Here is a 102,500-nt window from a genome sequence, read left to right on the forward strand (position 1 = left end):
AGCAGAGTGATTTAGATCATCTCACCTGAGCAGAAAGCTTTAGATCATCTCACCAGAGCAGAGAGCTTTAGACCATCTAACTTGGGCAGTTAACTTTAGACCATCTCACCAGAGCAGAGAGCTTTAGTTAATCTAACCTGAGCAGAGAGCTTTAGAACATCTCACCTGAGCAGAGCGCTTTAAGATCATCTCACCATAGCGAAGCGCTTTAGATCATCTCATCAGAGCAGTGTCAGGGTGCCAGGAATTAGACTGAGACGAGAAGTGCAAAAATAATCACACTTTTATTAATAGCAATAAATAATAAAAAGTCCTCAAGTCAAATAACAAGCCAGGGGTCAAAACCAGAGCTGGTAGTCAGACGAGCCAAGTCAGGAGCCAAAGCCAATAGTCAGACAAGCCAAAATCAGGAACAAGGAAAACAGCAGAGTCAGGAACAAGCCAGGGATCAGGAACCAGGAAGGACATCAGGCAGCCAGGTAATACACAGGAACTCTCACAAACAGGTCTGAGACAGCGCAAAGGCAAAGCATACTGAACATAGACCCTTTAAATAATAAGTGATGACATCACAATTCTGAGACTGCATCCTGTCTCACATGGATGATGCACACCAGTCTGGCCATAAAAGAAAGTGCAGGAAATGAGCAGCATCCCCCACAATGCACCACAGTCAGGAAGAGAGGTGAGTAAAATGGCTGCCAGCAGCACATGGCAAACAAAGAGGGAAAAAACCCTGACAGTACCCTCCCCTCAACGACCCCTCCCCCACGGGAGGACAAAAGGCTTATTGGGGAAACGGGCATGGAAGGCACGGAGGAGGGTGGGAGCATGAGCATCAGAGGAGGGAACCCAAGAACGCTCCTCCGGACCGTAGCCCCTCCAGTGAACCAAATACTGTACACGGCCCCTAGGCATACGAGAGTCAATAATGCTGCTGACCTCATACTCCTCATGGTTGTCAACAAAGATAGGACGGGGACGAGGCAACACAGTGGTAAACCGATTACAAACCAATGGTTTCAAGAGGAAGACATGAAAAACATTGGAGATGCGCATAGCAGGAGGAAGGTCAAGAGCGTAGGCCACAGGATTAACCCGTCGGAGTATTCGAAAAGGACCAACATAACGAGCAGACAATTTATTAGAAGGCACACAAAGGTTCAAGTTGCAGGAGAACAGCCAAACTCTCTCACCAACCTGGTAGGAAGGTGCGGGGCAGACGCCTACGATCAGCCTGGAACTTTTGGCGCTGCATAGAACAATGAAGGCAATCCTGAATCTGCAGCCACGTGGAACAGAGTTGCTGGAGATGCTCCTCCAAAGCCAGAATACCCTGAGACATGAATGAATCTGGCAACAAGGATGGTTGAAACCCATAATTCGCCATGAATGGGAATAACTTGGAGGAAGCATTAATAGCACTATTACGAGCAAACTTTGCCCAAGGTAACAGTTCAGACCAATTATTGTGGTGATCTGAGACATAGCAATGGAGGAACTGTTCCAGAGCTTGATTAGATCGTTCCACAGACCCACTGGATTGAGGGTGATATGAAAAATTAAAGCAAGCTCCTGAGCGGTAGGCAGCTTAATCAAGGGAATGCAATGTGACATTTTAGAAAAACGGTCAACCACCATAAGGATAACAGTATTGCCATTGGAAACAGGGAGCTCGACAATGAAGTCCATGGAAAGATGTGTCCAAGGACGCTCACCATTAGCAATAGGTTGAAGAAGACCCACAGGAAGACATAGAGGAGTCTTATTCTGTGCACAAACTGAGCAGGAGGAAACATACGCAGCAACATCAGAACGAAGACCTGGCCACCAGAATTGTCGAGTGACAGACCAGATCATTTGGTTCTTGCATGGGTGACCTGCTGCTTTAGGATAGTGGTAAGTGTGCAAAAGTTTAGTTTGAAGATTCTCAGGAACAAAACACTTACCACTAGGTTTCTCAGGAGGTGCATTGGTTTGTGCAGCCAGGATCTCCTCCCCAAGGGAGAAGTCAAATTAGTATGTATGGTCAGGAGGTATAACAGGTAGATACAGACTCCTCCTTGGACAAAGGCGAAAATTGTCGAGAGAGGGCATCAGCCCTAAAATTCTTACTACCAGGCAGGTAGGAGACCACATAATTAAACCGAGACAAAAATAGCGCCCATCTGGCCTGTCGGGGCGACAAACGTTTTGCTTCAGATAGATAAATTAAATTCTTGTGATCAGTAAGAATGAGCACTGGCACGCTAGTACCCTCAAGAAGTTGCCTCCATTCCTTGAGTGCCAAAATTATGGCCAGTAATTCCCTGTCACCAATTTCATAATTGCACTTCGCTGGAGACAATTTCTTAGAGAAGAAACCACACGGATGCAAGGAACCGTCAGGCGTAGGACGTTGAGACAAGAGGGCACCTACTCCCGTCTCAGACGCATCGACCTCAAGAATGAAAGGCAGGACAGGGTTAGGATGAGCCAGAACTGGAGCGGCAGCAAAGGCAGTCTTAAGACAATCAATGGCCTTAATGGCAGTAGGTGACCAATGGAGTGGATCATTCTCTTTACGGGTCATGTCTGTGATAGGTTTGACCAAGGAAGAAAAGTTTTTAATAAACTTTCTATTGTAATTGGCAACCCCCAAAAAACAAATTCCTGAAAAAAAGCAGGAGCATTACATAGGCCAAAGGGCATTACAAGATACTCATAATGCCCGCTCCTGGTGTTAAATGCTGTTTTCCATTCATGGCCCTCCTTATTCCTAATGAGATTATACGCTCCTCTCAAATCAACTTTAGTAAAGACCGAAGCTCCCTTGAGGCGGTCAAAGAGTTCCGTAATAAGCGGAATAGGGTAAGCATTCTTAATGGTAAGACGATTAAGACCCCTATAATCGATGCATGGTCTTAACTCGCCACCCTTTTTCTTCACAAAGAAGAAGACAGCCCCTGCAGGAGAGCAGGATTTGCGGATGATCCCCCGCGACAGAGCATCGGCAACATACTCCTCCATAGCACAATTCTCTGCAACAGACAGAGGGTACACCCAGCCCTGAGGAGGAATGGCTCCGGGTTGCAGGTCTATGGCACAATCGTAAGACCGGTGAGGAGGAAACATACCAGCACGCACCTTGTCAAAAATGTCTAGGAACACTCGGTACTCCTCTGGCAATTAAGATACCAAAGAAGTGCACAAGACTTTAAATGGTTTCCAAAGACAAGTGGAAATACATTGCGGAGACCACGACAAAATTTTGGACCTGCGCCAGTCGAGACTGGGATTGTGCTTTTAGAGCCAGGGATAACCCAGAACAACCGGAAAATGCAGAGAGTTTATCACCTGGAACTGGAGGGTTTCAAAATGGAGAGCCCCAACAGCCATGGACAATGGAGCAGTTTCGTGAGTAACAAGTGCGGGCTGAAGGGGCCTGCCATCAATGGCCTCAATAGCAAGTGGAACGGACCGAGGCAAAACAGGAATGGAGTGCTTTGATACAAAAGCACTGTCAATGAAATAGCCCGCAGCACCGGAGTCAACAAGAGCCTGAGTGACTATGGAGGAGTCCACCCAGGAAAGGACAACTGTTACCAAAGGTTTCTCCTTACGCGGTTCCGGGGATGGGGATAAACCACCCAAGGTCTGCCCCCGACAGGACCTTAGGTGTGAGCGTTTCCCGGCCGTGTAGGACAAGACTTCAAAAGGTAGACCTGTAACCTACAATAGAGGCAGAGCCCCTCCCTCCTCCTAAAGGCCCTCTCCACCGCGGAGAGATGCGTGAATCCCAACTGCATTGGCTCAGCAGTACCTGGTGACTCGGGACCAGGAGGCATGGGAGGAGAGGGAGGCATGGGTGGGAACGAACACGTAGGAGACAACGGAACAGGAGGCTTCCCAAGTGCTCCTTGAAAGAGGGCCTCTCTCTGAGTCTGATGTCAATTAAAATCAAAAAAGACACCAATGCCTCGAGATCCTCTGGTTAATCTCTGGCAGCAACTTTGTCTTTAATCGCATCAGAGAGCCCATGAAAGAAGGCAAGCGTACGGAACTCAATAGCATACTGAGCAACAGATCTTGTACCTTGCTGAATGGACATGAGTCATTTAGCAGCAGAGGAGGAGCGAGCCGGAACATCAAATACCCTTCGAAAGGAGGCCACAAATTCAGGGTAATTTGAAATCACAGGTTTAATAGTCTCCCACAAGGGATTAGCCCAGGCAAGAGCTGTGTCAGAGTGTAACGAGATGAGAAATCCCACCTTAGCTTCGTCAGAGGGAAATGCCTGAAGTAACATCTCAAAGTAAATGCCCACCTGGTTCAAAAACCCTCTGCACTGAATAGGATCGCCTCCATATCGCTGAGGTAGAGGTGCAGAACCGGATATGCTCCTGGTAGGCATAGGTGCAGTAGCGGAAACAGGAGCAGCCATAACTTGCGGGACACTTTGGTCCAAATGTGCAGTGCGAGTCAGCAGGGTTTGCAGGTCTAGTGCAAATTAATCCAAACAGTGATCCTGTACATCCATCCTGGAAATGATGGCAGGTAAATGTGGATAATTAGCACCATCAGGATTCATGGCCTTTGCGTAATGTCAGGGTGCCAGGAATCAGACTGAGATGAGAAGTGCAAAAATAATCACACCTTTATTAATAGCAAAAAATAATAAAAAGTCCACAAGTCAAATAACAAGCCAGGGGTCAAAACCAGAGATGGTAGTCAGACGAACCAAGTCAGGAGCCAAAGCGAATAGTCAGACGAGCCGGAATCAGGAACAAGGAAAACAGCAGAGTCAGGAACAAGCCAGGGATCAGGAACCAGTAAGGACGTCAGGCAGCCAGGTAACACACAGGAACTCTCACAAACAGGTCTGAGACAACGCAAAGGCTAAGCATGCTGAAAAGAGGCCCTTTAAATAATAAGTGATGACATCACACTTCTGAGACTGCATCCTGTCTCACATGGATGATGCACACCAGTCTGGCCATAAAAGGAAGTGCAGGAAATGAGCAGCATCCCCCACAATTCACCATAGTCAGGAAGAGAGGTGAGTAAAATGGCTGCCATTAGCACATGGCAAACAAACAGGGAAAAAACCCTGACAAGCAGAGAGCTTAAGATCATCTAACCTGAGCACATAGCTTTAGATCATCTCACCTGAGTGGAGAGGTTTAGATCATCTCACCTGAGGGGAGAGCTTTAAACCATCTCACCTGAGCAGAGAGCTTTAGATCATCTCACCTGGGCAGAGAGCTTTAGATCATCTCACCTGAGCAGAGAGCTTTAGATCATCTCACCTGAGCGAGAGCTTTAGATCATCTCACCTGAGCAGAGAGCTTTAGACCATCTCACCTGAGCGGAGAGCTTTAGATCATCTCACCTGAGCAGAGAGCTTTAGATCATCTCACCTGAGGGGAGAGCTTTAGACCATCTCACCTGAGCAGAGAGCTTTAGATCATCTCACCTGAGCGGAGAGCTTTAGATCGTCTCACCTGAGCGGAGAGCTTTAGATCGTCTCACCATAGCGGAGAGCTTTAGATCATCTCATCAGAGCAGAGAGCTTAAGATCATCTAACCTGAGCACAGAGCTTTAGATCATATCACCTGAGCAAAGAGCTTTAGATCATCTCACCTGAGGGGAGAGCTTTAAACCATCTCACCTGAGCAGAGAGCTTTAGATCATCTTACCTGGGCAGAGAGCTTTAGATCATCTCACCTGAGCAGAGAGCTTTAGATCATCTCACCTGAGCAGAGAGCTTTATATCATCTCACCTGAGGGGAGAGCTTTAGACCATCTCACCTGAGCAGAGAGCTTTAGATCATCTCACCTGAGCGGAGAGCTTTAGATCGTCTCACCTGAGCGGAGAGCTTTAGATTGTCTCACCATAGCGGAGAGCTTTAGATCATCTCATCAGAGCAGAGAGCTTAAGATCATCTAACCTGAGCACAGAGCTTTAGATCATATCACCTGAGCAAAGAGCTTTAGATCATCTCACCTGAGCAGAGAGCTTTAGATCATCTCACCTAAGCAGAGAGCTTTAGATCATCTCACCTGAGCAGAGAGCTTTAGATCATCTCACCTAAGCAGAGAGCTTTAGATCATCTCACATGAGCATAGAGCTTTAGATCATCTCACCTGAGCGAGAGCTTTAGATCATCTCACCTGAGTGGAGAGCTTTAGATCATCTCACCTGAGCAGAGAGCTTTAGACCATCTCACCTGAGCAGAGAGCTTTAGATCATCTCACCTGAGCAGAGCGCTTTAGATCATCTCACCTGAGCGGAGAGCTTTAGATCAACTCACCTGAGCAGAGAGTTTTAGATTATGTCACCTGAGTGGAGAGCTTTAGATTATCTCACCTGAGCAGAGAGCTTTAGATCATCTCATCAGAGCAGAGAGTTTTAGATCATCTAACCTGAGCAGAGAGCATTAGCTCATGTCACCTGAGCATAGAGCTTTAGATCATCTCACCAGAGCAGAGAGCTTTAGATCATGTCACCTGAGCAGAGAGCTTTAGATCATCTCACCAGAGCAGAGAGCTTTAGATCATCTCACCTGAGCAGAGAGCTTTAGATCATTTCACAAGAGCAGAGAGCTTTAGATCATCTCACCTGAGCAGAGAGCTTTTGATCATCTCACCAGAGCAGAGAGCTTTAGATCATGTCATCAGAGCAAAGACCTTTAGATTGTCTCACCATAGCAGAGAGCTTTAGATCATGTCACCTGAGTAGAGAGCTTTATATCATCTCACCGGAGCAGAGTGATTTAGATCATCTCACCTGAGCAGAAAGCTTTAGATCATCTCACCAGAGCAGAGAGCTTTAGACCATCTAACCTGGGCAGTTAACTTTAGATCATCTCACCAGAGCAGAGAGCTTTAGACCATCTAACCTGGGCAGTTAACTTTAGATCATCTCACCAGAGCAAAGAGCTTTAGTTAATCTAACCTGAGCAGAGATCTTTAGATCATCTCACCTGAGCATAGCGCTTTAGATCACCTCAGCATAGAGGAGAGCTTTAGATCATCTCATCAGAGCAGAGAGCTTAAGATCATCTCACCTGAGCGTAACATTTAAGATCATGTCACCCGAGGGGAGAGATTTAGATTATCTCACCTGAGCAGAGAGCTTTAGACCATCTCACCTGAGCGGAGAGCTTTAGATTGTCTCACCTGAGCGGAGAGCTTTAGATCATCTCACCTGAGTAGAGAGCTTTAGACCATCTCACCTGAGCGGAGAGCTTTAGAATGTCTCACCTGAGCGGAGAGCTTTAGATCATCTCACCTGAGTGGAGAGCTTTAGATCATCTCACCTGAGCAGAGAGCTTTAGACCATCTCACCTGAGCAGAGAGCTTTAGATCATCTCACCTGAGCAGAGCGCTTTAGATCATCTCACCTGAGCGGAGAGCTTTAGATCAACTCACCTGAGCAGAGAGTTTTAGATTATGTCACCTGAGTGGAGAGGTTTAGATCATCTCACCTGAGCAGAGAGCTTTAGATCATCTCATCAGAGCAGAGAGTTTTAGATCATCTAACCTGAGCAGAGAGCATTAGCTCATGTCACCTGAGCATAGAGCTTTAGATCATCTCACCAGAGCAGAGAGCTTTAGATCATGTCACCTGAGCAGAGAGCTTTAGATCATCTCACCTGAGCAGAGAGCTTTTGATCATCTCACCAGAGCAGAGAGCTTTAGATCATGTCATCAGAGCAAAGACCTTTAGATTGTCTCACCATAGCAGAGAGCTTTAGATCATGTCACCTGAGTAGAGAGCTTTATATCATCTCACCGGAGCAGAGTGATTTAGATCATCTCACCTGAGCAGAAAGCTTTAGATCATCTCACCAGAGCAGAGAGCTTTAGACCATCTAACCTGGGCAGTTAACTTTAGATCATCTCACCAGAGCAGAGAGCTTTAGACCATCTAACCTGGGCAGTTAACTTTAGATCATCTCACCAGAGCAAAGAGCTTTAGTTAATCTAACCTGAGCAGAGATCTTTAGATCATCTCACCTGAGCATAGCGCTTTAGATCATCTCAGCATAGAGGAGAGCTTTAGATCATCTCATCAGAGCAGAGAGCTTAAGATCATCTCACCTGAGCGGAACATTTAAGATCATGTCACCCGAGGGGAGAGATTTAGATTATCTCACCTGAGCAGAGAGTTTTAGATCATCTCACCTGAGCGGAGAGCTTTAGATCATCTCATCAGAGCAGAGAGCTTTAGATCATCTCACCTGAGCAGAGCGCTTAAGATCATCTCACCTGAGCAGAGAGCTTTAGATCATCAAACCTGAACAGAGAGCTTTAGATCATCTCACCTGAGCAGAGAGCTTTGGATCATCTCATCAGAGCAGAGAGCTTTAGATCATCTAACCTGAGCAGAGAGCTTAAGATCATCTCACCTGAGCAGAGAGCTTTAGATCATCAAACCTGAGCAGAGAGCTTTAGATCATCTCACCTGAGCAGAGAGCTTTAAATCATCTCAGAGCAGAGATTTAGATCACCTCACCAGAGCAGAGAGCTTTAGATCATCTCACCTGAGCAGAAAGCTTTAAATCATCTTACCTAAGCAGAGAACTTTAGATCATCTCACCAGAGCAGAGAGCTTTAGATCATCTCACCTAAGCAGAGAGCTTTAGATCATCTCACCAGAGCAGAGAGCTATAGATTATCTCATCAGAGCAGAGAGCTTCAGATCATCTCACTTGAGCAGAGAGCTTTAGATCATCTCACCTGAGCACAGAGCTTTAGATCATCTAACCTGATCAGAGAGATATAGATCATCTCACCTGAGGGGAGAGCTTTAGGTTGAAATAATTTTTATTTGGGAAGAATACGATCACACTGAATCAATAATTACTATGGTATGTTATGTACAAATTCTATACTAGTTATTCGTAGTCTCCTATACAAGCATTGTAACACAATATTACCTGACCAAAAATCTGAAGAATAATTTCACTGTGCTCAGATTCCTCTCCAAGTTTAATAAGAAAAAATGAAATAGTGAGAAAGAAATAGAGTAAGAGGGGGGGAAGAAAATTTGAATAAAAGGTGGGTAAGAAATAGATAAGATTGAGATAGATGCTTATCTTATTGTTTCTTTTGTCTTTAGGGTTCTTCTGCTAGACCACCGGATCCTCTTCCTTATCTCTGTCGATGTCAAACAAGCTTCCCCTTCCCCCCCTCAACTCTAGAACCCAATGTTCCACCTTCACTCTTTTGTCTTGTACATTGTCCAATAAAACCATGTTTTTTGAAAAGTTGTCTGTGTGTCCTGAATGTGAGCTGCTTGTTCATACATGTTATAAAAGTATTTGATCTTATTAACAATCTCTTCTTTTGTGGGCGATCCTACTTTCCAATGACGTGCGATACATATTCTCACTGCTGTACAAACTATTCTTAGAAATTGATTTATATGTTTATTAAATTTCTTATATTCATGGAGTAGTGCCTGACGTAGTTTCAGTCGTATTGGTTCCTCTAAGATGCAGCTAAGAAGGCTAGATAGATCTTCCCAAACCTCCACCACATATGTTTATATGTACCTACTGCTCCACAACCTGTATAGCAGAGGCTGGAGCCATTGATTACTGTATGTGATGTAATAACCAGTGTTAGGTACTGTCTTGATATAGTTTTGTAGCAATGTTCGATCATGTCAGCACTTAAGAGTCCCCTACATGAGTTATATAATAATTGGTTCCACTCCTCTCCATTTATTTCCATTTCTAAGTCCAATTCCCATTTATTATACAATGTTGGATTGAGGGGAGAGCTTTAGATCATCTCACCTGAGCAGAGAGCGTTAGATCATCTCACCTGAGCAGAGAGCTTTAGATTATGTCACCCGAGGGGAGAGCTTTAGACTATCTCACCTGAGCAGAGAGCTTTAGATCATCTCACATGCGCAGAGAGCTTTAGATCATCTCACCTGAGCAGAGAGCTTTAGATCATCTCACCTGAGCAGAGAGCTTTAGATCATCTAACCTGAGCGGAGAGCTTTAGATCATCTCACCTGAGCACAGAGCTTTAGATCATCTCATCAGAGCAGAGAGCTTTAGATCATCTAACCTGAGCACAGAGCTTTAGATCATCTCACCTGAGCAGAGAGCGTTAGATTATGTCACCCGAGGGGAGAGCTTTAGATTATGTCACCCGAGGGGAGAGCTTTAAACCATCTCACCTGAGCAGAGAGCTTTAGATCATCTCACATGAGCAGAGAGCTTTAGATCATCTCACCTGAGCAGAGCGCTTAAGATCATCTCACCTGAGCAGAGAGCTTTAGATCATCTCACCTGAGCTCCTCCTTTTTCCAATAAGTGGTCCAATGTCTGTTAAGGTTGCAGGGGGGTCTATGTTTATAGGTTTCATCACCTCCAGAGTCACGGCCTAGATTTGCCCAAGCACATTCCCACACTCACAAATCTCTTATAGTACAATTATAGCGTTAAATGATTGTATAACATTTGCTTTGCAGCACACAGCGTAACTACTGATATGTTCTATAATGTCTGTTTATGTGCAGTGCAACAGGAAAAAATGACTTTGGTGTCCTTGTAATCTATAGAATGGAGAATAGTTAAAAGTCATTATTTTTGTTTTTTTTTTAATCCTTGAAATATTTTGCATTTAAGTTTTCAAAGAAAGAATTAACCTTAATGTGTCATTAATTCTAGGTATGACATGCCAGGCTAAGACGTCATACACCGAAGATGAGATACTCTGGGGTCACAGGTTTGAGCCTTGCATGACGCTAGAGAAAGGGGCCTTTCGTGTTGACTACTCCCACTTCGACAAAACGTTTGATGTCCAGACACCCTGGGGAAGTGCAAAAGAGATGCATGAACTGAAAGAGAGTGAGCAGAATGATACATCAACCCTCAGCCTCTTCTGGGACAATATGCTACAGACGTGTGTCCCTGGCGAGGCAAACACAGGACTTGTAGACTTCTCTCAGCAAAACCAGGACAGAATTGGCTTCCACAGCAACATTATTGAGGAGGATAGCCGGGAGTCTGAGAGTAATGACCTCGATATTTGATACAACTCATTCCATAATTGCCAATGTTTCAACGTTTTCTGTGCACAAAACTGGATTCTGAGTCAAGTCCAATTCACAAACAGTTTATATTGCAAAGATTTTCTTTTTTAATTATTAAATACAGTAATCCACTATATCAAGTCATAACCAATAATATATATATATATATTACTGTGTATATTACATTTTAAATGTTTCCTTTCCTTCCCACAATTCATCCTGACTTTAAAAAAAAAATTGAAATTTTATTGACAAATCTAAATGAAGAGTTGAGTTCAATTCTCAAATTACATTTATATTTCAAACCTTTTTTTAAATAAATTTCCTAAGGCGACAACCCATAATACCAAGCCATAACTAATAATTTATATTTTCTACTGTGGTTGTTAGATGGTAAAATGTTCCCTTCCCTTTGTTCAGTGCATGCATTATAATTTCCTCCCAAATGACTGTCCCTTGGCTATTATGTTTTTTTGTCCATGTAAATATAACGTCTTATAAGTCCCTGATATTGGCTGTATGTGCTAATAACATAAACTTACTGTACATCATCCAAAAAGTCTCACATATTTCAGGGATTCCCCTGGCACGATTGATGAATCCTATAGACTTTGTTTCCTTCTCATATACTGTATGAACCATAAACAAGACAGACATCAAATCTCCAGCTCAACACTTGGAAGTACCCAGGTACAAACAGGATTCACCAGACATTTGCCAATAAATGCATTGAGATATGGTTGTGCTTTCAAAACTCCAGTTCCTCATGCTCTGTATAAACAAAATAAAATATGTGTAAAAAGCAACAAACATTTATTGTTAAGTTCTATTTAAATGCTGTATAATAATATTTATGATGTACAGTGTACAGTTATTTGCAGGTTCTCTTACAGATGAAGAGAAACAAACTATTTAATTAAAAAAGATTAATTTCATAAATACACAAAATAAATAACATTATCTACAAACCAGTATCAGTTCTACAGTGCAGGGAGGTACAAAATCTTTTACTTTGAAATACTGTTAGGCTGGTTGGGCTAAGGAGGATGGTAAAAATTATCCCTATCAGTCACTGTCACTTCACACATGACCATGCCCCCTGGATTACATAGCCACACCCCCAAACTACATGATCACGCCCTATACTGTCAAGCTCCTACCATCTCTCTGCATCCATCCTGACCTCCGACACAACACACATGACTCCCCGACCAGCCCCTGGAACCTCCACTGCAACAAACAGATTTTATTTATATAGTGTTGACATCCTCACACTCAGTTTTTAAAAATGAACTGAATTCTCGTTAGCTGATGTTTTCTAATTTCTGAATCTTTCTGATCTGGGGATTTAAATTAGGGTTTGCTTCTCCAGTTTATAAAGTTTCGCACATGAAGTCCCTACAACCTTACCATGTTTCAGTAGACGGCTAGGAACTTTCAGCACAACCAACATAAACTATTTGTTTAATAGAAAAAACAGACTAATTTACAAGTGAGACATTGTAGTGAGTTGCTAAAATGATACATGACTAGAAGACTGTCTGCTATCAATACCAAATGTTTACTTAGCACTAGGTGAACTTTATCACCAGGAGGCCCCTCATGGGAATCATATTATGTACATGGCCACACTCATACGTAGGAGTCATGTCCATGGTTGTGTCTCCCCATTCTTCTAACAAGACTAAAGAGAACGCAGAACACAAAATCATATCTATGCCTAAGCATCTACTGGGAAACAACAACGGAATTATATCTCCATCTTAGACATTTTACATTTATAGCAAATAAATCTGTCTTTCTCTATCTTCAGTTTTGCTCCAATCACAACAGCAGCAATGCTTTGTCCACAATGCTACAACGGATAAATTGTGACTGCAGGAATATGATGTGTCTTGCAGCCCTCTTTGGTATCCAGTGGGGTTAACAATAACCCTACATTTAACCCAAACTCCAATCCTGAACCCTAACTGTAGCACTAACACTAACCGTACAACTAATCCTAACTGTAGCACTAACCCCAATATCTAAACCTAACCCCAATACCAAACTCTACACTTAACCCTAGCACTAACCCTATCACTAACAATAACTGTACACATAACCCTACCTGTAGCGTTAACCCCAACACTAGCATTAATCCTAGCACTAGCAATAACCCTAACAGTACAACTAACCCTAACTGTAGCACTAACCCCAATATCTAAACCTAACCCCAATACCAAACTCTACACTTAGCCCTAGCACTAACCCTATCACTATCAATAACTGTACACATAACCCCACCTGTAGCATTAACCCCAACACTAGCACTAATCCTAGCACTAGCAATAACCCTAACAGTACAACTAACCCTAACTGTAGCACTTACCCTAACCCCAATCTCTAAACCTAACCCCAATACTAAACTGTACACTTAACCCTAGCACTAACCCTAGCACTAGCAATAACCCTAACCGTACAACTAACCCTAACACCAATCTCTAAACCTAACCCCAATACCAAACTCTACACTTAACCCTATCACTAACCCTAGCAATAACCCTAGCACTAACAATAACCCTAATCGTACAACTAACCCTAACTGTAGCACTAACCTAAAACTAGCACTAAACCTAACCCCATTCCAAAACTGTACACTTAACCCTATCACTAACCCTAGCAATAACCCTAACCGTACAACTAACCCCAACTGTAGCACTAACCTTAGCACTAGTACTAACTCTAACTGTACAACTAACTCTAACCCCAATACCAAACTCTACACTTTAACCCTAGCAATAAACCTAACCGTACAACTAACCCTAACTGGACAACTAATCCTAACTGTAGCACTAACCGTTTCAATAGCACTAACCCTAACCGTACAACTAACCCTAATTGTACAACTAACCCTAACTGTAGCACTAACCCTAACCCCAATACCAAACTCTGCACTTAACCCTAGCACTAACCCCAAACGTACAACTAACCCTAACCATAAAACTAACCCTAAAAGCACTAACACTAACCCTAACACCATTCCCAAACTCTACACTTAACCCTATCACTAACCCTAACCATACATATAACCCTAACTGTAGCACTAACCCTAACCCCAATATCGAAACCTAACCCCAATACCAAACTCTACACTTAACCCTATCACTACAACTAACTAGCAATAACCCTAACTATACACATAACCCTAACACTACAACTAACCCTAGCAATAACCGTAACCGTACAACTAACCCTAACTGTATCACTAACCCTAACACTAGCATTAACCCTAACCGTATAATTAACCCTAACTGTACAACTAATTCTAACCCCAATCTCTAAACCTACCCCAATACCAAACTCGAACCATACAATGACCCTAGCACTAACCCTAAAAGCACACCTAACCCCAATCTTATAGGTCTCAGGGCAACATATACTATTACTAGTGGGCACCATCTGCTCCACGTTGGCATATGGGGGACGATTTATTATTTTTCTTGCAGACATGATCCACTGTAGCGATCATGTCCGCCAGACATCGATAAATGCCGACAGCATTTATCATTGCACAAGCAGTTCTGTTGAACTGCTTGTGCAATGCCGCCCCCTGCAGATTCGCAGTCAAATGGCCGCTAGCAGAGGGTGTCAATCAAACCGATCGTATGCAATTGGGTGGATAGCTTTCTGCCACCTTAGAGGAGGCGTACGAGGTAAGGAGCAGTGGTTTTAAGACTCCTGTTTCTGGCGAGCCTGAAGGTTCACACGGAAACAGGGGTATTTGGCCCCATTCAGCCATTATATATCGGCCCCATAGTATTTATTAAGGTGCTGCTCCCCAGGCTGATACAGTAAATGGAATATCACATTTGGTTCCCTGGGCAGAATACAATATAGACTTTACCAGGAGCATGAAAATCTCATGACTCGAGTTTCAGGCCCCTCGGCACACAGGATATACATCTAATAGAAAACAGGAGAACGTTCCTGTATGTGAATGTGATGGTGTCTTTTATGTGTAAAGATACGTGAAAACCCCCTATTGTCAATGTTTAAGTGCTGAAAAGACTGACCGCAACGTAAGCACAGAGGTCAAACCAAGAATGATGTGAAACACAACAGATTTTCTGCATTAATAAATAAGGAAATACAGAGCAAATGTGACAGATCCTATAGATAAATAACAGGTAAGGAAAGATGAAAACAATGTGTATGTAATTAACGTATCACCAACAAAGTCTACAATTACAATGTTATAATATTCTCATCTGTTGCTTGCCGGCGGGATTATGTTCAGCCCCACTAATGGTTACACAGGTGCACTAAGTAATAGTATTCTCATCTGTTGCTTGCCGGCGGGATTATGTTCAGCCCCACTAATGGTTACACAGGTGCACTAAGTAATAGTATTCTCATCTGTTGCTTGCCGGCGGGATTATGTTCAGCCCCACTAATGGTTACACAGGTGCACTAAGTAATAGTATTCTCATCTGTTGCTTGCCGGCGGGATTATGTTCAGCCCCACTAATGGTTACACAGGTGCACTAAGTAATAGTATTCTCATCTGTTGCTTGCCGGCGGGATTATGTTCAGCCCCACTAATGGTTACACAGGTGCACTAAGTAATAGTATCGGTTGTTAAGCACTTTGTTAGACTTCAAAAAGACTAGGGGCTTCAGCCCATTGGTACATTCAGTGCCCCCAGCTCCAAGAGCCCACACAATCCTGTCCTAAATAATATATATTCCTCACAATTTGACTCCCCCCTGCCTTGTAATGCACAGGAAGCATTGATTTAAACCCTTTGTGCCAGAAACACACGTAGACTTGGGGATTATACCCCTCTTGGTAGCAAATAATGCGTGAGAATCAGCGATTTAACCCCTCTGTTCCAGAAACACACACTCCCTTAGGATCCAGGGACCTGTCATTACTCATGTAATTCATATAGTAGGGTGACCTGATGTCCCAGTTTTAATGGGATTGTCCCACTTTTTTAACACACTGTCCCTTTGTCCCCAGATCTTTTTTTTTATCATGACTGAGGCCTAGATTTGGAGTTCGGCGGTAAAAGGGCTGTTAACGCTCCGCGGGCTTTTTTCTGGCCGCACCATAAATTTAACTCTGGTATCGAGAGTTTAAACAAATGCTGCGTTAGGCTCCAAAAAAGGAGCGTAGAGCATTTTTACCGCAAATGCAACTCTCGATACCAGAGTTGCTTACGGACGCGGCCGGCCTCAAAAACGTGCTCGTGCACGATTCTCCCATAGGAAACAATGGGGCTGTTTGAGCTGAAAAAAAACCTAACACCTGCAAAAAAGCAGCGTTCAGCTCCTAACGCAGTCCCATTGTTTCCTATGGGGAAACACTTCCTACGTCTGCACCTAACACTCTAACATGTACCCCGAGTCTAAACACCCCTAACCTTACACTTATTAACCCCTAATCTGCCGCCCCCGCTATCGCTGACACCTGCATATTTTTTTTAACCCCTAATCTGCTGCCTATGTACCCCTAATCTGCTGCCCTAACATCGCCGACCCCTATATTATATTTATTAACCCCTAATCTGCCCCCCTCAATGTCGCCGACACCTGCCTACACTTATTAACTCCTAATCTGCCGAGCGGACCTGAGCGCTACTATAATAAAGTTATTAACCCCTAATCCGCCTCACTAACCCTATCATAAATAGTATTAACCCCTAATCTGCCCTCCCTAACATCGCCGACACCTACCTTCAATTATTAACCCCTAATCTGCCGAGCGGACCTCACCGCTACTATAATAAATGTATTAACCCCTAAAGCTAAGTCTAACCCTAATATTAACACCCCCCTAACTTAAATATAATTTACATCTAACGAAATTAATTAACTCTTATTAAATAAATGATTCCTATTTAAAGCTAAATACTTACCTGTAAAATAAATCCTAATATAGCTACAATATAAATTATAATTATATTATAGCTATTTTAGGATTTATATTTATTTTACAGGCAACTTTTTAATTATTTTAACCAGGTACAATAGCTATTAAATAGTTAAGAACTATTTAATAGTTACCTAGTTAAAATAATAACAAATTTACCTGTAAAATAAATCCTAACCTAAGATATAATTAAACCTAACACTACCCTATCAATAAATAATAAATACAAACATAAGAAAAATATTACAACAATTTTAAACTAATTACACCTACTCTAAGCCCCCTAATAAAATAACAAAGCCCCCCAAAATAAAAAATTCCCTACCCTATTCTAAATTAAAAAAGTTACAAGCTCTTTTACCTTACCAGCCCTGAACAGGGCCCTTTGCGGGGCATGCCCCAAGGATTTCAGCTCTTTTGCCTGTAAAAAAAAACATACCATACCCCCCCCCCAACATTACAACCCACCACCCACATACCCCTAATCTAACCCAAACCCCCCTTAAATAAACCTAACACTAAGCCCCTGAAGATCTTCCTACCTTGTCTTCACCATACCAGGTTCACCGATCCGTCCTGGCTCCAACATCTTCATCCAACCCAAGCGGGGGTTGGCGATCCATCATCCGGTGCTGAAGAGGTCCAGAAGAGGCTCCAAAGTCTTCCTCCTATCCGGCAAGAAGAGGACATCCGGACCGGCAAACATCTTCTCCAAGCGGCATCTTCAATCTTCTTCCATCCGGTGCGGAGCGGGTCCATCTTGAAGCAGGCGACGCGGATCCATCCTCTTCTTCCGTTGTCTCCCGACGAATGACGGTTCCTTTAAGGCAGTGATTTTTAACCTTTTTTTTGCAGTGGCACACTTTTTTACATTAAAAAATCCTGTGGCACACCACCATCCCAAAATTTTAAAAAAATCACACATTGTAGCCTAATACAGCATATATATATACACATACACACAAACACACACATACTGTATGTATTGTGCTGTTATGCCATGCCTCCTACAAACTACCCCTGCACTGGGAGTAAAAAACAAGCAAAGTTTAAAAAATATGTCACACTGTTGTCAGTCTGCCGTGGCACACCTGAGGATCTCTCACGGCACACTAGTGTGCCACGGCACACTGGTTGAAAAACACTGCTTTAAGGGACGTCATCCAAGATGGCGTCCCTCGAATTCCGATTGGCTGATAGGATTCTATCAGCCAATCGGAATTAAGGTAGGAATTTTCTGATTGGCTGATGGAATCAGCCAATCAGAATCAAGTTCAATCCGATTGGCTGATCCAATCAGCCAATCAGATTGAGCTCGCATTCTATTGGCTGATCGGAACAGCCAATAGAATGCGAGCTCAATCTGATTGGCTGATTGGATCAGCCAATCGGATTGAACTTGATTCTGATTGGCTGATTCCATCAGCCAATCAGAATATTCCTACCTTAATTCCGATTGGCTGATAGAATCCTATCAGCCAATCGGAATTCGAGGGACGCCATCTTGGATGACGTCCCTTAAAGGAACCGTCATTCGTCGGGAGACAACGGAAGAAGAGGATGGATCCGCGTCGCCTGCTTCAAGATGGACCCGCTCCGCACCGGATGGAAGAAGATTGAAGATGCCGCTTGGAGAAGATGTTTGCCGGTCCGGATGTCCTCTTCTTGCCGGATAGGAGGAAGACTTTGGAGCCTCTTCTGGACCTCTTCAGCACCGGATGATGGATCGCCAACCCCCGCTTGGGTTGGATGAAGATGTTGGAGCCAGGACGGATCGGTGAACCTGGTATGGTGAAGACAAGGTAGGAAGATCTTCAGGGGCTTAGTGTTAGGTTTATTTAAGGGGGTTTGGGTTAGATTAGGGGTATGTGGGTGGTGGGTTGTAATGTTGGGGGGGGGGGTATGGTATGTTTTTTTTTACAGGCAAAAGAGCTGAAATCCTTGGGGCATGCCCCGCAAAGGGCCCTGTTCAGGGCTGGTAAGGTAAAAGAGCTTGTAACTTTTTTAATTTAGAATAGGGTAGGGAATTTTTTATTTTGGGGGGCTTTGTTATTTTATTAGGGGGCTTAGAGTAGGTGTAATTAGTTTAAAATTGTTGTAATATTTTTCTTATGTTTGTAAATATTTTATTATTTTTTGTAACTTAGTTCTTTTTTATTTTTTGTACTTTAGCTAGTTTATTTAATTGTATTTATTTGTAGCAATTGTGTTTAATTAATTTATTGATAGTGTAGTGTTAGGTTAATTGTAGGTAATTGTATGTAGTTTATTTAATTAATTTATTGATAGGGTAGTGTTAGGTTTAATTATATCTTAGGTTAGGATTTATTTTACAGGTAAATTTGTTATTATTTTAACTAGGTAACTATTAAATAGTTCTTAACTATTTAATAGCTATTGTACCTGGTTAAAATAATTAAAAAGTTGCCTGTAAAATAAATATAAATCCTAAAATAGCTATAATATAATTATAATTTATATTGTAGCTATATTAGGATTTATTTTACAGGTAAGTATTTAGCTTTAAATAGGAATCATTTATTTAATAAGAGTTAATTAATTTCGTTAGATGTAAATTATATTTAAGTTAGGGGGGTGTTAGTATTAGGGTTAGACTTAGCTTTAGGGGTTAATACATTTATTATAGTAGCGGTGAGGTCCGCTCGGCAGATTAGGGGTTAATAATTGAAGGTAGGTGTCGGCGATGTTAGGGAGGGCAGATTAGGGGTTAATACTATTTATGATAGGGTTAGTAAGGCGGGTTAGGGGTTAATAACTTTATTATAGTAGCGCTCAGGTCCGCTCGGCAGATTAGGGGTTAATAAGTGTAGGCAGGTGTCGGCGACGTTGAGGGGGGCAGATTAGGGGTTAATAAATATAATATAGGGGTCGGCGGTGTTAGGGGTAGCAGATTAGGGGTACATAGGGATAACGTAGGTGGCGGCGCTTTGCGGTCGGAAGATTAGGGGTTAATTATTTTAAGTAGCTGGCGGCGACGTTGTGGGGGGCAGGTTAGGGGTTAATAAATGTAATACAGGGGTCGGCGGGGTTAGGGGCAGCAGATTAGGGGTACATAAGTATAACGTAGGTGGCGGTCGGCAGATTAGGGGTTAAAAATTTTAATCGAGTGGCGGCGATGTGGGGGGAGCTCGGTTTAGGGGTACATAGGTAGTTTATGGGTGTTAGTGTACTTTAGGGTACAGTAGTTAAGAGCTTTATGAACCGGCGTTAGCCAGAAAGCTCTTAACTCCTGCTATTTTCAGGCGGCTGGAATTTTGTCGTTAGAGCTCTAACGCTCACTTCAGAAACGACTCTAAATACCGGCGTTAGAAAGATCCCATTGAAAAGATAGGATACGCAATTGACGTAAGGGGATCTGCGGTATGGAAAAGTCGCGGCTGAAAAGTGAGCGTTAGACCCTTTAATCACTGACTCCAAATACCAGCGGTAGCCTAAAACCAGCGTTAGGAGCCTCTAACGCTGGTTTTGACGGCTACCGCCGAACTCCAAATCTAGGCCTGAGTTTCTTATTTAATTTATTATACAGGGAGTGCAGAATTATTAGGCAAGTTGTATTTTTGAGGATTAATTTTATTATTGAACAACAACCATGTTCTCAATGAACCCAAAAAAACTCATTAATATCAAAGCTGAATAGTTTTGGAAGTAGTTTTTAGTTTGTTTTTAGTTATAGCTATTTTAGGGGGATATCTGTGTGTGCAGGTGACTATTACTGTGCATAATTATTAGGCAACTTAACAAAAAACAAATATATACCCATTTCAATTATTTATTTTTACCAGTGAAACCAATATAACATCTCAACATTCACAAATATACATTTCTGACATTCAAAAACAAAACAAAAACAAATCAGTGACCAATATAGCCACCTTTCTTTGCAAGGACACTCAAAAGCCTGCCATCCATGGATTCTGTCAGTGTTTTGATCTGTTCACCATCAACATTGCGTGCAGCACCAACCACAGCCTCCCAGACACTGTTCAGAGAGGTGTACTGTTTTCCCTCCTTGTAAATCTCACATTTGATGATGGACCACAGGTTCTCAATGGGGTTCAGATCAGGTGAACAAGGAGGCCATGTCATTAGATTTTCTTCTTTTATACCCTTTCTTGCCAGCCACGCTGTGGAGTACTTGGACGCGTGTGATGGAGCATTGTCCTGCATGAAAATCATGTTTTTCTTGAAGGATGCAGACTTCTTCTTGTACCACTGCTTGAAGAAGGTGTCTTCCAGAAACTGGCAGTAGGACTGGGAGTTGAGCTTGACTCCATCCTCAACCCGAAAAGGCCCCACAAGCTCATCTTTGATGATACCAGCCCAAACCAGTACTCCACCTCCACCTTGCTGGCGTCTGAGTTGGACTGGAGCTCTCTGCCCTTTACCAATCCAGCCACGGGCCCATCCATCTGGCCCATCAAGACTCACTCTCATTACATCAGTCCATAAAACCTTAGAAAAATCAGTCTTGAGATATTTCTTGGCCCAGTCTTGACGTTTCAGCTTGTGTGTCTTGTTCAGTGGTGGTCGTCTTTCAGCCTTTCTTACCTTGGCCATGTCTCTGAGTATTGCACACCTCGTGCTTTTGGGCACTCCAGTGATGTTGCAGCTCTGAAATATGGCCAAACTGGTGGCAAGTGGCATCTTGGCAGCTGCACGCTTGACTTTTCTCAGTTCATGGGCAGTTATTTTGCGCCTTGGTTTTTCCACACGCTTCTTGCGACCCTGTTGACTATTTTGAATGAAACGCTTGATTGTTCGATGATCACGCTTCAGAAGCTTTGCAATTTTAAGAGTGCTGCATCCCTCTGCAAGATATCTCACTATTTTTGACTTTTCTGAGCCTGTCAAGTCCTTCTTTTGACCCATTTTGCCAAAGGAAAGGAAGTTGCCTAATAATTATGCACACCTGATATAGGGTGTTGATGTCATTAGACCACACCCCTTCTCATTACAGAGATGCACATCACCTAATATGCTTAATTGGTAGTAGGCTTTCGAGCCTATACAGCTTGGAGTAAGACAACATGCATAAAGAGGATGATGTGGTCAAAATACTCATTTGCCTAATAATTCTGCACTCCCTGTATATATGTGCAACGCTCGCTCTGGTATTGTTTTTATGTCCATCATAGTGCTATGGCATGCAATATCTGCAGCTGTTAGCAGCTCTGCAGCCGGGGGAACTACAGTTCCCTGCATGCTGCGGTAGTGGACACGTGTAAGAGGAGGCGGGATGAGTTTGTGGTGCTTTTTGGTGGTGTCTGATTGGGAGTGTGAGGGGCGGCTTGCGAGAAAAGAGAGAGTTGAACAGCAGAGACAGAATTAATCTGCAGAATGAGAGCAATTGAACTTTATAGAGCAGTTAAACATTTGGTTGAAAAGCAGAGACAGGACTGAACAGCAGAGAGAGGAAGAGAGAGTTGAACAGCAGAGAGATTGTGAGTTTATTGTTGATAACTACTAATGTATTTTATTTATTAATGTCTGCTGTTAATAATATATTTATATAACCAGATGTGTAAGGGTGTGTGAGAGGTAGAGGAAGCACCTTTACAAATAAAGAAGACCATTAATAGATGGAGTCTTCTGCATAACCAAGACACCAGTTACAGCTGGTAGGAATTACAAGTGATCCCAAGGCAGAACATATTGTGATCTGAGATGTCATTGCAGAAAATGCAGCATGTCTGCAGAAAGAACAGAACACATGCAGGAACTGTTAGCACTTTAACTTTGTAGTGCTGCTCCACATTAGACAGTTCTCTTTAAACAGAGCTGTGCTCTGGCTGCACTGTGTAAGGTTTCCTTAAGACAGTGCATCCAGAGCAAAGTGCTGTTTGAAGTGAACAGTCTAATATGCAGTAGAACTGCAAAGCAGCAGTACATTGATTGTTAACTGGCTCTCAGTGATTTTTCCAAACCCGCTCCTAGCCTTTCCCAGTCTGCAAAGCTGCTGTTTGTTCTGAATGTAAGACGTCTGTATGAGCATTGCATCTTTTTTATTACTACATTTCTGTTAGACCAAGAGAAAAAGAAACACATTTATTCAAGAGACATTTTACAATTTCTTTTTTTGTATGCAGCTAATTTGCAATGCAATTTTCAACTACTGCACTATATTATAAATTGTTACAAAATGGCTTTATTCTATTCTTAGTTAACCAACACAATGCAATTGAACTGATGCCTTAGTGTAATTGCCTAACTTAAAATTACATTTTATTTAAAAATGACCTGCAGAAAAATTTTCACTAAAAAAATCTCATCGCAGAAAGTGAAGAAACGTTCTGCCTCTGGGAAGTGATTATGCATTGATAAACTGATATCTGTAAGTTTTTAGCAACACTGCATGGGAAGCTGTTAATTAATAACAGTAATAATAGTGGCAGCTGTTATTTTCATTATTTAATATATAATAAATGGTTTTAAATGCTACAACAAAAAGCTAGTCTAATAGTTCATCGTTTTCATTTTCAGTATGCTGTGTGTTTTCAGTGAAGTGCCCCCCTCCCTCAGATCTTGATACCCAAAGAAATGAGATATATGATATTGTAATGCACAATAAATCCCCAACTTTATAATAAACCCTTACAAAAAAAGGTTTGTGAGGGTGAATTAAGATACATAAAATACTATTATCAAAAAGCAGAAGATTGATAATTTGTTTATGTAACTGTATCAATAAAATTAAGGGGTAGATTAAATAATAAAAATGCTTCTACAAGGTTCACCGTTAACATTGAAGTAAATGTTTGCAAATAAATAATCTAATAAACTTTTCTGAGGGATAAAAATATACCCCCCAAAAATAAAAATAATATATTATTCATAGAAATGATTGATGATGTACCACAAAGTACCACTAGAGGGCAGCAAATAGCCAGAGTTTGACAAAACTGATATTCATTGTGTTTCATATCATGAGAATCTAATCACTGCTCATTGAAGCAATATGTTGTCCAATGTCATGGGGTTCAATTAAAGGGACAGTAAGCATAAACACATTAAGATTTTATTATAAAATGTTTAATTATGCACAGTAAAGCAAGTTTGCAAAATATTATTTTATGATTTATTTTGCCCCGTTTCATGTCATTTAGCTGTGAAAAACGAGGAGTTTCTAATTCTCAGAACTGAAAAGCACCTGCTGATTTCTCAAGGCTTCATCAGTTTGAATTTGTACATAAATATATTGTACATTGTTTTCTAAACCATTCTAATTAATAAGAAGAGTCCTCAATTGAATTAGAAAAATAAAGAATGATAAAACAACAGGAAATTCTAGTTAAACACAGGAGTTGGGGTATCTGGATTTCATAGATCTTCAGGGAATAAAAATAAACAGCCAATAGGAAAGTAAATATTACAGTTAATTCAGTATTGGTGAAGATAAATAAAAAGAGAGAAGCGCTCAACCTGGGAACAAACAATAGCAAAATAGCTTGTTCTATGGCTAGTTACCACCCTAGAAGCAGTCTCTTTTTGCTCAAAATGTGCCTTTCACAGAGAAGAACTTTCCTGTAGCATATCAGTCTGATCCTGACTTCACAGTACAGTCCAGCCCCGAAATACCAGGCAATCCCTCTCTGAACGAGAGAAACAGCAAAACCCCAGATGTACGTTACGGCCTATTGTGGGCCTCGTCAGTGAGGTGCAGACATATCGCTCTAGGCACACTGAGCAACGGGTCCACGTCTGGATTCCCGCATCACACTTAGGGAGACTTCCCCAAGTGTCATAATTTGCATAAATAAAAAGAAAGAAGCGCTCAACCTGGGAACGAACAATAGCATAATAGCTTGTTCTATGGCTAGTTACCACCCAAGAAGCAAATTATGACACTTGGGGAAGTCTCCCTAATTGTGATGCGGGAATCCAGACGTGGACCCGTTGCTCAGTGTGCCTAGAGGGATATGGCTGCACCTCACTGACGAGGCCCACAATAGACCGAAACGTACGTCTGGGGTTTTGCTGTTTCTCTCGTTCAGAGAAGGATTGCCTGGTATTTCGGGGCTGGACTGTACTGTGAAGTCAGGATCAGACTGATATGCTTCAGGAAAGTTCTTCTCTGTGAAAGACACATGTTGAGCAAAAAGAGGCTGCTTCTAGGGTGGTAACTTGCCATAGAACAAGCTATTATGCTTGGGTGGTAACTAGCCATAGAACAAGCTATTATGCTGTTGTTCGTTCCCAGGTTGAGCGCTTCTCTCTTTTTATTTATGCAAATTATGACATTTTGGGAAGTCTCCCTAAGTGTGATGTGGGAATCCAGACGTGGACCCGTTGCTCAGTGTGCCTAGAGGGATATGGCTGCACCTCACTGACGAGGCCCACAATAGGCCAAAACGTACATCTGGGGTTTTGCTGTTTCTCTCGTTCAGAGAGGGATTGCCTGGTATTTCGGGGCTGGACTGTACTGTGAAGTCAGGATCAGACTGATATGCTTCAGGAAAGTTCTTCTCTGTGAAAGGCACATGTTGGGGAAAAAGAGGCTGCTTCTTGGGTGGTAACTAGCCATAGAACAAGCTATTATGCTATTGTTCATTCCCTGGTTGAGCGCTTCTCTCTTTTTTATTTTTGGTGAAGATAAAGTCTAATGTGCAATGAATTGATTACTATATATCAGTAAGTTGCTGCTGGTATCTGCTATGGTTGGTATAAAATAAAGTCATTAATAAAGGTTGTGGTCAAACGTGTTCTGTTTGTTTAAAGGGACAGTACACTGTAAAATTGTTTTTATATGAATGTATTTTCAATGACTTGTTATACCAGATGCAGAGTATAAAATGTATGAGAAATTACATTTTTAGGTTTATTTGTGTATATGAAGTAGCTGGTTTTGTGCTTTTAAACCACAGCCTATTACAATGGGTTGAGCTTCAGGTAATATCAGATCTCATTATGTTAACACGTGGTGTACAAACACTTGCTTCCTTATCTTATATTTGTCTGGAACACCAAAGCTCAATACATAGAGAGAACAATGGAAAATGATCATTTTATTACTTAACTACCATGCCCCCCACTGAGAGTGTAATCTCTTCTGCTGACTGTGTTTACTTAGGCTATTCAATAGAATATACTCCAGTATGGAAACTTTCACAATAGGTTGGGCTACCATAGGCTAAATCAGCTATTTCAAATGCCAAAATAGGGGTAAAGGAGCTACTTGTAAACAATTTAAAACACTCCAGCAGGTAAAATGAATCGTTGGGAACAATTTAAAGGGGAGAACATTTTTGGGTGAACTGTCCCTTTAAATCTAGTTGTGTCATTATTTATGTTGATTATTATCACAATAAATAGGTGACAGCTCTAGATGTATCATTTATGCTGATTATCACTATTTGTATTATTATTTATGCTGATTATCACAATAAATAGGTGACAGCTCTAGATGTATCATTATTTATGCTGATTATCACAATAAATAGGTGACAGCTCTAGATGTATCATTATTTATGCTGATTATCACAATAAATGACAGCTCTAGATGTATCATTATTTATGCTGATTATCACTAGTTGTATTATTTATGCTGTTTATCACTAGTTGTATTATTTATGCTGATTATCACAATAAATAAGTGACAGCTCTAGATGTATCATTATTTATGCTGATTATCACTAGTTGTATTATTTATGCTGTTTATCACTAGTTGTATTATTTATGCTGATTATCACAATAAATAAGTGACAGCTCTAGATGTATCATTATTTATGCTGATTATCACAATAAATGACAGCTCTAGATGTATCATTATTTATGCTGATTATCACAATAAATGACAGCTCTAGATGTATCATTATTTATGCTGATTATCACTAGTTGTATTATTTATGCTGATTATCACTAGTTGTATTATGTATGCTGTTTATCACTAGTTGTATTATTTATGCTGATTATCACAATAAATAAGTGACAGCTCTAGATGTATCATTATTTATGCTGATTATGACAATAAAGAGGTGGCAGCTTTAGATGTATCATTATTTATGCTGATTATCACAATAAATAAGTGACAGCTCTAGATGTATCATTATTTATGCTGATTATGACAATAAAGAGGTGACAGCTCTAGATGTATCATTATTTATGCTGATTATCACAATAAATGACAGCTCTAGATGTATCATTATTTATGCTGATTATCACAATAAATGACAGCTCTAGATGTATCATTATTTATGCTGATTATCACAATAAATGACAGCTCTAGATGTATCATTATTTATGCTGATTATCACTAGTTGTATTATTTATGCTGATTATCACTAGTTGTATTATTTATGCTGATTATCACTAGTTGTATTATTTATGCTGATTATCACTAGTTGTATTATTTATGCTGATTATCACAATAAATAAGTGACAGCTCTAGTTGTATCATTATTTATGCTGATTATGACAATAAAGAGGTGGCAGCTTTAGATGTATCATTATTTATGCTGATTTTGACAATAAATAGGTGGCAGCTTTAGATGTATCATTATTTATGCTGATTATCACTAGTTGTATTATTTATGCTGATTATCACTAGTTGTATTATTTATGCTGATTATCACTAGTTGTATTATTTATGCTGATTATCACAATAAATAAGTGACAGCTCTAGTTGTATCATTATTTATGCTGATTATCACAATAAATAAGTGACAGCTCTAGTTGTATCATTATTTATGCTGATTATGACAATAAAGAGGTGGCAGCTTTAGATGTATCATTATTTATGCTGATTATGACAATAAATAGGTGGCAGCTCTAGTTGTATCATTATTTATGCTGTTTATCACTAGTTGTATTATTTATGCTGTTTATCACTAGTTGTATTATTTATGCTGATTATGACAATAAATAAGTGACAGCTCTAGATGTATCATTATTTATGCTGTTTATCACTAGTTGTATTATTTATGCTGACTGTGACAATAAATAGGTGGCTCAGTCTCTATTAGTTTCAGTGATTTTTAAATGAACAGGATTTGATCACTAAACCATTGTTGCCATCATGTGAATATTTAAATATTCACATCAAACCTGTTTGTTACAACATTTTGTTTTGACAGATATTATTTTACTGTCTCACACCTGCAGATGTCACAGGTGTTGTGTTTGTGCCATAAATGTTTTAGTCTAATAATACTCAGCGCTGTCAGTTCCCAGATCCTCTCCAACTAAACTATTTATGCAGAAACTGAAGTTATAGACCTATAATACATAACGCTGGGACTACATTACCCAGCAGGCACCGTGCAGACAAGTTAGATTACTAGCTAGTTTACTGTAGCGTTATTTCTCACGCAATACATATTGGGGCATGTAGTACAGAAGGACATTTTTCTTTGTGTTTGTTCAACTACAAATCCCATCACCGCCCTCCGCTCCCTGACGTTTATATTACTCGCAAGTCATTTCAAGGCACAGCGGTATGATGGGAGTTGTAGTTTGTTACTGCTCAGTATCAGTAAGTTGTAGGGAACAAGGCACTACGTTTCCCAGCATGCGTCTCGGTGTTGCATTCCTACCCGCGCCGTGCAGGTTTGAAACTCGCCCCGTCAGCGGTGAGCGGGGAGAGCGGACTAGCAGCTGCCGCGATGGCTTCGTTTGTCACCGAGGTGCTGGCGCACTCCGGGCGGCTGGAGAAGGAGGACCTGGGCACCAAGATCAGCCGCCTGTCCCGGAGGGTGGAAGAGGTCAAGGTGGGTCCGTTTGTTTGTGTGTAGGTGTCACCGGGTCACATTGTACGGCAGGGGTCAGAGGTCACAGTGTAAAGGTCACACCTGTGCTGTCTGTAGAGGGGGTCAGATATCTATTTCTGCTCTTCTCTTACTGAGTCATTGTCCTGCTGATGTGACACACAACCTAGAGTCTATTCTCCCATACCTACACCTGTGCTGTCTGTAGAGGGGGTCAGATATCTATTTCTGCTCTTCTCTTACTGAGTCATTGTCCTGCTGATGTGACACACAACCTAGAGTCTATTCTCCCATACCTACACCTGTGCTGTCTGTAGAGGGGTCAGATATCTATTTCTGCTCTTCTCTTACTGAGTCATTGTCCTGCTGATGTGACACATAACCTAGAGTCTATTCTCCCATACCTACACCTGTGCAGTCTGTAGAGGGGTCAGATATCTATTTCTGCTCTTCTCTTACTGAGTCATTGTCCTACTGATGTGACACATAACCTAGAGTCTATTCTCCCATACCTGTGCTGTCTGTAGAGGGGGTCAGATATCTATTTCTGCTCTTCTCTTACTGAGTCATTGTCCTACTGATGTGACACATAACCTAGAGTCTATTCTCCCATACCTACACCTGTGCTGTCTGTAGAGGGGTCAGATATCTATTTCTGCTCTTCTCTTACTGAGTCATTGTCCTGCTGATGTGACACATAACCTAGAGTCTATTCTCCCATACCTACACCTGTGCAGTCTGTAGAGGGGTCAGATATCTATTTATGCTCTTCTCTTACTGAGTCATTGTCCTACTGATGTGACACATAACCTAGAGTCTATTCTCCCATACCTGTGCTGTCTGTAGAGGGGGTCAGATATCTATTTCTGCTCTTCTCTTACTGAGTCATTGTCCTGCTGATGTGACACATAACCTAGAGTCTATTCTCCCATACCTACACCTGTGCTGTCTGTAGAGGGGTCAGATATCTATTTCTGCTCTTCTCTTACTGAGTCATTGTCCTACTGATGTGACACACAACCTAGAGTCTATTCTCCCATACCTACACCTGTGCTGTCTGTAGAGGGGGTCAGATATCTATTTCTGCTCTTCTCTTACTGAGTCATTGTCCTACTGATGTGACACATAACCTAGAGTCTATTCTCCCATACCTGTGCTGTCTGTAGAGGGGGTCAGATATCTATTTCTGCTCTTCTCTTACTGAGTCATTGTCCTGCTGATGTGACACATAACCTAGAGTCTATTCTCCCATACCTACACCTGTGCTGTCTGTAGAGGGGTCAGATATCTATTTCTGCTCTTCTCTTACTGAGTCATTGTCCTACTGATGTGACACACAACCTAGAGTCTATTCTCCCATACCTACACCTGTGCTGTCTGTAGAGGGGGTCAGATATCTATTTCTGCTCTTCTCTTACTGAGTCATTGTCCTGCTGATGTGACACATAACCTAGAGTCTATTCTCCCATACCTACACCTGTGCTGTCTGTAGAGGGGTCAGATATCTATTTCTGCTCTTCTCTTACTGAGTCATTGTCCTGCTGATGTGACACATAACCTAGAGTCTATTCTCCCATACCTACACCTGTGCTGTCTGTAGAGGGGTCAGATATCTATTTCTGCTCTTCTCTTACTGAGTCATTGTCCTGCTGATGTGACACATAACCTAGAGTCTATTCTCCCATACCTACACCTGTGCTGTCTGTAGAGGGGGTCAGATATCTATTTCTGCTCTTTCATTACTGAGTCATTGTCCTGCTGATGTGACACATAACCTAGAGTCTGTTCTCCCATACCTACACCTGTGCTGTCTGTAGAGAGGGTCAGATATATATTTCTGCTCTTCTCTTACTGAGTCATTGTCCTACTGATGTGACACATAACCTAGAGTCTATTCTCCCATACCTACACCTGTGCTGTCTGTAGAGGGGTCAGATATCTATTTCTGCTCTTCTCTTACTGAGTCATTGTCCTGCTGATGTGACACATAACCTAGAGTCTATTCTCCCATACCTACACCTGTACTGTCTGTAGAGGGGTCAGATATCTATTTCTGCTCTTCTCTTACTGAGTCATTGTCCTGCCGATGTGACACATAACCTAGAGTCTATTCTCCCATACCTACACCTGTGCTGTCTGTAGAGGGGTCAGATATCTATTTCTGCTCTTCTCTTACTGAGTCATTGTCCTGCTGATGTGACACATAACCTAGAGTCTATTCTCCCATACCTACACCTGTGCTGTCTGTAGAGGGGGTCAGATATCTATTTCTGCTCTTCTCTTACTGAGTCATTGTCCTGCTGATGTGACACATAACCTAGAGTCTATTCTCCCTTACCTACACCTGTGCTGTCTGTAGAGGGGTCAGATATCTATTTCTGCTCTTCTCTTACTGAGTCATTGTCCTGCTGATGTGACACATAACCTAGAGTCTATTCTCCCATACCTACACCTGTGCTGTCTGTAGAGGGGTCAGATATCTATTTCTGCTCTTCTCTTACTGAGTCATTGTCCTGCTGATGTGACACATAACCTAGAGTCTATTCTCCCATACCTACACCTGTGCTGTCTGTAGAGGGGGTCAGATATCTATTTCTGCTCTTCTCTTACTGAGTCATTGTCCTGCTGATGTGACACATAACCTAGAGTCTATTCTCCCATACCTACACCTGTGCTGTCTGTAGAGGGGTCAGATATCTATTTCTGCTCTTCTCTTACTGAGTCATTGTCCTGCTGATGTGACACATAACCTAGAGTCTGTTCTCCCATACCTACACCTGTGCTGTCTGTAGAGGGGTCAGATATCTATTTCTGCTCTTCTCTTACTGAGTCATTGTCCTGCTGATGTGACACATAACCTAGAGTCTATTCTCCCATACCTACACCTGTGCTGTCTGTAGAGGGGTCAGATATCTATTTCTGCTCTTCTCTTACTGAGTCATTGTCCTGCTGATGTGACACATAACCTAGAGTCTATTCTCCCATACCTACACCTGTGCTGTCTGTAGAGGGGTCAGATATCTATTTCTGCTCTTCTCTTACTGAGTCATTGTCCTGCTGATGTGACACATAACCTAGAGTCTGTTCTCCCATACCTACACCTGTGCTGTCTGTAGAGGGGGTCAGATATCTATTTCTGCTCTTCTCTTACTGAGTCATTGTCCTGCTGATGTGACACATAACCTAGAGTCTATTCTCCCATACCTACACCTGTGCTGTCTGTAGAGGGGGTCAGATATCTATTTCTGCTCTTCTCTTACTGAGTCATTGTCCTGCTGATGTGACACACAACCTAGAGTCTATTCTCCCATACCTACACCTGTGCTGTCTGTAGAGGGGTCAGATATCTATTTCTGCTCTTCTCTTACTGAGTCATTGTCCTGCTGATGTGACACATAACCTAGAGTCTGTTCTCCCATACCTACACCTGTGCTGTCTGTAGAGGGGTCATATATCTATTTCTGCTCTTCTCTTACTGAGTCATTGTCCTGCTGATGTGACACATAACCTAGAGTCTATTCTCCCATACCTACACCTGTGCTGTCTGTAGAGAGGGTCAGATATCTATTTCTGCTCTTCTCTTACTGAGTCATTGTCCTGCTGATGTGACACATAACCTAGAGTCTATTCTCCCATACCTACACCTGTGCTGTCTGTAGAGGGGGTCAGATATCTATTTCTGCTCTTCTCTTACTGAGTCATTGTCCTGCTGATGTGACACACAACCTAGAGTCTATTCTCCCATACCTACACCTGTGCTGTCTGTAGAGGGGTCAGATATCTATTTCTGCTCTTCTCTTACTGAGTCATTGTCCTGCTGATGTGACACATAACCTAGAGTCTATTCTCCCATACCTACACCTGTGCTGTCTGTAGAGGGGTCAGATATCTATTTCTGCTCTTCTCTTACTGAGTCATTGTCCTGCTGATGTGACACATAACCTAGAGTCTATTCTCCCATACCTACACCTGTGCTGTCTGTAGAGGGGTCAGATATCTATTTCTGCTCTTCTCTTACTGAGTCATTGTCCTGCTGATGTGACACATAACCTAGAGTCTATTCTCCCATACCTACACCTGTGCTGTCTGTAGAGGGGTCAGATATCTATTTCTGCTCTTCTCTTACTGAGTCATTGTCCTGCTGATGTGACACATAACCTAGAGTCTATTCTCCCATACCTACACCTGTGCTGTCTGTAGAGGGGTCAGATATCTATTTCTGCTCTTCTCTTACTGAGTCATTGTCCTGCTGATGTGACACATAACCTAGAGTCTATTCTCCCAAACCTACACCTGTACTGTCTGTAGAGGGGTCAGATATCTATTTCTGCTCTTCTCTTACTGAGTCATTGTCCTGCTGATGTGACACATAACCTAGAGTCTATTCTCCCATACCTACACCTGTACTGTCTGTAGAGGGGTCAGATATCTATTTCTGCTCTTCTCTTACTGAGTCATTGTCCTGCCGATGTGACACATAACCTAGAGTCTATTCTCCCATACCTACACCTGTGCTGTCTGTAGAGGGGTCAGATATCTATTTCTGCTCTTCTCTTACTGAGTCATTGTCCTGCTGATGTGACACATAACCTAGAGTCTGTTCTCCCATACCTACACCTGTGCTGTCTGTAGAGGGGGTCAGATATCTATTTCTGCTCTTCTCTTACTGAGTCATTGTCCTGCTGATGTGACACATAACCTAGAGTCTATTCTCCCATACCTACACCTGTGCTGTCTGTAGAGGGGTCAGATATCTATTTCTGCTCTTCTCTTACTGAGTCATTGTCCTGCTGATGTGACACACAACCTAGAGTCTATTCTCCCATACCTACACCTGTGCAGTCTGTAGAGAGGGTCAGATATCTATTTCTGCTCTTCTCTTACTGAGTCATTGTCCTGCTGATGTGACACACAACCTAGAGTCTATTCTCCCATACCTACACCTGTGCAGTCTGTAGAGAGGGTCAGATATCTATTTCTGCTCTTCTCTTACTGAGTCATTGTCCTGCTGATGTGACACACAACCTAGAGTCTATTCTCCCATACCTACACCTGTGCAGTCTGTAGAGAGGGTCAGATATCTATTTCTGCTCTTCTCTTACTGAGTCATTGTCCTGCTGATGTGACACACAACCTAGAGTCTATTCTCCCATACCTACACCTGTGCTGTCTGTAGAGGGGTCAGATATCTATTTCTGCTCTTCTCTTACTGACTCATTGTCCTGCTGATGTGACACACAACCTAGAGTCTATTCTCCCATACCTACACCTGTGCTGTCTGTAGAGGGGTCAGATATCTATTTCTGCTCTTCTCTTACTGAGTCATTGTCCTGCTGATGTGACACATAACCTAGAGTCTATTCTCCCATACCTACACCTGTGCTGTCTGTAGAGGGGTCAGATGTCTATTTCTGCTCTTCTCTTACTGACTCATTGTCCTGCTGATGTGACACACAACCTAGAGTCTATTCTCCCATACCTACACCTGTGCTGTCTGTAGAGGGGTCAGATATCTATTTCTGCTCTTCTCTTACTGACTCATTGTCCTGCTGATGTGACACATAACCTAGAGTCTATTCTCCCAAACCTACACCTGTACTGTCTGTAGAGGGGTCAGATATCTATTTCTGCTCTTCTCTTACTGAGTCATTGTCCTGCTGATGTGACACATAACCTAGAGTCTATTCTCCCATACCTACACCTGTGCTGTCTGTAGAGGGGTCAGATATCTATTTCTGCTCTTCTCTTACTGAGTCATTGTCCTGCTGATGTGACACACAACCTAGAGTCTATTCTCCCATACCTACACCTGTGCTGTCTGTAGAGGGGTCAGATATCTATTTCTGCTCTTCTCTTACTGAGTCATTGTCCTGCTGATGTGACACACAACCTAGAGTCTATTCTCCCATACCTACACCTGTGCTGTCTGTAGAGGGGTCAGATATCTATTTCTGCTCTTCTCTTACTGACTCATTGTCCTGCTGATGTGACACACAACCTAGAGTCTATTCTCCCATACCTACACCTGTGCTGTCTGTAGAGGGGTCAGATATCTATTTCTGCTCTTCTCTTACTGAGTCATTGTCCTGCTGATGTGACACACAACCTAGAGTCTATTCTCCCATACCTACACCTGTGCTGTCTGTAGAGGGGTCAGATATCTATTTCTGCTCTTCTCTTACTGAGTCATTGTCCTGCTGATGTGACACATAACCTAGAGTCTATTCTCCCATACCTGTGCTGTCTGTAGAGAGGGTCAGATATCTATTTCTGCTCTTCTCTTACTGAGTCATTGTCGTGCTGATGTGACCCATAACCTAGAGTCTATTCTCCCATACCTGTACTGTCTGTAGAGAGGGTCAGATATCTATTTCTGCTCTTCTCTTACTGAGTCATTGTCCTGCTGATGTGACACATAACCTAGAGTCTATTCTCCCATACCTACACCTGTGCTGTCTGTAGAGGGGTCAGATATCTATTTCTGCTCTTCTCTTACTGAGTCATTGTCCTGCTGATGTGACACATAACCTAGAGTCTATTCTCCCATACCTACACCTGTGCAGTCTGTAGAGAGGGTCAGATATCCATTTCTGCTCTTCTCTTACTGAGTCATTGTCCTGCTGATGTGACACATAACCTAGAGTCTATTCTCCCATACCTGTGCTGTCTGTAGAGGGGTCAGATATCTATTTCTGCTCTTCTCTTACTGAGTCATTGTCCTGCTGATGTGACACATAACCTAGAGTCTATTCTCCCATACCTACACCTATACTGTCAGTAGAGGGGTCAGAGATCTATTTCTGCTCTTCTCTTACTGACTCATTGTCCTGCTGATGTGACACATAACCTAGAGTCTATTCTCCCAAACCTACACCTGTACTGTCTGTAGAGGGGTCAGATATCTATTTCTGCTCTTCTCTTACTGACTCATTGTCCTGCTGATGTGACACATAACCTAGAGTCTATTCTCCCATACCTGTGCTGTCTGTAGAGGGGTCAGATATCTATTTCTGCTCTTCTCTTACTGAGTCATTGTCCTGCTGATGTGACACATAACCTAGAGTCTGTTCTCCCATACCTACACCTGTGCTGTCTGTAGAGGGGGTCAGATATCTATTTCTGCTCTTCTCTTACTGAGTCATTGTCCTGCTGATGTGACACATAACCTAGAGTCTATTCTCCCATACCTACACCTGTACTGTCTGTAGAGGGGGTCAGATATCTATTTCTGCTCTTCTCTTACTGACTCATTGTCCTGCTGATGTTACACATAACCTAGAGTCTGTTCTCCCATACCTACACCTGTACTGTCTGTAGAGGGGTCAGATATCTATTTCTGCTCTTCTCTTACTGAGTCATTGTCCTGCTGATGTGACGCATAACCTAGAGTCTATTCTCCCATACCTGTGCTGTCTGTAGAGGGGTCAGATATCTATTTCTGCTCTTCTCTTACTGAGTCATTGTCCTGCTGATGTGACGCATAACCTAGAGTCTATTCTCCCATACCTGTGCTGTCTGTAGAGGGGTCAGATATCTATTTCTGCTCTTCTCTTACTGAGTCATTGTCCTACTGATGTTACACATAACCTAGAGTCTGTTCTCCCATACCTGTGCTTTTGGTGACAAATTTCCAAAATTCTTCTATTTATTTGTTAAACGAGTAAGACATTTTTGCATATCTAGTGTGTGACATGTTTGTAAGGGTTAAACACATTGTTAGGGACAAGCATTTGTGAATAAATAAAATGCTCTTGCACATTAGAATATTTAATAATTATTTGCCCCTAGGCCTTCCTGTTATAGCCGTAAGTCTGTCTGATTCCTGACACACAGCCCGGCTGTCACACAAACTCTTTACAGTTGACATCGTGTTACTATTGTGAGATGAGGTAGGACAGTGCCGACTCATGTGACGCCTCTTTAAATGTCACAAGCTCAGCTGTAGGATCTGTCCTCAGGGATAATGTCACAGTGTTGTACCCACATAAATAAATGCCTTGGCTCTTTCTTGTATCACTTGAGATATTGTTATTGTATTTCTCTCCTATTTGCAAAAGAGGAGAATTAGCGCCGGGATATTACAGAATATACGTTGTTAGATTAATACCTTCATTTGTGTAGCAATTTACATCAAGCTTGAAAGTCCGTCACTAATCGCCTTCATTCTTAGTTACTGAAATAAACGGAGCTGCTTTAAAGGGACACGAAACCCAACCTTTCTTTGATTCAGATAGAAAATACATTTTTAAACAGCTTTCCGATTTACTTCTATTATCTAATTTGCTTAATTTTCTTTGGTATCCTCTGTTGAAAGAGCAGCAATGCACTACTCGGAGCTAGCTGAATACATTGGTAAGCCAATGATAAGAGTCATATATCTGCCACCACCAATCAGCAGCTAGATCCCAGCTCCTGGGCCTACATATGTATTCTTTTCAACCAAGGATACCTAGAGAGTTAAGCAAATTAGATCATATAAGTTGTTTAGAATTATATTTTCTATCTGAATCATGAAAGAACATTTTGGGTTTCACGTCCCTTTAAGCAAAAATAAACTAACAAAATGTTTTATTGTTTATTGCACAAATGTATGTAAAGCTATATAATGTTTAGACCCTGATCTCCAATTTGCCCTTTTCTTGCCCACAGGGTGAAGTGTGTGACATGATCAACAAAAAGTACGATGAGTTTCTTCCCAGCATGCAAAGTGCAGAAGATCTAGTGACGCAGGTGCACGATCTGGTCACCGATGTGAACGTCCTGAAGTCTACAATCGAGAATGAGGTAAGAACAGCAAATGAATGAGTCTGACGTTGTATGAGACATTGTCACTTACTGTGAACTTTATACTAATTATTATTTAATTTGCTTCCTTCTCTTGTTATCCTTTGCTGAAAGATTTATCTAGGTAAGCTCAGGAGCAGCAAATAACCTATTTAATTGATATATATCTCCATACGCCTATATTATGTGTTATATGTATATAAGTAATGCCATTACTGAGGCTTTATGTCAGAAACACTAAACTGTCACCAGTGTGCGATATTAGTAAAGTTACAGTTAGAGAAATGAATAAGCTCTGGGCGTCTCTCTGTTCAGGGATATTTCAGATCTATTGAATTCCGTGTTCCCTTCATACAGGTACAAAGTGACGTTCGAGTCGCCATCAGCGAATTCACAGAACTAAAACAGCAACTGGAAAAAACCACAATAATTCTGAGCGTCCTGAAACAGCTGCAAGAGGTTAGTGTCAGTAAGTTTGCACACATTAAAGTGACGGTAAACTCCTGCTACTACTTGCCTTACGTCTAACCACTGTCATTTTGTTAGCAAAATGTGTATTGTTTTGCTTTTTCTTATCTGATCATTTCTGCCAACAGAGAGGAACAGATTCCTTTACTTCTTACCAAACTTATCTGTAGATCTGTCTTGTCTGGTCACACAAATCTCTCTGGTCTATCTATATTGTGTCTATCTCTGTAAATACAGGAGATGTATCTGTGTTTAATAGTAATTCTACAGCTTTCTAAATGACAGTAACTTCCAGCGTCTCCCAGATGTTCCCTCTCAGTTAATGAAGATGATGAAAGTAGAATAATCTGTATAAAGTGTGTATATTCTATCATTTTTATTTTTTAAACTGTGTAAAGATTGCAGCTGCTCAGTGATAAAAGACTCGGATGTCCCAGTGAGGCCGACAACGTTTGTTTGATGGACAATGGATCAGATAAGATTCTGACCTACAGTTTCATACAATTTTTTTTTATTTTCAGTTTGACAGCGCAGTGGAGAAATATAACTGCGCACTGACAGAGAAGAACTACATAACCGCGGCTCGGCACCTTGAAAAGGTAACGGTTTATCTCTACATTACATAGTGACAATCTCATAGCCGCACAGGAAGTTGGAATCATTTTGACCTACACAGGATTTTGTGTTCTTATGATTTGCGGCTGTGCTTGTGTCAGGATTTAATTCCTGGATTTTGATTTCCTACACATTTGTGCTATTCAAACAAATATTTAGCAACCCACGAGAGAACATTGTATTCAAGGTCCTTTTAATTACGGCGAGTGCTGCCAACTAGAATCCCTCTTGTTGTACAATACGCCTGTCTGAGGTTAATACCTATTCACGTAACTCCCTTATTCATTACACTGAATGCTATTCTCTTTTACCATAGACTAGATTTCAAGTTCATTAAAGTAATATCTAAAGTATGTGCCTGAAACTAAACACAGCATTGTAAAATACCTGCAGGCAAACAAATGTGTTATGAAAATTTAAATCTGTCAAATTGGTAGTAATTTAGCTTTGCAGACCAGGAACACACCCCTTGAAAACATCTTCATTGTTATTAATCTTCTCTCCTCTTCTGTGGCAGTATAGGGACAGACATAAATAATATTGTAGGGTCAGGATTCTGAGTTTAATGGAATGTTATCCAGCCTTTCTAGGAGTAAATGTATGATTTTTAGAAATAAAAATTACAGGAAAATCAGGCAAAATAAATAATGAAAGTGTTTATATTAAAAAAATAAAATAAATAAATAAACAATGCTACTTTAAAGGGACAGTCAAGTCCAAAAAAAAACTTTCATGTTTCAAATAGGGCATGCAATTTTAAACAACTTTCCAATTTACTTTTATCACCAATTTTGCTTTGTTCTCTTGTTATTCTTAGTTGAAAGCTAAACCTAGGAGATTCATATGCTAATTTCTTAGACCTTGAAGGCCGCCTCTAATGTAAATGCATTTTGATAGTTTTTCACCACTAGAGAGCGTTAGTTCACGTATTTCATATAGATAACATTGAGCTCATGCACGTGAATTTACCATGGAGACAGCTCTGATTGGCTAAACTGTAAGTCTGTCAAAAGAGCTGAAATAAGGAGGCAGTTTGCAGAGGCTTAGATATAAGGTAATTACAGAGGTAAAATGTGTATTATTTTAACTGTGTTGATTATGCAAAACTGGGGAATTGGTAATTAAGGGATTATCTATCTTTTAAAACAACAACAATTCTGGTGTTGACTGTCCCTTTAATACAATGTTGAGCTTGTCTCTCAAACTATCCTTATTAACTAAAGTCTTTAAAACGCTTCCACTGTGAGCCCTCCCCTTAGTGTACCTTTGCCAGGTTTTTATACAGCCCCCGTTCTAGAGATAGCAGCGCAATGGTGAAATCGCTGTCCCCACTACTTGTTTCAGGCACAGGCCAGTCTAAAGGTATTAAAGTCTCGGAGAGGCTGCGAGCTGAAGCTGCTGAAGGCTCTGGGGATCGAGCTGACGGTGCAGAAACAGAACATGCTGTACCATCTGGGCCAGGAGTGGCAGCAAATGGCTGTGTGGAAGCTTCCTCCATCCAAAGGTACAAGTCTTTGTGTAAAGCTGACATCACCACCGGTCTAATTAGCGGTGTCCTTGTTTGTTTTTTCTTTCTGGAGATTTGAATCTGACACTAATTGGATGTGACTCTGGTAGGGCAGCGGGTTTGTGGTATCCTATTGCAGGGTCACAGAGCACAACGTGGTAGCCCTATTGTTGTAGGTGGAGATGGCGTCTGGCTGACCAGCTTCATGTAAAGTGATTTTATGTTGTGGGTAAAGCTTTGGTTTTTCATGTATGTATTTTAAGATTTGTTAATAACATTTATATTTTATCTGTAAGCGCCGGTGCTACTCCCTGGACTTTCTTGTCAAGTTAACCATTTGGCTGCCAGAAAGGGGCTGCAGTGCAATATTATTCAGCCCTTTATGGTGTCATTAAATTTTGTTTTTGCCCTTTCTCTCACCCCAGCAGAAACACCACTCAGATATTATTATTATTATTATTATTATTATTATTATTATTATTATTATTATTATTATTATTTGTAGGACACAATTTATAAGTACATTTTTATTAGCTCTGGCTGCCAGTGCGTCAATTTGTTTCAGAGACATAAAGTTGTGTTGCCACAGGGCTGATCCAGGAAGTAATAGACCAGTTAGTCTGACATCAGTAGTGGGGAAGATACTGGAAGGGATTATAAGGGATTTTATTCAAGAGTAGTATATTCATGAAAATAAGATCAGTGCAAATCAGCTTGGTTTCATGAGTAATAGATCTTGTCAAACTAATCTAATTAGATTCTATGAGGAAGTAAAACTATAGATAAAGGGGAATCAGTTGATGTGATATACTTGGATTTTGCAAAGGTGTTTGATACAGCGCCACATGAGAGATTAATGCACAAAATTAGCTCACTGTATGTGTCACTGTAACGCAAGCTTAGCTCCAGTAAGTGTCACTTTAGCGCACGCTTGGTGCCTGTACGTGTCATGGTAGCACACGCTTAGCGCCTGTACGTGTCACTGTAGCGCACACTTAGCGACTGTATGTGTCACTGTTGCACACACCTAACCACTTCTACCTTTGTAACCTTTCAGAACTCTGCAGTCTGGAGATGCTGTCACAGACAGAGCTGCACTTGTGCACTTTGCCGTCGAGCGATGAGTCCTTGACTGGTCCTTTGCTGGGGTCAGTACTTCAGGCCTTGGCTGTCCTGGGGGAGTTGAACACCAAACTCAAATTTTTCAGTAAGATCTGTGTGCGCCCGGCTGCCCATCATACACTATAGCTGCACGAAGTGAACCTCATACTTTAATTTAAATGACCCTTTAATATAAACTTACATAATTCAGATACAGCGTACAGTTAAAAAACAAAACCGCTACCATATTGTGCTCAAACCTCGTGCACACTCCTGAGCCTACCTCAGTATGCTGTTGTTAGACAGACTTATAATAAATAAGACCTAGAGGTACATTTGATAAAAGAAGTAAACTGGAATGTTTAATCTTACAATAGATTTTATGTAAGGAAACCTAAATGCCGCTGTTTTATATGAATAATAGTAAAGTGTAGACACACAAAGGGGGCTTTGTGGGGTCTTCTGCTCTAGTCTGATGAAGACAATCTGCTGATGTGTCGTTATCAGGAGATTTCACCTCTGATTTCCCTAGATCCTGAGCACATCTCTCTCCCGCCCAGGTCAGCTGCTACTGAAATACATCCTGAAGCCTCTCGTCACGTACCCCGCACTATATGTACAAGTGGAGACTCATCCGCAGGGCGTCATCTTGCGTTTTGAAACCAGTAAAACCAACGTGGAACATCCGCCTCCTGCAGAGGTTTTTCTGAAGCTAAAGTTGGTTCTTGAATTGCTTCACAAGCACCTTCTAGGTAAGGAAATAGTTGTGTTCCTATAAGAGCTATGGCCCCCGTTTATCACAGTTTCATGCTGAAGTTCCACAATGTGAAAACATTAACAGCGGAATAGGCCACCAACGATCCATTCTAAAAAATGTGCAGAATATAATCTTGTGTAATTGGGTGAATGGACAAACTATTGATAACTTATAAGATAATCTTGGTCATGCTCATTTATTGATTCTTCTTCCCAATTTATAGAATTTTGTTTCAAACTTTATATACAGACATAGAATATAGCATTGGTGACATAACCCTCGAAAACCAGTTTAAAAATAAAGTAACAAAGTATATTCTTTTTATACAAAAGTGTTGCATAAAGTATATTTTTATACTCATTACCGTGTGTATACAACTTTACTCTGCGTCCCCATCTGTACGGAGCAAAAAACGCAGATAAACTGCAATGAACATTCAGTATCTTTGTTTTATGACACCGGAGCTTAAAGAGACATGAAACCCAATTTTTTTTTATTTCATGGTTTAGAAAGAGCATGCAATTTTAAACACCTTTTATAATTTGCTTCTATTATCTAATTTGCTTCATTATCTTGAAATCCTTTGCTGAAAAGCATATCTAGATAGGCTCAGTAGCTGCTGATTGGTGGCTGCACATAAATGCCTCGTGTGATTGGCTTACCCTTGTCCATTGCTATTTCTTCAACAAAGGATATCTAAAGAATGAAGCAAATTAGATAACAGAAGTAAATTGGAATGTTATTTAAAATTGTATTCTCTATCTGAATCATGAAAGAAAATTATTGGGTTTAATGTCCCTTTAATGTACGATATTCTATCGCTTGCTCACATCACAGATACAGAATTCAGTGTACGATATTCTATCGCTTGTTCACATCACAGATACAGAATTCAGTGTACGATATTCTATCACTTGTTCACATCACAGATACAGAATTCAGTGTACGATATCACTTGTTCACATCACAGATACAGAATTCAGTGTACGATATTCTATCGCTTGTTCACATCACAGATACAGAATTCAGTGTACGATATTCTATCACTTGTTCACATCACAGATACAGAATTCAGTGTACGATATCGCTTGTTCACATCACAGATACAGAATTCAGTGTACGATATTCTATCGCTTGTTCACATCACAGATACAGAATTCAGTGTACTATATCACTTGTTCACATCACAGATACAGAATTCAGTGTACGATATTCTATCGCTTGTTCACATCACAGATACAGAATTCAGTGTACGATATTCTATCGCTTGCTCACATCACAGATACAGAATTCAGTGTACGATATTCTATCACTTGCTCACATCACAGATACAGAATTCAGTGTACGATATTCTATCGCTTGTTCACATCACAGATACAGAATTCAGTGTACTATATTCTATCACTTGTTCACATCACAGATACAGAATTCAGTGTACTATATTCTATCGCTTGTTCACATCACAGATACAGAATTCAGTGTACGATATTCTATCGCTTGTTCACATCACAGATACAGAATTCAGTGTACGATATTCTATCACTTGCTCACATCACAGATACAGAATTCAGTGTACGATATTCTATCGCTTGTTCACATCACAGATACAGAATTCAGTGTACGATATTCTATCGCTTGTTCACATCACAGATACAGAATTCAGTGTATGATATTCTATCACTTGTTCACATCACAGATACAGAATTCAGTGTACGATATTCTATCGCTTGTTCACATCACAGATACAGAATTCAGTGTACTATATTCTATCACTTGTTCACATCACAGATACAGAATTCAGTGTACTATATCGCTTGTTCACATCACAGATACAGAATTCAGTGTACTATATTCTATCGCTTGTTCACATCACAGATACAGAATTCAGTGTACGATATTCTATCACTTGTTCACATCACAGATACAGAATTCAGTGTACGATATTCTATCGCTTGTTCACATCACAGATACAGAATTCAGTGTACTATATCGCTTGTTCACATCACAGATACAGAATTCAGTGTACTATATTCTATCACTTGTTCACATCACAGATACAGAATTCAGTGTACTATATCGCTTGTTCACATCACAGATACAGAATTCAGTGTACTATATCGCTTGTTCACATCACAGATACAGAATTCAGTGTACGATATTCTATCGCTTGTTCACATCACAGATACAGAATTCAGTGTACTATATCGCTTGTTCACATCACAGATACAGAATTCAGTGTACGATATTCTATCGCTTGTTCACATCACAGATACAGAATTCAGTGTACTATATTCTATCGCTTGTTCACATCACAGATACAGAATTCAGTGTACTATATTCTATCGCTTGTTCACATCACAGATACAGAATTCAGTGTACGATATCGCTTGTTCACATCACAGATACAGAATTCAGTGTACGATATCGCTTGTTCACATCAGATACAGAATTCAGTGTACGATATCGCTTGTTCACATCACAGATACAGAATTCAGTGTACGATATCGCTTGTTCACATCACAGATACAGAATTCAGTGTACTATATCGCTTGTTCACATCACAGATACAGAATTCAGTGTACGATATCGCTTGTTCACATCACAGATACAGAATTCAGTGTACGATATCGCTTGTTCACATCAGATACAGAATTCAGTGTACGATATCGCTTGTTCACATCACAGATACAGAATTCAGTGTACGATATCGCTTGTTCACATCACAGATACAGAATTCAGTGTACTATATCGCTTGTTCACATCACAGATACAGAATTCAGTGTACGATATTCTATCACTTGTTCACATCACAGATACAGAATTCAGTGTACGATATTCTATCACTTGTTCACATCACAGATACAGAATTCAGTGTACGATATTCTATCACTTGTTCACATCACAGATACAGAATTCAGTGTACTATATCGCTTGTTCACATCACAGATACAGAATTCAGTGTACTATATCGCTTGTTCACATCACAGATACAGAATTCAGTGTACTATATCGCTTGTTCACATCACAGATACAGAATTCAGTGTACTATATCGCTTGTTCACATCACAGATACAGAATTCAGTGTACGATATTCTATCGCTTGTTCACATCACAGATACAGAATTCAGTGTACTATATCGCTTGTTCACATCACAGATACAGAATTCAGTGTACTATATCGCTTGTTCACATCACAGATACAGAATTCAGTGTACGATATTCTATCACTTGTTCACATCACAGATACAGAATTCAGTGTACGATATTCTATCACTTGTTCACATCACAGATACAGAATTCAGTGTACTATATCGCTTGTTCACATCACAGATACAGAATTCAGTGTACTATATTCTATCGCTTGTTCACATCACAGATACAGAATTCAGTGTACTATATCGCTTGTTCACATCACAGATACAGAATTCAGTGTACTATATTCTATCGCTTGTTCACATCACAGATACAGAATTCAGTGTACTATATTCTATCGCTTGTTCACATCACAGATACAGAATTCAGTGTACGATATTCTATCACTTGTTCACATCACAGATACAGAATTCAGTGTACTATATCGCTTGTTCACATCACAGATACAGAATTCAGTGTACGATATTCTATCGCTTGCTCACATCACAGATACAGAATTCAGTGTACTATATTCTATCGCTTGTTCACATCACAGATACAGAATTCAGTGTACGATATTCTATCACTTGCTCACATCACAGATACAGAATTCAGTGTACGATATTCTATTGCTTGTTCACATCACAGATACAGAATTCAGTGTACGATATTCTATCACTTGTTCACATCACAGATACAGAATTCAGTGTACGATATTCTATCACTTGTTCACATCACAGATACAGAATTCAGTGTACGATATTCTATCACTTGCTCACATCACAGATACAGAATTCAGTGTACGATATTCTATCACTTGTTCACATCACAGATACAGAATTCAGTGTACGATATTCTATCGCTTGTTCACATCACAGATACAGAATTCAGTGTACTATATCGCTTGCTCACATCACAGATACAGAATTCAGTGTACGATATTCTATCACTTGTTCACATCACAGATACAGAATTCAGTGTACTATATCGCTTGTTCACATCACAGATACAGAATTCAGTGTACTATATCGCTTGTTCACATCACAGATACAGAATTCAGTGTACTATATCGCTTGTTCACATCACAGATACAGAATTCAGTGTACTATATCGCTTGTTCACATCACAGATACAGAATTCAGTGTACTATATCGCTTGTTCACATCACAGATACAGAATTCAGTGTACTATATCGCTTGTTCACATCACAGATACAGAATTCAGTGTACGATATTCTATCGCTTGCTCACATCACGGATACAGAATTCAGTGTACTATATCGCTTGATCACATCACAGATACAGAATTCAGTGTACTATATCGCTTGTTCACATCACAGATACAGAATTCAGTGCACTATATCGCTTGTTCACATCACAGATACAGAATTCATTGTACGATGCAAATCTTTGGGATCAAATAAATGTGGAGCTTTAAAGTCAAACGGAAACTTTAATGGTTCAGATGGAGCAGCAATTTTAAGCCACTTTACTGAAAATCCTACCTAGCTGGGTTTAAGAGCAGGAATGCAGTACTGGGAGCTAGCTCACCTGTGTTCAGCTAACTCCCAGTAGTGCATTGTTTCGTCAACAAAGGATTCTAAGAGAATGAAGCAAATATGATAATAGAAGTAAACTGGAAAGTTGTTGAAAATTGTCTGTTCTGTCTGAATCGTGAAAGGGGAATAAAAGAAGTTTTGAGTTTTTCTGCTTTTTGTCTTCAGATGTCCCACTTCAAGACTCCCCAAGAGACGGAGCGTGCGACAAGGTGGTGTTGGCGGAGGTCCTTGGCGATCTGATCTGGGAGGAGATTTCCGAGTCTATCATTAAAGACTGTCTGGTCTATTCCATTCCCAACAACAGCAGCAAACTGGAACAGTATGAAGAGGTACGAGCAGAAATCTCTCCCTACTGCTCCCACAGCTCATGCACTGCTTGCTGGGAGCAAAATTCTATGATTTGTTCAGCTCTTCATTAAAGTATTAATCCTGGTGTTGTACGTTTTACAATTAGCTCTTCATTAAAGTATTAATCCTGGTGTTGTACGTTTTACAATTAGCTCTTCATTAAAGTATTAATCCTGGTGTTGTACTTTTTACAATTAGCTCTTCATTAAAGTATTAATCCTGGTGTTGTACGTTTTACAATTAGCTCTTCATTAAAGTATTAATCCTGGTGTTGCACGTTTTACAATTAGCTCTTCATTAAAGTATTAATCCTGGTGTTGCACGTTTTACAATTAGCTCTTCATTAAAGTATTAATCCTGGTGTTGTACGTTTTATTCACGTGATCACCCATTAAACAATAGATGATATGAATTGCAACTGAGCCTAACTCAACAGCTGACGATTAAATGCCGACCTAAAATGTGATTACAATGACAACTACTGGTGCCTTTAGCAGTAACCTAAGTAAGCTATGGACTGTGACCGCAACTGCATATATAATCTTATAGCAACATTCTTTACGTTAATGCTGAAACATTTTCAGTTGACGTTTACTTGCTTATCTATAAGAGAAATATCTTAAGTTACATTTCTAGGTATTACTGGTTAAATGTTATTGTGCACCTTTTTGTTTTGCTATACTTTGTAATGGTAAATTATTTAATGTAAGGGTCAAAGGACTCATTTTTAACATTAGGCTGAAACAACTAAAGACGTTTAATAAGAACATAATTTAATTATGTGCAGTTAAAAAAATATATATGCGCTATATTTTTATTTTGATAATCTTTTATTTGTAATCTATCTCCGAAAATGATTCAGTTTTCCTTATTTTTCATAGAAGTCGTAACTATGTGGATTATAGCATTGTAAAAACGACACTATTAACGGTTCTGTTCTGTTCTGTGTAGTCGGGATTAGGACATTCCGTACTCGTGTGCACTATTTATCGGATAAGTGAAAACTAGGTTTTAACTTGGTGCCTGTTACTTTTATAGAAACTAAAACTTTACACTTATTACTTCATTAAATGGTTAATGTCCCTTTTAAATAAATTAACCATCTGTCACAGATTCGCATGCACTGTCCTGCCCTGTTTCCTGGGGCACTTAAAACAAGATAGAAGATGTTGTGCAGATGACACCTCTGACACTTAGAAGATATTAATGTATATTCTAACAAAGGCCACTTTTATATAGAGTTATTGTGAATTCATCTTTAATAACTGTTTAATAATGTCATAGACAATAAAAACAGAATCATGTAAGACCTTCAGTACAGTTTATAACAACTCTTATTTTTGCAGGTGATAAAATCTACAGAGGAGTTTGAAAATGCTCTTAAAGAGATGAAATATCTGAAGGGTGATGCTACAGAGCTGCTGAAATATGCCAGAAATGTCAATGCCCACTTTGCCAGCAAGAAATGCCAGGATGTTATTGTTACAGCCAGAAACCTAATGACCTCTGAAATACATAATACTGTAAAGGTGAGGCAGAGAGAGCGTATGTGACATGCGCGCAGGCAGGGGGCGCTCCGGTGGAATGTGTGGAGGCAGAGAGTGCAGGTGTGATGCTTAACCACATAAAGGGGATGGGCAGAGGGTGCGAGGGGCAGAGGGTGCAGGTGTGATGCTTAACCACGTAAAGGGGATGGGCAGAGGGTGCGAAGGGCAGAGGGCGCAGGTGGGATGCTTAACCACATAAAGGGGATGGGCAGAGGGTGCGAGGGGCAGAGGGCGCAGGTGGGATGCTTAACCACGTAAAGGGGATGCGCAGAGGGTGCGAAGGGCAGAGGGCGCAGGTGGGATGCTTAACCACGTAAAGGGGATGGGCAGAGGGTGCGAAGGGCAGAGGGCGCAGGTGGGATGCTTAACCACGTAAAGGGGTATGGGCAGAGGGTGCGAATGGCAGAGGGTGCAGGTGGGATGCTTAACCACATAAAGGGGATGGGCAGAGGGTGCGAGGGGCAGAGGGTGCGAGGGGCAGAGGGTGCGAACGGCAGAGGGTGCAGGTGGGATGCTTAACCACGTAAAGGGGAAGGGCAGAGGGCGCAGGTGGGATTCTTAACCACGTAAAGGGGATGCGCAGATGGCGGAGAGACAAAGGGAGCAAGTTGGAAATATTAATACATTTTTGTTTGTTTTTATACTCCAGTACTGTGTGTATACAGCGTTAACTGCAGCCTGGCTTTATGGTGTAGTACTAGGTTATTGTGCTTTTATTGTATGCAGGAATAGCAGTGTTACCAGGGAGCACAGTAGGAGGGAGAAAAAAGTGCAACTAAATTTCACTTCTGTAGCCACTGCTGATGTTTTAAAACTAAAGTACGTTGTGCTGGTAGCTATATAAGTCTTGCATACATTTAGCAGTAGTGCAGTCCCTAATGTTTTTTCAGGTCTTCATATTGAAAGCAAATTTTTTGTTTAAAAATAAAATGCTTGAAATAGAATTTTTATTTATTCAATTGGTTAAATAGCAGTGGGGATCTGTACTGCTCCAGATTAGGATTTTACCAATGACTGGACCATCGATATTAACAAAAAAATATGCTGTGTCACGATGAGTGTCTGTATATAGTTATTGTCACCCATGGGTTGGGTTCTTGTAACCCTGGCACACCTATACAATGATGACGTTTCAACTGTATCATGTGGTGAAGATACATTATTAACTAAAACTGTTCACGGTGTAACGGCTATTGTCGTCCTGTGTCACAGAGCACTCTAACAGCGTGTGGTGCAGTCCTAATACAGCACAGAATTGTCCTCTGAACAAGGGAAATGACGCATTGATCTCCTCAGTGTGGTGCAGCTCCCTGTGTGTAGCACAGTCCTCATGTAAAACAGTCCACAGTTTATTCTATGGGATAGTTCCCTTGGAATAAGATCCTACAACTTATTTCATGTTTTTCCTACATAGAATCTGAACGTTTCAGGACACTAATAAACCTAAAAACCATCCCTTTTTTTTGTGTGTCTGTTCACTGTAACATTATGTTCTTTAGCCGTGCCATTGGGTGGTCTCGCTGGTCATTTGGTGGGTGATTCTGTAGAGATTGATTCCTATGGGGAAACAAAAGTTATGTCTACACCTAACATGAACCCCGAGTCTAAACACCCCTAATCTTACACTAATCTGCTGCTCCCGACATCGCCGACACCTACATTATATTATTAACCCCTAATCTGCCGCTCCGGACACTGCCGCCACCTACATTATTCCTATGAACCCCTAATCTGCTGCCCCCAACATCGCCGCCACCTACATTATATTTATTAACCCCCTAATCTGCCCCCCACGTCGCCGCAACCTAACTACACTTATTACACTTATTAACCCCTAATCTGCCGCCCTCATTGTCGCCGCTACTATATTAAATTTATTAACCCCTAAACCTAAGTCTAATCCCCCCTAACTTAAATATAATTTAAATAAATCTAAATAAAATAACTACAATTAAATAAATTATTCCTATTTAAAACTAAATACTTACCTATAAAATAAACCATAAGATATCTACAATATAACTAATAATTACATTTGTATCTATCTTAGGGTTTATATTTATTTTACAGGCAACTTTGTATTTATTTTAACTAGGTAGAATAGTTATTAACTATTTAATAGCTACCTAGTTAAAATAAGTACAAATTTACCTGTAAAATAAATCCTAACCTAAATTACAATTACACCTAACACTACACTATCATTAAATTAATTACATAAACTAACTACAATTAAAATAAACGAACCCCCCCCCACTAAATTACAAAAATAATAAAATAATTGAAAGCATTTTAAACTAATTACACCTACTCTAATCCCCCTAATAAAATAAAAAAGCCCCCCAAAATAAAAAAAATCCCTACCCTATACTAAATTACAAATAGCCCTTAAAAAGTTTTTTTGCTGGGCATTGCCCCAAAGTAATCAGCTCTTTTACCTGTAAAAAAAAAAAAGACAATACCCTCCCCCCCAACATTACAACCCACCACCCACACACCCAACTCTACTCTAAAACCCACCCAATCCCCCCTTAAAAAAAACCTAACACCCTTGAAGATCACCCTTCCTTGAGACGTCTTCACAAAAGTTCCTTTAAATGACGTCATCCAAGATGGCGTCCCTTGAATTCCGATTGGTTGATTGGATCAGCCAATAGGATTTTTCCTACCTTAATTCCGATTGGCTGATAGAATCCTATCAGCCAATAGGAATTCGAGGGACACCATCTTGGATGACGTCATTTAATGGAACCTTCATTCTTCGCTTGGACTTCGTTTGAAGAGGATGCTTCGCGTCGGCTCGATTGAAGATGGACCCGCTCTGCTCCAGATGGATGAAGATAGAAGATGCCGCCTGGATGAAGACCGCTTGGAGGACCTCTTCTGCCCGGATCGGATGAAGACTTCTGCGCCTCTGGATGTCCACTTGTGCCCGGCTGGGTGAAGACGTCTCAAGGTAGGGTGATCTTCAAGGGGGTAGTGTTAGATTTTTTTAAGGGGGGATTGGGTAGGTTTTAGAGTAGGGTTGGGTGTGTGGGTAGTGGGTTGTAATGTTGAGGGGGGTATTGTCTTTATTTACAGGTAAAAGAGCTGATTACTTTGTAATTTAGTATAGGGTAGGGATTTTTTTTTTATTTTGGGGGGCTTTTTTATTTTATTTGGGGGATTAGAGTAGGTGTAATTAGTTTAAAATGCTTGTAATTATTTTATTATTTTTTGTAATTTAGTGTTTGTTTTTTTCGTACTTTAGTTTAATTTAATTGTAGTTAGTTTATGTAATTAATTTAATGATAGTGTAGTGTTTGGTGTAATTGTAACTTAGGTTAGGATTTATTTTACAGGTAAATTTGTACTTATTTTAACTAGGTAGCTATTAAATAGTTATTAACTATTTAATAACTATTCTACCTAGTTAAAATAAATACAAAGTTGCCTGTAAAATAAATATAAACCCTAAGATAGATACAATGTAACTATTAGTTATATTGTAGATATCTTATGGTTTATTTTATAGGTAAGTATTTAGTTTTAAATAGGATTAATTAATTTAATAGTAGTTATTTTATTTAGATTTATTTAAATTATATTTAAGTTAGGGGGGGTTAGACTTAGGTTTAGGGGATAATAAATTTAATATAGTAGCGGCGATGTTAGGGACGGCAGATTAGGGGTTAATAAAATTTAACTAGAGTTTGCGAGGCGGGAGTGCAGCAGTTTAGGGGTTAATATATTTATTAAAGTGGCGGCGATGTCCGGTCGGCAGGTTAGGGGTTAAAAACTTTATTTAAGTGTTTCCGATGTGGGGGCTCGGTTTAGGGGTTAGTAGGTAGTTTTTGGGTGTTAGTGTACTTTTTATCACTTTAGTTAAGAGCTTTATGTTACGGCATTAGCCCATAAAACTCTTAAAGGGATACGAAACCCATTTTTTTCCCCATGATTCAGATAGAGCATGAGATTTTAAGCACCTTTCTAATTTACTCCTATTAGCAATTTTTCTTTGTTCTCATGCTATCTTGATTTGAAAAAGCAGTACTGTAAGCTTTAGAGCCAGACATTTTTTGTTCAGCACATGGGTAGCACTTGCTGATTTGTGGCTAAATGTAGCAAACTAATCAGCAAGCTCTACCAAGGTGCTGAACTAAAAATGGGCAGGCTCCTAACCTTTTATTACTGCTTTTTCAAATCAAGATAACATGAGAACAAAGAAAAATTGTTTAAAATTGCATGCTCTATCTGAATCATGAAAGAAAAAATGTGGGGTTAGTATCCCTTTTAACTACTGACTTTTAAATGCGGTAGGAGTCTTGACAGGAGAGGCTGTACCGCTCACTTCTTCCAAGACTCGTAATACCAGCTTTGGGCAAATCCCATTAAAAAGATAGGATACGCAATTGACATAAGGGGATTTGCGGTAAGCTCGAGTCGCGGAAGAAAAGTGAGCGGTACACCTGTACATGCCAGACTCGTAATACCAGCAGGCGTTAAAAAGCAGCGTTGGGACCTCTCAACGCTGCTTTTTAAGGCTAACGCAAGACTCGTAATCTAGCCGAAACATTGTTACTTTTGTAAGTGTCATCACATATGTTTTTTTTTATATATAGTTCTTTTTACATTTTTATCTTCAGATTACTCCTGACTCTAAAGTGACTGTGCCGAAGCTTCCCAGCCCTGAGAAAGGGGAGAAAGGGAAAAGTCAGATTGTGCCAACAAATCTCCCCAGTGAAAGTCCTGGTCTGGAAAATGAGACCAAGCTGAGCCAGCACACGTTCTCTCTCCCGACGTGTAGGATCAGTGAGTCGGTGGAGAAGCTGATGGAACTTGCGTACCAGACGCTGTCTGAGGCTACAGACAGCAACAAGCCTTGGTAAGGGGTTAAGCTCTGCTGATTTAGTTGGTTTGACTTTAAGTTGTGCCCCCTTTAGCGGAAAATATAATTCGCTAGGCTGGAGATTTCTACTTGTCATTGGCTCGTTCTTTTATAATATACGTAATGTATAACAGCCCTTTAGTGATGTTAAGTTTGAAACTCTCTACTCTGAGCAGGTTTCTTGATAACTTTACAATATCTTTGTAAAGTTGTGCAGCGATTACGTTTAAAACAATGAGTCTAGTTGTTTAGTACGGTGTGACTTACGTCCTCTCTCTGCATCTTCCCTTTTCAGTGCCATTCAACTTTTCTACACTGTCCGAAACATTTTCCATCTGTTCTATGATGTTGTCCCAACGTATCACAAGTGAGTGTTCCCTACATGAGGTTTTCTTTTTCATTGCTGCGTCTGTTTCAAGCGTGAGCCATTCTATCATTTAAGGTTCCTTTTTTTTTTTTTCTCTTCCATATTTTCTTCTCTCTGATTATAATATCTCTCTCTCTCACCCCCCCTTTTCTTTGTCTCTCTCTGTATCAGTATATATGTGTGTCTCTCTCTGTATCAGTATATATGTGTCTCTCTCTCTGTATCAGTATATATGTGTGTCTCTCTCTCTGTATCAGTATATATGTGTGTCTCTCTCTGTATCAGTATATATGTGTGTCTCTCTCTCTGTATCAGTATATATGTGTGTCTCTCTCTCTGTATCAGTATATATGTGTGTCTCTCTCTCTGTATCAGTATATATGTGTGTCTCTCTCTCTGTATCAGTATATATGTGTGTCTCTCTCTCTGTATCAGTATATATATGTGTGTCTCTCTCTCTGTATCAGTATATATGTGTGTCTCTCTCTCTGTATCAGTATATATATGTGTGTCTCTCTCTCTGTATCAGTATATATATGTGTGTCTCTCTCTCTGTATCAGTATATATATGTGTGTCTCTCTCTCTGTATCAGTATATATATGTGTGTCTCTCTCTCTGTATCAGTATATATGTGTGTCTCTCTCTCTGTATCAGTATATATGTGTGTCTCTCTCTCTGTATCAGTATATATGTGTGTCTCTCTCTCTGTATCAGTATATATGTGTGTCTCTCTCTCTGTATCAGTATATATGTGTGTCTCTCTCTCTGTATCAGTAGATATGTGTGTCTCTCTCTCTGTATCAGTAGATATGTGTGTCTCTCTCTCTGTATCAGTATATATGTGTGTCTCTCTCTCTCTGTATCAGTATATATGTGTGTCTCTCTGTATCAGTATATATGTGTGTCTCTCTCTCTGTATCAGTATATATGTCTCTCTCTCTCTGTATCAGTATATATGTGTCTCTCTCTCTCTGTATCAGTATATATGTGTCTCTCTCTCTCTGTATCAGTATATATGTGTGTCTCTCTCTCTGTATCAGTATATACGTGTGTCTCTCTCTCTCTGTATCAGTATATATGTGTGTCTCTCTCTCTCTCTGTATCAGTATATATGTGTGTCTCTCTCTCTGTATCAGTATATATGTGTGTCTCTCGCTCTCTGTATCAGTATATATGTGTGTCTCTCTCTCTCTGTATCAGTATATATGTGTGTCTCTCTCTCTCTGTATCAGTATATATATGTGTGTCTCTCTCTCTCTGTATCAGTATATATGTGTGTCTCTCTCTCTCTGTATCAGTATATATGTGTGTCTCTCTCTCTCTGTATCAGTATATATGTGTGTCTCTCTCTCTGTATCAGTATATATGTGTGTCTCTCTCTCTCTCTGTATCAGTATATATGTGTGTCTCTCTCTCTGTATCAGTATATACGTGTGTCTCTCTCTCTCTATATCAGTATATATATGTGTGTCTCTCTCTCTGTATCAGTATATATGTGTGTCTCTCTCTCTCTGTATCAGTATATATGTGTGTCTCTCTCTCTCTGTATCAGTATATGTGTGTCTCTCTCTCTCTGTATCAGTATATATGTGTGTCTCTCTCTCTCTGTATCAGTATATATGTGTGTCTCTCTCTCTGTATCAGTATATATGTGTGTCTCTCTCTCTGTATCAGTATATATGTGTCTCTCTCTCTGTATCAGTATATATGTGTCTCTCTCTCTGTATCAGTATATATGTGTGTCTCTCTCTCTGTATCAGTATATATGTGTGTCTCTCTCTCTCTGTATCAGTATATATGTGTGTCTCTCTCTCTCTGTATCAGTATATATGTGTGTCTCTCTCTCTCTCTGTATCAGTATATATGTGTGTCTCTCTCTCTCTGTATCAGTATATATGTGTGTCTCTCTCTCTGTATCAGTATATATGTGTGTCTCTCTCTCTCTCTGTATCAGTATATATGTGTGTCTCTCTCTCTGTATCAGTATATATGTGTGTGTCTCTCTCTCTGTATCAGTATATATGTGTGTCTCTCTCTCTCTCTCTGTATCAGTATATATGTGTGTGTCTCTCTCTCTCTGTATCAGTATATATATGTGTGTGTCTCTCTCTCTCTCTCTCTGTATCAGTATATATATGTGTGTGTCTCTCTCTCTCTGTATCAGTATATATGTGTGTGTCTCTCTCTCTGTATCAGTATATATGTGTGTGTGTCTCTCTCTCTGTATCAGTATATATATGTGTGTCTCTCTCTCTCTCTGTATCAGTATATATATGTGTGTCTCTCTCTCTCTGTATCAGTATATATATGTGTGTCTCTCTCTCTCTGTATCAGTATATATATGTGTGTCTCTCTCTCTCTCTGTATCAGTATATATATGTGTCTCTCTCTCTCTCTCTCTCTCTGTATCAGTATATATATGTGTGTCTCTCTCTCTCTCTCTCTGTATCAGTATATATATGTGTGTCTCTCTCTGTATCAGTATATATATGTGTGTCTCTCTCTGTATCAGTATATATATGTGTGTCTCTCTCTCTGTATCAGTATATATATGTGTGTCTCTCTCTGTATCAGTATATATATGTGTGTCTCTCTCTGTATCAGTATATATATGTGTGTCTCTCTCTCTGTATCAGTATATATATGTGTGTCTCTCTCTCTGTATCAGTATATATATGTGTGTCTCTCTCTCTCTCTCTGTATCAGTATATATATGTGTGTCTCTCTCTCTCTGTATCAGTATATATATGTGTGTCTCTCTCTCTCTGTATCAGTATATATATGTGTGTCTCTCTCTCTCTGTATCAGTATATATATGTGTGTCTCTCTCTCTCTCTGTATCAGTATATATATGTGTGTCTCTCTCTCTCTGTATCAGTATATATATGTGTGTCTCTCTCTCTCTCTCTCTGTATCAGTATATATGTGTGTCTCTCTCTCTCTCTGTATCAGTATATATGTGTGTCTCTCTCTCTCTCTGTATCAGTATATATGTGTGTCTCTCTCTCTCTCTGTATCAGTATATATGTGTGTCTCTCTCTGTATCAGTATATATATGTGTGTCTCTCTCTGTATCAGTATATATATGTGTGTCTCTCTCTCTGTATCAGTATATATATGTGTGTCTCTCTCTCTGTATCAGTATATATATGTGTGTGTCTCTCTCTCCGTATCAGTATATATATGTGTGTCTCTCTCTCTGTATCAGTATATATATGTGTGTCTCTCTCTCTGTATCAGTATATATATGTGTGTCTCTCTCTCTGTATCAGTATATATATGTGTGTCTCTCTCTCTGTATCAGTATATATATGTGTCTCTCTCTCTCTCTGTATCAGTATATATATGTGTGTCTCTCTCTGTATCAGTATATATATGTGTGTGTCTCTCTCTGTATCAGTATATATATGTGTGTCTCTCTCTCTGTATCAGTATATATATGTGTGTCTCTCTCTCTGTATCAGTATATATATGTGTGTCTCTCTCTCTGTATCAGTATATATATGTGTGTCTCTCTCTCTGTATCAGTATATATATGTGTGTCTCTCTCTCTGTATCAGTATATATATGTGTGTCTCTCTCTCTGTATCAGTATATATATGTGTGTCTCTCTCTCTCTGTATCAGTATATATATGTGTGTCTCTCTCTCTCTGTATCAGTATATATATGTGTGTCTCTCTCTCTGTATCAGTATATATGTGTGTCTCTCTCTCTGTATCAGTATATATATGTGTGTCTCTCTCTCTGTATCAGTATATATATGTGTGTCTCTCTCTCTGTATCAGTATATATATGTGTGTCTCTCTCTCTGTATCAGTATATATATGTGTGTCTCTCTCTCTGTATCAGTATATGTGTCTCTCTCTCTCTCTCTCTCTGTATCAGTATATATATGTGTGTCTCTCTCTGTATCAGTATATATATGTGTGTCTCTCTCTGTATCAGTATATATATGTGTGTCTCTCTCTGTATCAGTATATATATGTGTGTCTCTCTCTGTATCAGTATATATATGTGTGTCTCTCTCTGTATCAGTATATATATGTGTGTCTCTCTCTGTATCAGTATATATATGTGTGTCTCTCTCTGTATCAGTATATATATGTGTGTCTCTCTCTGTATCAGTAGATATGTGTGTCTCTCTCTCTGTATCAGTAGATATGTGTGTCTCTCTCTGTATCAGTATATATATGTGTGTCTCTCCATAACTAGAGGTTATTAACTGTGCATGACTGAAGATCATTGATTGTTTTGCTTCCCTGTACTTGAGATGGTCGCTCTCTAATGGATTAGTTGGACCTGCTGGGTGCGATACTGTAGCACCGAGTAACTTAACTTTCAGGGTTATTGTTTGATTCCTTTTTGCAGAGAGAACCTGCAGAAACTTCCCCAGCTCTCCGCCATCCACCACAACAACTGCATGTACATAGCCCACCATTTGCTCACGCTCGGGCACCAGTTTCGCTATCATCTCCCGACTCCGCTCAGCGATGGAGCCGCCACTTTTGTGGACATGGTTCCTGGATTCAGAAGACTTGGTAATTCTTTTTCTATCAGTTTTAGGAATGCTGAATGATTTGTGTTTTTGTCTGATGCAGTGCTGTAATCTTTCGGAGGTTTGTAATATAGAAGAAAATAGCGAGGCTGTTGGGGAAGGAACCTGGAACATTTTATGTAGTTTTAATAGAATGAACCAAATTATGAAAAATTTCAACTCTAAAGCATATTAAAGGCACATCCCTAACCCTATTGAAGGCACATCCCTAACCCTATTGAAGGCACATCCCTAACCCTATTGAAGGCACATCCCTAACCCTATTGAAGGCACATCCCTAACCAAGATGAATGTAACTGAAAAGAACAGTCTGCTTCTGTCTAAACCTTTGCAGAACTGAAAATTCCCTATGCACTTCTGGCTCTTCAGTATCTAGGCCCAAATGCATCAGCCTGTGCGTCACTTCAGTAACTGCTTATACTGTCCCTGCCAGTCCTAATACAGCTGTGCTGTAAAATCTACTCATCTCCTAAGGCTTCAAGAGAGAACGTTTCACCAACGTGAATCTTAAACCGTTTCCTTTCATTTCTGTTTGAGTTGAAGGGAAGTGTAGGACGCTCAAGTCATTATCTACACAGTGAGCCTTCCCTGTTTGTGAAGTTGTCTGCCTGTGTTTCTAACAGGTACCGAGAGCTTTCTGGCCCAGATGCGTTCCCAAAAAGCTGAACTCCTAGAAAGGTTGTCAAGTGCAAGAACCTTTATCAATATGGAAGATGAAGAAAATTATACAACAGCCCACAAGGCCATAAGGCAGGTAAGTGACACATTAGCTTCATTGTTGTACCTGCATCTTACTCTCACTATTCCTACTGCTTATACCTCTTCCTATACACCCGGCACCTCCTACTGACCTTACCTACTGCTGATACCTCTTCCTATACACCCGGCACCTCCTACTGACCTTACCTACTGCTGATACCTCTTCCTATACACCCGGCACCTCCTACTGACCTTACCTACTGCTGATACCTCTTCCTATACACCCAGCACCTACTGACCTTACCTGCTGCTAATACCTCTTCCTATACAACCAGCACCTACTGACCTTACCTGCTGCTAATACCTCTTCCTATACACCCAGCACCTACTGATCTTATCTGCTACTAATACCTCTTCCTATAAACCCAGCACCTACTGACCTTACCTGCTGCTAATACCTCTTCCTATAGACCCAGCACCTACTGACCTTACCTGCTGCTAATAACTCTTCCTATACACCCAGCACCTACTGACCTTACCTGCTGCTAATAACTCTTCCTATACACCCAGCACCTACTGACCTTACCTGCTGCTAATACCTCTTCCTATACACCCAGCACCTACTGACCTTACCTACTGCTAATACCTCTTCCTATACACCCAGCACCTACTGACCTCACCTGCTGCTAATACCTCTTCCTATACACCCAGCACCTACTGACCTTACCTGTCGCTAATACCTCTTCCTATACACCCAGCACCTACTGACTTTACCTGCTGCTAATACCTCTTCCTATGCATCCAGCACCTACTGACCTTACCTGCTGCTAATACCTCTTCCTATATACCCAGCACCTACTGACCTTACCTGCTGCTAATATCTCTTCCTATACACCCAGCACCTACTGACCTTACCTGCTGCTAATATCTCTTCCTATACACCAGCACCTACTGACCTTACCTGCTGCTAATACCTCTTCCTATACACCCAGCACCTACTGACCTTACCTGCTGCTAATACCTCTTCATATACACCCAGCACCTACTGACCTTACCTGCTGCTAATACCTCATCCTATACACCCAGCACCTACTGACCTCACCTGCTACTAATACCTCTTCCTATACACCCAGCACCTACTGACCTCATCTGCTACTAATATCTCTTCCTATACACCCAGCACCTACTGACCTTACCTGCTGCTAATACCTCTTCCTATACACCCAGCACCTACTGAACTTACCTGCTGCTAATACCTCATCCTATACACCCAGCACCTACTGAACTTACCTGCTGCTAATACCTCTTCCTATACATCCAGCACCTACTGACCTTTCCTGCTGCTAATACCTCTTCCTATACACCCAGCACCTACTGACCTTACCTGCTGCTAATACCTCTTCCTATACACCCAGCACCTACTGACCTTACCTGCTGCTAATACCTCTTCTTATACACCCAGCACCTACTGACCTTACCTGCTGCTAATACCTCTTCCTATACACCCAGCACCTACTGACCTTACCTGCTGCTAATACCTCTTCCTATACACCCAGCACCTACTGACCTTACCTGCTGCTAATACCTTTTCCTATACACCCAGCACCTACTGAACTTACCTGCTGCTAATACCTCATCCTATACACCCAGCACCTACTGACCTAACCTGCTGCTAATACCTCTTCCTATACATCCAGCACCTACTGACCTTACCTGCTGCTAATACCTCTTCCTATACACCCAGCACCTACTGACCTTACCTGCTGCTAATACCTCTTCCTATACACCCAGCACCTACTGACCTTACCTACTGCTAATACCTCTTCCTATACACCCAGCACCTACTGAACTTACCTGCTGGTAATACCTCTTCCTATACACCCAGCACCTACTGACCTTACCTGCTGCTAATACCTCATCCTATACACCCAGCACCTACTGAACTTACCTGCTGCTAATAACTCTTCCTATACACCCAGCACCTACTGACCTTACCTGCTGCTAATACCTCATCCTATACACCCAGCACCTACTGAACTTACCTGCTGCTAATACCTCTTCCTATACACCCAGCACCTACTGACCTTACCTACTGCTAATACCTCTTCCTATACACCCAGCACCTACTGAACTTACCTGCTGGTAATACCTCTTCCTATACACCCAGCACCTACTGACCTTACCTACTGCTAATACCTCTTCCTATACACCCAGCACCTACTGAACTTACCTGCTGGTAATACCTCTTCCTATACACCCAGCACCTACTGACCTTACCTGCTGCTAATACCTCTTCCTATACACCCAGCACCTACTGACCTTACCTACTGCTGATACCTCTTCCTATACACCCAGCACCTACTGACCTTACCTGCTGCTAATACCTCTTCCTATACACCCAGCACCTACTGACCTTACCTGCTGCTAATACCTCTTCCTATACACCCAGCACCTACTGACCTTACCTGCTGCTAATACCTCTTCCTATACACCCAGCACCTACTGACCTTACCTGCTGCTAATACCTCTTCCTATACACCCAGCACCTACTGACCTTACCTGCAGCTAATACCTCTTCCTATACACCCAGCACGTACTGACCTTATCTGCTGCTAATACCTCTTCCTATACACCCAGCACCTACTGACCTTACCTGCTGCTAATACCTCTTCCTATACACCCAGCACCTACTGACCTTACCTGCTGCTAATACCTCTTCCTATACACCCAGCACCTACTGACCTTACCTGCTGCTAATACCTTTTCCTATACACCCAGCACCTACTGAACTTACCTGCTGCTAATACCTCATCCTATACACCCAGCACCTACTGACCTAACCTGCTGCTAATACCTCTTCCTATACACCCAGCACCTACTGAACTTACTTACTGCTAATACCTCTTCCTATAAACCCAGCACCTACTGACCTTACCTGCTGCTAATACCTCTTCCTATACACCCAGCACCTACTGACCTTACCTGCTGCTAATACCTCTTCCTATACACCCAGCACCTACTGACCTAACCTGCTGCTAATACCTCTTCCTATACACCCAGCACCTACTGACCTTACCTGCTGCTAATACCTCTTCCTATACACCCAGCACCTACTGACCTTACCTGCTGCTAATACCTCTTCCTTTACACCCTGCACCTACTGACCTTACCTGCTGCTAATACCTCATCCTATACACCCAGCACCTACTGACCTAACCTGCTGCTAATACCTCTTCCTATACACCCAGCACCTACTGAACTTACCTGCTGCTAATACCTCTTCCTATACACCCAGCACCTACTGACCTTACCTACTGCTAATAACTCTTCCTATACGCCCAGCACCTACTGACCTTACCTACTGCTGATACCTCTTCCTATACACCCAGCACCTACTGACCTTACCTGCTGCTAATACCTCTTCCTATACACCCAGCACCTACTGACCTTACCTGCTGCTAATACCTCTTCCTATACACCCAGCACCTACTGACCTTACCTGCTGCTAATACCTCTTCCTATACACCCAGCACCTACTGACCTTACCTGCAGCTAATACCTCTTCCTATACACCCAGCACCTACTGACCTTACCTGCTGCTAATACCTCTTCCTATACACCTAGCACCTACTGACCTTACCTACTGCTAATACCTCTTCCTATACACCCAGCACCTACTGACCTTACCTGCTGCTAATACCTCTTCCTATACACCCAGCACCTACTGACCTTACCTGCTGCTAATACCTCTTCCTATACACCCAGCACCTACTGACCTTACCTACTGCTGATACCTCTTCCTATAAACCCAGCACCTACTGACCTTACCTGCTGCTAATACCTCTCTCTATACACCCAGCACCTACTGACCTTACCTACTGCTAATATCTCTTCCTATACACCCAGCAGTTACTGACCTTACCTGCTGCTAATACCTCTTCCTATACACCCAGCACCTACTGACCTTACCTGCTGCTAATATCTCTTCCTATACACCCAGCACCTACTGACCTTACCTACTGCTAATATCTCTTCCTATACACCCAGCAGTTACTGACCTTACCTGCTGCTAATACCTCTTCCTATACACCCAGCACCTACTGACCTTACCTGCTGCTAATACCTCTTCCTATACACCCAGCACCTACTGACCTTACCTGCTGCTAATACCTCTTCCTATACACCCAGCACCTACTGACCTTACCTGCTGCTAATACCTCTTCCTATACAACCAGCACCTACTGCCCTTACCTGCTGCTAATACCTCATCCTATACACCCAGCACTTACTGACCTTACCTGCTGCTAATACCTCTTCCTATACACCCAGCACCTACTGACCTTACCTGCTGCTAATACCTCTTCCTATACACCCAGCACCTACTGACCTTACCTACTGCTAATAACTCTTCCTATACACCCAGCACCTACTGACCTTACCTGCTGCTAATACCTCTTCCTATACACCCAGCACCTACTGACCTTACCTGCTGCTAATACCTCTTCCTATACGCCCAGCACCTACTGACCTTACCTGCTGCTAATATCTCTTCCTATACACCCAGCACTTACTGACCTTACCTACTGCTGATACCTCTTCCTATACACCTAGCACCTACTGACCTTACCTGCTGCTAATACCTCTTCCTATACACCCAGCACCTACTGACCTTACCTACTGCTAATACCTCTTCCTATGCACCCAGCACCTACTGACCTTACCTACTGCTGATACCTCTTCCTATACACCCAGCACCTACTGACCTTACCTGCAGCTAATACCTCTTCCTATACACCCAGCATCTACTGACCTTACCTGCTGCTTATACCTCTTCCTATACACCCAGCACCTACTGACCTTACCTGCTGCTAATATCTCTTCCTATACACCCAGCACCTACTGACCTTACCTGCTGCTAATACCTCTTCCTATACACCCAGCACCTACTGACCTTACCTGCTGCTAATAACTCTTCCTATACACCCAGCACCCTACTGACCTTACCTGCTGCTAATACCTCTTCCTATACACCCAGCACCTACTGACCTCACCTGCTGCTAATACCTCTTCCTATACACCCAGCACCTACTGACCTTACCTACTGCTAATACCTCTTCCTATATACCCAGCACCTACTGACCTTACCTGCTGCTAATGCCTCTTCCTATACACCCAGCACCTACTGACCTTACCTGCTGCTAATACCTCTTCCTATACACCCAGCACCTACTGACCTTACCTGCTGCTAATACCTCTTCATATACACCCAGCAGTTACTGACCTTACCTGCTGCTAATACCTCTTCCTATACACCCAGCAGTTACTGACCTTACCTGCTGCTAATACCTCTTCCTATACACCCAGCACCTACTGACCATACCTGCTGCTAATACCTCTTCCTATACACCCAGCACCTAGTGACCTTACCTGCTGCTAATACCTCTTCCTATACACCCAGCACCTACTGACCTTACCTGCTGCTAATACCTCTTCCTATATACCCAGCACCTACTGACCTTACCTGCTGCTAATACCTCTTCCTATACACCCAGCACCTACTGACCTTACCTGCTGCTAATACCTCTTCCTATACACCCAGCACCTACTGACCTTACCTGCTGCTAATACCTCTTCCTATACACCCAGTACCTACTGACCTTACCTGCTGCTAATACCTCTTCCTATACACCCAGCACCTACTGACCTTACCTGCTGCTAATACCTCTTCCTATACACCCAGCACCTACTGACCTTACCTCCTGCTGATACCTCTTCCTATACACCCAGCACCTACTGACCTTACCTGCTGCTAATACCTCTTCCTATACACCCAGCACCTACTGACCTTACCTGCTGCTGATACCTCTTCCTATACACCCAGCACCTACTGACCTTACCTGCTGCTAATACCTCTTCCTGTACACCCAGCACCTACTGACCTTACCTGCTGCTAATACCTCTTCCTATACACCCAGCACCTACTGACCTTACCTGCTGCTAATACCTCTTCCTATACACCCAGCACCTACTGACCTTACCTGCTGCTAATACCTCTTCCTATACACCCAGCAGTTACTGACCTTACCTGCTGCTAATACCTCTTCCTATACACCCAGCACCTACTGACCTTACCTGCTGCTAATACCTCTTCCTATACACCCAGCACCTACTGACCTTACCTGCTGCTAATACCTCTTCCTATACCCCCAGCACCTACCGACCTTACCTACTGCTAATACCTCTTCCTATACACCCAGCACCTACTGGCCCTACCTGCTGCTAATATCTCTTCCTATACACCCAGCACCTACTGACTTTACCTGCTGCTAATACCTCTTCCTATACACCCAGTACCTACTGACCTTACCTGCTGCTAATACCTCTTCCTATACACCCAGCACCTACTGGCCCTACCTGCTGCTAATATCTCTTCCTATATACCCAGCACCTACTGACCTTACCTGCTGCTAATACCTCTTCCTATACACCCAGCACCTACTGACCTTACCTGCTGCTAATACCTCTTCCTATACACCCAGCACCTACTGACCTTACCTGCTGCTAATACCTCTTCCTATACACCCAGCACCTACTGACCTTACCTGCTGCTAATACCTCTTCCTATACACCCAGCACCTAATGACCTTACCTGCTGCTAATGCCTCTTCCTATACACCCAGTACCTACTGACCTTACCTGCTGCTAATACCTCTTCCTATACACCCAGCACCTACTGACCTTACCTGCTGCTAATGCCTCTTCCTATACACCCAGCACCTAATGACCTTACCTGCTGCTAATGCCTCTTCCTATACACCCAGTACCTACTGACCTTACCTGCTGCTAATACCTCTTCCTATACACCCAGCACCTACTGACCTTACCTGCTGCTAATACCTCTTCCTATACACCCAGCCCCTACTGACCTTACCTACTGCTAATACCTCTTCCTATACACCCAGCACCTACTGACCTTACCTGCTGCTAATACCTCTTCCTATACACCCAGCACCTACTGACCTTACCTACTGCTGATACCTCTTCCTATACACCCAGCACCTACTGACCTTACCTGCTGCTAATACCTCTTCCTATACACCCAGCACCTACTGACCTTACCTGCTGCTGATACCTCTTCCTATACACCCAGCACCTACTGACCTTACCTGCTGCTAATACCTCTTCCTGTACACCCAGCACCTACTGACCTTACCTGCTGCTAATACCTCTTCCTATACACCCAGCACCTACTGACCTTACCTGCTGCTAATACCTCTTCCTATACACCCAGCACCTACTGACCTTACCTGCTGCTAATACCTCTTCCTATACACCCAGCAGTTACTGACCTTACCTGCTGCTAATACCTCTTCCTATACACCCAGCACCTACTGACCTTACCTGCTGCTAATACCTCTTCCTATACACCCAGCACCTACTGACCTTACCTGCTGCTAATACCTCTTCCTATACACCCAGCACCTACTGACCTTACCTGCTGCTAATACCTCTTACTATACACCCAGCACCTACTGACCTTACCTGCTGCTAATACCTCTTCCTATACACCAAGCACCTACTGACCTTACCTGCTGCTAATACCTCTTCCTATACACCCAGCACCTACGGACATTACCTGCTGCTAATACCTCTTCCTATACACCCAGCACCTACTGACCTAACCTGCTGCTAATACCTCTTCCTATACACCCAGCACCTACTGACCTTACCTACTGCTAATACCTCTTCCTATACACCCAGCACCTACTGACCTTACCTGCTGCTGATACCTCTTCCTATACACCCAGCACCTACTGACCTTACCTACTGCTAATACCTCTTCCTATACACCCAGCAACTACTGACCTTACCTGCTGCTAATACCTCTTCCTATACACCCAGCACCTACTGACCTTACCTGCTGCTAATACCTCTTCCTATACACCCAGCACCTAATGACCTTACCTGCTGCTAATACCTCTTCCTATACACCCAGCACCTACTGACCTTACCTGCTGCTAATACCTCTTACTATACACCCAGCACCTACTGACTTTACCTGCTGCTAATACCTCTTCCTATACACCAAGCACCTACTGACCTTACCTGCTGCTAATACCTCTTCCTATACACCCAGCACCTACGGACATTACCTGCTGCTAATACCTCTTCCTATACACCCAGCACCTACTGACCTAACCTGCTGCTAATACCTCTTCCTATACACCCAGCACCTACTGACCTTACCTACTGCTAATACCTCTTCCTATACACCCAGCACCTACTGACCTTACCTGCTGCTGATACCTCTTCCTATACACCCAGCACCTACTGACCTTACCTACTGCTAATACCTCTTCCTATACACCCAGCAACTACTGACCTTACCTGCTGCTAATACCTCTTCCTATACACCCAGCACCTACTGACCTTACCTGCTGCTAATACCTCTTCCTATACACCCAGCACCTAATGACCTTACCTGCTGCTAATACCTCTTCCTATACACCCAGCACCTACTGACCTTACCTGCTGCTAATACCTCTTACTATACACCCAGCACCTACTGACTTTACCTGCTGCTAATACCTCTTCCTATACACCAAGCACCTACTGACCTTACCTGCTGCTAATACCTCTTCCTATACACCCAGCACCTACGGACATTACCTGCTGCTAATACCTCTTCCTATACACCCAGCACCTACTGACCTTACCTGCTGCTAATACCTCTTCCTATACACCCAGCACCTACTGACCTTACCTACTGCTAATAACTCTTCCTATACACCCAGCACCTACTGACCTTACCTGCTGCTAATACCTCTTTATATACACCCAGCACCTACTGACCTTACCTGCTGCTAATACCTCTTCCTATACACCCAGCACCTACTGACCTTACCTGCTGCTAATACCTCTTCCTATACACCCAGCACCTACTGACCTTACCTGCTGCTAATACCTCTTCCTATACACCCAGCACCTACTGACCTTATCTGCTGCTAATACCTCTTCCTATACACCCAGCACCTACTGACCTTACCTGCTGCTAATACCTCTTCCTATACACACAGCACCTACTGACCTTACCTGCTGCTAATACCTCTTCCTATACACCCAGCACCTAATGACCTTACCTGCTGCTAATGCCTCTTCCTATACACCCAGCACCTACTGACCTTACCTGCTGCTAATACCTCTTCCTATTCACCAAGCACCTACTGACCTTACCTGCTGCTAATACCTCTTCCTATGCACCCAGCACCTACTGACCTTACCTGCTGCTAATACCTCTTCCTATGCACCCAGCACCTACTGACCTTACCTGCTGCTAATACCTCTTCCTATATACCCAGCACCTACTGACCTTACCTGCTGCTAATACCTCTTCCTATACACCCAGCACCTACTGACCTTACCTGCTGCTAATACCTCTTCCTATACACCCAGCACCTACTGACCTTACCTGCTGCTAATACCTCTTCCTATACACCCAGCACCTACTGACCTTACCTGCTGCTAATACCTCTTCCTATACACCCAGCACCTACTGACCTTACCTGCTGCTAATACCTCTTCCTATACACCCAGCACCTACTGACCTTACCTGCTGCTAATACCTCTTCCTATACACCCAGCACCTACTGACCTTACCTGCTGCTAATACCTCTTCCTATACACCCAGCACCTACTGACCTTACCTGCTGCTAATACCTCTTCCTATACACCCAGCACCTACTGACCTTACCTGCTGCTAATACCTCTTCCTATACACCCAGCACCTACTGACCTTACCTGCTGCTAATACCTCTTCCTATACACCCAGCACCTACTGACCTTACCTGCTGCTAATACCTCTTCCTATACACCCAGCACCTACTGAACTTACCTGCTGCTAATACCTCTTCCTATACACCCAGCACCTACTGACCTTACCTGCTGCTAATACCTCTTCCTATACACCCAGCACCTACTGACCTTATCTGCTGCTAATACCTCTTTATATACACCCAGCACCTACTGACCTTACCTGCTGCTAATACCTCTTCCTATACACCCAGCATCTACTGACCTTACCTGCTGCTAATACCTCTTCCTATACACCCAGCACCTACTGACCTTACCTGCTGCTAATACCTCTTCCTATACACCCAGTACCTACTGACGTTACCTGCTGCTAATATCTCTTCCTATACACCCAGCACCTACTGACCTTACCTACTGCTAATACCTCTTCCTATACACCCAGCATCTACTGACCTTACCTGCTGCTAATACCTCTTCCTATACACCCAGCACCTACTGACCTTACCTGCTGCTAATACCTCTTCCTATACACCCAGCACCTACTGACCTTACCTGCTGCTAATACCTCATCCTATACACCCAGCACCTACTGACCTTACCTACTGCTAATACCTCTTCCTATACACCCAGCACCTACTGACCTTACCTGCTGCTAATACCTCTTCCTATACACCCAGCACCTACTGACCTTACCTACTGCTAATACCTCTTCCTATACACCCAGCACCTACTGACCTTACCTGCTGCTGATACCTCTTCCTATACACCCAGCACCTACTGACCTTACCTACTGCTAATACCTCTTCCTATACACCCAGCAACTACTGACCTTACCTGCTGCTGATACCTCTTCCTATACACCCAGCACCTACTGACCTTACCTGCTGCTAATACCTCTTCCTATACACCCAGCACCTACTGACCTTACCTGCTGCTAATACCTCTTCCTATACACCCAGCACCTAATGACCTTACCTGCTGCTAATACCTCTTCCTATACACCCAGCACCTACTGACCTTACCTGCTGCTAATACCTCTTACTATACACCCAGCACCTACTGACTTTACCTGCTGCTAATACCTCTTCCTATACACCAAGCACCTACTGACCTTACCTGCTGCTAATACCTCTTCCTATACACCCAGCACCTACGGACATTACCTGCTGCTAATACCTCTTCCTATACACCCAGCACCTACTGACCTTACCTGCTGCTAATACCTCTTCCTATACACCCAGCACCTACTGACCTTACCTACTGCTAATAACTCTTCCTATACACCCAGCACCTACTGACCTTACCTGCTGCTAATACCTCTTTATATACACCCAGCACCTACTGACCTTACCTGCTGCTAATACCTCTTCCTATACACCCAGCACCTACTGACCTTACCTGCTGCTAATACCTCTTCCTATACACCCAGCACCTACTGACCTTACCTGCTGCTAATACCTCTTCCTATACACCCAGCACCTACTGACCTTATCTGCTGCTAATACCTCTTCCTTTACACCCTGCACCTACTGACCTTACCTGCTGCTAATACCTCTTCCTTTACACCCTGCACCTACTGACCTTACCTGCTGCTAATACCTCTTCCTTTACACCCTGCACCTACTGACCTTACCTGCTGCTAATACCTCTTCCTATACACCCAGCACCTACTGACCTTACCTGCTGCTAATACCTCTTCCTATACACCCAGCACCTACTGACCTTACCTGCTGCTAATACCTCTTCCTATACACCCAGCACCTACTGACCTTACCTGCTGCTAATACCTCTTCCTATACACCCAGCACCTACTGACCTTACCTGCTGCTAATACCTCTTCCTATACACCCAGCACCTACTGACCTTACCTGCTGCTAATACCTCTTCCTATACACCCAGCACCTACTGACCTTATCTGCTGCTAATACCTCTTTATATACACCCAGCACCTACTGACCTTACCTGCTGCTAATACCTCTTCCTATACACCCAGCATCTACTGACCTTACCTGCTGCTAATACCTCTTCCTATACACCCAGCACCTACTGACCTTACCTGCTGCTAATACCTCTTCCTATACACCCAGCACCTACTGACCGTTACCTACTGCTAATATCTCTTCCTATACACCCAGCACCTACTGACCTTACCTACTGCTAATACCTCTTCCTATACACCCAGCATCTACTGACCTTACCTGCTGCTAATACCTCTTCCTATACACCCAGCACCTACTGACCTTACCTGCTGCTAATACCTCATCCTATACACCCAGCACCTACTGACCTTACCTACTGCTAATACCTCTTCCTATACACCCAGCACCTACTGACCTTACCTACTGCTAATACCTCTTCCTATACACCCAGCACCTAACTGACCTTACCTGCTGCTAATACCTCTTCCTATACACCCAGCACCCTACTGACCTTACCTGCTGCTAATACCTCTTCCTATACACCCAGCACCTACTGACCTTACCTGCTGCTAATACCTCTTCCTATACACCCAGCACCTACTGACCTTACCTGCTGCTAATACCTCTTCCTATACACCCAGCACCTACTGACCTTACCTGCTGCTAATACCTCTTCCTATACACCCAGCACCTACTGACCTTACCTGCTGCTAATATCTCTTCCTATACACCCAGCACCTACTGACCTTACCTGCTGCTAATATCTCTTCCTATACACCCAGCACCTACTGACCTTACCTGCTGCTAATATCTCTTCCTATACACCCAGCACCTACTGACCTTACCTGCTGCTAATACCTCTTCCTATACACCCAGCACCTACTGACCTTACCTGCTGCTAATAACTCTTCCTATACACACAGCACCTACTGACCTTACCTACTGCTAATACCTCTTCCTATACACCCAGCACCTACTGACCTTACCTGCTGCTAATACCTCTTCCTATACACCCAGCACCTACTGACCTTACCTGCTGCTAATACCTCTTCCTATACACACAGCACCTACTGACCTTACCTACTGCTAATAACTCTTCCTATACACCCAGCACCTACTGACCTTACCTGCTGCTAATACCTCTTTATATACACCCAGCACCTACTGACCTTACCTGCTGCTAATACCTCTTCCTATACACCCAGCACCTACTGACCTTACCTGCTGCTAATACCTCTTCCTATACACCCAGCACCTACTGACCTTACCTGCTGCTAATACCTCTTCCTATACACCCAGCACCTACTGACCTTATCTGCTGCTAATACCTCTTCCTATACACCCAGCACCTACTGACCTTACCTGCTGCTAATACCTCTTCCTTTACACCCTGCACCTACTGACCTTACCTGCTGCTAATACCTCTTCCTATACACCCAGCACCTACTGACCTTACCTGCTGCTAATACCTCTTCCTATACACCCAGCACCTACTGACCTTACCTGCTGCTAATACCTCTTCCTATACACCCAGCACCTACTGACCTTACCTGCTGCTAATACCTCTTCCTATACACCCAGCACCTACTGACCTTACCTGCTGCTAATACCTCTTCCTATACACCCAGCACCTACTGACCTTACCTGCTGCTAATACCTCTTCCTATACACCCAGCACCTACTGACCTTACCTGCTGCTAATACCTCTTCCTATACACCCAGCACCTACTGACCTTATCTGCTGCTAATACCTCTTTATATACACCCAGCACCTACTGACCTTACCTGCTGCTAATACCTCTTCCTATACACCCAGCATCTACTGACCTTACCTGCTGCTAATACCTCTTCCTATACACCCAGCACCTACTGACGTTACCTGCTGCTAATATCTCTTCCTATACACCCAGCACCTACTGACCTTACCTACTGCTAATACCTCTTCCTATACACCCAGCATCTACTGACCTTACCTGCTGCTAATACCTCTTCCTATACACCCAGCACCTACTGACCTTACCTGCTGCTAATACCTCTTCCTATACACCCAGCACCTACTGACCTTACCTACTGCTGATACCTCTTCCTATACACCCAGCACCTACTGACCTTACCTGCTGCTAATACCTCTTCCTATACACCCAGCACCTACTGACCTTACCTGCTGCTAATACCTCATCCTATACACCCAGCACCTACTGACCTTACCTACTGCTAATACCTCTTCCTATACACCCAGCACCTACTGACCTCACCTGCTGCTAATACCTCTTCCTATACACCCAGCACCTAACTGACCTTACCTGCTGCTAATACCTCTTCCTATACACCCATCACCTACTGACCTTACCTGCTGCTAATACCTCTTCCTATACACCCAGCACCTACTGACCTTACCTGCTGCTAATACCTCTTCCTATACACCCAGCACCTACTGACCTTACCTGCTGCTAATACCTCTTCCTATACACCCAGCACCTACTGACCTTACCTGCTGCTAATACCTCTTCCTATACACCCAGCACCTACTGACCTTACCTGCTGCTAATATCTCTTCCTATACACCCAGCACCTACTGACCTTACCTGCTGCTAATACCTCTTCCTATACACCCAGCACCTACTGACCTTACCTGCTGCTAATACCTCTTCCTATACACCCAGCACCTACTGACCTTACCTGTCGCTAATACCTCTTCCTATACACCCAGCACCTACTGACCTTACCTGCTGCTAATACCTCTTCCTATACACCCAGCACCTACTGACCTTACCTGCTGCTAATACCTCTTCCTATACACCCAGCACCTACTGACCTTACCTGCTGCTAATACCTCTTCCTATACACCCAGCACCTACTGACCTTACCTGCTGCTAATATCTCTTCCTATACACCCAGCGCCTACTGACCTTACCTGCTGCTAATACCTCTTCCTATACACCCAGCGCCTACTGACCTTACCTGCTGCTAATACCTCTTCCTATACACCCAGCATCTACTGACCTTACCTGCTGCTAATACCTCTTCCTATACACCCAGCACCTACTGCTAAAACAAAATGTTGTTGGTTCCTTAATTTAAAATACATTTGTCCACCTCTAATTTACCTACCTCTGTTTCTGTAAAACCGGATAATCCAGTAGGGTCTGGTTGTGTATTAGGTTGTGCAGCACTTTTATGTAACAGAAGTCATCCCTGTTATACCTGTTATTGTTCTATAATTCTTGTTCATTCACCAAACTGACCTAGCTTTTCCTTTTTAGGTTATTCACCAGTTGAGCCGCCTGGGCAAGGTCTGGCAAGACGTTCTCCCTGTAGCCATTTACTGTAAAGCCATGGGCACCTTGTTAAACACGGCCATCACCGAGATGATCAGCAAAATCACTGCCCTGCAGGTAGTTTTATTTTATTATTTTATTTTTATCCTTGAATAGAAACCTCATATAAAAATAACCGTAAAACAGTTTCCCAACATTATGATACCAACTCCATGAACAGATTTACCGATTATCAGGAAGCACTGTCACTGTTATTGTAAATAAATACAATGGCGCTTACTGCATCTTCTTATGGTTGCCTTCTGCGTGCACTCCCCAGGCTTTCTTATCACGATTGCCTGGGTCTTATTAGTCTGTTTAAACAATAACTATTACCTTTATGATTTCTTTACTATCGTTCTGATTGTTCAATGTATACAAATGTGAGAAACCTGATTATAAAACTGTAGGTTACATGAATAAGCTGTATTATAACATAAATATTACACCTGGTTTCATCTCCTCTCCAAACTGTCCCATTTTACAGATGCAAATATACAAATAATCTGAAATCCAAACTATTCTAAAATACAAAACCTTCTGTTGTCCCAAGCAGGCGCGCACCACGTGTGGGCAGGCGCGCTCAACACACACACATGCGCGCACAAACACGCACTTTTTTGCTTTCTCATGCAACCAAAAAGAAGTGTTGTTCTTTGATTTACAGACGTGTCTGAGCACAGTTACATCAGGAACCTCACAAGTAGTTTAATGTAAGCGGTAGATGCTGGGGCTTTAGAAGTTCTCACTCGGTAAAGACTTTTTCACATATTCCTCTGCACTGCTGAATGTACGAAATTGCAGCTACCACTAAGGCAGAAAATAAATCTAACGCAATAAAGTTTTATGTAGAATGTAACGGGATACAGAAGCAACGCCCCCTCCCAGCGCAGAGAGGGGTAGCGTTATTATTCCTCAGTGTGCTTTTTCCTTTTGTTAGGACATCTCCACAGAGGACGGAGAGCGGCTGTACACGCTGTGCCGGACGGTTATTGAGGAAGGTCCCCTGGTCTTTACCCCTCTGCTTGACGAAGGCATAAACAAGAAATACCAGGAGGAGGTGCCAGTGTATGTGCACAAGTGGATGAAATTCAAAGAGCTGATGATAATCCTGCAAGCCAGTCTGCAGGAGATCGTGGACCGGTGAGGCTTAGCGAGTCTAAAGGGGGCGGCTTTCTTAGCTTTTCTAGTCGCACCATTTGGTTTTGTGTCTCTTCACACTGGTGTAAAAATGTGCCACTGTTCACAATTACAACTGTGGGAGTTGCTGATATCGGCCAATGACCTGTTTCTCCCTTGGTGTTGAGTTTTACACCAACATACATTTCTTGTTTTAAATTTAAAAGCTTTAACTTAAAGTGCGTGATACTGAAAACATTTTATTTGGGAATTGTTCCTGTCCATTTCAGTTTAAATTTAAAAAGCCTTTTAATTATGTTTTTTTTCTTTTTCTTTCATGCAAAAATGATTGTAGCATTTATAACTGCTTCTCTTATATATTTGTTAATAGAAACATTTTGAACATGATGTCCCTTTAATGTTTTTTAGTTTTAAATTAAAAAAAAAAAATATTTGCAAAGATCTTTTGTATTTATGGCAGTTTTTCCCCCCAGGTGGGCGGATGGTAAAGGACCTCTCGCTGCAGAATTTTCCACAAATGAAGTGAAGAGTCTGATCAGGGCGTTGTTTCAGAACACGGAGAGAAGAGCGGCTGCTTTAGCTCGGATAAAATAACTGACCGCCGCCTGTGTATTCGCTGTAATTTTATGTACATAAACAGCCTGCTTCAGGGGCCTCTAGTAAATTCTATTTGTTTGTGTGCAGGATTCACGCATTGTTGTAAGGGCTACACATTATATATTTTTTTCTTTTTAAATGACAATAATGTAATTCTGTACATGCTCTTATATTAAATCTATTTACATGTTGTTTGTCCTAACGGTGTATTCTAGAGCTGTATGCTACCGATAATGTTACTTCTTTTACAGAGTTTGTAACTTGCATCCGTAAACAAGACATTACTATGGGCAGCAGAGCTTACAGTCTTTAACCGTTACTGCCTAGTTCACCTGTAAGGGATACAATGGTGGAATTATTTTTACTCAAAGTGGGTTCATATTTTATCCTTAATACAGCGCAGAATTTATTTTTGTTTCATATGCAAGTTGACTTAATCCTTACAGAGACAGTAAAGTCAAAATTAATCTTTACTTTTATCATTACATTTGCTTTGTTCTCTTAGTATTATTAGCTGAAAGCTAAACCTAGGTTGGCTCATATGCTAATTTCGAAGCCCTTGAAGGCCGCCTCTTATCCCAGTGCATTTTGATAGTTTTTTACAGCTAGACAGCGCTAGTTCATCTGTGCCATATAGATAACATAATGCTCACTCCCATGACGTTATTTATGAGTCAGCAGTGATTGGCTAAAATGCAAGTCTGACAAAAGAACGGAGAGGCTGCAGAGGCTTAGATACAGGGTAATTACAGAGGTAAAAAGTATATTAATATAACTGAGATAAGGAGCAGTCTGCAGAGGCTTAGATACAGGGTAATCACAGAGGTAAAAAGTATATTAATATAACTGAGATAAGGGGGCAGTCTGCAGAGGCTTAGATACAGGGTAATTACAGAGGTAAAAAGTATATTAATATAACTGAGACAAGGGGCAGTGTGCAGAGGCTTAGATACAGGGTAATCACAGAGGTAAAAAGTATATTAATATAACTGAGATAAGGGGGCAGTCTGCAGAGGCTTAGATACAGGGTAATTACAGAGGTAAAAAGTATATTAATATAACTGAGACAAGGGGCAGTGTGCAGAGGCTTAGATACAGGGTAATCACAGAGGTAAAAAGTATATTAATATAACTGAGATAAGGGGCAGTCTGCAGAGGGTTAGATACAAGGTAATCACAGAGGTAAAAAGTATATTAATATAACTGAGATAAGGAGCAGTCTGCAGAGGCTTAGGTACAAGGTAATCACAGAGGTAAAAAGTATATTAATATAACTGAGATAAGAGGCAGTCTGCAGAGACTTAGATACAAGGTAATCACAGAGGTAAAAAGTATATTAATATAAGTGAGATAAGGGGCAGTCTGCAGAGACTTAGATACAAGGTAATCACAGAGGTAAAAAGTATATTAATATAACTGAGATAAGGGGCAGTCTGCAGAGACTTAGATACAAGGTAATCACAGAGGTAAAAAGTATATTAATATAAGTGAGATAAGGGGCAGTCTGCAGAGACTTAGATACAGGGTAATCAGTGGTAAAAAGTATATTAATATAAGTGAGATAAGGGGCAGTCTGCAGAGACTTAGATACAAGGTAATCACAGAGGTAAAAAGTATATTAATATAACTGAGATAAAGGGCAGTCTGCAGAGGCTTAGATACAGGGTAATCACAGAGGTAAAAAGTATATTAATATAAGTGAGATAAGGGGCAGTCTGCAGAGGCTTTGATACAAGGTAATCAGAGGTAAAAAGCATATTAATATAACCGTGTTAGTTATGCAAAACTGGGGAATGGGGTATAAAGGGATTATCCTTTTACATAATACAAATTCTGGAGTAGACTGTCCATTTTAGTGGCTTCATTCTTAAAGGGACATGGAACCCAAAACATTTCTTTCATGAATCTGAGCACACAATTTTAAACAACCTTCTTATTTACTTCTATTATCACACTTAATGTGTTCTCTTGGTATCTTTCTTTTTTAAGACACGATGAGTCCACGGATCATCTTAATTACTTATGGGATATTCACCTCCTGGTCAGCAGGAGGCGGCAAAGAGCACCATAGCAGAGCTGTTAAATAGCTCCTCCCTTCCCTCCCACTCCAGTCATTCTCTTTGCCTACGTTAGTGATAGGAAGTGGTGAGGTGTTAGTATAGATTCTTCAATCAAGAGTTTATTATTTTTAAAGTAGTGCAAGATTGTGCTGCTTTGTTCTAGGGTGTAGCCGTAGTCCATATCAGTCTCTTCAGTAGAGCTATTGGTGGCTTTAGAGCAATGGGAACTGGTGGGGCATAATTCTCACTGCGCCTCCCATGTATTTTGTTGCCCTGTATGCCTTTAGTTTGAGGAAAAGGATTACTCAGCTTGCCTTTTTTTTCCACAGGTCAATGGGAGGGAGAGGACCTCTTAAACCTGGGATCTGCCTTGCTATCAGGCAGAGGATGAGGTAAGTGCTAACTTTTTATCTAGGGATAGAAAGATCTCAGAAAAAAGTTTGGGCACGGTGTTATTTTATTCAAAGCCTCATTACCAATTAGGAATAGATTCTCCTATGATGCTAGGGGGCACTATGACAGTTTGGCTTTTATTATTCTACAAGCCTTATTAATGTTGATAGATTCTTCTACTGCGTTATGAGATAATAGGGAAACTTAGACGCAGGCACTGGGGCTGATCCCTCATCTCCCGGCGGTTTCCTAACATAATTTTAACCGACCGGGAGTGTACATATTAATTATTAAGGGTTTGGGCGCTCCTGCATGAACACTAGAGCAGGTTCAGTGCGTAGGGGTTTTTTATGTTAAAACTTACGGACTACGCTATTATTTACAAAGCTTGTAATGGCAGCAGAGAGTTATTGATACCGCCACGATGGGCGGTACTTATGTGACGCCATTTTAGTTGCGCAGCTGTTCTTCTTCCGGTTTTCGGAAAAGCTGTTTACGCTTCTGTAACAGCTGTTTAGTTCAAGATGTTTGCGCTTAGAGCAGCGCTTCTGTAACTGCTGTTTAATTCACAATGTTGGCGCTTAGAGCAGCGCTTCTGTAACAGCTGTTTAATTCACAATGTTGGCGCTTAGAGCAGCGCTTCTGTAACAGCTGTTTAAGTCACGATGTTGGCGCTTAGAGCAGCGCTTCTGTAACAGCTGTTTAATTCACAATGTTGGCGCTTAGAGCAGCGCTTCTGTAACTGCTGTTTAAGTCACGATGTTGGCGCTTAGAGCAGCGCTTCTGTAACAGCTGTTTAATTCACGATGTTGGCGCTTAGAGCAGCACTTCTGTAACAGCTGTTTAATTCACGATGTTTGCGCTTAGAGCAGCGCTTCTGTAACAGCTGTTTAATTCACGATGTTGGAGCTTAGAGCAGCGCTTCTGTAACAGCTGTTTAATTCACGATGGAGCTTAGAGCAGCGCTTCTGTAACAGCTGTTTAATTCACGATGTTGGCGCTTACAGCAGCGCTTCTGTAACAGCTGTTTAATTCACGATGTTGGCGCTTACAGCAGCGCTTCTGTAACAGCAGAATCTTCTGGGGATGGGCTGACGCGCACCTCCGCTGCGTTAAGCTGATGTGTAGAGGGGGTTTGCTGAGGCAATCTTGAACAACTTATTTTCCAATCCACCCCTGTTTTCTGCTTACTTTAGAACAAGAACTAATTCTCTTAAGCTAAACTTAAAGGGCCACTAAACCCAAAATCTTTCTTTCATGATTCAGATAGAGAATACAAATTTAAACAACATTACAATTTACTTCTATTATTTATTTTGCTTCATTTTTTAGATAGTTTAGTTGAAGAAAAAGCAATGCACATGGTGAGCCAATCACACAAGGCATCTATGTGCAGCAACCAATCAGCAGCTACTGAGCATATCTAGATATGCTTTTCAGGAAAGAATATCAAGAGAATAAAACAAATTAGAAAATATATAAGTAAATAAGAAAGATGTTTAAAATTACATTCTCTTTCTAAATCATGAAAGAAAAAATGTGGGTTTCATGGCCCTTTAAAGAGATAGTAGAGTTTGTTATGTGAGCTCTTAATTCATCTCTGCCCGTCAAGATACAAAAGTTTCTCTTTAACATTTATAGAGACAGTAACGGTCTTTATGTGTTCACTTTTATTATAAAGTTCAGATTGTTTGATTAATCATTTTGTCTCTGTTCACGATGTTGTTAAAGAACTGCTACTTAAATAAAGGAGACAGTAACGAGAGACAGTAACGTTTTTTTATGTTAATTTTATTAAAAACCTTTTATTTGATTAATCATCTGTTCTCGGTTCCTTATGTTGTGAGAGATTTTTTTCAAGAGGATTTAAATATTTTTTCGCAAATGTATAAAAGATTTTTATAGCCCCCACGTGCAGTGCCCTGCGCTTCCTCACAAACTTCACCCAGAGTTATTCGCCAGCCATCGCTTCCATACGATACTTTTAAGCGATATCTGTTGTATTGTCTGTTTTTCCCATATTGTAGGGAAATTGTTTGTTTGAGGAAAAGTTGCTCGTGCAGTAGTATCTATTCCAAATTTTCCCCCCTGAAGCATGAAGAGGAGGATATTTCAGTAGTATATAAGGGGAAAGCTCTAAATTTTAAAATTTCACTACAAAATAAAAAAGATACTTTTATTTTCTATTGTAAAATGAGTTGTGTAGCCGTAGTGAGCTAAATAGGGGCGTTCCTTAGCCGTGTCTGACATTCATTCACAGGCCTCATTCCTTAGCCGTGTCTGACATTCATTCACAGGCCTCATTCCTTAGCCGAGTCTGACATTCATTCACAGGCCTCATTCCTTAGCTGTGTCTGACATTCATTCACAGGCCTCATTCCTTAGCCGTGTCTGACATTCATTCACAGGCCTCATTCCTTAGCCGTGTCTGACATTCATTCACAAGCTTCATTCCTTAGCCGTGTCTGACATTCATTCACAGGCCTCATTCCTTAGCCTTGTCTGACATTCATTCACAGGCCTCATTCCTTAGCTGTGTCTGACATTCATTCACAGGCCTCATTCCTTAGCCGTGTCTGACATTCATTCACAGGCCTCATTCCTTAGCCGAGTCTAACATTCATTCACAGGCCTCATTCCTTAGCTGTGTCTGACATTCATTCACAGGCCTTATTCCTTAGCCGTGTCTGACATTCATTCACAGGCCTTATTCCTTAGCCGTGTCTGACATTCATTCACAGGCCTTATTCCTTAGCCGTGTCTGACATTCATTCACAGGCCTCATTCCTTAGCAGCGTCTGACATTCATTCACAGGCCTCATTCCTTAGCAGCGTCTGACGTTCATTCACAGGCCTCATTCCTTAGCAGCATCTGATGTTCATTCACAGGCCTCATTCCTTAGCCGTGTCTGATGTTCATTCACAGGCCTCATTCCTTAGCCGTGTCTGATGTTCATTCACAGGCCTCATTCCTTAGCCGTGTCTGATGCTCATTCACTCACAGGCCTCATTCCTTAGCTGTGTCTGATGTTCATTCACAGGCCTCATTCCTTAGCCGTGTCTGATGTTCATTCACAGGCCTCATTCCTTAGCTGCATCTGATGTTCATTCACAGGCCTCATTCCTTAGCCGCGTCTGACGCTCATTCACTCACAGGCCTCGTTCCTTAGCCGTGTCTGATGTTCATTCACAGGCCTCATTCCTTAGCCGCGTCTGACGCTCATTCACTCACAGGCCTCGTTCCTTAGCCGTGTCTGATGTTCATTCACAGGCCTCATTCCTTAGCCGCGTCTGACGCTCATTCACTCACAGGCCTCATTCCTTAGCCGTGTCTGATGTTCATTCACAGGCCTCATTCCTTAGCCGTGTCTGATGTTCATTCACAGGCCTCATTCCTTAGCCGCGTCTGACGCTCATTCACTCACAGGCCTCGTTCCTTAGCCGCGTCTGATGTTCATTCACAGGCCTCATTGCATTCTCTAAACATTAACCCCTGCTGGTTTCTCACTTGAATGTGAGTTTGTTTCCAATTACACAAAGCAACAATTTTACAGCTACTAGACATGCGTAGAAATGAAACTAGGTCAAGTACGCTGAAAACAAGTGGCATTTTATTTTTATGTACGCAAAAAATGTTATCATTGTCACTTTATCCTGCGAGAGCCTCAATTCCAGAGAGCTTTGTTACTTTGTATGAATCACCGCTGAGACTTCACCTCTATTTATAGGGAATTGGGTGCAGTCTGTGCGCATTTGTTTTTATCCGCTGGCCCAGTACTACTTTCTTCCTCTATATTTTCTATAAATAAATGCACTTTACTTACGTTTTAGGGTTACGTTTTTAATGTAGTTTTTGACAGCAGCCAGTAGAGGGGGCCGTCTGCCCATTTTACACTTAAATAATGTAAACACTGTCAATTGGTTTTTCAGAACTCACTGAATCCCGAAGAGCTGTAGACTTGTGTCTGTTGGTTTATTACTCGACAAGACAGGCGTAGGGCTTTGCCCATTAAAGCTGGCTTTTATTTCCTTTTTTTTGCAGTTAATTTTAGTTGTAGAAAGAAGGGTCACAGCCCCCCTCCAAAAAAAAAATCTTAACTGACAGCCATTGTCTTACGTTTTCTCTAATGGTCGCAGTTTTGTACTTAAAGGGACATCAAACACCTAAAGGTGTATGTATTGGGTACTTGTAAAGAGCAGCTAATCACCCATAAGGCGCTGCTCATTTTATCGACTTCAGAAGGATGAAAGGCTGAGTGGACCTCGCCGGGGATCGAACCTGTGACCCTTGGGTTGCTACAGAGCTCAGCCACAGTGCCTTAGCACACTGAGCTATCTGTCCAGCTGGTGGTAAAATAAAATGATAAACTATAGAAATAAAAAAATCTGCAATATACATTCATTATTTATTTTATCCCCTTTTCCTGTTATTCTATTCTGAAATTTTGAGCTTTTCAGTTCCTGTTAGAAAAGGAAGAGCAGAACACTGTTATATAACACACAGCCATTGGCTGCACACTCTAGTGACCTATTTATAACTGACTCTAATTGGCCACAGCAGAGAAGGTAACACAAGTTACAACATGGCAGCTCCCAGTGTTTTATATTCACTAAAACTTTACACTTATTTTGTCACTATTTAAACAACTAATGATACTAAAATATACATCTACATGTAATTCTCTGTGATTGCATCATTCTATCTAGCATTTATTTAGTGTTTAATGTCCCTTTAAGGGACACTAAAGTCTAAATAAACATTCATGGTTCATATAGAGCTTGTCATTTTATACAACTTCTCATTACACTTCTGTTATCAAATGTGCTTTATTCTCTCGGTGTCCTTTGTAGCAATGCACTACGGAGAGCTCGCTGATCACATCAGATGAGACAATGCCAAGAGGCATTTATGTGCAGCCACCAATCAGCAGCTTGCTCCCAGTGGGGCATTGCTGCTCCTGAGCCAACTTAGGTCTGATTTTCAACAAAGGACACCATGAGAATGAAGCAAATCTAATAATAAAAGTAAACTACAAAGTTATGTAAATTTGTATTCTGTGTCTGAATCAAGAACATTTAATTTGACTTTACTGTCCTTTGTAAACGGACAGTAACACTGTGTACAAGATATTTCTGTGGTGCTGCTATAGAATAAGATATCAGACAAATCTTAATATTTTCTTTAAAACAAATTAACTTCCTTTTTACTGCAATTATTTTTCAATAGCCAAACTCTGCCCACTATTAACCTTATGTGGAGGAGCCAATCAGGGCTTTAGTCAGCAAACAACAAGGCTAGTCACAGCAATAATGTTAGTATAAATGCATTTATTTGCAATTCTTATCTGATAAAGACACTTAGGGACACATGTAGCAGGGTTAGCCTTGAGAAAGCGATAAGTGCATTTGAAGGTCTGAGAATTAGACATTTCTCAATTTTCAGAGCTAAATTGCACAAAAGGGGCAATTGTTTCATTACACACAACGTTTTATATAAAATCTCAAGGTGTTTACTTCCCTTAAAATTGTTCTGTGTCACCCAGAATCTCTGCAGTCTGGGTATTTTATTACACAGCAACATTTTAGTATTAATTTGTAAATAGATGTGTGTTACTTCCACAATGAAGTGTTGAGTTGTGTTATACCCAGTAGCACTGGTAATGGTCCCCTCCTTGTGTTATACCCAGTAGCACTGGTAATGGTCCCCTCCTTGTGTTATACCCAGTAGCACTAGTAATGGTACCCTCCTTGTGTTATACCCAGTAGCACTGGTAATGGTCCCCTCCTTGTGTTATACCCAGTAGCACTGGTAATGGTCCCCTCCTTGTGTTATACCCAGTAGCACTGGTAATGGTCCCCTCCTTGTGTTATACCCAGTAGCACTGGTAATGGTCCCCTCCTTGTGTTATACCCAGTAGCACTAGTAATGGTACCCTCCTTGTGTTATACCCAGTAGCACTGGTAATGGTCCCCTCCTTGTGTTATACCCAGTAGCACTGGTAATGGTCCCCTCCTTGTGTTATACCCAGTAGCACTGGTAATGGTCCCCTCCTTGTGTTATACCCAGTAGCACTGGTATTGGTCCCCTTCCCTCCTTGTGTTATACCCAGTAGCACTGGTAATGGTACCCTCCTTGTGTTATACCCAGTAGCACTGGTAATGGTACCCTCCCCTCCTTGTGTTATACCCAGTAGCACTGGTAATGGTCCCCTCCTTGTGTTATACCCAGTAGCACTGGTAATGGTCCCCTCCCCTCCTTGTGTTATACCCAGTAGCACTGGTAATGGTCCCCTCCCCTCCTTGTGTTATACCCAGTAGCACTGGTAATGGTACCCTCCCCTCCTTGTGTTATACCCAGTAGCACTGGTAATGGTCCCCTCCTTGTGTTATACCCAGTAGCACTGGTAATGGTCCCCTCCCCTCCTTGTGTTATACCCAGTAGCACTGGCATTGGTCCCCTCCCCTCCTTGTGTTATACCGAATAGCACTGGCATTGGTCCCCTCCCCTCCTTGTGTTATACCCAATAGCACTGGCATTGGTCCCCTTGCCTCCTTGTGTTATACCCAGTAGCACTGGCATTGGTCCCCTTGCCTCCTTGTGTTATACCCAGTAGCACTGGCATTGGTCCCCTTCCCTCCTTGTGTTATACCCAGTAGCACTGGCATTGGTATCCGCCCCTCCTTGTGTTATACCCAGTAGCACTGGCATTGGTATCCGCCCCTCCTTGTGTTATACCCAGTAGCACTGGCATTGGCACCCTCCCCTCCTTGTGTTATACCCAGTAGCACTGGCATTGGCACCCTCCCCTCCTTGTGTTATACCCAGTAGCACTGGCATTGGTCCCCTTCCCTCCTTGTGTTATACCCAGTAGCACTGGCATTGGTCCCCTCCTTGTGTTATACCGAATAGCACTGGCATTGGTCCCCTCCCCTCCTTGTGTTATACCCAGTAGCACTGGCATTGGTCCCCTCCCCTCCTTGTGTTATACCGAATAGCACTGGCATTGGTCCCCTCCCCTCCTTGTGTTATACCCAATAGCACTGGCATTGGTCCCCTTGCCTCCTTGTGTTATACCCAGTAGCACTGGCATTGGTCCCCTTGCCTCCTTGTGTTATACCCAGTAGCACTGGCATTGGTCCCCTTCCCTCCTTGTGTTATACCCAGTAGCACTGGCATTGGTCCCCTTCCCTCCTTGTGTTATACCCAGTAGCACTGGCATTGGTCCCCTTCCCTCCTTGTGTTATACCCAGTAGCACTGGCATTGGTCCCCTCCTTGTGTTATACCCAGTAGCACTGGCAATGCTACCCTTCCCTCCTTGTGTTATACCCAGTAGCACTGGCATTGGCACCCTCCCCTCCTTGTGTTATACCCAGTAGCACTGGCATTGGTCCCCTTCCCTCCTTGTGTTATACCCAATAGCACTGGCATTGGTCCCCTCCTTGTGTTATACCGAATAGCACTGGCATTGGTCCCCTCCCCTCCTTGTGTTATACCCAGTAGCATTGGCATTGGCACCCTCCCCTCCTTGTGTTATACCCAATAGCACTGGCATTGGTCCCCTCCTTGTGTTATACCCAATAGCACTGGCAATGCTACCCTTCCCTCCTTGTGTTATACCCAATAGCACTGGCATTGGTCCCCTTCCCTCCTTGTGTTATACCCAGTAGCACTGGCATTGGTCCCCTTCCCTCCTTGTGTTATACCCAGTAGCACTGGCATTGGTCCCCTCCCCTCCTTGTGTTATACCCAGTAGCACTGGCATTGGTCCCCTTCCCTCCTTGTGTTATACCCAGTAGCACTGGCATTGGTCCCCTTCCCTCCTTGTGTTATACCGAGTAGCACTGGCATTGGTCCCCTCCCCTCCTTGTGTTATACCGAGTAGCACTGGCATTGGTCCCCTTCCCTCCTTGTGTTATACCCAGTAGCACTGGCATTGGTCCCCTCCCCTCCTTGTGTTATACCCAGTAGCACTGGCATTGGTCCCCTTCCCTCCTTGTGTTATACCGAGTAGCACTGGCATTGGTCCCCTTCCCTCCTTGTGTTATACCCAGTAGCACTGGCATTGGTCCCCTTCCCTCCTTGTGTTATACCGAGTAGCACTGGCATTGGTCCCCTTCCCTCCTTGTGTTATACCCAGTAGCACTGGCATTGGTCCCCTTCCCTCCTTGTGTTATACCCAGTAGCACTGGCATTGGTCCCCTTCCCTCCTTGTGTTATACCCAGTAGCACTGGCATTGGTCCCCTTCCCTCCTTGTGTTATACCCAGTAGCACTGGCATTGGTCCCCTTCCCTCCTTGTGTTATACCCAGTAGCACTGGCATTGGTCCCCTTCCCTCCTTGTGTTATACCCAGTAGCACTGGCATTGGTCCCCTCCCCTCCTTGTGTTATACCCAGTAGCACTGGCATTGGTCCCCTCCCCTCCTTGTGTTATACCCAGTAGCACTGGCATTGGTCCCCTCCTTGTGTTATACCCAATAGCACTGGCATTGGTCCCCTTCCCTCCTTGTGTTATACCCAATAGCACTGGCATTGGTCCCCCTCCTTGTGTTATACCCAATAGCACTGGCATTGGTATCCGCCCCTCCTTGTGTTATACCCAGTAGCACTGGCATTGGTCCCCTCCCCTCCTTGTGTTATACCCAGTAGCACTGGCATTGGTCCCCTCCCCTCCTTGTGTTATACCCAGTAGCACTGGCATTGGTCCCCTCCCCTCCTTGTGTTATACCCAGTAGCACTGGCATTGGTCCCCTCCCCTCCTTGTGTTATACCCAATAGCATTGGCATTGGTCCCCTCCCCTCCTTGTGTTATACCCAATAGCACTGGCATTGGTCCCCTTCCCTCCTTGTGTTATACCCAATAGCACTGGCATTGGTCCCCTCCTTGTGTTATACCCAATAGCACTGGCATTGGTATCCGCCCCTCCTTGTGTTATACCCAGTAGCACTGGCATTGGTCCCCTCCCCTCCTTGTGTTATACCCAGTAGCACTGGCATTGGTCCCCTCCCCTCCTTGTGTTATACCCAGTAGCACTGGCATTGGTCCCCTCCCCTCCTTGTGTTATACCCAGTAGCACTGGCATTGGTCCCCTCCCCTCCTTGTGTTATACCCAATAGCATTGGCATTGGTCCCCTCCCCTCCTTGTGTTATACCCAGTAGCACTGGCATTGGTCCCCTCCCCTCCTTGTGTTATACCCAGTAGCACTGGCATTGGTCCCCTCCCCTCCTTGTGTTATACCCAGTAGCACTGGCATTGGTCCCCTCCCCTCCTTGTGTTATACCCAGTAGCACTGGCATTGGTCCCCTCCCCTCCTTGTGTTATACCCAGTAGCACTGGCATTGGTCCCCTCCCCTCCTTGTGTTATACCCAGTAGCACTGGCATTGGTCCCCTCCCCTCCTTGTGTTATACCCAGTAGCACTGGCATTGGTCCCCTTCCCTCCTTGTGTTATACCCAGTAGCACTGGCATTGGTCCCCTCCCCTCCTTGTGTTATACCCAGTAGCACTGGCATTGGTCCCCTCCCCTCCTTGTGTTATACCCAGTAGCACTGGCATTGGTCCCCTCCTTGTGTTATACCCAATAGCACTGGCATTGGTCCCCTTCCCTCCTTGTGTTATACCCAATAGCACTGGCATTGGTCCCCTCCTTGTGTTATACCCAATAGCACTGGCATTGGTATCCGCCCCTCCTTGTGTTATACCCAGTAGCACTGGCATTGGTCCCCTCCCCTCCTTGTGTTATACCCAGTAGCACTGGCATTGGTCCCCTCCCCTCCTTGTGTTATACCCAATAGCACTGGCATTGGTCCCCTCCCCTCCTTGTGTTATACCCAGTAGCACTGGCATTGGTCCCCTCCCCTCCTTGTGTTATACCCAATAGCATTGGCATTGGTCCCCTCCCCTCCTTGTGTTATACCCAATAGCACTGGCATTGGTCCCCTTCCCCTCCTTGTGTTATACCCAATAGCACTGGCATTGGTCCCCCTCCTTGTGTTATACCCAATAGCACTGGCATTGGTATCCGCCCCTCCTTGTGTTATACCCAGTAGCACTGGCATTGGTCCCCTCCCCTCCTTGTGTTATACCCAGTAGCACTGGCATTGGTCCCCTCCCCTCCTTGTGTTATACCCAGTAGCACTGGCATTGGTCCCCTCCCCTCCTTGTGTTATACCCAGTAGCACTGGCATTGGTCCCCTCCCCTCCTTGTGTTATACCCAATAGCATTGGCATTGGTCCCCCTCCCTCCTTGTGTTATACCCAGTAGCACTGGCATTGGTCCCCTCCCCTCCTTGTGTTATACCCAGTAGCACTGGCATTGGTCCCCCTCCCCTCCTTGTGTTATACCCAGTAGCACTGGCATTGGTCCCCTCCCCTCCTTGTGTTATACCCAATAGCATTGGCATTGGTCCCCTCCCCTCCTTGTGTTATACCCAGTAGCACTGGCATTGGTCCCCTCCCCTCCTTGTGTTATACCCAGTAGCACTGGCATTGGTCCCCTTGCCTCCTTGTGTTATACCCAGTAGCACTGGCATTGGTCCCCTCCCCTCCTTGTGTTATACCCAATAGCACTGGCATTGGTCCCCTCCTTGTGTTATACCCAATAGCACTGGCATTGGTATCCGCCCCTCCTTGTGTTATACCAAATAGCACTGGCATTGGTCCACTTCCCACCGTGTGTTATACCCAGTAGCACTGGCATTGGTCCCCTCCCCTCCTTGTGTTATACCCAGTAGCACTGGCATTGGTCCCCTTCCCTCCTTGTGTTATACCCAGTAGCACTGGCATTGGTCCCCTTCCCTCCTTGTGTTATACCCAGTAGCACTGGCATTGGTCCCCTCCCCTCCTTGTGTTATACCCAGTAGCACTGGCATTGGTCCCCTCCCCTCCTTGTGTTATACCCAATAGCACTGGCATTGGTCCCCTTCCCTCCTTGTGTTATACCCAGTAGCACTGGCATTGGTCCCCTTCCCTCCTTGTGTTATACCCAGTAGCACTGGCATTGGTCCCCTCCCCTCCTTGTGTTATACCCAGTAGCACTGGCATTGGTCCCCTTCCCTCCTTGTGTTATACCCAGTAGCACTGGCATTGGTCCACTTCCCACCGTGTGTTATACCCAATAGCACTGGCAATGGTCCCCTCCCCTCCTTGTGTTATACCCAGTAGCACTGGCATTGGTCCCCTCCCCTCCTTGTGTTATACCAAATAGCACTGGCATTGGTCCCCTCCTTGTGTTATACCCAGTAGCACTGGTAATGGTCCCCTCCCCTCCTTGTGTTATACCCAGTAGCACTGGTAATGGTCCCCTCCCCTCCTTGTGTTATACCCAGTAGCACTGGTAATGGTCCCCTCCCCTCCTTGTGTTATACCCAGTAGCACTGGTAATGGTCCCCTCCCCTCCTTGTGTTATACCCAGTAGCACTGGCATTGGTCCCCTCCCCTCCTTGTGTTATACCCAGTAGCACTGGCATTGGTACCCTTCCCTCCTTGTGTTATACCCAGTAGCACTGGCATTGGTCCCCTTCCCTCCTTGTGTTATACCCAGTAGCACTGGCATTGGTCCCCTTCCCTCCTTGTGTTATACCCAGAAGCACTGGCATTGGTCCCCTTCCCTCCTTGTGTTATACCCAATAGCACTGGCATTGGTATCCGCCCCTCCTTGTGTTATACCCAGTAGCACTGGCATTGGTATCCGCCCCTCCTTGTGTTATACCCAGTAGCACTGGCATTGGTATCCGCCCCTCCTTGTGTTATACCCAATAGCACTGGCATTGGTATCCGCCCCTCCTTGTGTTATACCCAGTAGCACTGGCATTGGTATCCGCCCCTCCTTGTGTTATACCCAGTAGCACTGGCATTGGTATCCGCCCCTCCTTGTGTTATACCCAGTAGAACTGGCATTAGTACCCTTCCCTCCTTGTGTTATACCCAGTAGCACTGGCATTGGTATCCGCCCCTCCTTGTGTTATACCCAGTAGCACTGGTAATGGTCCCCTTCCCTCCTTGTGTTATACCCAATAGCACTGGCATTGGTCCCCTTCCCTCCTTGTGTTATACCCAATAGCACTGGCATTGGTATCCGCCCCTCCTTGTGTTATACCCAGTAGCACTGGCATTGGTATCCGCCCCTCCTTGTGTTATACCCAGTAGCACTGGCATTGGTATCCGCCCCTCCTTGTGTTATACCCAGAAGCACTGGCATTGGTATCCGCCCCTCCTTGTGTTATACCCAGTAGCACTGGCATTGGTCCCCTCCCCTCCTTGTGTTATACCCAATAGCACTGGCATTGGTATCCGCCCCTCCTTGTGTTATACCCAGTAGCACTGGCATTGGCACCCTCCCCTCCTTGTGTTATACCCAGTAGCACTGGCATTGGTATCCGCCCCTCCTTGTGTTATACCCAATAGCACTGGCATTGGTCCCCTCCCCTCCTTGTGTTATACCCAGTAGCACTGGCATTGGTCCCCTTCCCTCCTTGTGTTATACCCAGTAGCACTGGCATTGGTCCCCTTCCCTCCTTGTGTTATACCCAGTAGCACTGGCATTGGTCCCCTCCCCTCCTTGTGTTATACCCAGTAGCACTGGCATTGGTCCCCTCCCCTCCTTGTGTTATACCCAATAGCACTGGCATTGGTCCCCTTCCCTCCTTGTGTTATACCCAGTAGCACTGGCATTGGTCCCCTTCCCTCCTTGTGTTATACCCAGTAGCACTGGCATTGGTCCCCTCCCCTCCTTGTGTTATACCCAGTAGCACTGGCATTGGTCCCCTTCCCTCCTTGTGTTATACCCAGTAGCACTGGTAATGGTCCCCTCCCCTCCTTGTGTTATACCCAGTAGCACTGGTAATGGTCCCCTCCCCTCCTTGTGTTATACCCAGTAGCACTGGCATTGGTCCCCTCCCCTCCTTGTGTTATACCCAGTAGCACTGGCATTGGTCCCCTCCCCTCCTTGTGTTATACCCAGTAGCACTGGCATTGGTCCCCTCCCCTCCTTGTGTTATACCCAGTAGCACTGGCATTGGTCCCCTTCCCTCCTTGTGTTATACCCAGTAGCACTGGCATTGGTCCCCTCCTTGTGTTATACCCAGTAGCACTGGCATTGGTCCCCTTCCCTCCTTGTGTTATACCCAGAAGCACTGGCATTGGTCCCCTTCCCTCCTTGTGTTATACCCAATAGCACTGGCATTGGTATCCGCCCCTCCTTGTGTTATACCCAGTAGCACTGGCATTGGTATCCGCCCCTCCTTGTGTTATACCCAGTAGCACTGGCATTGGTATCCGCCCCTCCTTGTGTTATACCCAGTAGCACTGGCATTGGTATCCGCCCCTCCTTGTGTTATACCCAGTAGCACTGGCATTGGTATCCGCCCCTCCTTGTGTTATACCCAGTAGAACTGGCATTGGTCCCCTTCCCTCCTTGTGTTATACCCAGTAGCACTGGCATTGGTCCCCTTCCCTCCTTGTGTTATACCCAGAAGCACTGGCATTGGTCCCCTTCCCTCCTTGTGTTATACCCAGTAGCACTGGCATTGGTATCCGCCCCTCCTTGTGTTATACCCAGTAGCACTGGTAATGGTCCCCTTCCCTCCTTGTGTTATACCCAATAGCACTGGCATTGGTCCCCTTCCCTCCTTGTGTTATACCCAATAGCACTGGCATTGGTATCCGCCCCTCCTTGTGTTATACCCAGTAGCACTGGCATTGGTATCCGCCCCTCCTTGTGTTATACCCAGTAGCACTGGCATTGGTATCCGCCCCTCCTTGTGTTATACCCAGAAGCACTGGCATTGGTCCCCTCCCCTCCTTGTGTTATACCCAATAGCACTGGCATTGGTATCCGCCCCTCCTTGTGTTATACCCAGTAGCACTGGCATTGGCACCCTCCCCTCCTTGTGTTATACCCAGTAGCACTGGCATTGGTATCCGCCCCTCCTTGTGTTATACCCAGTAGCACTGGCATTGGTATCCGCCCCTCCTTGTGTTATACCCAGTAGCACTGGCATTGGTATCCGCCCCTCCTTGTGTTATACCCAGTAGCACTGGCAATAGAACCCGAGGGAAAGAATAAAGGGCTGGAATGTTCCTATTATTTTGAAATAATTATTATTTGGGGTCAGATTGGAATTTATTAGCACTTCAGTTAACACAAAATAAATACACATACTACATAATATTCAGAGGATTGATTTCTTAGAAAAAAACCCTCCTATGCTAAATTAGAAATGTAACGTTTTATTTATTAAGTAACTTTAATGTTTTCTAGTTAAACATCATCTGGCAATTCTGTTTCACCGTAGCATTAGATGTGCACTGCACACTTGTTGGGTCTTTAGCTTCCGGGTCTCTTGCTGATTCAGGTGAGTAAGAGAAAAGCACAGAATCAGGAGTGAAGGGTGTACTGGAACCTCTCTAGTAGGCTGGGAGCACTGGAGTCAGGGAACGCTGAGCGTCCGCTATTTGCTCTAATCATCCTGTCAACAGATGTTGTCTTGGTTAGTATTAAAGATGGCCAATGATCTGCTAGATATTTATTCTATCTCACTGAGTGTTTCTATAGAACAAATGTGCACTGACCTCTGTACTAAATGCTGTATCTTGCTCTGGTGAGTGCTTGTTACCTGGCTGCATGTTGCTCTGGTGAGTGCTTGTTACCTGGCTGTATCTTGCTCTGGTGAGTGCTTGTTACCTGGCTGTATCTTGCTCTGGTGAGTGCTTGTTACCTTGCTGTATCTTGCTCTGGTGAGTGCTTGTTACCTGGCTGCATGTTGCTCTGGTGAGTGCTTGTTACCTGGCTGTATCTTGCTCTTGTGAGTGCTTGTTACCTGGCTGTATCTTGCTCTGGTGAGTGCTTGTTACCTGGCTGTATCTTGCTCTGGTGAGTGCGTGTTACCTGGCTGTATCTTGCTCTGGTGAGTGCGTGTTACCTGGCTGTATCTTGCTCTGGTGAGTGCGTGTTACCTGGCTGTATCTTGCTCTGGTGAGTGCGTGTTACCTGGCTGTATCTTGCTCTGGTGAGTGCTTGTTACCTGGCTGTATCTTGCTCTGGTGAGTGCTTGTTACCTGGCTGTATCTTGCTCTGGTGAGTGCTTGTTACCTGGCTGTATCTTGCTCTGGTGAGTGCTTGTTACCTGGCTGTATCTTGCTCTGGTGAGTGCTTGTTACCTGGCTGTATCTTGCTCTGGTGAGTGCTTGTTACCTGGCTGTATCTTGCTCTGGTGAGTGCTTGTTACCTGGCTGTATCTTGCTCTGGTGAGTGCTTGTTACCTGGCTGTATCTTGCTCTGGTGAGTGCTTGTTACCTGGCTGTATCTTGCTCTGGTGAGTGCTTGTTACCTGGCTGTATCTTGCTCTGGTGAGTGCTTGTTACCTGGCTGTATCTTGCTCTGACGAGTGCTTGTTACCTGGCTGTATCTTGCTCTGACGAGTGCTTGTTACCTGGCTGTATCTTGCTCTGACGAGTGCTTGTTACCTGGCTGTATCTTGCTCTGACGAGTGCTTGTTACCTGGCTGCATGTCGCTCTGGTGAGTGCTTGTTACCTGGCTGCATGTCGCTCTGGTGAGTGCTTGTTACCTGGCTGCATGTCGCTCTGGTGAGTGCTTGTTACCTGGCTGCATGTCGCTCTGGTGAGTGCTTGTTACCTGGCTGCATGTCGCTCTGGTGAGTGCTTGTTACCTGGCTGCATGTCGCTCTGGTGAGTGCTTGTTACCTGGCTGTATCTTGCTCTGACGAGTGCTTGTTACCTGGCTGTATCTTGCTCTGACGAGTGCTTGTTACCTGGCTGCATGTCGCTCTGGTGAGTGCTTGTTACCTGGCTGCATGTCGCTCTGGTGAGTGCTTGTTACCTGGCTGCATGTCGCTCTGGTGAGTGCTTGTTACCTGGCTGCATGTCGCTCTGGTGAGTGCTTGTTACCTGGCTGCATGTCGCTCTGGTGAGTGCTTGTTACCTGGCTGCATGTCGCTCTGGTGAGTGCTTGTTACCTGGCTGCATGTCGCTCTGGTGAGTGCTTGTTACCTGGCTGCATGTCGCTCTGGTGAGTGCTTGTTACCTGGCTGCATGTCGCTCTGGTGAGTGCTTGTTACCTGGCTGCATGTCGCTCTGGTGAGTGCTTGTTACCTGGCTGCATGTCGCTCTGGTGAGTGCTTGTTACCTGGCTGCATGTCGCTCTGGTGAGTGCTTGTTACCTGGCTGCATGTCGCTCTGGTGAGTGCTTGTTACCTGGCTGCATGTCGCTCTGGTGAGTGCTTGTTACCTGGCTGCATGTCGCTCTGGTGAGTGCTTGTTACCTGGCTGCATGTCGCTCTGGTGAGTGCTTGTTACCTGGCTGCATGTCGCTCTGGTGAGTGCTTGTTACCTGGCTGCATGTCGCTCTGGTGAGTGCTTGTTACCTGGCTGCATGTCGCTCTGGTGAGTGCTTGTTACCTGGCTGCATGTCGCTCTGGTGAGTGCTTGTTACCTGGCTGCATGTCGCTCTGGTGAGTGCTTGTTACCTGGCTGCATGTCGCTCTGGTGAGTGCTTGTTACCTGGCTGCATGTCGCTCTGGTGAGTGCTTGTTACCTGGCTGCATGTCGCTCTGGTGAGTGCTTGTTACCTGGCTGCATGTCGCTCTGGTGAGTGCTTGTTACCTGGCTGCATGTCGCTCTGGTGAGTGCTTGTTACCTGGCTGCATGTCGCTCTGGTGAGTGCTTGTTACCTGGCTGCATGTCGCTCTGGTGAGTGCTTGTTACCTGGCTGCATGTCGCTCTGGTGAGTGCTTGTTACCTGGCTGCATGTCGCTCTGGTGAGTGCTTGTTACCTGGCTGCATCTTGCTCTGGTGAGTGCTTGTTACCTGGCTGCATGTCGCTCTGGTGAGTGCTTGTTACCTGGCTGCATGTCGCTCTGGTGAGTGCTTGTTACCTGGCTGCATGTCGCTCTGGTGAGTGCTTGTTACCTGGCTGCATGTCGCTCTGGTGAGTGCTTGTTACCTGGCTGCATGTCGCTCTGGTGAGTGCTTGTTACCTGGCTGCATGTCGCTCTGGTGAGTGCTTGTTACCTGGCTGCATGTCGCTCTGGTGAGTGCTTGTTACCTGGCTGCATGTCGCTCTGGTGAGTGCTTGTTACCTGGCTGCATGTCGCTCTGGTGAGTGCTTGTTAGGTGATGCTATGTTTTAATGGTTTTCTTGTTTGAACACTGTTTTTGTTTGCACTTTAAGATATGGGCATAGCCATGACAGGATATGCCTTTGTATAGAGAATATATGTACATAATAAAGAGAATATATATACATTATAAAGAGAATATATATACATTATAAAGAGTGCTGAATTCCCTTCCATTCTATACCAGGACTAATATATTCTAGCTATCTATCTCTAGTCTGTTTTACATAAATTAATTCTTACTGAGTTTACCTCAATAATGTGATGGATCCAATCTAAGAATGCCACTATTTTCGTGTACACACCAGGACGATTGGGCTCTGCGCATCCCATGCCCCAACTCACCACACCAACCAAACGCCAGGTATAGTCTGTGTGACATACCAAAGGACCACCACTGTCACCCTGCAACAATAAGGGCTACATTGTTAAACAAAATAAAGAGGAAGCAATAATGTAGCGCTTTTCTTGTGGCGCACTTTTCTCTCCTGTTTTGTTTGCAAATGACACTTGGCTTTTGTTGTCCAAGATCAACTAGATGTGAATCCCTTTTCCACTGTGTCTTAGGGGGATATATGTTTGTTTAGAAGGAAACCTCCTTGTGTTTTGGGGCTGAACTTTATGTTTTTAAGTAATAAATAGTAGGAATGTTCTCCTTTGTGACAGACACAAGTATAGGCTACATTTTGGGTGAGCGCTGTGTCCTCCAGGTGAGTTGCCAAAGCTCTGTATGTTCCCTCTTCCTTATTTTACATCAGTAATTATCCAGCCTAAGGACACTATAGTACCTGCTATGCATTTATCTACCTTTGCATTTCCCTATCCCATTCTCTCATCCACCACTAACCATATGCAACACACAGACTGTTCCTCTGCTTAACACCAGGCTGCTTTTGTCGTCTGGATCCAGCTAATATATTTCTCTCTGTGTATAGTACATGGTTTAAACAAAACGACTTACAAGGAAAGATTCCATTGCCTTAAAATGTATAGCTTATAGGACAAGGAAATGAGAGGATATGGTAGAAAACCTCAGCTATATTAAGGTATTTAATAAAACTGAGGCCAAGAGCATTTGTCACAAGACGAGCAACACCAGATCAGGTTGAAAGGCAGTAGGTGGAATAATAATTTGTTCCATCACAGCTGATTGTTGTAAGGAACAAACTTCCAGTAGAAGGTGATAAAGACAAACACTGTTGGTGAATACCAGTTTGTGCAACAGATATGCGTACAGCTATCATGATATTTAATCTTATACTGCAAAAATATGGGCAGACTTGATGAGCATTATAGTTCTTATCTGAAGTCACAAATTAATATTTATGTATGAAAATATCTTGCAGAGGCGTAACTAGAAACCACAGCGCCCAGGTGCAAGAATCTAAGAAGCCCCCCCCCCCCCCCCCCCCAAAAATGAATTTAATGCATATCTTTTTTTTTTTAACATTTAACACAGAAAACAAAATTGTGAATCAGATTACGTCTGCAAAAGGGGGGACCCTGTGCCCAAAGTCTGTGAGATGGTCTGACCCCAGTACTGTATCTAGTGACACTGTTTAACCCACCAGTACTGTATATAGTGAGTTAGTTACGCAGTCTGTAATCTGCCGGTGAGATGTCTGGCCCAACCCTACCCGCCCCAGTACTATATATCGTGCTAACAGTAGTCTGTGACATGGTCCAGCCCCCCGTACTGTATATAGTGGTACTGTACAGTGACACTGTTTACCCCCTGCCCCCCCCCATGCTGTAGTAAAAAGGTCTGTAATCTGCTGGTTCCACAAACATACACACACATGCATAAATACACACAGTCACATACATACATACACATGCATAAATACACACAGTCACATACATACACACACACATACATGCATAAATACACACAGTCACATACATACATACACACACACATGCATAAATACACACAGTCACATAGATGCACACACACACATATGCATAAATACACACAGTCACATACATACACACACACACACATGCATAAATACACACAGTCACATACATACACACATGCATAAATACGCACAGTCACATACATACACACACACACATACATGCATAAATACACACAGTCACATACATACATACACACACACACACACACACACACACACATGCATAAATACACACAGTCACATACATACACACATGCATAAATACGCACAGTCACATACATACACACACACATACATGCATAAATACACACAGTCACATACATACATACACACACACACACACACACACACACACATGCATAAATACACACAGTCACATACATACACACATGCATAAATACGCACAGTCACATACATACACACACACATACATGCATAAATACACACAGTCACATACATACATACACACACACACACACACACACACATGCATAAATACACACAGTCACATACATACACACATGCATAAATACGCACAGTCACATACATACACACACACATACATGCATAAATACACACAGTCACATACATACATACACACACACACACACACACACACACACATGCATAAATACACACAGTCACATACATACACACATGCATAAATACACACAGTCACATACATACATACACACATGCATAAATACACACAGTCACATACATACATACACATGCATAAATACACACAGTCACATACATACACACACACATACATGCATAAATACACACAGTCACATACATACATACACACACACATGCATAAATACACACAGTCACATAGATGCACACACACACATATGCATAAATACACACAGTCACATACATACACACACACACACATGCATAAATACACACAGTCACATACATACACACATGCATAAATACGCACAGTCACATACATACACACACACACATACATGCATAAATACACACAGTCACATACATACATACACACACACACACACACACACACACACATGCATAAATACACACAGTCACATACATACACACATGCATAAATACGCACAGTCACATACATACACACACACATACATGCATAAATACACACAGTCACATACATACATACACACACACACACACACACACACACACATGCATAAATACACACAGTCACATACATACACACATGCATAAATACACACAGTCACATACATACACACACACATACATGCATAAATACACACAGTCACATACATACATACACACACACACACACACACACACACACATGCATAAATACACACAGTCACATACATACACACATGCATAAATACGCACAGTCACATACATACATACACACACACATACATGCATAAATACACACAGTCACATACATACATACACACACACACACACATACATGCATAAATACACACAGTCACATAGATGCACACACACATGCATAAATACACACAGTCACATACATACACACACACACACATACATGCATAAATACACACAGTCACATACATACATACACACACACACACATACATGCATAAATACACACAGTCACATACATACATACACACACACACACACACATGCATAAATACACACAGTCACATACATACATACATACACACACACACACACATGCATAAATACACACAGTCACATACATACACACACATGCATAAATACACACAGTCGCATACATACACATCAAAGGGATGAAGCCTCCTAAACCCATTCAAATTGCTAATTTGACAGGATTTTATACATGTGGGCATTGTAAAGCATGCAATTACACTAAGAAGACACATAAGACATTTACTTCCTCTGTAACAGGCAAATCATATACGATAAAAGATTTCATTAGTTGTAAAACAAAAAATACAATCTATTTACTTCAGTGCAACTGTCAGATCCAGTATTTAGGTCAAACTTCAAGATTTGTAAAGACACGCATACTAGAACACCTCAATAAAATTGAAAAAGAGAAAGAGGATCACGGTGTTCCCTTACACTACAACAATTGCCCACTATATGACAAAAAACATCTATCATGGATTGGCATAGAAAAAGTTTCATTACATTGGAGAGGGGGGGAGATCGAAAAAGAACTCAATAAAAGAGAACTATGGTGGATACACACATTAAAAACATATGGACACTATGGTTTAAATAAAGATATTAGAGTGGCAGCATTCATTTAATTCATTATGGAGAAATTATATATCGGCATGTTCAATTTTATTTGTTTCATTTGATTTAAATTTATTTTAATTGATTTATATAAAAGTATTAATTTCATATTTAAACATTATTTTATATATAGTATATTTTATGTAACCATGGATATAGAATTTTGTTTCATGTTAAAATAGAATTGTTTCAAAATATCAAAATGTTCAAAATCTATATTTAAGTCCTTGTTACATTAGTATGAAGGAGACTAAAACCTTATTGGTTAGAATTCTCCAATATTATAGTTAGAATCAATGACAATTTATGTTAAAATAGCAGATATTGAATTCTAAGGTATTTTGTTAAACAAGTGATTTTATTGCAATCGTTTCTGTGTTTGAAATGTACACGATCCAAAGTGACCTGCACTTTTTATTACATACCCCTTAGAGAAAATTCAAAGTATCGGCTACCATGGGAATATAGTGAAAACATCGCTCACAAAGAGATTGGCCAATCTGAGACATGTGGTACAGAACTGATCGGACAAAACCGGAACCAGCTTTTCACATATAAAGTATCTGGAACAACGCTCTCCACCTGATTGGTCGGATGGGAACACATGATCACGCATCGTCTGGCGGACCTTAAAGGGAACTATACAGAATCGGGACTCGAAAGGGAACTTCATCATTACTTCATTTTGATTGGTTAAATAACTTTTTTATTTATACCGATCCGATTTGGCTAATTGAGATTTTGAGCGAAATAGCTTAAGCATATACAAAAAAATGCACCACTCTCAAAACGCAATCGGATGGGGATAAAAACAAAAATTAAAATGTTTTATTTGTGAGTCCTATTCCGATGTTTATCACCGGAACAGGAACAATGATTACCTGTATAAATACACCTGTAATACTCCAAAGGCAGCACTTCCAATTGTTTTTTACTGCTCTTGAAAAAGATGATTCAATCGTTGAAACGCGTAGAGCCAAGATAAAAAAGAGCTTTTTAACCATGTTTTAATAAATATTTGTTTGCTACAACAAGTATTTTGCTGCCTTTCTTGGAAGTAATTTAAAGCTACCTACCACTTTTTGAGGAGCCGGATTCTGAATTTATCGGAGTGAGTATATTGCACATTTTATCTCGCAAAAGATACAATTACCTGCAGTGCAATTTCCATTATCTACAGATACTAAAGCACAGTGTGGGAAAACTGGGACAGAGATCCTTTTGAAGAAGCCGAACTCTGAAATTTTTCGGAGTGAGTATACTGCACATTATTTTGTTGTCAACTCCTGCGAATCACAAGTTAAGTTTCTTTCTTCAGTGTGCACGTCAATATATACGAGATTCAAGACCAGCGCCTCTATACATTTGATCTATACACACATGCATAAATACACACAGTCACATACATACACACACACATGCATAAATACACACAGTCACATACATACATACACACATGCATAAATACACACAGTCACATACATACATACACACATGCATAAATACACACAGTCACATACATACATACACACATGCATAAATACACACAGTCACATACATACATACACAAATGCATAAATACACACAGTCGCATACATACATACACACATGCATAAATACACACAGTCACATACATACATACACACATGCATAAATACACACAGTCACATACATACATACACACATGCATAAATACACACAGTCACATACATACATACACACATGCATAAATACACACAGTCGCATACATACATACAGACATGCATAAATACACACAGTCACATACATACATACACACATGCATAAATACACACAGTCACATACATACATACACACATGCATAAATACACACAGTCGCATACATACACACATGCATAAATACACACAGTCACATACATACACACACATGCATAAATACACACTGTCACATACATACACACACACATGCATAAATACACACAGTCACATACATACACACACACACATGCATAAATACACATAGTCACATACACACACACATGCATAAATACACACAGTCACATACATACATACACACACACATGCATAAATACACACAGTCACATACATACATACATACACACACAGTCACATACATACATACATACATACACACACACATGCATAAATACACACAGTCACATACATACATACACACACATGCATAAATACACACAGTCACATACATACACACACACATGCATAAATACACACAGTCACATACATACACACACATGCATAAATAAACACAGTCACATACATACACACATGCATAAATACACACAGTCACATACATACACACACATGCATAAATAAACACAGTCACATACATACACACATGCATAAATACACACAGTCACATACATACACACACACATGCAAAAAATACACACAGTCACATACATACACACACACACACATAAATACACACACATGCATAAATACACACAGTCACATACATACATACACACACACATGCATAAATACACACAGTCACATACATACACACATGCATAAATACACACAGTCACATACATACACACACATGCATAAATACACATAGTCACATACATACACACATGCATAAATACACACAGTCACATACATACACACATGCATAAATACACACAGTCACATACATACACACATGCATAAATACACACAGTCACATACATACACACACACACACACATACATGCATAAATACACACAGTCACATACATACATACACACACACACATGCATAAATACACACAGTCACATACATACACACACACACACACACATGCATAAATACACACAGTCACATACATACACACACATGCATAAATACACACAGTCGCATACATACACACATGCATAAATACACACAGTCACATACATACATACACACATGCATAAATACACACAGTCACATACATACACACATGCATAAATACACACAGTCACATACATACACACACACATGCATAAATA

General features: G+C 42.6%; 3 protein-coding genes across 3 annotated transcripts in view; 2 read left to right on the top strand and 1 right to left on the bottom strand.

The window, feature by feature from the left end:
* LOC128638202 (G protein-activated inward rectifier potassium channel 4-like) overlaps window positions 1-11,039 on the top strand; it is a 40,093-nt gene extending 29,054 nt beyond the window's left edge. The window contains exon 3 of the mRNA XM_053690060.1: window positions 10,675-11,039. Coding sequence (XP_053546035.1) covers window positions 10,675-11,039 — 365 coding nt within the window. The remainder of the gene's footprint in view (window positions 1-10,674) is intronic.
* Window positions 11,040-28,496: 17,457 nt separating this feature from the next.
* On the top strand, window positions 28,497-75,956 carry ZW10 (zw10 kinetochore protein). The gene is made up of 16 exons (XM_053690122.1): window positions 28,497-28,678; window positions 37,325-37,459; window positions 37,817-37,918; window positions 38,449-38,526; window positions 39,887-40,046; window positions 41,107-41,256; window positions 41,711-41,902; window positions 46,763-46,926; window positions 48,292-48,474; window positions 53,118-53,356; window positions 53,655-53,726; window positions 58,097-58,266; window positions 58,907-59,037; window positions 73,975-74,106; window positions 74,969-75,171; window positions 75,642-75,956. The coding sequence occupies exons 1-16, from the start codon at window positions 28,574-28,576 to the stop codon at window positions 75,760-75,762; spliced, it is 2,337 nt and encodes a 778-aa protein (XP_053546097.1). The 5' UTR covers window positions 28,497-28,573; the 3' UTR covers window positions 75,763-75,956.
* Window positions 75,957-95,568: 19,612 nt separating this feature from the next.
* Window positions 95,569-102,500, bottom strand: part of TMPRSS5 (transmembrane serine protease 5) — a 54,311-nt gene continuing 47,379 nt past the window's right edge. Inside the window, exon 6 of the mRNA XM_053690061.1 lies at window positions 95,569-95,760. Within this exon, the coding sequence (XP_053546036.1) occupies window positions 95,569-95,760 (192 nt within the window). The remainder of the gene's footprint in view (window positions 95,761-102,500) is intronic.

The sequence above is a fragment of the Bombina bombina genome, chromosome 8 (assembly GCF_027579735.1).
Source record: "Bombina bombina isolate aBomBom1 chromosome 8, aBomBom1.pri, whole genome shotgun sequence".
In the NCBI taxonomy this organism is placed as follows: domain Eukaryota; kingdom Metazoa; phylum Chordata; class Amphibia; order Anura; family Bombinatoridae; genus Bombina; species Bombina bombina.

Bases quoted from the DNA above. Each gene is read 5' to 3' on its own strand.
- ZW10 (XM_053690122.1), top strand. From the start codon at position 28,574: ATGGCTTCGTTTGTCACCGAGGTGCTGGCGCACTCCGGGCGGCTGGAG. The intron at 59,038-73,974 runs GTAAGTGACACA...TTTCCTTTTTAG, and splicing joins CCCACAAGGCCATAAGGCAG to GTTATTCACCAGTTGAGCCG. The intron at 75,172-75,641 runs GTGAGGCTTAGC...TTTTCCCCCCAG, and splicing joins CTGCAGGAGATCGTGGACCG to GTGGGCGGATGGTAAAGGAC.